This window comes from Vulpes vulpes, chromosome 15 (genome assembly GCF_048418805.1).
Source record: "Vulpes vulpes isolate BD-2025 chromosome 15, VulVul3, whole genome shotgun sequence".
Taxonomy (NCBI): Eukaryota; Metazoa; Chordata; class Mammalia; order Carnivora; family Canidae; genus Vulpes; species Vulpes vulpes.
In genome coordinates this window covers 81,873,943-81,994,893 of record NC_132794.1, presented here as the reverse complement: position 1 = coordinate 81,994,893, position 120,951 = coordinate 81,873,943, and the positions used below count along the sequence as shown (strand labels likewise).

Sequence of the window (120,951 nt, the reverse complement as noted above, 5' to 3'; positions counted from 1 at the left end):
CCTCTGTCTGTTCTTGCCAAATGTCTTGGTGACACTCCTTCTTATTATTCAGTGTTCATTTCAAACGTACCTTCCCCAATGAGGCTGTCTTGCTCACCCTACCTAAAGTTGCCCCCCTCACTCCCCAACCAGTTACTTTCTATCACATTGGCCTATTTTACTTTCTTCATAGCATTTATAGTAACTGAAATTACCTTATTTATTTGTTTATGCTATATCTTCCCCACCATAATGTAAGCTTATAATACAGGGACTTCATCCATCTTGTTCACCACTATATCCCTAGTACCCACAACACTGCCTGGTAAATAGTAGATGCTCAGTAAATATTTGTTCAGTGAATGAAGTCTTACAGGTATTCTCTCCACCTCTAACATTCTATAATGTCCTTGAAGACTATGATGGTTTAGCCTTTTTTTTTTTTCTTTTTGTATCTCTAGTATCCAGGCACAGGGCCTGTTTCAAAATATGAGCTATTATATAAGTTTTCATTACATATTCAATGCAAGTCTATTATTTGAAGGTATAAATGAATTAATGCTGTGTACTTTCTTTGTGTGTGTATGTGTGTACTTTCTTATATGCCATCTCATTAGCCTTAAGACCCTATTATTTCCTAATAAAAATATACACACATTTAACCAAAACTGGGTTTCCGACTGTCTAGACCCTTCCAAGCGCCAAAGCTGGGGCTTCTGCTTCCACTCCATCTTCAGTGTCCTCTGGTCGTGAATGAACTTAAACTGTTTCGAAAAGTGTGTCCTGTTGACAAGGGTGAAGTCCACAGAGAGCAATTCAAGTGGGAGCCTAACAAAGTCTTAGGGGACTTCACCTGGATGATCCAAGAAGCCAAGTACAAGTGCTATAAGGTACTCCCGGCGATTACAACAGCAATTATGGCTCCTCTACACAGAGTGGCATACTCATTCATATGTTGGGGTAGTCTGCAGGCACTGACCAGCAACCATATCTTCACATGGGCTCTCTTTTCTACTCTTCCCTTTTTAGGAAGTCAGTCAATTGGATATTAACTATTTCTCTCTCTTTGTATTCCTAATATAACACTCTTAGTTCTCTACAAGTCAACAGAGACAGATCTAACCACATGGAAGTGTGGGGCAAGAAAGAAAACCTCAGCACTAACATTTCAAAACCTTTTGTCACTGCCCACAATGTAGCAAATTAGAAAAACCACAACATTCCATTACCAAAATGGAACTAATTAAAACCAAAGTGGTACTATTTATAGATCATATCTTGCATTATTTTGAAAATAGCACAGAGGAGGCAGTGCTAGTGGACCTCACATGCATATTCAACAATAATTATAGACTTTCTGGTGCATTTATCTACTCCAAAGAGTTTTATTTCTGATGACCTATTTTAAGATTCTAGCTTCATCAGAAGGAGGAAGTAGGGTAATGCCAAAATGAACTTTTTATTTTAGAAAATATTACACTTTTCAGATTTCAATTACTAGAGAAAATAATGATGTCATGCATAGTATGGCTATTTTTGGTTAATGAAAGCCGTTAAATTACTGTGATTGATTGATTGATAAATAGACCAATTTCAGTAAATTCCTCAAAAAATATAATCTTTACTATATGCCAACAGGTCTTTAGTGATATTGGGAGGAAGAAAGGAGAGGGAGAGAAGAAGGAAAATAAGAAAGAAAGAAAAAGAAAAATACATATTTACATACTTTTTGTTTTCAGTTATCTAAGGGAATACTTTTGAATCTTTGGTCACAGAGGTATAAAGTATTAGGGACATGTAAGGGAAAAAGGATCTGGTTCAACTTTTTCATTTTATAGCGGGCAATAAAACAGCATTCTGAAAAATTAAGTGACATGTCCAAATATTCATCATTAGTGAATGACAAAGTCACAATATGAATACACAGCACAAAACCAATTTTTTCAAAAATAGATACACAAGAAAAAAATACCAATTAGTATAGCATGATCTCATGTTAGCAATTTTGAAAGTGGCACACAGTTTTTAAAAATACATGAACAAACTCCTCTTTAACAATCAGAAAATCAGCATTGTTTCTTTTTACTTCCAGAACTCCTTTCATCCCATTTCCCCCAGAATTTTAAAAATATAAATTTTTTACCCTAATGAAGTGTTTGTGTTTAAAAAGACTTTTATTAATCACCTTATCATGTCTCTCAAAAATCTTTATATAGATTTTATGTTTTTATTTCTTCTAAGTTAAAAGTAGTTCTTAGTTATCATGACAATTATTATATAAGTAATTAAAACAGTATAAATATATTAAATATTTTTTATAATTACTAACATTTAAGTAGAAATTTTCAGAAATGTACCTCTTATTGAGATTAATGGAGCTTTATTTTTCTGTTAGTTCCATGTGTTTATGGAAGAATATTATATCTAACATGGGACCACTTCTATTGCTTCTATTGCTGTTTTTCATTTTTATATATGTAAGCCATAATGTTGCCTTACACACAAAAATAATGTAGGAATAGAAAGATTTTATGACAACATTACCCAATTCTTTAAATGTCTTTCAAATTAGATGCCAAAAACAATAGTGACTTATTACCTAAATTTATCTTTAAAGACTTAACATGTAACAGTTCGATTAGGTCCTCTTTTTAATTTTGTTGAAAGCTCTAATTTGGAAAGAGTTTAACTACACAGATATTAAAGTCTCGATCTCTTAAACTACACCAAAAAGCCTTTATCAAAAATTAACAAATAACTACTAATTATATCTTTTATTCTTACTCAGTGGCACGCATTTAAACCAAAATACTCAAGGTGCCTGCGTGGGTCAATGGTTGAGCATCTGCCTTTGACTCAGGTCGGGGTCCTGGGATCAATGCGTTCCCTGTGGGAAGCCTGCTTCTCCCTCTGCCGATGTCTCTGCCTCTCTCTCTCATGAATAAATAAATAAAATCTAAAAAAGAAAACACCAATATACTCAGTAAAAATTAGAAATATTGTTTTCAATATCTATGCAAAAGCAATATTTTTATAAAATTTCTTTCATCACGTTTGAAATATATTTATGCCAAGATTTATTGAATGTATGGAAAAAAGTCATATAACCTAATTGACAAAGTGAGTCTTTACTGTCAGGCTGTTTGTAAGACACATTCTAAGACTTATTTTCTGTCAGAAAATGTCTGATTTTATTTTTCAGTTTAAATAAATGTGTTACTGTCTTTTTAAAGTATAATATCAAAAACACTGAGAAGTTATAGAATCTGTGCTATACAATATATTTTCAAAAGCAGTCAAGCTTAAAAGGACACTGGGGTGCTTGAGTGGCTTAATCAGTTAAATGGCGACTCTTGATTTAGGCTCAGCTCATGATCTCAGGTTGTGAGATCAAGCCCCAAGTCAGGCTCCATGCTCAGTAGGGAGTCTGCTTGAGGATTCTCTTTCCCTCTCTGTCTGCTCCTCCCCCTGCTCATGCTCATTCTCTCTCTCTCTCTGTCTCTCTCCATCTCTCTCAAAAATAAATAAATAAATCATTTTTTAAAAGATCAAAATGATACAGATCTAATATAATTAATTTTACATTAATTAAAGTAATATATTTTTATTAATTTGCAGTAATGCACTGTAGTATCCACCTAAAACTAGAACTTATTGATGAAGCAAGACTTATGAGAGTAGGTCTTTATAAAATGTACATATGCATAATTTGAATTCTGATATTAAATTTTTTAGCATTCATAGAAAGCATGCTTAAAAATCAGAGATAAAGTCATTAATTGCATTAGATATCACAACTAAACTTTTCTTACGTGTTTAATAAAAGGTAAAGGTAAAGGTACATACTGTTAGAGTATATAAAACCAGGTACTGTAAAAACTCCACACTGTTTTATTTCTCATTTTTTTCATACATAGCACCATTGTGAGTAGGGTGACTGTCCCGGGCAACTGCCTTCAAAATTCTGGCTTCATTCCTTTCAGTTGGTGATCTGCAGTATTGACCTCCATGGACCTAGCAGAAGGGAAAGAGAGAACTTTAAGTAAGGGTGCCAGAAGGATTTCTAACTAGGCCTGGAAGTAATGTACATTACTGCTGCTTGTGTTCCTTTGGAAGGAACCCAATCTGACTGCAGGGGAGAATGGGAACTGTGGTTTTCCTACACGCTCAGGAAGAGGAAACCCAGATGATGAGCATATAGCCAAATTCTGTCATGTAGCTAATAACTAATTGGGCCAGCAGCTAGCAAATTCACGTGTTGTTATTAAGAGATAGTAAAAATTAAATAATTGAGAAGATGAAATAAAATGGAAATTGACTATAATCAGAATAAATATCCCATGATCTGATTTGATTAAAAAAAAAAAAGGTTTAACTTCGTTGTTGGATGATACATAACTAATCTGTGAGAAATCTTGTAAAAATGTTATCTGTGGGGGATCCCTAGGTGGCTCAGCGGTTTGGCACCTGCCTTTGGCCCAGTGCGTGATCCTAGAGTCCCTGGATCGAGTCCCACGTCGGGCTCCCGGCATGGAGCCTGCTTCTCCCTCTGCCCGTCTCTGCCTCTGTGTCTGTAATAAATAAATAAATTTTGAAAAATCTTTTTTTAAAAAAGTAGTAATAATAAAAGTTGGTATTTCTAAAAAACATTTCAGTTACACTAAGAAATAATCAGCATTGCTACCACTACTGTTCAGGTTGTTTGGAGGTGCTTTTCTTTCCAGCGAAAGACAAGTGCCAAGAGGAGTATTTTTTAAATAGCTGAAAAGAATTGCTTACATTTAAAAAGGCTTTAAAAAAAAAAAAAAAAAAGCTCTTTCCTTTGCTATCATAGAACTCTCTCTCAAGAGCATCTCATTCTTTGATAGGTAGTCCAAAAAGAGCCAGAGACACAGTCACCACTACTGCCCATTCTAATCTAATTCAGAATATCCCAGCACTGGCCAAAATACTCTGCTTCTAAAGCAACCCTTAATAGAAATGTGTATAAGAAAGATAAGCATCAGGACGGTTTCTATATGCTTTGATTAATTGTTCAAGGAGACTTCCCCCAAACCAGTCATTTGAATTATTCTTTTGTTGGGCAAATACCAGGAGATTTTCACTCCTTGGAACAATGCATCATAGAGTAGGAGATTAGACTATAGTGAAGGGAGAGGCTCAAGAAAAAGGAAAGAGTATGTTGAGTGAAAGGAAAAACTAGGTAGGGTGTTAGAGTCAAAGAGACAGTTTCCAGACTCTGTCAGTTAGAAGTCTGTGATACTAGGCAAGGTCAACAGACCTTACTGAATTTGATGCTTCTTAAAATGCCAGCTTCTCTGTGTGCCAGCCTGGCACACAGGACATACCCAATAAATGGTAGTCATTATTACAATTTTACAGGAGAAACTAGTGTTGAAAAATAATGACAGTGATCTTGCCCCACCTAGCAAATATGATCTCTTCCTCTCCCAAGGGAGAGGATCCTCATTGGACTTTATACACCTCTCATATTTATTTACTAGATTTTAAATTTTTCTGTGATTACAAGACCTGTGCTTTACTTATTCATAAATCCCTCAGTCCTAAGGACTGCTCTTGCACCTAATGGGAAAATTTTGGAAAAGGACTTGGGACTGAATCAACAGTCTTCAATCTTCTACAGGCACCCCTCACTTTTCATAAGTTCACATTTTTTAAAAAGATTTTATTTATTTATTTGAGAGAGAGAGCATGAGTGGGGTGGGGTAGGGGGCAGTGATTGTGGTGCAGAGGAAGAGGGAAAAGCAGACTCCCCATTGAGCTGGGAGCCCAATGCAGGGACTCCATCCCAGGACCCCAAAATCATGACCTGAGCCCAAGGCAACCACTTAACCAACTGAGCCACCCAGGCGCCCCTGAAAAGTTTACATTTTGCTGCTTCACTTTTACAAAAGATCTTTACTAGCACTAACCAAAAGAAATCCAAAGAGGATTTTTGCTGTCATGAGAAAAGGCAAAAATAGCATTCAGCATTTGTTTCAGAGCTAGTCATTACAGAAACAGCAGTGGCCCCAGTGCTGAGAGTGGCACCACAAAGCTCCTTCCCCCAGAAACTACACTTAGCATCTCAAGCTCCAGCCACCATAGCTTTGAATGGTCTTGTCTGTGAGCGTTTGTGCTTCATCTAGATTTATTTTGTGCATTTGTTAGCTGTATCCTGAGGTATCAGAAAAGTCTAGGAAAGGTTATTTTTGGGGTCTGAACATACTCAAAAAATTTTCCATACAAATGAATGATAATTGTATCTGTGCTTTATGCTATTTGGCTTATGAAAGGTTTCATAGGAATGCTCTACTTTCAGATAGCAGAGGAAACCTGTAGTTCATAGTAGACTTTTGATGAACATCTAGATAAATATGGAGGTGATGAGAATGAGTAACAAAAATTGGCTCTCCAAAAAGAACTTGTAAAATAACACATGAAATAGGGCCCAAACCACAGAAGTCACTCAAAATTCTCATGAATTCTAAATTGAAGGAAATATATTAGTAGAATGTCTAAAATATGTTTTAATTCTGAACTTGATTAACAATAATTCTGAGTCTCACTTGGGATATATAATTTGTGGAACAGTTTAGAAAACAAACCAAAAACCTTTCAAATGAGTGAATACTTAAAGGAAATTTGTGGAAGTGTTTGGGAGGTAATCGGAAATGAATGGTTTCCTTTTGTTTTTCCTGATTGCTCATTGTAGGGCAATAGTAACTAGACAGATAAGTACCAAACAGATAATTTGGTACAAAAAGAAACCTCTGTATTCAATGACTATAAATGTAGCATCTCTAACCACTTCTTGCCAAGACATCTTCACATTATCTAACAGTGGGGCTCAGCTACTGACTGTGCCAAACAGCCAAGAGTATTAGGTTCCTTTGTTAAAAGTATTTCAACTCGGGGCAGCCCAGGTGGCTCAGCGGTTTAGCGTCACCTTCCGCCCAGAGTGTGATCCTGGAGACTTGGGATTGAGTCCCACGTCAGGCTACCTGCGTGGAGCCTGCTTCTCCCTCTGCCTGTGTCTCTGTCTCTCTCAAATAAATAAAATCTTAAAAAAGAAAAAAAATGAGAAAAATAATCATACTTATTTTTTTAAAAAAGTATTTCAACTCAAATCATCTTGGCAGACAATGATACCAAAATAAAAAGTTCAGTGAAGTGACCAAATTTTAGGAGACTGACTAGAGGCAGAAAAGACAATAGCTGCATTACCTTCGGCAACTTACTAATTGAGCCTCAGTCAAAAAGATCACTAAAATGATATTTTTTAATACAAGTCCATACTCTCTACTCCACAATTCCAAAACAGGATAAAAATAAAAAAGCAAAACCTCTCTGAAACCCACAAGTATTTTTGTAAGTCTGGCACCAGGACTATTTGGCAACAAGGCCCACTGTGGACAAACATGAAGCCTCAATTATGTCTCAGCACTCCTGTTCACACACATCCTCTGCTGTTTGCTGACACTTTGTGCCTTGGGGATTAATTTTCCTGTGAAAATGCCCAAAGGAGTTAAAGACATGCCTATGGCTAACAGTGAAAAGGAGAAAAGGAAGCATCAGTCCTTATCCAGAGCTCAGAAAGTTACTACAGAAGATTGATGCCAGTGTGTCTGTGCGATGTTTTACTGAAGAATATGCTGTGGAAACCACCACCATCTGTGACTTCAAGAAGCAGAAAGATGAGTTGTTGAAATTGTGTAGTGACAGTCATAACCAAGAACTGATGAAAAATAGAAAAACATAAAGCCAAAGACAAAAATCTTGTCCATGTGTTGATTGAATGGATTCAACAATAAAGAAGTAAAGATATGCCACTGACTGGTTTGTTGGTCATGAAACAAATTAGAATATACCATGAAGAACTGAGCATTGGAAGTCAGTGTGAATATTCAGAAGGCTAGCTGCAGAAATTTAAAAAGTGTCTTGGTATCAAGTTTGTGGAAAAGCTCCTACTGATCATGAAACCACTGAAAATTACACTGATTATTTTGCTAAGATAATATCTGATTAAAAGCTTAGTCCTGAGCAAATTTTCGATCCTGATGAAACAGCTCTGTCCTGGTACTATTTTCCTAGAAAACCTTAACAATGGCTGACAAAAGAGCACCAACAGATTTCAAGAATGCCAAGCAAAGGTTTTACTATCAAGTGTGCTACGGGTACAGGCACACACAAGATGAGATCAGCAGTGATTGGGAAAAACCTATATCCAAGGTGTTTAAAAGGTGTGTGCAATTTACCTGTGCATTGTTATGCAAACAAGAAAACATTGGTAACAAGAGAAATCTTTTCTGATTGATTCAATAAGCACTTTGTGTCAATGGCACAAAGTCACTACAAGCAAGCTGGATGCAAGACAGATGCAAAATTTTATTGTTCCTAGACAACTGTTCTTCACATCCCCCTCCTGAAATTCTCATGGAAAGTAATATAAAAATATTAATTAATTTAATTAATTTATTAATTTAATAGCATTTACTTTTCCCCCAACATGACATCCAAAATACAGCCTGTAACCAAGGAACTCTATACTCTAAGAAGAGCAAGTATAAGTACTTTTTTTTCTGAACACCATGCTTGCTTCAGCTAACAGATGCCTGGAAATCCAAGACCTCCTTTCAAAATTAGTCTTAAAGATGTCATTGGAGCAGCCCAGGTGGCTCAGCGGTTTAGCGCCGCCTTCAGCCCAGGGTGTGATCCTGGAGACCCGGAATGGAGTCCCATGTCAGGCTCCATGCATGGAGCCTGCTTCTCCCTCTGCCTGTGTCTCTGCCTCTCTCTCTCTCCTTTCTGTGTATCCTCATGAATAAATAAATAAAATCTTTAAAAAAAAAAAGACACCATTGATGCAGTTGCTAATGCGTGGAATTGACATTGATAAGTCAACATTAATTACTGCTTCGCACAGGCTTTGGGCTCCAGTGATGTTTGAAAATGGCCTGGCCAATGAAGATTTTAAAAGATTCAGAGATTGTAATGAGAAGAAGACATTATCAAAACTCTTTATTTATGCCAAAAGTTTATCAGCCGAAAGTAAGTTGGAAGAAGCTAACATTGAAGAAATGCTGAATGCTGATAATGATGTGCCCATCATATGTTCTTTCAGTGATGGGAAAATTGCTGAGATGGTGTTAAGTATGGATGGTGTTAAGTACTATGAAGATAGAGGTAATAATGATGATGATATGAGCATGTGCGAAAAAATCTCCATAGAGCACATGGTGGAAACATGTGACCGATGAATGGCTAGCCTTGAACAATGTGCATTTGTCAGTGACCAAGAGATAATGGCAGTTTATTCAATTAAAGAGAAACTGCTTAGACTGAAGCCTAAGTTAAGGAAGCCAGTTACACTGGAGAAAGTCTAGAAAGGCCCCTTGTAGTAACACCTCTTCATCGCTTAAGAATCCCATCTATGGCTCATTGTCAGATGTCCAGCTCCAACCTGGTTTCACAGACAATGCTAACTCCTTCTCCAAGATTCTCAAACAGCCAGAAGTAATGAATATTTATTGTATGTGTTATGGATTAGTTTTCACCAATATAAATTTAAGATTTTACCAAAAAAATAGGACAGCTGGGTTGCTCGGTGGTTGAGTGTCTGCCTTTGGCTCAGAGCATGATACTGGGGTCCTGGGATGAGTCCCACATCAGGCTCCCTGCATGGAGCCTGCTTCTCCCTCTGCCTGTGTCTCTGCCTCTCTCTCTGTCTCTCATGAATAACTAAATAAAACCTAAAAAAAAAAAAAAAGTGGGATCCCTGGGTGGCTCAGCAGTTTAGCTCCTGCCTTCAGCCCAGGGCGTGGCCCTGGAGTCCCTGGATCGAGTCCCACATCCAGCTCCCTGCATCGAGCCTGCTTCTCCCTCTGCTTGTGTCTCTGCCTCTCTCTCTCAATCTGTGTCTCTCATGAATAAACAAATAAAATCTTTAAAAATAAATAAATAATAAAAAATAAGTGGTTCTTTAAAAAAAAGATTTTACAAAAAATATTTACATAAGCAACAAAAGAAACAAGAAGTTTAACGACTTACGGTCTATATTATCTTGCTATTCTATTTACCAATAGATTTATTTACTAACAAATTTCATTTTCCAATAAATTTATTTATGTAAATAAATTGTAACATTGTTTATAGTCTTTTTTCCACTTAGTGCAAATTTTCATACATTTCTCTGTAGAAATATTGTGCTCCATAACAATTTGGAATATTACAAAGTTAGTAGTATATGCACCATCTTCCAAATTTCTTTTTAAGTTCCAAAAAATTCATATTTCCAAAACATATCTGGTCCCCAGGGTTTTAGATGAGACATTGTGGACCTGTAATACCTACCTTGGAGATTTTTGTGAAAACCCAATAAGATAATTAATGTAAAATGCCTGGCACAGAGTAAATGCTCATTAAATGTAATTGCTGGGGGACATCTGGGTGGCTCAGTAGTTGAGCATCTGTCTTTGGCTCAGGTCGTGATCCCAGAGTCCCAGGATCGAGTCCCGCAACAGGCTCCTTGCAGGGGGCCTGCATCTCCCTCTGCCTATGTCTCTGCCTGTCTCTCTGTGTTTCTCATGAATAAATAAAGTCTTTTTTTTAATAATAAATTTATTTTTATTGGTGTTCAATTTGCCAACATACAGAATAACACCCAGTGCTCATCCCGTCAAGTGCCCCCCTCAGTGCCCGTCACCCATTCACCCCCACCTCTCGCCCTCCTCCCCTTCCACGACCCCTAGTTCATTTCTCAGAGTTAGGAATCTTCATGTTCTGTCTCCCTTTCTGATATTTCCTACCCATTTCTTCTCCCTTCCCTTCTATCCCCTTTCACTATTATTTATATTCCCCAAATGAATGAGAACATATAATGTTTGTCCTTCTCCAATTGACTTATTTCACTCAGCATAATACCCTCCAGTTCCATCCACGTTGAAGCAAATGGTGGGTATTTGTCATTTCTAACGGCTGAGTAATATTCCATTGTAAATAAATAAAGTCTTTTTTTTTAATGTAATTGCTGTTATTACTGCTCCATTTCCCTATTCTTAAAAGGAAAATGTAGGACAGGGTCTTTTTGAAGTTAATAAGTTGACCTTGAATAGGTAATAATAAGCATTCTTCAAATTTTCTCACCCTAAGAGATCCTTTGGCAATATGCTGCTAATATGGACTAGAGTATATCATAAATCTTCATCTAAGAGATGGAAGCCTTTCCCAAACTGGAGGATAGAAAAATGTTCCACTACAACAAACTATACTGTGGCTTATAAAATGCATACACCTCCAGTCAGCCTTTATTTTATTTGACAAAGAAACATAATTGCTTATCTGTCTGCTAACCATTTCCGCAGTTCCTTCTGCCATAATCATAATCAATGATTTAATCTTCCTTGTGTGCACAGATTTATTTTAAGTCCTCTGTGTATACCCTCAGCTGCTATTGTAAAACCTTGAACATAGCCAAATAAATAAAATTACTTTTGTTTTTTAAAGTTTGTCTTATAAATGTGTAGTGTCTATAAGATTTAGTGCTTTTCTTTCATTACAAAAGGCATAAATAACTATGTAGAATATAGAGAAAATATTACTTATGGAAAAGAAAATAAACTCACTTCTAATCTTACAACCAGTGATAATCACTTTGAATGTTTGTTTCCCTTCAAAGATATCTATTGTCCTATACTGTGAACCTTGTGAGGGTAGAAACCATGTGCATCCATTCCTGTGCTCCACTGTGTGCTCTGCACCTCACAGCAGCAGGCATAGAATGGATTTAAAGCAAACACACACTCCCATATTCAAGGACCAACCTATATTCACAGGGGGGTTGTGGCCATGTTATTTTTAATTAACACTATACTGGGAGCATTTTCCCATACCTCTCCAATTTGATCTCACCAAATCTGATTTCCTACACTGCATTCAGTTGATCCTTTTTATTTCTAGGACTTGCTCCACCTGGGTCCCAGGTGACAGTATCCAGCAGCCTCTCTGCCTGATCAGCCTTCCTTTCCCTCTTGTCCTCACTGCTCTCCCATCAGAACGGCCCCTCTTATTCCCCATTAGCTCATGGCATAGCTCTTTCCTAGATGCTCTTGGAAGGAATAGTTAATCCTCACCCTCATGGAAACCCATTTCTAACCTGATTGGTGATTGGTTCCCGTTCTCCACTGAGCACTGGTTAGATGCCAGTGAGCTAAAGCTGTGTGGGAGAGGCATGAAATGGAAGGGAGAGAGAGTCTCAGTGGGGAGACAAACAGACACACTACATTTCAAATAAAATCATATGTAGAGGATCAGTATAATGGACAGGTAAAAGCAAAACCAATCTAGTTGAAGTAGAGAATACGAACTCATTGGTCTCCCTCTTGCCCTCCACTGTAGCTTCTGAACCCTCCATGGGTTCCATCTTACAACTCTGCAGAACAGTTTAAGAATCACTGACATGATTTGTAGTCCAGGGGTGTCCGACCCATAATAGGTTCTTAATAAATGGCAGCCATCATTATTGCTACTATTAAAAACCTTGCCTCGCAACCTTCTCCAGCCCAAGAACTTCCACAAGTCCTAGCACTAACTTCTACCATTTGTACTCATTTTACTTTCTTGGAAGAAAGTAATATATATATATATAAATTTTTTTTTTTTTTAGAGAATCAGCAGCAAGTGAGCACCTAGTAAATATGCCTAAGCATTCTCCTGGGCCTCACTTGTTAACCTCAATCCCCTCAATGACCTGTGAGACAAGTGTTTTGATCTCCAGGACTTGATGAAGAAATAGAAGCTCAGACACACATAGCAGGGATATGCACAACACCAAATGTGTAAGAAATGTCCATTTATTTTATTTTTTCAATTGAATTCAAACCAACTCCTAGCATGATTCCACTGCAATGGCAGGAAATGACATCTAAGCCATCCAGGGGCTTTCCTCGAAGGATTCTGGATCTTGCCCCATGGGCAACAGCATAGAGACGTCTTTTCAATGTGCACGAGAGTCTGCTAGATGCCTGTTTACTGTACCGGAAAAGTTTTCTCTGGGTTGGGACACACCTTGGCTCTGTGTGACACAGGATGTTGAGGATCTTTGAGGGGCAGTAGTGCCATTCCCTGGGATTCAGTATCTCGAGATACACCTCACTACACAAGCATCCTCCCTGAGCACTGGCTTTCTCCTCCAGCCTCTGCGCCTGAGCTCACACAGATTCCTCTGGGGGAGACCTCTCTTCCCCTGACATCCTTTTTTTAGTGACAGGGAGTAAGTATTTGCCTCTTCCTTCCTGTTGTCCTCAAAGAGTCCCCGTTTCTCCTTTCTTCCTAGAAACACCTAGCAGAATCTAGCAGAGTTTGAACTTTTATAGAAGAAAAGCTGCTCCATGGAAATGTCTGCTTTTCTTGTACAAAAAACAAGCAAACAAACAAACAAAAAATCTCTGAGGCAAGAAAATACCAAGAGCCTGCTTAGTAAGGGAGTGGTGAGCACAGGATATGGAGAACATGAAAAATTGATTCTCAATATACTTTTCTACCACAAAAATTGGGTAAATGAACGATCTGATGCCCATAGCAGTAAGAGGCAGAGCTAGGACTCACCACACTCTCCCAGGTCTGTAACCCACCTAAATAGAACACATGTGTGCTCCAGGTGCTGCAAGACAGGGGGCCCCGGGCAGAGGAGCCCTGGCTACTCTGTGACAGAAATCGCCAGTGGACAAGATCCTGCAAGTTGAGTCTTCACAGAGAGAGGTTTGCAATCCAGACCCACACCCATCTCACCTTACAGAGGGACATTCCATCATCTTACGCTGATAAACAGTGTGTCCCAAGGATAGAATCCAAATTATTCTAATCTTGGAATTTCCATATGGTTTATGCTTACGTAAAGCTGTGCTTGCCAGAAACACAGTGACAACGCTATCAAAGAGCGTTTAAATGGAACAAACCCAGGCAGCTTATCAAATTGTAATACATGCATTATGTAAAAAGAGGAGTAAATGAAATGACTTTACATATGGATGTGCTTTCAGGAGATTTTTGAGTTATATTCCTTTGAACAATAATTTCATATTTCTAGATGGAAGACTTATTTTAATCCTGTTTCAACCAAGAATTTTATTTTGTTCTAAATTATTTGCGATTTTTTGTTATTACTCAGAAATCAATTTTTTAAAAGACTTTATTAATTTAATTGTGAAAGACAGAGAAGGGGGCAGAGGAAAGGAGAAGTAGGCTCCCAATGGAGCTGGGAGCCTGTTGCAGGGCTTGATCCCAAAGACCCCAGGGTTACCACCTGAGCTGAAGGCAGATGCTCAACAGACTGAGCCACCCAGGTGCCCCAGAAATCAATTTTTTAATTGCTAAGGAATTAAATCACTAAGAAAACAGCCACTGAATTTTGGACCCGTCTTTATTTTTGTGTTTACAATAGTATTTTTAGGGGATCCTTGGGTGGCTCAGCAGTTTAGCACCTGCCTTCAGTCCAGGGTGTGATCCTGGAGTCCCGGGATCGAGTCCCACATTGGGCTCCCTGCATGGAGCCTGCTTCTCCCTCTGCCCGTGTCTCTGCCTCTCTCTCAGTCTGTGTCTCTCATGAATAAATAAATTAAGTATTTTAAAAAATAGTATTTTTATATTGACCTCAACAGTCAAAAACACATTAAAAATGAAAAAGCAGGGATGGGCAAGGTGGACTGAGTCCTCTGAACAGCCAAAATAGGGTTTGTAACATTCAGGTTTTCATAAGTGAGACTGTTGGACCCACCACACTCTTTGTGTTTACCTTATTTCTAAATATCTCAAACTAAACATCTTAAACGTATAAATTCATATAAATTATGGACAAAATTCAAGAAAAGTGATAATACAAAGAAAAACTCGCATGAAGATCTACCACCCAAAGAATAACACTGTTCGTATTTTCATCTCTCTTTTGGAGTAGTGTTGTATACATATGTTTCACATTTCCACCATCATTACTGTTGCCTGTTTCTTTTGTAGTCATGGGCAACTGTTGCATTTTCTCTTTTCTTTTTTGCTTATTTTTTTTAAAGATTTTATTTATATATAGGAGAGATGGGAAGTGCAAGTAGAGGGGAGGGGCAGAGGGACAAGCAGACTCCCTGCTGAGCAGGAAGCTCAATGTAGGATTTGATCCCAGGGCCCCGTGACCATGACCTGAGCTAAAGGCAGAAACTTAACAGACTGAGCTACCCTGTCACCCCATCTTTTTTGCTTATTGTTATAAAATAAGTGTTTCCCCTATTTTAAAAAAATAGAGGCTTCACAAGCCTTCTTAATGGATGTCTAATAGTCTATCATTTGGCTGCATTATAATAGGACTGTGTATCTGCTTCCATGCTGCATTTTAAGTATGTGTAATCCTGTGCTTGTATTTTATTTAATAAAATAAGAAAAGAGTTTATCATTAAGCATGTTGGCATTATTTTCTTCATTTTTCTTCTTTTTGTATTATTTGAAATGAGTTTTATTCCTTTTCTGTATCTTTGCTTTCTTTATCAGAAACAGTTTATGTTTAAAATAGATTTATGACAGGACTTTTACAACCTGTTCTTTTCCAAAATTAAAAAAAAAGGAGAGAGATTGTACTGTTATTTTTTAAAACACATAAAATATGCTCTCTTAGCTGTTTTTAAGTGTACATTCACTAGTGTTAAGTATATTTACATTGTTATGAAATAGATTTCCAGGGACACCTGGGTGGCTCAGTGGTTGAGTGTCTGCCTTTGGCTCAAGGTATGATCTCAGAGTTCTGGGATTGAGTCCCATATCAGGCTCCCCACAGGGGGCCTGCTTCTCCCTCTGCCTATGTCTCTGCCTCTTTCTGTGCGTCTCTCATAAAAAATAAAATCTTAAAAAAAAAGAAAGAAAGAAAGAAAGAAATAGATCTCCAGAACACTTTTATCATAAATCTAAAACTCTTAACCCATAAAACTCTTCCTGTCCCCTCCCCCAGCCCCTCGGAATCCCTATTCTGCTTTTTTTCTTTTTTTTTTCTTTTTTTAAAGATTTTATTTATTTATTCATGAGAGGCACAGAGAGAGAGGCAGAGACACAGGCAGAGACAGAAGCAGGCTCCATGCAGGGAGCCCAACGTGGGACTCCATCTGGAGTCTCCAGGATCACACCCTGGGCTGAAGGCGGCGCTAAACCACTGAGCCACCCGGGCTGCCCTCTTTTTTTTTTTTTTTTTTTTTAAGATTTGTTCATTTATTTTAGAGAGACTGTGCATGCATGCGTAGGTGTACATGTAGTGGGGGGAAGGGCAGGGGGAGAGAATCTAAGCAGACACCCTGCTAAGTGTGCAGCCCCTGCAAGGCTCAATCTCACAACCAAGGTGATCACAACCTGAACCAAAACCAGGAGTCGGACACTCAACCAACTGAGTTACCCAGGTGTCCCTCTGCTTTCTTTTTCTATAAATTTGACTTTAGATACTTCATATAAATAGAAATCTACAGCATTTGTCTGTGACTAGCTAATTTCACTTAGCATAATGTCCTCAAGGTCCATCCACGTTATAACCTGTGACAAGGATTTCCTTCCTTTTTAAGGCTGAATAATATTCCTTTTCTTATATATAGCAAATTTTGTTTATTCATTCCTTCATTGGTAGACATTTGGGTTGTTTTTACCTCTTGAGTATTGTGAATAGTGAACATGGATGTGCAAATATCTCTTTGAGATCCTGCTTTCAGTTACTTTGGATATGTACCCAGCAGTGAGATTGTGGAGTCATATGATGGCTCTAATTTTAATTTTTTGAGATGCCTCTGCACTATTTTCCACAGGGACATAACCCATTTTTTTTAATTTTTATTTATTTATGATAGTCACACAGAGAGAGAGAGAGAGAGAGAGAGAGACGCAGAGACGTAGGCAGAGGGAGAAGGAGGCTCCATGCACCGGGAGCCCGACGCGGGATTCGATCCCGGCTCTCCAGGATCGCGCCCTGGGCCAAAGGCAGGCGCCAAACCGCTGCGCCACCCAGGGTTCCCCATAACCCATTTTTTTAAAAAAAGAAGAAATGGCAAAAACATATGCTGTTTATAGAGGGTCACGTTGGACCAATACCCTAGATTCACAAGAGGCAGGAATTCACTTTCTCAGCTTCCATTGTCTCCATTCCTTTTCCTGACAAAGCCATGATGGATCAGGTGTTCACTCTTCCTTCAGAAGATTCAATGGGCCTTGACCTTATCCTCAGCTTTGGAAGTGTATCTTGCTTACTCTAAACCCCTCTTGATAATCCTACTACCTTGCCATTGAATGGCTTAGGAACTTGGACTTAAGTCATACACAGTACAGCTTCCCCTTGAAGAGTATTATTGCTAGAGGAGCAGGCAGATGAACTAAGTTGGATCAGATTGAAGGGAAAAGTTTCTGTAGTATGACTGTGTGAAAGGTTTTCTTTTCCTTCTGTGGAATATGAACAAAGAAACATATGGCCTCATTGGTTCTTGTAAGGCATTTATTAACAATGAGAGCCCTAGTCTGGAGACAAAACTGATACACAAAGGAAGACTAAGCTAAGAGAATATCAAATAAATGGAGTGGAGCCCTCATGGTGTTTGGCTTGGAACCCTTCTGAGCTCTAGACTGCCTGTTAATAAACTTCTTTCATATTTAAGCTAGTTCAAACTGGATTTTTCTGTAGTTGGCAGTCCACAGCATCCTACCCAATATAACACTCTCTGCTGCTATGCAACCTTTGGGGGAAAAAAACTTTGAGAATCAACTATCTGTCTCCCAACTCTGAGGTCTAATAACTGCTCCTGTTGCAATTCCTCTTTATACATTGTCTGGTCCCACAACCAACCTGGGGACATCACACCTCAGGACATTCAAAATCTGACAGAAGGTTTCCATTCTGTTGCTGATAGTTGCGTGAGGAAAGGGGTTATCCCTCCTGCCAGGAGATAGCCTGTGACAAGATCTAATGGAGAGGAGGAAAGATTGTAACTTGGTGGTAGCCTTGGAGGGAGGGAGTACCTGCAGGTATACTGCTGGCTCATAATGTTCTATTATGTGAATTAGGAGGGGAAATGCGCATCCCAAGATACTACTTCCATATTATGGTAAACTGTCATAAGACAGTGATTTTGTTAGCACAAAACATTTTTCTTTCATTTGCCAGAAAATTGTCATAATGAATATACAAGTGTATGCTATCTAGGGTGTAAATAGCTCTCTCTTAGATCTGGCACCATTGCGCATGGCACCATCTGGACAAAGGAACGTGACAGCCTATTAGAGAGAGAACACAGAATGCAGAACAGATGAGAAAGCTGGTGGAGACGTACTTACAGTCCATTTACTTTTAGTTCAGAAATGATTTTGATAGGTAAACAAGTTTTAACAAGTAAACTGAGGAGATAAGGCTTTTTTAACTTTTTATTTTAAAATAATTTCAGACTTACAAAAAAGTTCCCAAAGGAAAAAAAAAAGAAACAGAAATCCAACCAATAACTCATAACCAAAACATAAAAATCAGTTCTCATGTATCCTCCACTGAGATTCACAACTTACATAAAGATAGTACAATTATGAAAATCAGGAAACTTTGATATCATACTATTAACTAATATACAGATCATATTTAAGTGTTACTATTGTCACACTAATGTTTTTTTTTTTTTTAATGATTCTGCATCCAATCCAGAATCACACAATGTATATTTTCTTAGTCTCCTTCAATCTAAGATGGTTCCTCAGTATTTGTCTTTTATGACATTGACACTTTTGGAGAGTACTGGTCAGTTGTTTTGTAGAATGTCCTTCAAGTTGGGTATACCAAATGTCCTCATGATTAAATTCAAGTTATACATTTTGGCAAGAATACCACAGAAGTGATGTTGTGCCTTTCTCACTACATCATTTCAGGAGTCACATGTTAATATGTTAACTTTCATTATAGTGCTGTGTGCCTGGTTTCTCCACTATAATTTTACTCTTACTCTCTTTATAATTAATAAATATCTGGTTTGAGATATTTGAAAATATGCATATATCCTATTTTTTATCAAACTTTGTCCCACCAATTTTACCACCTGTTGGTGATTCTTACCTACAGCAATTATTAGTTTGGTATTGGCCAAATGGTGAGGTCAAGATTTGAGCTTTAGAACTAAGTTTGGAAAGACTCTCCAGAAATAGGTGAGAAACATCTTGCAATCTGAGAGTATAACCTACTGACTAAGAGCAGGAGTTTTGCAGTCAGACTGACCCAAACTCAAATATTGGCTCCACTGGGTATTAGCTGTGTGATTATATGCAAATTAACTTCTCTGAGCATCAATTCCCTTATTATTAAAATAGAGATTATAGAGCCTACCTTATAGAGTTTTTATAATGAGTATAATAAACATAAAGCACTTTGCACAGTGTTTGGAACACAATAAATACTCAGTAAAATATAGCTATTATTATAATGATAATGATAATTATTATTGTAATGAAAGGGTTAAGGACAAGTCTTCCCTAAAATGCCACTTTAGCATGCAGACTGTTTTGAGCTGAAGGCAGTCAAGACCTTGTGGGCTCAAGAGAAACTTTTGCCTCTCTTTTAACCATGTAGAAGAATCTAAATTAGAATCTATCTAGAACAAAAGTTATTAGCAGAGACAAATTTTATTTGAATGCACCATCTATATGGCAGAGCAAACATCCAATATGGATGAAGTAATTCATATCATAGAGGAGACATAGAGTATATTCAAAGAATTTCACAATGTTTCCTGGTCAGAGAAAGGAACGTCTGCTCTACAGCTTTGGACCAGTGTTGACTTTGTGTCTTTCATTTTTTCCCTCTCCATATGGGCACTAAGGTTATTTTTCTCTGCTTGCTATTGTATATTTGAGGATGAGAAAGCAGCAGGGGACAGACAGCTCTTTTTCTTAGCTTTAAAGTACTCAACCAAAAATAACCACATGTATACCAGATGGAGATGCTTGAGCATCATCCAAGGCTTTTAGCTGGATTCAGTGACTTGGGATAACATTCTCAGGGGTGGGGTGGGAGGAATTTACCCTATATATGGGAGGAAGAGTGAAAGGGAAATTTATTTGCCAGAGAACAAATTGTGACAGACCTACCATGTGTTTTCCAAGCTCATTTCTTTTTCCTCCTAGGAATTAAGTTAAACTACATTTCTCAGCCTCTTCTATGATAGAATGGGGGTCACTTGCTTAAGTTCTGGCCAGTGAGATGTGGACAGAGTTGCTATATGCTATTCCTAGGCCTAGTCCATAAAACATCTCCCGCAATCCTCTATGCTCTTTTTTTGTCCCTTATCTGCAAGCCTGATGTCAACATCTAGGGTCATATTAGGTTCCTAAAAGACTACACAAAGCAGAAACTCCCAGATGATCACATTGAACTCTTTGTGAGCAACAAATAAATGTTTATTGTATTAAGCCAGTGAGATTTTGAAATTATTTACTACAGAAACTAGTGTTAATTATGCTGATTAATAAAATCTCCATTGTATACTAGTTTAACATGATAACTGTTGTACAACAAATGGGCAGCTAAATGTTTATCTAGAGATTCTAGGCCTATTAAATACATTATTTCAGTTAGATGATTGCAGACCAGTCAATTTGATAAATAAATTCTAATTTTCTAAAGGTTTCTTTTTGGACACAGATATACCGACCCATAATGAAATAATGATGTCACATCTGAATGTGCCTGAGGGGTGGGCTAGAAAGTGATGTCAACTGAAATGGGTAAAGCCTTAAAGTGAATAAAGCCTAAATCCAATCCTGACTCCATGATCACAGATGGTCTATCATCCAAAGTTCAACCAGGGGAGAGAAACCACCCTGGTTGTTTAGAAGAGCAACACCATAATGAGGGAAAGAAGAGGCAGAAAAATCAATCAGAGGATAGTGAGGCAACGCAGACATTAGCAACAGCATGAAACCACCACTAGCCTTAGACTGTAAAACACAGAGAGAAGGTGGTTTAATTGGAGCCCAGGAGTTAAGATCACCCAGCAGAAGAGACAGTCAAGGCAGACATATCCCCATTGGTGCTGGAGAGCTTGGAAGAGTGGTGGCAGCTTTGGAGAGCCACCCAAGGAAAGGAAAGGAAGATTCTATGATCCCATCACTAGTGCCTCTCACTGACTAACGCCAGTTGGAAGGCAAGTGACTTGGGGATCTGAGAAAGACAGCCTTACAGGAGCCAGTCCTACCCTTACTTGCAGGGTAGGCGGGCATAGGCAAAGGATCTAAGCACAAGAAAGCACAGGACATACAGAAACTTGGAAAAACAGGAAGAATGTAGAACACTCTGTTCTCAAAATCAAAGCTCAAGGGTTAGGGCAACTTAAAAGAGCATTGCAATCAAAGGTGGAACATTTTTAAATGTTCTTGCTTCTCAGAGATTCCATTTTAGTTGTTGTGATTTAAGTTATCACTTTTTTATTATCATTCTAGGTCATGGAAGAGCCAGTGTGTGTGGGAACTTTATTCTTATGTCCAAATATGAAATCTAGTCAGATGTAGCCTCTTTCTCCTTCAACTCTTATAAGCAAATTTGATTAAACATTTGGCAACTGCCGATGTGAAAGGTGGGAGAAAGTCAGCCTCTGCCACTTAGCAGCTCTGTGATATTGAGCAGACCACTTAACTGACTTCTGCAGGTCTATTTTCCTCGTCTCTCAAATGGACACAATAACACCTTACTTATCTCATTGACTTATTGTAATAATCATAGTTTGTGTACATTTGGTTGGTTGGTTGGTTTTAATGAGACAATGTATCTGAAATACTGGTATTTAGAAAAGCACTATATAATTTTGAAACATTACATATATTAATATGCCTCCAAATCTAACTCCCTACCATTCCATACTTTATTTTAAGGGTCAGCTTTACTGAGATATAAATTAAATGCAATTAATCTTATCAAGGTAAACATACAATTCAATGAGTTTTGGCCGATGTTTATAGATATGTAACCACTACTACAATCATGATACAGAATATATCCATTGCTACAAAACTCATCCCAAGTGCCCCTTTGCACTTTTATATTTTGAATCAATATGTACCCAAGAGAAATGAAAATATACATGCATACAAAAACCCGTACGTAAATGTTCATAGTAGCATTATTCATAATAGCCCAAAAGTAGAAACAATCCAAATGTCTATCAATTAATGAATAAATAAGGAAAATATGATGTATTCATGCAGTGGAATATTGTTGAGCCATGAAAATAAATATACTGATACATGCTGCAACATGAATGAACCTTGAAAACATTGTGTTAAGCAAAAGAAACCAGTCACAAAAGATCACATATTGTATGATTTCATTTATATGAAATATCCAGAATAGGCAAATCTATAGAGATAGAAAATAGATTAATGTTTGAGTGAGACCAGGGGTTAAGGGGAAATGGGGAGTGTTTACAAACAGGTATGGATTTTTTTACAGAGTGGTAAAAATGTTCTAAAATTGATTTGGGGGCACTTGGGCTCAGTCGGTTAAGGATCTGCCTTTGCTCAAGTAATGATCCCAGAGTCCTGGGGTTGGTGCTCTCTGCTCAGCAGGGAGTCTGCTGCTCCCTCTCCCTTTGCCCCTCCCCCTGCTTGTGCGCACACTCTCTATCTCTCTTTCAAATAAATAAAAAGCTTTTTTAAAAAATGAAATTGATTTTGGTGATGCATGCACAATTCTGTGAATATACTAAAAACCACTGAATTGTACCCTTTAAGTGGGTGAACTATATGGTATATGAATTATATCTCCATTAAGCTCTTAACAAAAAACTAATTCAGGAATTAAAGGAAATCTACAACAAGGCAAAATTTCGACAACAATATTTCATCATAATTCTTGTATACTATTTTTTCTTCAAAGATACAAGAGCATTTCTATAAATTAAAACAGAGAAAAATATCAGCCACAATCTTAATATCCTCAAAAAGCAAACTCTTTTATTTCTTGTCCCTTCCTCACCTCATCTTTGAATATGTTTGCTTAGTTCCAAGTCATCAATGGTACAGACATGATTAGTAGGTTGCTTTCATCAGTTAATATTACACGATGAACATTTTTCCATCTTGCTACATAGTCTTCCTTGTGATCACTTTGAAAAATATGACATTCACCTAACTAACCATATTCCTCCAATCCACTCAGACACCCATGCCAGAAATCTATACTCCTATGTTGCTTCTGCCCCTACTCTAGTGAGAACAGCATACTCTCTTGCCTAAGTTACTGCAAAGATTTTCTAACTGGTATCCTTGCTTTTTGGTGGTCTGCTAGCAATCCATCCTCCACACAGCAGCCAGGCCTAAAACTAGTGTCTTCAATGATTCCCAACCAACTATGTGTTAGAGGCCTAACCACTCCAATGGCTCACAAAGCCCATCAGGTTTGGGTTGTTGTCTGCATTTTCAGCCTCATTCCGCCCCTCCCCTTCCCCAATCCATATTCCTTGTGTTCACCGAAATGCACACAGTGTATTCTATGGGGTTTACTCTGCCCAGAACTCCTCACCTACCACCCTTCCCCTCTCCTCTCCATTCTGCAAAATCCCACTTATCCTCTAAGCCTTGGCATAAACATTGCCTCCTCCTCTGAGCATCTCCAATCCTACCCAAAAGAAGGGAGGTGCTTCCACTGCCATACTCCTATATATCTTTGTAAATGCCTCTTTTATATTGTACTTCCCGTGCATGCTCCATGCTTAGCTCTCTCCCCAGAGTAGGTATTATGCTCTCTTCAACTTATTACTTCCAGCACTCTAGCATCTGGCACATAGTACATCTCAGGAAATGTTATTTCAATAATTTAAAAATTATTACTGTGCTAATTCAGCATTATTTCCAGGCAGTATTCAAATCACTTTCCACATATTATCTTATTTAATCCTGTAAACAACCTAATAAAGTATTATTATTATTACCATTTTAAAGTTGAGAAAACTAAAGAGGTTAAATAACTTCCCCCAAATCATTACACAGCTAGTAAGTGGCAGGATCAGGATTCTAACTTAGGCAGTGGATTTCATGCTCCTAATCACTACACTGTACTAACCCTTGAACAAATAAAGTAAACCATTCCTTTATTGTCATATTCATAGGTTACTTGTAATCTAGCTCTTCTTCCCACCTTTCCTCCCTCCCACCCTCTCTTTGTCTCTTTCTCTGATACAGATAGCACTTTAACACAAAATTTTTTTTTAATTTTTATTTATGATAGTCACACAGAGAGAGAGAGGGGCAGAGACACAGGCAGAGGGAGAAGCAGGCTCCATGCACCGGGAGCCCGACGTGGGATTCGATCCCGGGTCTCCAGGATCGCACACTGGGCCAAAGGCAGGCGCCAAACCGCTGCGCCACTCAGGGATCCCACTTTAACACAAAATTGTATGTATAGCTTATTTTCCGCTTTTGAATTTGGCTCAAAATAAATCCCTAAGTATAAAGATGCATTACAAGATGAGGACATTTGGGGCACCTGGGTGGCTCAGTTGGTTAAGTGGCTCTTGATTTCAGCTCAGGTCATGATCTCAAGGTCCTGAGATCCAGTCCTGCATTGGGCTCTGAGCTCAACAGGGAGTCTGCTTCAGAATTTTTTCTCTCCCTCTGTCCCTCCCCACCACCTGCTCATGCTCTCTTCTCTCTTAAATAAATAAATCTTTAAAAAAAAAAAAAAAGAAAGAAAGAAAGAAAGGTATTTGATCTCCCTCTAAAAAAAAGATGAGGACATTTTTTGGATCTTCATATGTCTAATAGCAACTTTACTACCATGATATAGCTTGTGCTAAGGAGGTGGAGGTTTCAAGGCCATCAACCATCCCAGCTGATACAGCATCAGGCAAATGGGGTCAAGTACTCTGAAGATTGAAGGTGGCTGCAAGACAAGTGCAAGAAGGGGCAACCTGGTATGGACCAGCCTTGGTTGGCAGCTGGCCTAGCTTCACAACACAATCTCCCATCTCATTTTAGGATGAAAGAATGGAAAACACTTCTGTGTTGTTTCTTCTCAAAAGTGTACACACATTGATGACTTGGCAGCCAAATTACAGCACCAATGATTTCTCAGTGATTTTTCTTTCATGCCACAAAGTAGGTTAATCTAAGCAGTATGAAGATACATTTTTTAAATTTATTTTTTATTGGTGTTCAATTTGCCAACATATAGAATAACACCCAGTGCTCAACCCATCAAGTGCCCCCCTCAGTGCCTGTCACCCAGTCACCCCCCTCCCCGCCCACCTCCCTTTCTACCACCCCTAGTTTGTTTCCCAGAGTTAGGAGTCAGTCTCTCATGTTCTGTCTCCCTTTCTGATATCTCCCACTCATTTTTTCTCCTTTCCCCTTTATTCCCTTTCACCATTTTTTATATTCCCCAAATGAATGAAACCATATAATGTCTGTCCTTCTCCAACTGACTTATTTCACTCAGCATAATACCGTCCAGTTCCATCTACGTCGAAGCAAATGGTGGGTATTTGTCGTTTCTAATGGCTGAGTAATATTCCATTGTATACATAAACCACATCTTCTTTATCCATTCATGAAGATACATTTTTGAAGCCAGCCACTACATAAGTCTGACTACCCTGAGACTCTGTGTTGGAGGAAGCCCAGGCTAGCCTAGCAGGGATAGCCTTTGGAGACAGAGCAATAGCCAGCCAGCCCAAACTGCACCAGGCATTCCAACCTAGGTGCCAGACATGGAAATGAAGGAGCTACCGTGGACATTTCAGCCCCAGAAGACATCGTGTAGAGAAAGATGAAGGAAACAGACTGCAACCAGAATTCAGGCCTCAGATAGATGACCCCAGTTAAACCATCCCACCATCTGGAATTATTTGAGCTACCCCAGCCACCCAGGCATCTGAAATAGATACGCTATTTCCCCTGAGTGCAGTTTGAACTCCAGATCCACAAAATCAGGAACATAACAAATGCTGTTTAATACTGCTAAACAAACAAAACCTTCCTTATCCCCAATGGAATTTGAAAAAGATATGTGAGTGAGAAACGCTGGCTGAAAATAAGTGCTATTCCTCCTCTAGCTGCTGACTTGGCTCCTGTGTAAAAAGCACTTGCTCACCGTTGCCATTGATTAGATCCAAAGTCACAGGTGTGATCTCTATGGAGCAGCAGCAGCAGGCTTCTCCTGGCCAAGTTTTCTCCCTCTCCTTTACCCCCAGAGGACCAGGGGTGATCTGTGAAAGCCAATGCTCCCCGGATTCCCAGAGGACGCTCCAGCCACTCTGCTGCCTGATAGACAATGCTACCTCAGCCTCACTGAGTAGGGAAGACTCTGGCGTTAAAGTTAACCAAATGCAAGATCAAATCCCAGCTCCACCACCAAAACTAGTATAATTCTCAGCAACTTAATGAACTTAGAGGCACTGGATTTTCTCCTCTTTGAACTTAGTGTGTTGTTAGGGTTCAATGAGCCTTACCCACCTGGTGTTTCATCATAATGACAGTTAATGTTTACTGAGCCTCAAAAATGACTTTAAATTTCTTATCACTACCCTCAAGTGGTCGCTCAACACTGCCTAGCAATTTCAGAATAAATTGAATATTGTGCTATTTCACATTCACACCTTCCTTCTTTGAACTTCCCACAGACCCTGACTCCAAGCTGACCTCACCTCAGGTTTCACTGATAAAAGAGGGGGAAACTACCTCATTAGACTTCTCCCTGTATCTGCATTTATTTCTCTTTTCAACAGTGGAGGAAGGCCCCCTCCTCCTATTAAAGACCTGTCCTTCCCTTTGTGTTCTAGATCCCACCATCTCTCCAGTGATCATTCTGTGGTCATTCAAATAGGCTCCACTATCTCTTCTTATCTTTGTAAACCTTACTTGAGCCCCTGAACTCCCTCCAGACATCACCCTGTTCCTCTGCTCCCTTTCTGGCAGACTCTCAAAGAAATTTCTACAAACACCATCTCTGCTCCATCACCTCTTCACTCGTCAGCTCACCCAGATTTGGATTCCAGCTCTACTACTTCTCTGACACTGTTTTTGTCAGGATCACCAGTGACTTTCTTATCGTCAACAGCAATGTCCACTTTACTCTTTTCTTGTCCACTTCTCAGCAGCAGCAGGCTCGCCTGGACTTTTCAGCGGCAGCAGGCTCACCTCTCTCAATTTCAGTGAAACCATAATCTCCTGGCTTTCCTTCTCTTTTGTGAAAGTCCTCAGTCTCCTCCCCTTTCTCAACACCATGTATAAATGTTGGTATTTCTCAAGATTTGATCCTGGCTCCTATTTTCTTCTATTCCTACTTATTTCCCTGGGTGACCTCATCCACCACAAAAATACAAATTACACTGAAGCTTTCAAATATTTATCTATAGTTCAGGTCTGTCTTATCATCTCCAGACTCACATATCTGCCTGCCTAGTTCATGTAACTACTTTGAAGCTTACTTCTTCCAATTCTATTTTCTTGATACAATCAGAAAACCAGATATTATCCTAGATCTTTTCCTTTCCTTAATTTTCCCCATTAATTTAATAATTTCTGCCTATTTTACTTCCAAAGTAGGTCTCAAAACTGTCCTGTCTGTCCATCTCTGCATCCAAACTCCCATCACCTCTCGTCTGAATAGCTGCCTCCTTCTTAGTCTCTCCATGCTTTCCCTCTTGCACCTGCTGCTGGCCCCCCCCCTATGTAACAGCCAGAGTTATCTTTCTCAACATAAATAAGTTATTGTCACCTGTCTACTTCAAAACTGTCAGTGGTTTCCCATTATGCTTAGAATGATCCAGACTTCTTGCCATGGACTTCCAGGCTTCTAGCCTGCAAGCTCCTGCCTACACCTTCAACTGCATCTTACCCCACTCTTCTCCTTTATGACGCTCCAGCCACCCTGACCTTCAGGAAGTTCCAAACTCTCTCCTATCCCACAGCGTTTGGACTGTGGTGCCCTCTGCTTTCCTCTTCATCTAGATTGCACTTTCTCATCTTCTGGATCTTTATTGTATCTATTATGAATGGCCTTGCCTGCAAATAAAAGAAATTCCATCTAAGAGAGGCTTAAACACATGGAGGTTTGTCTCTTATAACATTTCCAGAAGTCAGTATTCTAGGACTGGCACAGCAGCTCCATGTAATCAGAGGGACTTAGCCTCCTCCTAGATTTTGGCTGTACCATCTTTCATATATTGACCTCCCATGTCTGGCCTCATCCTTACTGCCTCACGGTCAGAAGATGGCTCCTGCACCTTAAGGCCTTAACTCCATATCCCAGGGAGAAGAAGGGGAGATAGGGGTTAAAGCCTTCTTTTTATTTAACTTTTTATTATGCAGAATTTCAGATATAAAAAATATAATAGTGTAACAGCCTCTCATGGATTCATCATGCAGCCACAATAATTGTTATAACTTGGGAGGAGGGGCCAGATGGCGGAAGAGTAGGGTCCCCAAGTCACCTGTCCCCACCAAATTACCTAGATAACCATCAAATCATCCTGAAAATCTACGAATTCGGCCTGAGATTTAAAGAGGGAACAGCTGGAACGCTACAGTGAGAAGAGTTCGCGCTTCTATCAAGGTAGGAAGACGAGGGAAAAAGAAATAAAGAAAGAAAAGGCCTCCAAGGGGGAGGGGCCCAGCGAGGAGCCGGGCTGAGGCCAGGGCGAGTGTCCCCAGGACAGGAGAGCCCCGTCCCGGAGAAGCAGGAGCTGCACCAACCTTCCCGGGCGGAAAGGGGCTCACAGGGAGTTAGAGCAGGACCCAGGAGGGCGGGGATGCCCTCGGGCTCCCTGGGACACTAATAGGCACCTGCACCCCGGGAGAGTGCGCCGAGCTCCCTAAGGGCTGCAGCGCGCACGGCGGGACCCGGAGCAGCTCGGGGGGGCTCGGGCGGCAGCTCCGCGGAGGGGGCTGCAGGGCGGGAGCACGAATCCAACAGCGCAGGCCCTGGAGCACAGGGCGCCGGGACACAGCCCGGGATCCGGCCTCCCCCGGGGACAGGCAGAGGCCGGGAGGGCCCAGGACAGCGAGGACGCTCCTGCCCCGAGCTGAGCAGATCAGCGGCCCCGCCCTGGAGCCTCCAGGCCCTGCAGACAGAGAGCCCCGGAGTTACTGCTACTGCGGGAGCTGACTCCAGGGCTGCAGAGCTGGCCCCGCCACTGTGGTTGTTCCTCCTGGGGCCTCACGAGGTGAACAACCCCCACTGAGCCCTGCACCAGGCGGGGGGCAGAGCAGCTCCCCCAAGTGCTAACACCTGAAAATCAGCACAGAAGGTCCCTCCCCCAGAAGACCAGCTAGACGGACCAGTTCCAGGGGAAGTAAAGGGACTTAAAGTATACAGAACCAGAAGATACTCCCCCGTGTTTTTTGTTGTTGTTGTTTTGTTTTGTTTTATTTTTTTCTTCTTTCTTTTTGATTTCTGATTGCTTCCCCCACCCCTTTTTTTTGTTCTTTTCACCTTTCTTTTTCTTCTCTTTTTTCCCTTTTTTTCTTCTTTCTCTTTTTTCTTTTTCTCTTTTCTTTCCTTCTCTCTTTCTCTTTTTCTCCTTTTCCCAATACAACTTGTTTTTGGCCACTCTGCACTGAGCAAAATGACTAGAAGGAAAACCTCACCTCAAAAGAAAGAATCAGAAACAGTCCTCTCTCCCACAGAGTTACAAAATCTGGATTAAAATTCAATGTCAGAAAACCAATTCAGAAGCACTATTATACAGCTACTGGTGGCTCTAGAAAAAAGCATAAAGGACTCAAGAGACTTCATGACTGCAGAATTTAGATCCAATCAGGCAGAAATTAAAAATCAATTAAATGAGATGCAATCCAAACTAGAAGTCCTAACGACGAGGCTTAGCGAGGTGGAAGAACGAGTGAGTGACCTAGAAGACAAGTTGATGGCAAAGAGGGAAATTGAGAAAAAAAGAGACAGACAATTAAGAGACCATTAAGACAGATTAAGGCAAATAAACGACAGCCTGAGGAAGAAAAACCTACAGTTAATTGGGGTGCCCAAGGGCGCCAAAAAGGACAGAGGGCCAGAATATGTATTTGAACAAATCATAGCTGAAAACTTTCCTAATCTGGGAAGGGAAACAGGCATTCAGATCCAGGAAATAGAGAGATCCCCCCCCTAAAATCAATAAAAACCGTTCAACACCTGACATTTAATAGTGAAGCTTGCAAATTCCAAAGATAAGGAGAAGATCCTTAAAGCAGCAAGAGAAAAAAAGTCCCTGACTTTTATGGGGAGGAATATTAGGGTAACAGCAGAGACCTGGCAGGCCAGAAAGGGCTGGCAGGATATATTCAGAGACCTGGCAGGCCAGAAAGGGCTGGCAGGATATATTCAGGGTCCTAAATGAGAAGAACATGCAACCAAGAATACTTTATCCAGCAAGGCTCTCATTCAGAATGGAAGGAGAGATAAAGAGCTTCCAAGACAGGCAGGAACTGAAAGAATATATGACCTCCAAACCAGCTCTGCAAGAAATTTTAAAGGGGACTCTTAAAATTCCCCTTTAAGAATAAGTTCAGTGGAACAATCCACAAAAACAAGGACTGAATAGATATCATGATGACACTAAACTCATATCTGTCAATAGTAACTCTGAACGTGAACAGGCTTAATGACCCCATCAGGGATCCCTGGGTGGCGCAGCGGTTTGGCGCCTGTCTTTGGCTCAGGGCGCAATTCTGGAGACCCGGGATCGAATCCCACGTCGGGCTCTGGGTGCATGGAGCCTGCTTCTCCCTCTGCCTGTGTCTCTGCCTCTCTCTCTCTCTCTCCCTCTCTGTGACTATAGTAAATAAATAATAATAATAATTTAAAAAATGACCCCATCAAAAGGCGCAGGGTTTCAGACTGGATAGAAAAGCAGGACCCATCTATTTGCTGTCTATAAGAGACTCATTTTAGACAGAAGGACACCTACAACCTGAAAATAAAAGGTTGGAGAACCATTTACCATTCAAATGGTCCTCAAAAGAAAGCAGGGGTAGCCATCCTCATATCAGATAAATTAAAATTTACCCCGAAGACTATACTGAGAGATGAAGAGGGACACTATCTCATACTCAAAGGATCTATCCAACCAGAGGACTTAACAATCCTCAATATATATGCCCAAAATGTGGGAGCTGCCAAATATTAAAACCAATTAATAACCAAACTGAAGAAATACTTAGATAATAATACACTTATACTTGGTGACTTCAATCTAGCTCTTTCTACCCTCGACAGGTCTTCTAAGCACAACATCTCCAAAGAAACGAGAGCTTTAAATGATACACTGGACCAGATGCATTTCACTGATATCTACAGAACTTTACATCCAAACTCAACTGAATACACATTCTTCTCAAGTGCACATGGAACTTTCTCCAGAATAGACCACATACTGGGTCACAAATCGGGTCTGAACCAATACCAAAAGATCGGATAGTCCCCTGTATATTCTCAGACCATAATGCCTTGAAATTAGAACTAAACCACAAAGAGAAATTTGGAAGGACCACAAACATGTGGAGGTTAAGGACCATCCTGCTAAAAGATGAAAAGGTCAACCAGGAAATCAAGGAAGAATTAAAAAGATTCATGGAAACTAATGAGAATGAAGATACAACCGTTCAAAATCTTTGGGATGCAGCAAAAGCAGTCCTGAGGGGGAAATACATCACAATACAAGCATCCATTCAAAAACTGGAAAGAACTCAAATACAAAAGCTCACCTTACACATAAAGGAGCTAGAGAAAAAGCAGCAAATGGACCCCACGCCCAGCAGAAGAGAGTTAATTAAAATTCGAGCAGAACTCAATGAAATCAAGACCAAAAGAACTGTGGAACAGATCAACAGAACCAGGAGTTGGTTCTTTGAAAGAATTAATAAGATAGATAAACCATTAGCCAACCTTATTAAAAAGAAGAGAGAGAAGACTCAAATTAATAAAATCATGAATGAGAAAAGAGAGATCACTACCAACACCAAGGAAATACAAACGATCTTAAAAACATATTATGAACAGCTCTACGCCAATAAATTAGGCAATCTAGAAGAAATGGATGCATTCCTGGAAAGCCACAAACTACCAAAACTGGAGCAGGAAGAAATAGAAAACCTGAACAGGACGATAACCAGGGAGGAAATTGAAGCAGTCATCAAAAACCTCCCGAGACACAAGAGTCCAGGTCCAGATGGCTTCCCAGGGGAATTCTATCAAACGTTTAAAGAAGAAATCATACCTATTCTACTAAAGCTGTTTGGAAAGATAGAAAGAGATGGAGTACTTCCAAATTCGTTCTATGAAGTCAGCATCACCTTAATTCCAAAACCAAAGACCCCACCAAACGGATAATTACAGACCAATATCCCTGATGAACATGGATGCAAAAATTCTCAACAACATACTAGCCAATAGGATCCAACAGTACATTAAGAAAATTATCCACCATGACCAAGTAGGATTTATCCCCAGGACACAAGGCTGGTTCAACACTCGTAAAACCATCAATCTGATTCATCATATCAGCAAAGAAAAACCAAGAACCATATGATCCTCTCATTAGATGCAGAGAAAGCATTTGACAAAATACAGCATCCATTCCTGAGCAAAACACTTCAGAGTGTTGGGATAGAGGGAACTTTCCTCGACATTTTAAAAGCCATCTACGAAAAGCCCACAGCAAATATCATTCTCAATGGGGAAGCACTGGGAGCCTTTCCCCTAAGATCAGGAACAAGACAGGGATGTCCACTCTCACCACTGCTATTCAACATAGTACTGGAAGTCCTCGCCTCAGCAATCACAACAAAAAGACATTAAAGGCATTCAAATTGGCAAAGAAAAAGTCAAACTCTCCCTCTTCGCCGATGACATGATACTCTACATAGAAAACCCAAAAGCCTCCACCCCAAGATTGCTAGAACTCATACAGCAATTTGGCAGCGTGGCAGGATACAAAACCAATGCCCAGAAATCAATGGCATTTCTATACACTAACAATGAGACTGAAGAAAGAGAAATTAAGGAGTCAATCCCATTTACAATTGCACCCAAAAGCATAAGATACCTAGAAATAAACCTAACCAAAGAGGTAAAAGATCTATACCCTAAAAACTATAGAACACTTCTGAAAGAAATTGAGGAAGACACAAAGAGATGGAAAAATATTCCATGCTCATGGATTGGCAGAATTAATATTGTAAAAATGTCAATGTTACCCAGGGCAATTTACACGTTTAATGCAATCCCTATCAAAATACCATGGACTTTCTTCAGAGAGTTAGAACAAATTATTTTAAGATTTGTGTGGAATCAGAAAAGACCCCGAATAGCCAGGGGAATTTTAAAAAAGAAAACTATATCTGGGGGCATCACAATGCCAGATTTCAGGTTGTACTACAAAGCTGTGGTCATCAAGACAGTGTGGTACTGGCACAAAAACAGACACATAGATCAATGGAACAGAATAGAGAACCCAGAAGTGGACCCTGAAATGTACGGTCATCTAATATTCAATAAAGGAGAAAAGACTATCCATTGGAAGAAAGACAGTCTCTTCAATAAATGGTGCTGGGAAAATTGGACATCCACATGCAGAAGAATGAAACTGGACCACTCTCTTTCACTATACACAAAGATAAACTCAAAATGGATGAGAGATCTAAATGTGAGACAAGATTCCATCAAAATGCTAGAGGAGAACACAGGCAACACCCTTTTTGAACTTGGCCACAGTAACTTCTTGCAAGATACATCCACAAAGGCAAAAGAAACAAAAGCAAAAATGAACTATTGGGACTTCATCAAGATAAGAAGCTTTTGCACAGCAAAGGATACAGTCAACAAAACTAAAAGACAACCTACAGAATGGGAGAAGAGATTTGCAAATGACATATCAGATAAAGGGCTAGTTTCCAAAATCTATAAAGAACTTATTAAACTCAACACCAAAGAAACAAACAATCCGAAATGGGCAAAAGACATGAAGAGAAATCTCACAGAGGAAGACATAGACATGGCCAACATGCACATGAGAAAATGCTCCGCATCACTTGCCATCAGGGAAATACAAATCAAAACCACAATGAGATCCCACCTCACACCAGTGAGAATGGGGAAAATTAACAAGACAGGAAACCACAAATGTTGGAGAGGATGCGGAGAAAAGGGAACCCTCTTACACTGTTGGTAGGAATGTGAACTGGTGCAGCCACTCTGGAAAACTGTGTGGAGGTTCCTCAAAGAGTTAAATATAGACCTGCCCTATGACCCAGCAATTGCACTGTTGGGGATTTACCCCAAAGATTCAGATGCAATGAAACGCCGGGACACCTGCACCCCGATGTTTCTAGCAGCAATGTCCACAATAGCCAAACTGTGGAAGGAGCCTCGGTGTCCATGGAAAGATGAATGGATAAAGAAGATGTGGTTTATGTATACAATGGAATATTCCTCAGCCATTAGAAAAGACAAATACCCACCATTTGCTTCAACGTGGATGGAACTGGAGGGTATTATGCTGAGTGAAGTAAGTCAATCGGAGAAGGACAAACAGTGTATGTTCTCATTCATTTGGGGAATATAAATAATAGTGAAAGGGAATATAAAGGAAGGGAGAAGAAATGTGTGGGAAATATCAGGAAGGGAGACAGAACATAAAGACTCCTAACTCTGGGAAATGAACTAGGGGTGATGGAAGGGGAGGAGGGCGGGGGGTGGGGGGGAATGGTTGACGGGCACTAAGGGGGGCACTTGACGGGATGAGCACTGGGTGTTATTCTGTATGTTGGTAAATTGAACACCAATAAAAATTAATTTATTAAAAATAATAATAATTATTATTATTATAACTTGCAGCTAATCCTGTTTCACCTATACCCTCTCCACATACCTCTCCCTCTCCACTTAGTATTTTGAAGCAAGCCCCAGACATTGTATTATTTTTTTCCCAAAGTGTTGCATTATGTATCTCTAAAAGATAAAGCTCTTGGGACGCTTGAGTGGCTCAGTGGTTAGGTGTCTACCTTCGGATCAGGTCGTGATACCAGGTGGGGATCAAGTCCTGCATCAGGCTCCCTGCAGGGAGCCTGCTTCTCCCTCTGCCTATGTCTTTGTGTGTCTCATGAATAAATAAATGAAAATAAAAATAAAAATAATTTTTAAAAATATTAAGCTCTTTCTTTTTAAATATAATCACAATATTATCATCACAAAATAACAATTCCTGAATATCATTTGAACCAGTGTTCAAATTTCCAATTGTCCCAGAAAATTCATATTTCTTAATAGTTTAAAGTATCCAAATCAGACCAATACTTACAATTGATATGTAATTATAACCTATAGGATCCTTTTTTTCCCCCTCTCAATTTATTTTTGAGAAACCAGGTCATTTGTCTCCAGAGTTTCCTACAATCAGCATTTTCCTGATTTTATCCTGATGATGTGCTCTGCCTACTGTATCTTGTGAAATAATAGTTGGATCTACAGCTTTAATTAGACTCAGGGTTATTTTTATTTAACTGTAGTTTTTGTTTGGTTTTTTGCGTGTTTGCTTGTCCGTTTGTTTGAAGACCACTTTGTAGGAGGTAGTGTGTTCTGCTCTCTGGAGTCACCTAATGTCTGATTGTCTATCTTTTTGTGATATTAGCAGCTTTTGATGATTAATATCTAGACCTTAATTAACTAGGTTATAAAATTTTGATATTTTAATTCTATCATTCTTTCTTCATGTATTGATTGGAATAATTTTTTTAAATTTTTTCTTTCTTTTGGGAATACTTTTATAAAGAAAAACTGGGGCAGCCTGGGTGGTTCAGTGGTTTAGCACCACCTTCATTCCAGGGTGTAGTCCTGGAGACCCAAGATCGAGTCCCATGTCAGGCTCCCTGCATGGAGCCCGCTTCTCCCTCTGCTTGTGTCTCTGCCTCTCTCTCTCTCTCTCTGTGTGTCTCTCATGAAAACTAAATAAAATCTTTAAAAAAAAAGAGAGAAACTTCCTTCCTCTATTATTAGATTACTCGATGGATACAGACAATAAAGAAAAAGTAAATACTTGATTCTTTTCTTTAGTTTGCTAGTTTTCAAAATTATGAGTTGATTCCCTAGCATCCTCCAATATCAGAGATCCTTTTTTAAAAAATTGTCTTCATGAATTTATAGATATAAACATATTTGACATATTTTAATACATTGTAGTTAACATACTTTGACCTTTAGGGGGATGCTTACATTGGTTCACCACTTCCTTTTCTATCAGAAAAACTGAAGCTTTCCTGAAACATCACTTGGCCAGTTTCAACTTCTATCTCACTGACCAGAGTTATGTCATGAGCTGGATGATGATGGTGGATGAAGTTTGGGTCATTCATCACCTCTTCAAAGAGGCTTCCCTTGGGCCCCACTTAAAGACTTCACCCCCTATTGTTCTGCAGAACTCTATCCTACTGACTTCCTTTAAACTACGGACCATAAACTCTATGGTTATTTTATTTGTTATGACTACCTTACTGGATTGTAAGCTTCATGGCATCTTCCCTGGCACAATGCCTGCAGATATTCATGGAAGATACTCAGTAAGTATTTGTTGAATAAATGAGGTAGACACAACTATTATCTCCACTGTATACAATACTGTCCAATAAAGTAGCTGCTAGCCACATGTTGCTATTCCAATTAATGTAGCACAGCTACTATGGAAAACAATGTGAAGGTTCTTCAAAAAATTAAAAACAGAACTACTATATGATCTGGCAACCCCATTTCTGGATATGTATCCAAAGGAATCAGAATTTTAGCCAGCTATCTGCTTCCCTGTACTCACTGCAGTAGTATTCATGGTTGCCAAGACATTGAAAGAACTGCAACATCCACTGACAGACAAATGGATTAAAAAAATTTATAGGACTCCTGGGAGGCTCAGCTGTTGAACGTCTGCCTTTGGCTCAGGGAGTGATCCCAGTTTAGGGATCAAGTCCCACATTGGGCTCCCTGTGAGGAGCCTGCTTTTCCCTCACCTATGTCTCTACCTCTCTCTCTGTGTGTCTCTCATGAACAAATAAATAAAATAATTTTTTAAAATTAATATATAAATTCATTGGAATATTATTCAGCCTTATACAAGAGGAAATCCTGCCATTTGCAACAACATGGATAAACCTAAACGATATCATACTAAGTGAAATAAACCAGACACAGAAGGACAATACTACCTGGTATGACTTAACATGAGGAACCTGAAACAGTCAAACTCATGTAAGCATGGATTTGGAGAGACAGAATACTGGCATGCATTTTGCAGGTGTCAATTCAGCCTGAGCCAATCTGTCCTAGGACTAGCAGTAGAAGCAGTGACTCCATGATTCCTTGATTGCCCGTTGTACCAGGAGTAGCAGCTCCCACCCATATCGCAGTTCCCTGAGTAAGCTGATTCTGCAGTGGAATTCTGGGAGTCATTACTGGAAATAGCCTGGAGGCTGCTGCTTCAGCCTTTCCCATGATGCCCAGTTCACTGTATTAATTCATTTTATGCTGAAGTGAATTCAAGTGACTTTTATTATTTGCAGATAAAGAACCTTCACTCTTCAGCAGGAATTTCCTCTGGAAAACAAGGAGGCTATACAACAAATCTGAGTGTCCTGAATTCTGAGACCCTAATATATAAAACTCTCCCTAGCGCCTGCTGTCATTCTCAAAGGAAGGTGCATATACCCTAGTCACCAGCATTCCCCAAATACTGGAACTTTGATTATGAGGAAATGTCTACACACACACACACACACACACATTTTTCTTCCATATCCTGGAATGTTCTTTCAGATCAAATGGCATTCCCATCATCATCTCTCAACCTTCAGGTACCAGCATCAACTGTGGCTTCCTCAAATTCCCCCATCTAAACTGGCCCCCCACTTCAAGTTATTCTCTTTCACAACATTTTGTTTAATTTTTACATTACTTGGGCAGCCCGGGTGGCACAGTGGTTTAGCGCCACCTTCAGCCAGGGCCTGATCCTGGGGACCCTGGATGGAGTCCCAAGTCTGGCTCCCTGCATGGAGCCTGCTTCTCCCTCTGCCTGTGTCTCTGCCTTTCTCTCTCTGTCTCTCTCATGAATAAATAAATAAAATATTTTTTAAAAAATAATTTTTACATTACTTAACACAATCTACATTTATTTATTTACTTGTTTATTTTCTGTCTTCCCCTGTCCCCATCTCTTATCCTCCACCTCCCACCCAGAAGAATGTAAGCTCCATGATGGAAGGGACCTTTTTTTTGCATTGTTCGCCACTACAACCTCATGACTTGGAACAGTGGCTTGCACATGGTTGCATCATTTAAAAATACTTATTGAATAAAGAGAAAATAGAAAATTTCCTACTTATAAGTAGGAAATTTTTAAAAAGATTTTTATTTATTTATTCATGAGAGACACAAAGTGAGAGGCAGAGACAGAGGCAGAGGGAGAAGCAGGCTCCCATGGGGAACCAGACTTGGGACTCAATCCCAGCCCCCTAGGATCACGACCTGAGTCAAAGGCAGATGCTCAGCCACTGAGCCACCCAGGTGTCCCTCTCAGAAATTTTTTAAAAGGGAAAAAGTCTCTTTTGTAAACAAGATTTAATCTAGGCTGCAGAGAAATAAAGGGACCCAACAACTATGATGAAAAGCAACACCGTGCAGGTAGTGGAGTATGTAGCAGACATTTGCAACCATGGCATAAACTCTAGGCAATAAGAAGTAGAAACACTGCCTTTTGGGAGGCACTGTGGTTGAGTTATGAAGTGTACGTGTTCTAGAGCCACCCTAAATGTGAGCTTAAATGTCAGTTATACATTGCTGCTGTGTGAATTTGGGCAAGTTAATGAGCTCTCCATTTTTTTCCCTTGTCTGGAGCATGAAGAGAATAACAGTACTCAACTCACATGCCTACTGTGCAAATTAAAAGATGACACTTATAACATGCTTAGTGCAATGTATGACCTGTAACGACTCAATAAATGTTGAGTCCTCAATTAACTCAATAATTTTGTTAAACCCAGCTCCATTCTTGAAATTATGCCCAATACTTGTGGTTACTCTGATTATAGCCTATTAAATTTCTAGCAGTCACACCCTATCCCCCTTCACCAAATCATAATTAGCAGGTGCTCAAAAAATATTAGTGACTGACAGGAAGTTTGTTTATGTGTGTGTTCCATTCTTGTATACACAGTTATTCTTGGTGGTGCTGTTGCTATATTTTTCCATCTCTGTTGACCAAAGACAAAACAAAACAAATAAGAAACTTAAGCAACGAGAGTATTGGGTGGAAAATACTCCATCATCAGAGAGAAAAGCAACCAATATAAAAGAACAGTAAAGAAAAAAGGATTGGCCTAAATCTTTCCATGGGTGATTCATTCCAGTGAATAATTTTCGTTATATTTGTTTTGTTCAATTGAGGGATAGGGTCAATTTATTCTTTTTTTTAAATCTTATTTATTTATGAGAGACATAGGCAGAGACATAGGCAGAGGGAGAAGCAGGATCCTGCAGGGAGCCTGATGTGGGACTGGGTCCCAGGACCCCGAGATCATGATCTGAGCCAAAGGCAGACACTCAACCACTGAACCACCCAGGTGCCCTTCAATTCATTCTTTCATTCAGCAAGTATTTATGAAGTGCCTACTAAATTTGTGATGTAGAAAGAATAGGCTACATTCACCCCAACCTTAGTTAACTTTTATTTAATATTTAGAATTCAGCACAGGGGTGCCTGCCTGGCTCAGTTGGTAGAGCAAATGGGTTCTTGTTCTCAGGGTTATGAGTTCAAGCCTCATATTGGACATAGAACCTATTTGGGAAAAAAAAAAAAAAGGTAGAATTCAGCTCAAATACCATTTCCTCTGCTAAAGTTTCAGACTAGGCTAGGTCACCCTGGTATGTGTCCCCATGGCACTGGAAGTCCTTTTTCCACATGTCAGAATGTACTTATGCCTTTGCTTTTTTTGGTGATTATGTGCTTACTGCATGTCTTTTCTGTAATCTGCACAATGGCAGGGACTTTGGTTTTTGGTCAAGAATGTATCCCTGGTACTTTGCTTGGTGTCTGCTCTGTAGTAGCTGCTCAATTCTGAAGAAAGGAAAAGATGGAGGCCCTGATGAAGGGGTCATCAGAACCTCACTCTAACACTATTAATTCACCAGGGCAGGTTTTGTTTGTTGTTGTTGTTAAGATTTTATTTTTTTATTTGAGAAAGAGCACGAGCTGGGGGAGGGTCAAGCAGACTCCCCACTGAGTGGAGCTCGGTCCCAGAACCTGAGATCATGACCTGAGCCAAAGTCAGATGCTTAACTGACTGAGCCATCCTGAGACTCAGGCAGTTTTGGCTTGTTTATGGTGGCCTCTGACTCCCCCAGGCAGCATTGCTCCCTAGGGTCCTGCCGAAAGCAGTGTGAAAATCACTATCACAGAAAATAGCATTATACTCCATAATAGTCCCCTGTATCTCACTTTTTTTTTTATTTTTTAAAGATTTTATTTACTTATTCATGAGAGACACAGAGAGATGCAGAGAGAGAGGCAGAGACACGGGCAGAGGCAGAAGCAGACTCCATGCAGGGAACCCAATGTGGGACTGGATCCTTGGGACTCCAGGATCACGCCCTGAGCCCGAAGGCAGATGCTCAACCGCTAAACCATCCAGATGTCTCTCTCTCTCTCTCTCTTTTTAAGATTTTATTTATTTATTCATGAGAGAGAGGCAGAGACATAGGCAGACCACCAAGGTTCCCCTCCCTTGTATCTCTTTTTTAGTATATGTGCTGCCGAAGCGAGCACCTCCCTTGTATCTCTTATATGAGGTGACCTCATGGCAAATCTCTAAGCAGAGCACCAACACCTGTAACAAAAGCAAAAATGAAATAAAGCAGTTTATCTTTGCTCAATATTCTGGCAGCTAAAATTCTAATAATACTTTTTAAGATTTTATTTTTTTTAAGTAATCTCTGCACTCAATGTGGGACTTGGACTCACAACTCCAAGATCAAGAGTCGCATGCTCCAATGACTGAGCCAGCCAGGCACCCCTAGTAATTCTTTTTACACCATATCTTGAGGCGTACCTTATTTCCATGCTCACACTATAGCATCAATGTGGTAATTACCTGGATGAAAGCTTGAGCATGTTTGACTTTATCTCCATTTTGGCAAATAACTAGAATTTCTGCAGTGATAACATGTTATAACGGCATGGCAGGCAGGTTTTGTTTGTCTTCAGAAAATAACCAGTCTTACTTAGAGTAATTAAAATCTAGGTTACAAATCCACATCGTTGACCTCCTTCTTTTTCTGAAAGGAAATCTTTCCCCCAAGTGCCCCCAGACTTTCTCCATGTTTCATTGGCCACTCCAAAGTCAATCACAGACATAGGCCAATCAGGATTGATTTCCGAAACCCTGCCCACTTCCTCAAGGAAGCTTGTGGCCCCTGCTCACCCATACCTGGTGCCTCTTCTGGCCTCCCACTCTGAAGCCTCAGCACCTTCCCCTGTTCCATGAGAACTACATTCTCCGATGATTCCACACACTTTTTTTTTTTTTTCAGAACTGAAATGGGAACCCACTTGTGCTTGGCACTGAGTCCTGGGGATTCAAAGGTGGCGGCCCCTACAATTGATTTGGGAGGCTGAGAGCTGTCAGAAGTGCCTCAGGGGCCAGGTAGGTAGCACACATGTGTAAACGCAGCCTACTTCCTTTCTTGCCTGTTTGGTTGTCGTTATGCAACATAATGACTATATTATTTGTACATATTGGAAAATGATCCCAACAAATAAGTCTAATTAACATCTATCACCACACATAGTTACAAACTTTTTGCTTGTAAAGAGAACTTTTAAGATCCCCTCTCCTAGGGCAGCCTGGGTGGCTCAGCGGTTTAGCACCGCCTTCAGCTCAGGGTGTGATCCTGGAGACCCGGGATCGAGTCCCACGTCGGGCTCCCTGCATGGGGCCTGCTTCTCCCTCTGCCTGTGTCTCTGCCTCTCTCTCTGCGTCTATGGTGAATAAATAAAATATTTTAAAAAAAAGGATCATCCTTTTAAAAATGCAAGATCCAGAGAGAATATAGGTAGAAGGTCTTGCTCCTTTTCTGTATATTTTATCTTGCGTGTTGAAACCACCATTTTGCCAGTTGCCCAAACTGGAAACAGAAATCATCCTAGTTTTACCTGTCCCTGACCTTTCAAATGGCCACCAAAGTCCTATGGATTCTACGCTTAAAAAATGATTGAATCTGCTTTTTCGCAATGGGTTTGCCGCCAGAACACAGGTGTCGTGAAAACCACCACTAAACCTAAACCAAAATGGGAAAGGAGAAGACTCACATCAACATCGTCGTCATTGGACACGTAGATTCGGGCAAGTCTACCACTACTGGCCATCTGATCTACAAATGTGGTGGGATCGACAAAAGAACTATCGAGAAATTTGAGAAGGAGGCTGCTGAGATGGGAAAAGGCTCCTTCAAGTATGCCTGGGTCTTGGATAAACTGAAGGCTGAACGTGAACGTGGTATCACCACTGATATCTCCCTGTGGAAATTCGAGACCAGCAAGTATTATGTGACCATCATTGATGCCCCAGGACACAGAGACTTTATCAAAAACATGACTACAGGCACATCTCAGGCTGACTGTGCTGTCCTGATTGTTGCTGCTGGTGTTGGTGAATTTGAAGCAGCTATCTCCAAGAATGGGAGACCCGTGAGCATGCCCTTCTGGCTTATACACTGGTGTAAAGCAACTAATTGTTGGTGTTAACAAAATGGATTCCACTGAACCACCCTACAGCCAGAAGAGATACGAGGAAATCATTAAGGAAGTCAGCACCTACATTAAGAAAATTGGCTACAACCCTGACACAGTAGCATTTGTGCCAATTTCTGGTTGGAATGGTGACAACATGCTGGAGCCAAGTGCTAACATGCCTTGGTTCAAGGATGGAAAGTCACCCGTAAAGATGGGAATGCCAGTGGAACCACACTGCTTGAAGCTCTAGACTGCATTCTACCACCAACTCGTCCAACTGATAAGCCCCTGCGTCTGCCTCTCCAAGACGTCTACAAAATTGGTGGTATTGGTACTGTCCCAGTGGGTCGAGTGGAGACTGGTGTTCTTAAGCCTGGTATGGTGGTCACCTTTGCTCTAGTCAATGTTACAACTGAAGTAAAGTCTGTTGAAATGCACCATGAAGCTTTGAGTGAGGCTCTTCCTGGGGACAATGTGGGCTTCAATGTCAAGAACGTATCTGTCAAAGATGTTCGTCGTGGCAACGTGGCTGGTGACAGCAAAAATGACCCACCAATGGAAGCAGCTGGCTTCACAGCTCAGGTGATTATCCTGAACCATCCAGGCCAAATCAGTGCTGGATATGCGCCTGTCCTGGATTGCCACACAGCTCTCATTGCTTGCAAGTTTGCTGAGCTGAAGGAAAAGATAGATCGTCGTTCTGGAAAGAAGCTGGAAGATGGTCCCAAGTTCTCGAAATCTGGGGATGCTGCCATTGTTGATATGGTTCCTGGCAAACCTATGTGTGTTGAGAGCTTCTCTGACTATCCTCCTCTGGGTCGTTTTGCTGTTCGTGACATGAGACAGACGGTTGCTGTGGGTGTCATCAAAGCAGTGGACAAGAAGGCAGCTGGAGCTGGCGAAGTCACCAAGTCTGCCCAGAAAGCTCAGAAGGCTAAATGAATATTATCCCCAATACCTGCCACCCCAGTCTTAATCAGTGGTGGAAGAATGGTCTCAGAACTGTTTGTGTCAATTGGCCATTTAAGTTTAATAGTAAAAGATTGGTTAATGATAACAATGCATCGTAAAACCTTCAGAAGGAAAGGAGAATGTTTTGTGGACCTTTTTTTTTTTTTTTTTTTTTTTTTTGGTGCGTGTGTGGCAGTTTTAAGTTATTAGTTTTTAAAATCAGTACTTTTTAATGGAAACAACTTGACCAAAAATCTGTCACAGAATTTTGAGACCCATTAAAACAAAAGTTTAATGAGAAAAAAAAAAAAAGATTGAATCTACCCGATGCTCTCATTCCAACTGCTATGTCCTTCACTCAGACCCTATCACCACTTATCTAAACTTTTCCAATAACCTTCTATCTCATCTTCCTAAATAAGGACCTCCTCCCCAAATCTGTTCTCTTGTCAGCTACCAGAGATCTTTCCATTCCAGAATGCAAATCTCGTAGTTTTCTATAGCCTAAAACTTTTTAATGGTTTCCTGTGGCCTCAGGAAGAATTTCAAACTCTACTACTGGCAGAAAGCCACCTGAGATTTGGACCCATTAAACATTTTCAGCTGCAAGCACTCACTTCCTCTCTTTGCTAAGCTGTCCTTCAACCTTTTTGAACTCCTGGAAGATTCCCAAACAGGCCAGAAGGTTTCAGATCCACCCACAGAGTCTCCATTTCCCTCCGGAATGGATTTCCTTCAACCTTTCCTAAAGAAATCCCATTATTATTCAAAATTCAGTTTAAGGTTTATCTCCTCCCTGAAGCCAGGGTTAACCTCCATTTTAGCATACCTCCCTTCTCTCTCCTCCTAGGAGCTCACTCTTTGTAGTCCTCTGAGGTTATGTCTATGTTGTGGCAGAGGTGATACACTTTGCTTTGTTCATTGTTTATCCAAACAAGGACTATCTACAACATAATCTTGTTTTTAATTTTAAAGTTTTTTTCGCTACTGTTTTGCTTCTTTAATTAAAAAAATACTTATCATAGGGGCACCTGGGTGGCTCAGCTCATTGGGTGATCGACTCTTGATTTCAGCTCAAATTGTGATCTTGTGTTGTGGGATTGCACCCCCCCCCGCCCCACCCCACTCCCGTGTGGGGCTCCATGCTCAGCAGGGATCAGCTTGAAATTTTTCCCTCTGCTCCCACAAACCCGTTCCATTTGTGTGCACATGCACACGTGTGCTCTGTCTCAAATAAATAAATCTTTAAAAAAATTAAATTAAAAATACTTAATCATCATCATTATCATCATCACCATGCAGACTCCTATGCTCCAAAGCAGTGCATGGACCTGGGCCCAGAATCTGCTCTTAAAAAGTCTCCTAGATTATTAGTAACTTCTATTTCTTGATCAGGTGCTAATTACACAGAGTGTTTATTTGTGCAAAATTCACTGAGCTCTACCCTCAGGATATACGTACATTTCTGTACAAGTTATTTTCAATGAAGAGTTAAAAAGTAAAAACTCCCTAGGTTATTTTTGTGTACACTGATGGAGAACCATTGACTTATCTTTCTTGTTACAAACTATAAACTCATAGAGGGCAGTGAAGGCATCTGTTTTGTCTCGTATTCCCACCATCTGTTTTACTGCCTACAACATAGTACAGAATGAATGAATGACTGGCAAGTCAATCAATGAATGAACAAAGAAAGAGAAGTGGCTTTTGGGTTCCTTCTTCCTTTACTCTTTCCCAAACATTTATTCCATGCCCCTGCTGGAGCACGAGAGCTCATACCTCAAAGTTACACTTTCAAGATATACCTATCCTGAATAATCCTGTGAGGTACCACCTGACTTCCTCTCTACCACATGCCCAGTGTGACGGATCCAGGACACCAGCCTGACAAGGACGGGGGAAAGAGGAAACAGGTGTAGGACGTTCTGTCCCAGTACCAGTACTTCTGCCCTGCCTGGGTCTGAGCCACCTGGCTCAGGCCTTCCTCACCATGCCTGGGAATCAAGCTGGAGAGAGTATGTCCTTGGAGATACTGCACTGCTAAAGCTTCTGCTTGCATGTCGGATGTAAATTGCTTCCTCAACTACTCAGCTCAAGTTATGTGGGAACTTGAAAACTGTATCTTTGAATATTTAGGAATAGCAATGGACATTTTTTAGCAAATTTACAGTAGAAAATAGAGACATCCTGGGTAAAATATCTTGCAAGTCATTTATTTAGTCACAGATAATTACCAGAAGTTTCCTAAGGCTACATGAGGAATAGGAGTAATCTGCCTTTTATTTGTTTATTTGTTTATTTATTTATTATGGGGGAGGGCAGAGACACAAGCAGGCTCCATGCAGGGAGCCCGATGTGGGACTCAATCCTGGGTCCCCAGGATGACACCCTGGGCCTAAGGCAGGTGCTAAACTACTGAGCCACCCAGGGATCCCCAAGAGTCATCTGCATTAATGGTGATCATAGTGTGTGTGTGTATGTGTATGTGTGTTGTGGGGAGGGTGAGGATGGGGGTAGACAGTCAAATAGTAATATTAAAGAGGACTTCAACTCCCTCCATTTTGACCTCAAACTTTCTTATTGATTAAGTTCTTCTTTCCAGCTTTATCTCTTAAGTCAGGCAAAAGACCCTCTAGGTCAAGCATCCCCTGATGGGAACCAAAACTCCTAAAGCAGTAAGGATTGCCCTGTACCAACAAGGCCTGAATGATTGACCTCAAGAAAACCTGATCAACTTGACCTTGACTACCCAGCAGCATTTACCCACTGACCTTTGTCCCGCATTTTCCTTATATAAACCTGGAAGTATTTTTAGCACTTTGGAGATAGTCTTTGAGACTTTAGTCCAAGGTATTCCTGGTGTTGGCCTCACTGAAATAAATCCCTTTCTTGTTGCACCACCACTCATCTCTCTGCCTTTGGATTTTTGTCAGCAGCAAGTGGGTAGGCCTGGTCTGTTTGGGACCCTCTGAGCCAAGCTCTTGCACCCCTGTGCCCTGGTTACAATATCTAGCTTTTTCATAGCAGTCATGATGTGCTGGGCACTTTGCATATGTTAATTCATTTCATCATTGTAACAACTCAGGGATATCCTTTTATAATCCCCATTGACAAGGGAACAGATGCATTGTAGAATTACAAACCAATAGAGTCATGAAGATACAGTGTAGGGAATAGGAACACCTGATCCTAGTCCTGAGGGTCAGGGAAGATTTCTCCAAATATTAGAGGTTGTAGCAGAGGTCTGAAGATTGAGTCAGAATCTGGTGGACAAAGAAGTCTAAGGGTTAAGGCGCCTGGGTAGCTCTGTCATTAAGTGTCTGCCTTCCGCTCTGGTCATGATCCCAGGTTCCTGGGATCAAGTCCCACATCATTCTCCCTGCTCAGTGAGGAGTCTACTTCTCCCTTTCCCTCTACCCTTCTGCCCTGTTCATGCATGCTCTCCATCTCTCTCTCCTTAGCTCTCTCTCCAAAATAAATAAGTAAAATCTTTTTTTTTAAAGATTTTATTTATTTCTTCATGAGAGACATACACACACACACACACACACAGAGGTAGAGACGCAGGCAGAGGGAGAAGCAGGGAGCCCAACGTGGGACTCGATCCCAGGTCGCTAGGATCACACCCTGGGCTGAAGGCGGCTCTAAACCGCTAGCCACCCGGGCTGCCCAAATAAGTAAAATCTTAAAAAAAAAAAAAAAAAAAGAAAGAAAGAAAGAAAGAAAGAAAGAAAGAAAGAAAGAAAGAAAAAGAAAGAAAGAAAGAAAAAGAGGTCTGGGAGAAGAGAATTTCAGGCAATGGAAATAGCAAGTGCAAAGGGATAATAAGTTGTTTGAGCAACTGGCAGGCTGCCCTATAACAGGAGCATAGGGAGCTGGAGATGAGGCAGGGGAGGTAGGCAGGGGCCGTTGCACCCAAGTCTGTTTTTTCTCTGTCTCAAATAGTATCATAAGGTCAGGGATAGAAGATTTAGGGTTTAGCCCTAGTTTTGCTCTTAATAATCTCAGCCATCTCTGTGGTTCAATTTCCTTATCTGGAAAAATGAGTAGATGGACTAGAGTTCTCAAGTGGCCCCTATGCTTCGAAAGCTGTGGTTCTGGGTAGGGCTCTCCTGGAAGCAACTGCCGTTCCAAGGTGCATGCTCCGGCTGCTGCTGAATGCACTGAGGCCCAGGGGCTTGGCAAGCAAGCACTTGCTGGCCTCTGACTCTTCTGTAGGTTTAGTCAATACAAATGATGGAGAATATCATACATAAGAAATCACACAGGGCTGGAACCATGGAGGGTGCAGAGGAGAAGAAAAAGAAGGTTCCTGTTGTGCCAGAAACACTTAAGAAAAAGCGAAGGAATTTCGCAGAGTTGAATATCAAGCGTCTGAGAAAAAAGTTTGCCCAAAAGATGCTTTGAAAGTCTAGGAGGAAGCTTATCTATGAAAAAGCTAAGCATTACCACAAAGCATACAGGCAGATGCACAGAACTGAGATTCGAATGGCGAGGATGTCATTCGAATTCGAAAAGGTGGCAATTTCTACATGCCTGCAGAACCCAAATTAGCATTTGTCATCAGGATCAGAGGTATCAATGGTGTGAGCCCAAAGGTTTGAAAGGTGTTGCAGCTTCTTCGCCTACGCCAGATCTTCAATGGCTTCAGTTAACATGCTAAGGATTGTGGAACCTTACATAGCATGGGGGTACCCAAACCTGAAGTCAGTGAATGAATTGATCTATGAGCATGGTTATGGCAGGATCAATAAGAAGCGAATTGCCCTGAGAGATGATAACACATTGATAGCCGGATCTCTTGATAAATATGGCATCATCTGCATGGAGGATCTGAGTCACGAGATCTATATCGTTGGAAAACGTTTCAAAGAAGCAAACAAGTTTTTATAGCCTTTCAAATTATCTTCTCCACGAGGCAGAATGAAGAAAAAGACCACTCATTTTGTAGAAGGTGGAGATGCTGGCAACAGGGAAGACCAGACCAATAGGCTTACTGGAAGGATGAACTAAGGTATCTACCATGATTATTTTTGTAATCTGGTCAGTTAATAAATAACTGCTTTCAAATGGGAAAAAAAAAAAAAAGAAAGAAATCATACAGTAAATGTGGCTGTGAGCATGGTTTGCTCCCCTCATTTGAAGGATGAACTGCTAATAACAACGTAATTAAAATAATTACCTCTTTGAGGCATTTACTGTGTGCCAGGATCGTACTAGGTAGATTTCTCACAACAGCTCCTTCTTAGATTGGAGAGCTGAGGCCTCAAGGCATTACATAACTTCGGTAAGGTCCTCACCACCCAGATCTGTCCTGCCTACTGAGCATGTCCAGTCCTGTTTCCTATTGTCAGGTGTGTTCACCCGAGCAATTTTCCATGGGTTTGCTCAGTGGCTGAGTCGTAATTTGAACCCAGCTCTGACTCCAAAGCTTATGGCGTTGACGGCCCTGCCATGCTGCCTTCCCTCCTTAGAACACAGGCAACTCCTTACTCTATAAATAGGATGACATTGTCTCTTGACGTCCTTTCTGGGTGAGGAAAGTGCTTTTTATAGCTTGGGGCCGCTTCTGTTTACGCGGTGTCTTCCAGCACCGGTTAATCCTGTGTGCAGCTGTGTCCTTCGCTGTCCTTACACTGTATTCCCAGGCTTCCTCCCTGCAAAGGCAACTCCAGGGACCACATGGTGTCCGTGTGTGTGCCAGGGAAGAATTTCACTCCCCTGCTTCCCAGATCGGCCTGCTTCCCATAAATAATCGTTCTCCTCCCTCCACTCAGGCCTGCGAGTAGTTTGGTCACTTAACCGAGCACACGCACACTCGCAAAGCAAGGCGAGGAGGGCTGCTGTAGGGGACACCGCGAGTGACCTTGCCAAGGTGTCCAGCCCACCGCGGGCAGGACTAGCAGACCCGAAAGCCCTGCAAACACCGGGGTCCCCGGTGTTCCTCCCCAAGCTGCCTGCTCCTCTGGCGCCAGCCTCGCCCAGTCCCCTCTCCTGCTCCGAGCACAAAGCCCAACCCGCCCATCTCCTTGCAAACCCCGAGAACTTGGGTCCCCATGTTGAAGCTCGTCGGCGGCGGCGGCGGCGGCGGCGGCGGCGGCGGGCAGCACTGGGCATGCTCAGTAGCGGGGCCGGGGCCGGGGCCGGGGCCGGGGCCGGGGCCGGGGCCGGGCGGCGAGGGAGCCGCGTGGGAAGTGGCGCGGCCCGGGGCCCGGGGGGAGGCGGGCTGTGCGGGCCCCGGCTGGGGGTCGGCGGGGATCCCCGCTTCCGCGCGGGGGGCGGGCATGCTCCAGGCCGGCGCGGCGGGGCGGGCGCGCGGGGGGCAGAGCGCGGGCGCGCGGGGGGAGCCGGTGGGAGAAGGGGAGGAGCGCCGGGCTCGCCGTGCCCCGGCGCCGGCTCTGCGGCTGCTGAATCGGAAGCCGCAGGGAGGATCCGGGGGAATCAAGACGCCCGAGAATGACCTCCAGCGAGGCCGCCTGAGCCGCGGGCCGCGCGCCGCCGCACCAGCCCCCGGCATGGGCGAGCGGGGCGGGCGGCCGGAGCCCTCGGCCACGCACGCCCCGGGGGCCCCCGCCGGCCCCGGCCCCGGCCCCGGCCCCGGCCCCGGCCCCGGCCCCGCCGCCGCCGCCGCCAACGGGCTGCTGCACAACGGCTTCCACCCGCCGCCGCTCCAGCCGCCGCTCCAGCCGCCGCGCCTCTGCGGCCGCGGCCCCGCGGGCGGTGGCGACGCGGCGCCCCCGCGCCTCCCGCTGCTGCCCGAGCTCCAGCCGCAGCCACCGCCCCCCCAGCACGACTCCCCGGCCAAGAAATGCCGGCTGCGGAGGAGGATGGACTCCGGGAGGAAGCACAGGCCGCGTAAGTCCCTCGGCGAGGGGGGCGCGGGCGCGCGGCAGGCGCACCCCGCGGGCCCGGCACCGGGGAGCCGCGGGGCAGGCACCGCAGCGCGCGGGGGAGCCTCGGCGCCCGCCGGCGGGGCTGTGCGGGGGGCCCGGGACCGATTCTTTCCCCAGGGGCTCCAGGCGCTAGAGATCGCTGCCTGAGCCTCACTCTTGCTTGCTTCGGTCTGCAGAATGGGCCGATCGAATACAGATCCGGCGCTGCTCCTGCAGTCAGGGCTCTAGAAAGGCGACTGCTCTGCCCGCCTTCCTAATTCGTTGTTGGGAAAATGCACGTGTGACAACATTTCTCGGGGTCCGGGAGCAGGCGCAGACTGGAGGGACAGCCGGAGCCACCCTCTCGCATCTCCTTGCCCCTTTTCCTTTTCAGAGTTCATCATTCCGGGGATGGCGCTCAGGCAGCCACCTTGTCCTTTGAATCGCAGACGAGCCGCCAGTACCTCGGGTCTATTGGCAAGCGCCAGGCCTGGAGGCGTGGAGTTTGACAACCCCCCAAATCACAGCCTCTTAAAGGCTTTTCCCTCGTAGCCAATGAGAGGACCTGTCGGCAATGACACACCCACTGATACCATGTGGGCCGGAACTATGTGGACCAATGAGAATTGGAGGTGGATTTTTTTTTTTTTTTTCGGGAACTGAGGAGATAGAGAGTTGAGGATTTCTAATGGTACTTACTGTGCAGCGTAAAAGGCTGAAATGCGTTATTTCACGGTCCGAGCTTGCGTATGAGGTTAGTTTATAAAGACTACCTTCCCCGCAGGACGTTGTGAGATGTAAATTTGTAGATCGAGTTTACAACTGGTTTTTCCTATCTGAGCCGAACCTCATTCAACTGGTGTCTTTAATGAAGCTTATAAATGGCAAAAAGCAAAGTAAGTAGAATGCATACTAATTAGTGATTGCACTCAAACACCATTTACGTATATCTGACACGGAGAAATTGCTAGTACAGGTTTTGGATTTATCTATAAAAGCTTGATATTTGGCCAACTTTGGTGTCTCTGTTTAGACTCTTAGTTTTCCTGCGCTCAATTAAAATCTCTGGGACTTTGGAAGGTATTGATGTGCGGGGCCGTTGACTCTGATACTTGTATTTTGTAGATCTGAAATGTTTAGGTTGAAAGTTAAAGTCTTGTCTGGAACTTTGAAGCCACACGGAAGATTTGGTAATGGTTGTAAGGAGGACATCTATTTAGCGCTTGAATTTATTTTATTTATTTATTATTTTTCTTTTTGAGACTTGTTAGAAAATGTCTTTATTGACTGAATATTGATTACTTATGATTTATTAACTGGTTTTAGTTCTTTCGAAACCACATTTTAGTTATTTCTCTGATCTACATGTACAAATTGCATGACAATTTGTAAATAGCTGAAATATATTGAAAGAGAACTGTGTTGAGTTTTTGTGTATACAGCTAGCTTATATGGTCTATGAGGGCATAACACCTTTTGAAATAAGTTTTGAGAAATTTAAAGTACACTCTTAATAATAGATTGGAAGCATAGAAAAAAATAATTTGAGCCTTAATTTGAGCTTGCAAACCTACAGGGATTATTATTTTAGAATACAAGAAAATGTAACTTTATGCCTGGATCTTTGGTGTCAAAAATTAAAGTGGTTTGTATTTTTTACAAAAGTAAAAACCTGGACAGCCCGGGTGGCTCAGCGGTTTAGCGCCGCCTTCAGCCCCGGGCGTGATCCTGGAGTCCAGGGATTGAGTCCCTACATCGGGCTCCGGCTTGGAGCCTGCTTCTCCCTCTGCCTGTGTCTCTGTCTCTCTCTCTCTCTCTGTGTGTCTCTCATGAAGAAATAAATAAAATCTTAAAAAATAAACACCTTAGCTATTTTAAGTTCAGTGACCAGGACACATAAACTTTTAAAAGGGATCCATCGAAATTGACTTTTTATTATCCTACCATGCATGTTTTCTTTTCTCAAATTTGAACAGACATTTCCGAAACAAATTTTATGTGTTCTGAGTCACATCTGCCGTGTTCACCACCAATTTTTCTCTGTAAAAACTAGACACTTTAATGTCTTTATACCTTGCCTAAGTTACCTTTTGTGTATCTTTTTACTATTTAGGTATCTTTTTATGAAAAAAGATATGCTCAATCATTCATATTTAGGTTCTCTAATACACTGAGAGTTAAGTATATCCCTATTTTCTAATGACTGATAGATTTTCTGTGAGCAACTATAACAAAGTATTGGATGCTTTAAATAAAATGTAAGAGTATGTTGGGGTGGAAGCCCTGAAGCTAGGCAAATAATTCCTACTTAGCAGTTTACAACATTAGACACTTGATTTTATTTAAACCAGAAGTGTGCTAAAGACAGCCAGATCTTACTTCTCTCAGATAAGCATCTTGAATGCTTATGTGAGTAGGTATGTTTCTGCTTGGTAATATTGCAGTTCGAGTGCAGTACATATTGAAATTCTTTATGTTTAAAAACAATAAGAAAAAAAACCAATGAGTAGAATGAAACAAATGATTCAATAGTTTCTATTTGTTTAAAAATTTAAATCTCAGTGCAGGAACAAGCTTATAATTTAAACAAGCTTATAATTTAAACAATATAAACAAGCTTATAATTTATATAAACAAGCTTATAATTTAAACACCAGACCTGTGGCAGGTTGATTTTGCTAAACCAGGAGAGGGGAACATTGTCCACTGTTTTCACTGAAAGTACTATTTCCTTACTACTTGTCCTTGGAAAGCTTTTCTAAGACTAACTGCTTCATCAGGCTTCCTTGGTTACTTGACTTCCCTCTGCTACTCAGCAGCTGTGTGACCTTAACTAAGTTACTAGCTCTCATCTTGAGATATTGGAGTTGGCTAGATGATCTTCAAGTGTGGTTTCTTGTATCTTTCAAATTCTATGACACTTCAGAGCTGATAGTTCTTTCTACATGACTCTACACTAGTTATCCACTCTGCCACATGCTTTAGCATTTAACTATGTTTGGGGGCTTGGGGAATTTTTTTTTTGACTTGCGCCAATTGTTTCATGTGTGTTATTTGTCTTATCTCCTCTATTAAGTTGGAAGTCTGACTATAGATAACATAGTTTTTTCTCTTATGCCTTGCACCTTGGGCATATGAACATTTGATTGATGTCACAGAGAAAAAGTACAAGTGACATTAACTCCCACCTCGTTGAGATAGCCATCTCCATCCATAAGATAGACTTTGGCAAAAGTCCTTCAGTGGATTTTCCATAAAGTATTGACTGGGAGATTCCTTTGGCCTGCTCTTGGCACTTTGATTCTTCAAAGCACACATAAGTGACACCTTACAGAGATAGTACATTTCTCAAATATTTTGAAACAAATAATAGTCCTAATAAAATGCTGTGAGGACCTAATGTATTGTAAATGGTGTAGCCATTCATACCCAGGAGGGCTTGAGTTTGTTTGTTTGTTTTTAAATTTTTGTTTATTTATTCATGAGAGACAGAGAGAGAGAGAGACAGGGGCAGAGACACAGGCAGAGGGAGAAGCAGGCTCCATGCAGGGAGCCCAACTTGGGACTTGATCCTGGGTCTCCAGGTTCACACCCCCGGCTATAGGCTGTGCTAAACCGCTGAGCCAACCCGGCTGGGAGAGCTTGAGTTTGAATTGCAGCTGGATGGACTAAAGCCAGTTATCTTACCTTCCTGCTTCAGTTCCAGTATAAGATGGGGATAATCAATAATCGTACTCTCTCATTGGGTTGATGTGAGGATTAAATGAGATAATGTATATTAAGAACTTAGATTCCTGCTTCGCACATAGCAGTTATTCAGCAAATGCCAACTGTCATCACCTCCATACAAAATACTGTCCACTATTAATCCATAGGACAGGACAATTGAACTGGCAGAGACAATTCAGACTGACTTAGTATATAAAAAAAAAAAATACAGGGATCCCTGGGTGGCGCCGCGGTTTGGCGCCTGCCTTTGGCCCAGGGCGCGATCCTGGAGATCCGGGATCAAATCCCACATCAGGCTCCCGGTGCATGGAGCCTGCTTCTGCCTCTGCCTGTGTCTCTGCCTCTCTCTCTCACTGTGTTCCTATCATAAATAAATAAAAAAAAAAAATTAAAAAAAAATACAGGCTCAGAATAAGAAAGACCAAAGTGTTTTATTTAATAAGCTGTAACAGGAACGCCTGGGTGGCTCAGCAGTTGACCGTCTGCCTTTGGCCCAGGGCGTGGTCCTGGAGTCCCAGGGTGGAGTCCCACATCGGGCTCCCTGCATGGAACCTGCTTTTCCCTCTGCCTGTGTCTCTGCCTCTCTCTCTCTCTCTCTTTCATGAATTAATAAATAAAATATTTTAAAAAATACATTTTGATAACTTTTTATTTAAAAATAAAATTTTAGCATAAACATTTTCTTATGGCATTAAAACATCATTTTTAATAGTTGTATTATATTTCCAGTATTCATGATATGGATATACCATTATTTATTTAACCTTTCTCTCATAGCTTTAGGCCATAGCGAGGGTCTGTATACCATAAATAGTGCTGCAGCAACAACTTTGTACATAACTCTTAAGTATTTTTTGTTTGTTTTTAAAAAAATTTGTTTATTTGAGAGGGAGAGAGAATGTCAAGCAGACACCCGCTGAGCAGGAACTCAGCTTGGGGCTCTATCTCACCACCCAGAGATCATGACCTGTGCCGAAAACAGAAGTCCAACCCTCCACGAACTGAGCCACCTAGACGCTCCTTAAGTTATTTTTGTAAATACATTTTGAGAATGTGAATACATTTTTTTTTTTTTTTTTTTGAGGAGGAACAGAAATGGAACAAAGTAGTATTTAGATGTTGCCTTGAAATGCTGGGTATTTTAGACCACAAGGACACTGTTATATGAGCCACCTTAGTGGAAGGAGGAAAAAAATGCAAAGGAGATTGTTGGAGTCACTGAACACTATGCTACAGAAAGGCAAATATTTGGGCATCATCAGAAGTCAGGAGGGTGAGTGCTGCCCTGTCCATTCCCTCTTCTGTTGTGTGGCAACAAGCAGAAATAAGGACTGGATCAGTGCCGGCAGCCTCCTGTGGGGTGGGAGTAGGTAGGTCTGGCTTCTCAAATCATTTAGGTAGAAGAATACTAGCAGAAAATGGGTGAGAGTTCATTATGCACATAACATACTCATGGGTACAAACTGAAGAAACCAAATCTTTTTTTTTTTTTTAAAGATTTTATCCATTTATCCATGAGAGACACAGAGCCAGAGACATAGGCAGAAGGAGGAGAAGCAGGCCCCATACAGGAGCCAGATGTGGGACTCAATCCCGGAACTCCAGGATCATGTCCTGAGCTAAAGGTAGATGCTCAACCACTGAGCCACCTAAGCATCCCGTGAAGAAACCAAATCTGTTAACAGTTTTAGCTAGCCACCACGGTGAAAGTACAAGGCTTTAATTTTCTAAACATTAGGTTATTTAGCTTTGGCATTTAGGCTTTCCACTAACTCTGAATCAGGCTAATTAGAAAAACCAGAATAAAAAGGTAATAGGTAGAATTTTCCAGTTATATCTGCATAGAGTGTAGATATATGTGCTTTTTAAAAAGACAACATATTCGGTGCTTCTAGATGGAAGGGAAGCATTGCAAATTCAAGAACAAAAGACAAATGGAAGGCAAGAGCACACTATAGTATTGCTACCTTCTGGGACATGGTCAGTTGGTCTCTGTGTCTCTCATTAATAAATAAATAAAATCTTAAAAAAAAAAGAATTTAAGGCCCAAGTGTCCAACATCTGAGTGGTTAAGTCAAATATCAGGATCTGTTAGAATGTGAATACTTTTCCTCAAAAGACCAGTAAGTAAATTTCAACATTAATACAAAGCATATTTGTTTGTCATAGTAACCAAAAATGGAAAGAGTGCTGCTCATTTTTAGCATGTGGGACACTTAAGAAGTGTATAAAACAAAATCCATCATGGTTTTGGAAACAGAATTAGTAGGGAAACAAAAGAGTACTGGTTTTAATCGACAGTTTTAAAGTTTGGTTTGATTTGGTTTTTGTGGTAGCCTGGCTTGTATGCATGTGTATGGTTTTAATACAAACCAAATGCCATGAAAGTAAAAGTAAATCAAGGTTTGACTTCTGTGATATTTAGTTATATGTGCTTTAGCTTTACTAGGTAGGCTGGTATTCACCTTGGGATGGCAGTATTCTGAATCAGATATAGTGTACCCAATGTGGTGCACAGAATTTCTAAGTAGACCTTTTCTCTAGATAGTGCCACTGTCAAGTTTGGTATCTCATTACTTAATTCATGACATCTCTTAAATGCTTAGAGCTGGGTAATCGTGTGTGTGTGTGTGTGTGTGTGTGTGTGTGTGTGTTCATATTCTCTTTGGAAATATATTTGAAAGGAGCTGTCGATTCGAAGGAGTGAGGTAGGTAATGTTAGTTTTAGAGGCAGTTACATCAAAATAATGTTCTGGACTTTTAGCAGATTTCTTTATAGTTTGAAAAGAGGATGGAAAAACTCATGACAATAGTAAGAACTTACGGTAGTCACTTTGAGTAATCAGAGTAGCTGTTATTGAGCAACAGCTACCTGCCCATTGTTTTGTACATGTTCTTATGAAAGCATGCAAATTACCAACCCCACTCTCCATTCTACAGTTGGGGAAAGAGAGTCTCAGAAAATTGAATGAAGTATCCTGCCCAACAACCTGTAGTCATTGGATGGCAGGGCCAAAAATTCAGACCCAAGTCTAAGTCCGTTGCCAGCTAGCTGACTGTCTTTTTTTTTTTTTTTTAGCTGACTGTCTTATGCCACAATAAGCCTACTGTTTATGGGGAAAGGAAATGTGTTCTGTAAAACTTTCAGAAGAGATAAGTGTATGCAAGCTGTACACCTTTGGCAAAAAGCTGATCCATGTGTCTGTGGGAGTAACAGTGGCCAGCATTAAGGGGCATGTACTATGTGCAGACTCTGAGCTAAACATTTTATGTGGATTATCTGAGCAAACACTCTTAGCACCCTATGAGATGGGTACTGCTATGGATTGAACGCTTGTGTCCCTCCAAAACTCATATGTTGACCTTCTAACCCCCAAGGTGATTATATTAGGTGGGGCCTTTGGGAGGTGATTAGGTCATGACACTAGAACGCTAATGATTGGGATTAGTGTCCTTATAAAAGAGACCTCAGAAAGCTAGCCCCTCCTCCATCCCTACTTCTGCCATGTGAGGTTACAGCCAAAAGACAGTCATCTAGGACACAGGCTGTCACCAGACACCAAATCCACCAGAACCTTGACCTTAGACTCTCAGAACTGTGAAAGATAAATTTCTGTTGTTTATAAGATATTCATACTATGGTAAGACAGATACTATCATCCTCTTCCTTTTTCAGGTGAAGAAACTGAGAGGGTACAAGGGCTCAGGGTAAAACTATATGAGTTTAGATTTTGACTCTGCTGGGGTAGACTCAGGATCCTAGAGGACTCTCAGGAAGTATGAGTAGTGTTCTGTAGTACAGAGAGCTTTAGAGCCACCAGACCTAAACTCAGAGCCTCATTGCACTGTAGGTTTTTTTTTTTTTTTTTTAAGATTAATTTATTTATTTTAGATAGAGAAAGAGAGAGAGTGGGGACAGAGGGGCAGAGAGAGTCTTAAGCAGACTCCACAGTGAGCACAGAGTCCAACGTGGGGCTCCATCCCAGGACCGTGGGATCGAACCAAGAGTTGGGTGCTCAACTGACTGTGCCACCCAGGCACTCCAGCACTGTTTATAATAGTATAGCCTTAAGGTGAGATCCTCAACTTCTAGGAGTACTTCTTGAATAGAGAAAATGGTGCCCATCTTATTCATTGTGAGGACCAAATATGAAAAATGCAGATAAGTGTAGAAGAGAATGGTTGGACCCTGGTATGTGCATAGTAAAAGATATTTTGCTATTATCAGGAGCAACTATTAATAAAGGGCATTTAATATCAATATTATTGCTGTTATTTATCACAGAGGCTTTCAAAACTTTGTGAAATCTCAGAATTTCCATGAACTCATCTTTCCTGGACTGAACTCATCTTGCCTGGACTGAGATTGGGCTGGGGTTTCAGGGTACCTTCCAAACTGGCCTAACAACACATCCTGAGTGGAAGCTCCCCTAATTCCCTCTGACATTTCCAGAAGCAGGACACATGGCTTGTGTCACAATTCATGACCTCATTGTCACTTTCGTAAATTGCTCTATTGCAGCTCCAGAGATGGAACACATACAGCATGGCCCATCTGAGGGTAATGTTGGCAACTGTAGACTAAGAAGACTGTCATTCATTTTACTGCTAAACTAGTGTCAGGACAAAGTTATTTTTAAAAAAGGAAGTTTCTTCCTTTGATCTTTACAGTTTTATACCTCAGTCCTTGAGTGAGGCAGTTCATGCACAAAAGAGATGAGAAGAATTAAGAAAGGGAGCACTTTGCCTTTATATAAAAGCTGCATGAGTTGGACAAGGCTTCAGAGTTCAGAACAGCCACATGGAATTTTGAGGCCTTTCTACCCTGCAGCCCAGCAAACTTTGTTCTGGCAGATGATGAAATGGCTATTTCTGGGCACTTGTTGTCTTTGGGACTGGAGTGTGAACCTTCTGTTGCACCTGGCCTTGACTCTATGCTGAGTCTGGGCCACAGGGCCTTTAGCTTGCACCTCTGGGCGGTCTGAGCCCGCATGAGCCTCTGTGAGCTGGGTCCAGCCTGGGTAGTGTCAGTTATTAAGAATCGTCTGGGGCTTCTGGACAGACAACTCCTTTATAGCCTGAGGTAGACAGTCCAGGATTGAGAGAGGGAGGAGTGGACTTGTGTGACTTAAAGCTTGATATGGGTCAGCAGTGTGATGAGGCTTCCAGCGGAAGCCTCAATAAATGTTAGCTCTTATGGCTGGTGGTGTTAAGATGCCCTTCCTTACATGAAGTCAAATCATACTCCCATAACAACTTCTACCTTGACAGTCCATTATATCCAGTCCCTTTACTATGTGACGGCTCACTGGATATTTAAAGACAGTTATTGGGGATCCCTGGGTGGCTCAGTGGTTTAGCGCCTGCCTTTGGCCCAGGGCGTGATCCTGGAGTCCCGGGATCGAGTCCCGCATCAGGCTCCTGGCATGGAGCCTGCTTCTCCCTCCTCCTGTGTCTCTGCCTCTCTCTCTATGTCTATCATAAATAATAAATAAATATATATATAAAAAAATAAAGACAGTTATTTTATCTTGACTTTTCCTTGGGGTCCTACCCTCTGAAAAACCAAGACCCACGCACTCACCTGCCAGATGCCATCATTTTTGTGATTCAGTATTGGTTGTACTGGGTTGCCAAAAGTATTAAAGCTTAGACAGGATGATGGCCTCTTGGGATTGTCAGAAAGGGGATTAGGTAGTACTGGGCTGGGTAACCTTGAACACTGAGATTTATTTATTTATTTATTTATTTATTTATTTTTTTAAAATATTTTATTTATTTATTCATGAGAGTCACACACACACACACACACACACACACACAGAGGCAGAGGGAGAAGCAGGCTCCATGCAGGGAGGCTGATGTGGGACTCGATCCTGCGTCTCCAGGATCACACCCTGGGCTGAAGGTGGTGCCAAACCGCTGAGCCACCCAAGCTGCCCAAGCACTGAGATTTAGTAAGCCTATGGGTCCCATGGAGGCTAACCAGTTTTTGTTCCTGTGGGCCACACTCTGCCCACAGGATGTGATACTTGGCTCCCTGTGATCCCAAGCTGAAGTGTAGCCTGATGCCAATTGCCTGGCTTGATTTTACTCAAATACTGTGGCATTTCCAAAGTCCCTAAACTCTGTGTATGCATCAAAGGACTTTAACATAATTGAGGCTTTCTACTTACTATTCATATTTTCCCAGCTACCAATGGTTGGTGAACAACATCTAAAGACATGCTACGTGTTTAGGGGAAGGAAAGGAATATCCATTAGGTCAAGATGATACTTCTTATCTTTTATGGAAGGTTTTTACTGTAAGGAAGTGGCCCAAATGTGATCTATTCTTTGGAATTACTGTATAATATGTCATCAACACTTATTGTTTTTCAAAGATTTTATTTATTTATTTGAGTGAGAGAGAGAGGGAGCACGTAAGGCCCTATCCCAGGAGTCTGAGATCATGATCTGAGCTGAAGGCAGATACTTGACCTGTTGAGCCACCTAGGCCCATATCATCAAATTTTAGTTTTTGTATATTGTATTTTTTTAAAGATTTTATTTATTTATTCATGAGAGACACAGAGAGAGAGGCAGAGACACAGGCAGAGGGAGAAGCAGGCCCCACGCAGGGAGCCAATGTGGGACTTGATCCCGGGTCTCCAGGATCACACCCTGGGCCAAAGGCAGACGCCCAACTGCTGAGCCACCCAGGCATCCCAACATTTAATTTTTTAAAAAGTATTTATTTATTTATTTATTTATTTATTTATTTATTTATTTATGAAAGAGAGAGCGTGTATGAGAGAGCACTAGCTGAGGAGGGGGAGAAGCAAACTCCTCGAGGAGCAGGAAGCCAGACGTGGGCCTGCATCCCAGGGCCCTGGGATAATGACCTGAGTCAAAGGCAGCCAGTCAACTGACTGAGCCACCTAGGTGCCCCAGTGCTATCATTTACACTTTTAAGAAGTGGTAAGGAATATCATGAATAATTATGCCAGGACCACAGGCACAAACTGGGGTTATCCTAGGCAAACCATGACAAGTCCCATGGTGTGCTAGTGCCAGCTCCAACAGGCTCTGTGAGTCGGCTGTACACTTTACTTCCTAACTCTGCATTCAGTATCCTTGTGTTGGTAGCTTGAAATTGGCTATCGTGGGTGTATTTACATTTAGAGAAATTGGTGAACAGTGAAAATCAAGGCTTTATTTTTTGAAAGCCAGTTGCTAAACATTTACCAGTACACCACTGACTAGAAAACAGGTCCTGGGTCATGCAGAGCAAAGTGCCAGAGAGCATCAGTAATACAAGCTGAATTATTAAGGCATTTGAGTCAGAGAAGGGGAGGTCAGCATGTCCTCTGCTAAGTAAGGACAGTGCCAGATGATGAGGAGTTAGACAAAAAAGGAGCTTCATTCTCAGGAAAGAAGTATTCTACAAATATCTGAGGGCCCACTATGGTGTAAGGGTAGAATTTTTAATCACATTGTTATTTGCCTCCCTCTCTCCCTCTTAATTTCCTACCCTTATGGGGATCCCTGGGTGGCTTAGCGGTTTAGCGCCTGCCTTCGGCCCAGGGCGTGATCTTGGAGTCCCGAGATCGAGTCCCATATCGGGCTTCCTGTGTGGAGCCTGCTTCTCCCTCTGCCTGTGTCTCTGCCTCTCTCTCTGTGTGTCTCTCATGAATAAATAAATAAAAATTAAAAAAAAATTCCTACCCCAAATATGGTTGGGAATCAGTGCTGGATCACCCAGTAGTTAGAACAAGCAGGTGTTAGTGTACCAGCAATGAAACAGGAGAATTAAGGAAAGAAGAAAATAGTATATATGACTAATTGGTATATATCCATGCATGCACCAAAGTGCTAATCACAGGAAAATAATAACTTTGGGGTTCTTTATACTCATTTTATGATTTACTACTGTTTTTATTTCGAATGACTTGAATTGTTTTGAGCTACATGTTCATTACATGTGGGTTGGGAACCAACATTTCTTCTTAAAATTGGTTTAAGTCTGGCCACAATGAGCTTTGCACCTTTCTAGGGTGATTTATAGTTAATTTATTGTTGGTGAAATGGCAGGGTGGAGTTGCTAGAGTATCTTCATGTTTCTGGTTAGGTCGGGCAGGTTGAAATTTGTCTCAGCCAAGGAGTGTGGTATGTTTGTTTTCACAAGAAGGATCTGTGGGGTGAAAGGGATTTCCCCAATTCATTCCCATTTAAATTTTACTCCAAAGGTGACTCATGAATGAATGCTCCACTGTCCACTCACTGTCTTGTAGGAATATTTGGAGAGTGTTGGGATTTTATTTTTTTTATATATATATATATTTTTAAGTTTTTATTTATTTACTCATGACACAGAGAGAGAGAGAGAGAGAGAGAGAGAAAGAGAGAGAGAGACAGGCAGAGGGAGAAGCAGGCTCCATGCAGGGAGCCCAACGTGGGACTCGATCCTAGGTCTCCAGGATCACGCCCTGGGCCAAAAGGCGGCGCTAAACCCCTGAGCCACCCTGGCTGCCCAAGTGTTGGGATTTTATTTTATTTTATTTTTTTAAAGATTTTATTTATTTATTCATGAGAGACACAGAGGTAGAGAGAGAAGCAGGCTCCGTGCAGGGAGCCCAACATGGGACTGGATCCCGGGACTCCAGGATCACGCCCTGGGCTGAAGGCAGGCACCAAACCGCTGAACCACCCAGGGATCCCCAGTGTTGGGATTTTAAAGAAAGCTTTTTATCTAGGAAAATTTCAAACCTTATACAAAACCAAAGTGTATACCCAAGAAGTGCTAATCACTCATCATTTAGCCTACCCGTCCATTCATGTCCAATCTATTTTATCTATTACATCCAAACCCCCTCCTTTCAAATTGGATGATTTGAAGCAAATCTCAGATATGCCGTTTTGATGGTATATGTTTTCATATGTATTTCTAAAAGATAAAGAACTCCTTTTAAAAACATAACCCTAATCTGTTCATTCCTGAAAAAGTTAACAAGTGTTATTTTCAGCTGAAATGATAATGTTTTATGATGCACAGTTAGAGGAATAAATTCAGTTACCTAAGCACAGGTAAAATTGTTGCATCTTGTTTGTTGATAGATGAAAATTTGATATTGTGTTTCCTGGAAGGATTCAGTTTGGGGAAGAGGATTGTTTGTTTTGCCAGTTCCTGTTATTATTTGTTTATGATTAATTTTTAACCATTTCTTCAAGGTCTGAGAGTTGAAGCTTCATTCTTGTAATGAAATAATCCTGTGCCAAAAAGGTGCTTGGGGATCACCCCAGAATCGATGGATTAGATTTGTATCTCCTATGTAGTTTTTGTTTTGAGACTGAGGGATTGGGAACAGTATTCCAACCTTCTTTCCTCTGCATCCATTAGGGTGAGAGCAGGCAAGCCAGCACTCATCCTGAAGACAGATAGGAACCAGGACTGGGCTGAGGTTCCAAGTCTGGATGTGCTACATTCAGGGTTGAACCTGGGATTTACAGGAGGTTGACAGGAAGGGTATTGCTGAAATTTGTGAGATTTGCCATTCCAGACAATCTTTACACCTATGACTATGCATTTCAAATTAACCACAAAAGCAAAGAAAAAGATCCTGAATCTATTTAGTATATCACTCTTATTTGTCAAGCATTCCTGGAGATCAAAACAGTTAAACATTGGTGAATTCTTATCTGTATAACTGCCAGGACTGGCTTACTTCTTGTCAATATTATGAGTTCTTCAATTTTATGAAAAAAGGGTTCATATGCATTTTATAAATTTTTGTCTTCTTTGACAGAATACTGAGTATCTTGTGACATTTTCTAATAACTTAGGGATATTGCTGATATCTGTTTTTATACTAGGTTGTATAAGTGATGATGTACAAATGGTTGTTGCTCTTTTGTTTTTTAGTTAATGGATATTTGTTATGCATCAGCTATGTACAGGATGGAACTCATAAAAAGGTCCAGGTATATTATTCAAAATTCTTCTTTAAGAATATTTTTGCCTCTTTAAGAGCTGTAATTAAAAAGCATGTTGGAAACCACCTAACTAATGTTTGGGTGAGTTCCTTAACGTCTCATCCTCAGTCTGTCATCTGTAAAATGGGCATAATAAGAATGCCTACCATGCTGGAATAAAATTAAAATTTTATTGTTTAATTAAAATTAAATCAAATATTGCATGTAAAGCTTCAGCACAGAAACTAGCACATAGGAAGCCCTTTATGGTAGTTGATACAGTGCTGCTGCTGCTGGATTAATCCATTTTTTGTAGACCTTGGAATAATCTTCTGAATTTTTACAAACAGACCGTTGATCGGCATGTTGTTAGTTCTCAAGTCTTTTTTTCTTTTTTTAAAGATTTTATTTATTTATTCACGAGAGACACAGAGAGAGAGGCAGAGACACAGGCAGAGGGAGAAGCAGGCTCCATGCAGGGAGACTGACATGGGACTCCATCCCCGGTCTCCAGGATCATGCCCTGGGCTGACGGCAGCTGCTCAACTGCTAAGCTACCCAGGCATCCCAGTTCTGAAGTCTTTTAAAAAGTTTGGCTTGTGTACGTATGTCCATCGAAAATTGCACAAGCTGGGCAGCCCTGGTGGCTCAGCAGTTTAGCACTGCCTTCAGCCCAGGGCCTGATCCTGAAGACACGGGATCGAGTCCCATGTCGGGCTCCCTGCATGGAGCCTGCTTCTCCCTCTGCCTGTGTCTCTGCCTCTCTCTCTCTCTCTGTCTCTCATGAATGAATAAATAAAATCTTTAATAAAAAAATAAAATTGCACAAGCTAATATACCACTTCAGTACAAATGTACCACACTCAATTAAATTTTAGCCAAGGCTTAGTTCTTTGCTTGGCAAATGCTCTCACTCTGGCATAGGTCACTTATATAATAACAGGTAAATGAATAACCTGTCCAGTTTAGAGTTTTAGCACTCACTATAAGGTTTAGATGCTTTTGTCTGATTTTTATGTTTTTTTACAAGCAAACTGAGCTGCTATTTTTAGTGTTTAGTTTTTTGTGAAACATTTGCAGTAAATATTTCCAAGTTACTGAATCAGTTTTGATTCCAGAAATCCCCGGATTGCAAGGAAAGCTGTTCAAAAAACAGTTAGAATTTGCACCTACTCTCTGTGAGTCAAACTTTTCTCCATATTGTGTAATCCAAACAAAGTAGAAAGATAAATTGGATGCTGAAATTTAGGAGACTACACCTATCATCTATAAGTGATAACTGGCCAGTCTTTACATTCATCAAAACAGCTTTGTTCTCATAGATGAACTTTATGTTAAATATGTAATGTGTTTTGTAAAATAAATCAATGTAATGATGTTGCTCTTATCTCTCTCTTTTTTAAAAAAGATTTTATTTATTTATTAATGAGAGAGAGACACACAGGCAGAGGGAGAAGCAGGCTCCATGCAGGGAGCCCGACGCGGGACTCCATCCTGGGTCTCCAGGATCAGGCCCTGGGCTGAAGGCGGCGCTAAACCGCTGAGCCACCCGGGCTGCCCGCTCTTATCTCTTTCATATGTGAGGTCCAGAGTTAAGATGTAATAAAAAATTTCCAGTGCCAACTTGTTTGAAAGTCTCACCTTAATGATGGAGAAGGGCACTCTGTCCCCAGACTAAATGGCACCAGATAAATAAAATATTTTGAATGGTCATATTTATATTTTTAAATATATTTATATATTTAAAGTTGTAACCTCTTTTTCCAGTTAGATATTACATTTAGCTGTGCTTTGATAAAAATTGTTATAGTAAAAGGAAACGCTTATTACTTATTACAGTGATCATCACTTCTGGAAACTTGCCAGCGATAAGCCAGAAGGCAGCTGGGAACCGGAGGGAAGCAAATGCTTCTAAGCAACCAAAATCCGCATTGGAAAGTAGATAAAATTGGAGATGCTTTTGCATTTTGCATTCAGAGTACTTCCTGTGCTCTCTGTCCGAATCTATGTACTCTTACTAAAGGCACAGTTTTGTTTTAAGATTTTATTTATTTATTCATGAGAGACACAGAGAACGAGAGAGGCAGAGACACAGGCAGAGGGAGAAACAGGCTCCATGCGGGGAGTCTGATGTGGGACTCGATCCGGGGTCTCCAGGATCATGCCCCGGGCTGAAGGTGGTATATATATATATACACACACACACACACACACAGAGGCAGAGACACAGGCAGAGGGAGAAGCAGGCTCCATGCAGGGAGCCCGACATGGGACTCGATCCCGGGTCTCCAGGATCACACCCCAAGCCAAAGGCAGACATTCAACCGCTGAGCCACCCAGGTGTCCCAGGCATTTATGCTTTAAACGTTATATATAAAATGAAGGGATTAGGCCAGAGCTTTATATATCCATAATATCTGCTTTATTAAGATATAATTCACACGCAATTCACCCATTTAAAGTGTACAATTAGGTGGTTTTTAGCATATTCACAGAGTGCAACTTTTACCACAATCAGTTTTAGAACACTCCATTGCCCCTTCCCTGCCCCCAGAAAACTTAGTAGCAGTCACTCCTTTTTGCCCCCACAACTCCCAGTGCCAGGCAACCACTATTTCTGTCTCTTACAGATTTACCTATTGTGGACATTTCATATATTGGAGTCATACAATATGTGGTCTTTTGTGATTGGTTCCTTTCATATAGCATAGTATTTTTCTTTTTTTTTTTTTTAAAGATTTTATTTATTTATTCATGAGAGACACAGAGAGGGAGAGAGGGAGAGAGAGAGAGAGAGGCAGAGACACAGGGAGAGGGAGAAGCAGGCTCCATGCTGGGAGCCCGACATGGGACTCAATCCCGGGACTCCAGGATCGCGTCCTGGGCCAAAGGCAGGCGCTAAACTGCTGAGCCACCCAGGGATCCCCCAATAAATAAAATCTTTAAAAAAAATTATAGCTACTCTAGTGGGTTCGAAGTGATATCTCATTGTGATGTTAATGTGCATGTCCCTCAACAGCTCTTATGTCCCTCCAGCACTCACATCCTATGGATTTAAACTTTTTTTGTGGGATTGAGTGTCATCTCCAGTTTAATGATAAGGTTCTTGAATGGCTAGGAAGTGTCAAGCTTTACTTTGTGATGGTTATTGTGCCTGAGAGGAAACCCTGCTCAGAGCTGCCATTCATAAATACTAAAGGATTGTTTTAAATGGTGTCTGGTCCTAGGACAATGCAGATTTCACTCATAGCAAGTTTTTGCTCTTTCCTGATTTTTCTTGATTAACGATCAGTCTTTGCAGACCAGAATGAAAGTGCCAAGGGAGACAGGCTTATTGCCATATCGCAGCACTGTGCCACAATACCGCATAAATGTCTCTTTTTGAATCAGTGGATCCATCAACATGTAGTTGCTCTCAGATTCTTTGAAGAGGGGCTTATGATCTCCTCTTGCTTTTAGCTTGCAATGCCATGTGAGCAGTTGGCACATCTTTCCTCAGTCACCACTCAGCTCAACTTTAAAAATTTGCCAGACTTTCATGGTTGGGCTGAACTAAATGAATGGAGCCTATTTCTGGTAAACCTGTTGTTCCACCCGGTGTTGCCACTAGCAATGTGCTTCTCCCCGAAGCCTCTAATTAACCACTCCCTGGTATTAAATTATCAATAGCATCCCTAGAGTAGGTAAGTACGCTCTGGTGGCTTGTCAAGACAGAAAGCTAAACCTCTTGATGGTTTAAACCGGGATTTGTTTAAGCAGGTAATGAGATTGCCCTCTTGAGCCTCAGTACAGGCATTAGGTAGCTGGCAGAACCCATTCCTGGGTGGACGCTCCGATCAGTTCTGGGTGCTGAAATGATCACACTGGAGATAATAATACAGGGCCACTTTTTGTCCCTCGGCACATCTATGCAGAATCTCCTTTTTAGTTCAGGGCCTGTATTTCTTTCTTTCTTTCTTTCTTTCTTTCTTTCTTTCTTTCTTTCTTTCTTTCTTTCTTCTTTCTTTCTTTCTTCCTTCCTTTCTTTCTTCTTTCTTTTCTTTTCTTTCCTTTCTTTTCTTTCTTTTCTTTTCTTCTTCTTCTTCTTCTTCTTCTTCTTCTTCTTCTTCTTCTTCTTCTTTTTAAGATTTTATTTTTATTTACTCATGAGAGACACTCAGAGAGGCAGAGACACAGGCAGAGGGAGAAGCAGGCTCCATGCAGGGAGCATGATGTGGGACTCCATCCCATGACTCCTGGATCATGCCCTGAGCCCACAGCAGACACTCAACCACTGAGCCACCCAGGTGTCTCCAGGGACTGTATTTCTGATGACAAAGTTGGCATTATTAGAGTCAAGGACCACATGGAAGGTTGATACTCACCTTCTATTGCCTCTATATTGGGCAGGACAGACAGCTTCTTGATGAGAAATAGGGACAATGAACTTGGCAGTAATTGTGTCCTTCCCCCTCTTCCACTTCCTCAGCCTGACAACATGACTGCGGAATGGGACACAGTTTTCACTTGGCTATCATTTCCCCTCCTTACGACCTAGGACAGAGATCCAGGGCTTGACTGTGGGGGTGACTAGAGTGACATCCCTCTTGCTCTGATTTTCTCTCATGAGGGTGGCAGGGAGGGGCTCCAGGACCTTGGGAAAGGGACTGCACCTCACTGAGCTGCTCAGCAACTTGAGAAAGAGACTCAAGGAAAAGTTGTTTTAATCGCATAGGTTTGACATTTTGGATCCCCCCATCTGTAACTTCATCTTGTCCCTGCTTCCTCCTGGCCCAGGTCCAAGCTGAGAAACATTAATGGGTAACACCAGAATGGAGCCCTGCAAGACCTTTTTTTCCCCCCTCTCTCTCCAACCTTAACCTAAAAAAAAAAAAAAAGTAACACAGCTTTTATGTTGGTGTTTCTGTTTGTCTGATTTCATGTGGTTGTCTTTGTCAAGGTCATCCACATGGGTTGCAAATCAAAGAACATCTGCTCACCTGACCTAAATACACCAGTACTGTTGTGTGAGCTCACTTCTTTATGGAGGAATGCATGGTTACCTTTAAAATGGCAGGCACTGGGAGCGGAGCACACTGACGGAATTTGATCATCTGTGGAACATTTCTAGAAAACCCATGGCCATGGGTTTCATCATGAGTGGATGATACCTGGAAATTCAAAAGCTGTATTTAAAATGTAAAAATCACCTGCAGCACTCATGATATAAATTATCCATTAATAATTTCACTAACAAGCAATTAGGTGTGTTCAGGTCCCTTTGGGGAATGGGAACATCTACCAGGTCATTACCAGGCACTCCCCCAGCCATCCACCTCAGAGCTCCTTCACAGTTACAGCAAGAGGAGCCCATTCAGAGGGATTTTGAACTTGGCCAGTGAGAATTACGCCGCCCCCTCCACCCCAAAAACGTTTTCTCCAGTCCCTCTGTATCTTAATCTCCAGGCTGTGGCCTGGGAGTCTATATTTTTAACAAGTGCCTTTGACAGTTTTTATAGTAAGGCAAATTTGAGAAAGCACGTGGCTGAATATAGCCTGTCGTTTTTAAAAATAAGTGTAATTAAAGCTTTCACTTCAAATTTAGTTGCACGAAATACTAAAATTGAAGTTGCTTTAAGGAAATACAATTATTGTAAACAAACCATAGTTACCTAGTTCACATTGCAAATGCAAAGCAGACTCAGGCTGGGGGTCCTGTCGGGTCTAACCTGTGACTGGGTGTGAAGCAAAATGTAAACAGAGACTCACTTTCATGAACCCCTAGCACTTTGGCCTCTATGTGCTCCTTCTTCCATAAAACATTTCAAGTTGTAATTTTCAACACTGTTGGTATAAAGATGAATGTGTTGATATGACATATTACATTTTCTTTGACCTGAAAGTTTATATGTTTTCTTCTCATTTTACGAGAAATTACACCATTTTCACGAGTGCCCAAAAAAGATGGCAGGCCCTAGGCACCCAAGCCTAGCCTTTGTGCGGAACAGACCACCTGGGCCTGCAGGGCGGAGTTGGTGAAATCCAGGCTTTAATTCTGGTGGCTGATGTGATAATATTTCTGCTGCCTCAGAAGTTCTGAAAGAATCCTTGCTATTCCCTTTTTCGCTCTCATATAAGAGAATATGATCATATGATCAGCCTTTTTGTTTCCATCCCAGTGAGAGGGAGAACGTTGACAGGAGTCAGAGGCTGTGCCAGTGGAAGAATGGTTATTGTCACACAGGGATGTGTGGCCTTTCCCACGGTGATCCTTTCCCGCAAACATATCTCTGCCCCCATAAGTGCGTTTTGTTTTTTGTTTTTGTTTTTGTTTTTTAAAGATTTTATTTATCCATTCATGATAGACACAGAGAGAGAGCGGCAGAGATACAGGCAGCGGGAGAAGCAGGCTCCACGCAGGGAGCCCGACGTGGGACTCGATCCCGGGACTCCAGGATCGCGCCTCTGGCCAAAGGCAGATGCTCAACCACTGAGCCACCCCATAATCCCCCATAAGTGCGTTTTGCATTGCCAAATTTAACGTACAAGTTTTGCCCTGCCCATAGTGCAGGTGGGTAAATCAGGACTCTTTCTACCCTAACTTCCCACCTGTCAAGTGTCTAACTGATTCAATAACTTTGTCCCCAGGCTTTCCTTGTCATTGATAGCTTGTGTCTAATGGATTTCAATAAGAGGCTTGATCTGGGCAGGGTATTGTGTAGGTAGGAAGGGGCTGCTGACCGGGGGAATGCAGGCACACAGGTGGGACTACAGATCTGCTGTAGCAAACATAAAATAATTTCTTTTTCTTTTGCAACATTAGAGTGAAGTTTTGGATTGAGAATTCTAAAATAACTCTGATTATTGGGTGCCTGGGTGGCTCAATTAGTTAGGCGTCTGATCACCTCAGGTCATGATCTCAGGGTCCTGGGATCAAGTCCCAGGTTGGGCTCCCTACTAGCAGGAAGTCTGCTTCTTGCTCTCTCCCCCAGTAACTCCTCCAGCACCTCCCCATCATCATGCTTTCTCTCTCTCTCTCTCTCTCTCTCTCAAATAAATAAATAAATAAATAAATAAATAAATAAAATGTTATAAATAAAATAACTGATTATTAAGATTAAATGTATTACGGTAAACAATTGGAAAGCATCATCAGAAAAGCCAGAAGAAAAAAATTAGCCTAATCCACGACCCAGAGATAACAGCTGTTAACATATCCACCTGAAGTTTCTAGTCTTGTTTTCTGTGCACAAATAGCTATATAACTTTCATACAAAATTGTAATCATGTACAGTGTACCATTGAATCACCTGCCTTTTTCACCTAACAACATAAAATGAACATTCTCCTCGCATCATTCAATGCCATCCTACAAAATGATTTTAATGGTGGTATTTTGTTCCTTTATGTTAATCAGTAATCGTTTATTTAGTTTAGTTAACTCATTCTGTATTTTTGGACAATAATTAATTTTCTCACTCTTAGTAAAAGTGAAGTGATTTTTTAAGATAAATTTTTGAATGCATGCATAATTATTTCTTTAGGGTAAAGTGGAACTGATGTATTATAAAAAATATGAGGAATCTGGAGCTTTTTCATAGCTATTTCCAAGAACCCTGTGGAAAGATTGCACCAGTTTCCATTCCCACTGGTGCTCTGTAAGTGCTTATGTCCTTAAACCCTTGCTAACACTAGGAATTGCCACGTGACTAAAGTTCAAAGGAAGGGAACCTGGTGTGCATTAATTTGGAAGAAAACATGACTCAAGTTTCTTTGCATAGAATATTTAATGTTTAATGCATAGAATATTTAATTATTGCTCTATGTGCAATAATTATGGTTCCTCTACAGTGTTACAGAAACCATTTTATTAAATTTTACACTTTCTTCAAAGTCTTAAATAGCTCTTAGGTTTTCCACTCTTCTGTTTCACACAGTGAAAAGCATGGTTTTGGAGGGCTTTGTGTTGTGTGTCTAGGATGATGTGCTTAGGCTGATGTGAGTGAGCAGGACTTCAGTGACCAGGGAGCCAGCCTCCACCTTATAGCTTAGTCAGTGGCTCAAGGAAAACTCATCATGACCATCCTGTCTGGTGGGCTGCTGTCACTACAAGTGACAGGTAACTCAACTCAGACAAGTCTTGCAAAATGGGGAGCTTAATGGCTCATGAAGCTGAAAATAAATGGGTCCAAACTACTGAGGCTGACCTTGGGCAATCCTTGATCTTTCTGAGCCATAATTTTCTTATCTGTAAACAGGATGTTGGACTTGACCTAAGGTCTCTTTCACCTATTAAAGTTAAATGTTTCTATGAGCATATCAACAAAGACTGCATTAGACTACCAACTAAATTTAGACATAGGGAAGGCAAGCCTAGCCCTCAGAGAACTAATTTTTTTAAGAAATACAATTCTATTACTTAATTCTATTAAGTTAACAAAGTTTTGGGGGTTTTTTTTAACAGGTAGAGGTCCTTAAGCAACTTCAACATAATTAGTCTTCATGTAGTGTAAAAATATCAGTGTTGTAGAAGTTTTCTTTATTTTTTTTCCTGTTGATTATACAAATGTCAAATATCTTTTCTACCCATTAATTTGCTCAACAGATCTATCTGTGTGGCATCTGGATGGCTCAGTCAGTTAAGCATCCGACTCTTGATTTCAGCTCAGGTCAGATCTCAAAAAAGAAATATCTATTCAGAAGTAGTGGGAAAAGAAATTCAATCCCACTGTTCCCTATTAATAATTATTTCAACAAATTCCAACCTGGTGGAACCTCGAGAGATGTGTTAAGCTGTGCAAGACAGCAACTGGTTGCTGAGTCAGGGAGCCCAAAGGCACTAATCTTGCACACAGGAAGAAATATTGGTATTAGTGAACTTTGCCTCATCAGAAATACCTTAAAGCTCTGGCTGGTTGTTCAAGAGGACATAGATTTTCTAGTGTCAGGCTCCCTTAGCCTTTTAAAATTGTTTCTTTGACTTGGTAGGAAACCTTTTCTGTGTTCTAGTGTTGAGGGTTTTTTTGTTTTGTTTTGTTTTTTGATCTTTGCTCATTGATGCTATTTGGAATTCACTGTGTAACCCTTTAAATTTACTGCAGGAAGTATAGGTTCCTCTCAGAGACTATTCAAGTGTTCCAAAAAGATCGGTAAGAAACAGGCTTTTTTTTTTTTTTTTTAAGATTTTTATTTATTCATGAGAGACAGACAGACAGAGAGAGAGAGAGAGAGAGAGGCAGAGACACAGGCAGAGGGAGAAGCAGGCTCCATGCAGGGACCCTGAGGGGGACTCGATCCTGAGACTCCAAGATCACAACCTGAGCTGAAGGCGGCGCTAAACCGCTGAGCCACCCAAGGCTGCCTTACAGGCTTTGTTTTAAATCCATCAGCTACTAATAAAACTTTTAACTATTTTCACCACAATATTTGGAATACAGATTCATGTCATAGTTTTAAATTACTACCAGATTGCCAATCTCGGTTTGTGTTTGGAGAAATTTTTAGACAGGGCAGCCCTGATGGCTCAGGGGTTTAGCGCTGCCTTCAGCCCAGGGCCTGATCCTGGAGACCCGGGATAGAGTCCGACGGGCTCGCTGCATGGAGCCTGCTTCTCCCTCTGCCTGTGTCTCTGCCTCTCTCTCTCCCTGTGTGTCTCTCATGAATAAATAAATAAAATCTTTAAAAAAATTTTTTTAGACAGAAATAAATGCAATGTTAAATGTTTTACTAACACTCAGCTACCACATGTTTGTCAGCCATACTGGCAGTCTCTGGATCTGGTTCTGCAGGAGAGGGAAGGTTCCAGGGGGGCAAAATAGCCGGATTTTGATGGAGGGTATACTTGTCAGGATAGGCAAACCATCTGCATCACCATCTCCAAATCTCAGTGCCTTAAAACAATAAAGGTTTATTTCTCATTCACACTATAAACCCATTGAGGGAGTGGCTGGGGGTTCCATTCTGGCTCATCATCACTCTGACTCAGATGATCAAACAATCATTATCTTGGATTTTGCTGGTCATGGTAACAAAGAAAGTGTTCTGAAGGGTCTCACCCCAGCCATAAGTGCTCTTGCCTGGAAGTGACATACACCATGTCCATGCATAACTCACTGACTGGATGAGGCACGCTGCCCAGCTCAATTATAAACTGGCCAGGACCTGCAGTGTGACCCCATGGGCCCAGAAGGAAAAGAACCAGAAATCCTTGGCCAGCAGCACTAGTGGCTACCACAATGTACTTCTCTGATTACCAGATACTTGCCTTGCTTTCCCCAACTGCAGACAACAGACAGGGATTCCCACCCCAAAGTAGACAGCCCTGAAGCTGCACCCAGTCATGGCATCTGGATGATGTGCAGGAGGACCTAAGTTAAGGGGTGATACAAAGTGGTTTCAACATCAACTCTGGATGTGGGTCCTCTTGAGCTAGAGACTTCTGAACTAAGAGGCCAGTTACCTGCGGCGCCCCTCCCCCACATCGTATATTAATAAATAATGGTGAAAAATGATTAGAAAACCCAATATACATTCCTACTCAGAAAAGAGGTGAATGAGAGACATCCATTCGTTGGTCCTCATTGTTCTAAAATGCTGACGAAGCAATTCTGAAATCCATCTATGCTCCATTGCTCCCTGACTTGCAAGTAGAGGATGTTCCTCTGGGGTCTTGATTGTTTTCTCGGAAGGGGGCTCCCCAATCCATTGCTCTCTTTAGGCCTTGGCTTTTCCAATAACCTCCTGGATCACAACTAAAGTGAGACTGAAGAATATGCTTTTTCAGCTGACGTTAGAGGGTTTGGGGGCTCAGGCGTTTGCTGGCAGTACAACTCTTTTCCTATCTACTTAACTCTAGTTTATTTTCATATGCCCAGCCCTCCGTCCTTGGCATACTTCTGCTCACTGGATGCTTTTGTAGTTTTGCTTTCAACATTTCTTTATTGACTTAATTGATGATACTTTGAGCGTGGCTTAGGTGTGGCTTAGGTGGGGAAGCCACACCTCCGATCTCTTTTTCCCTGAGGTATTCTAATTGAAAGAATTAACTAAGAAGCCCTGACCATAACTGCATCTTTACTTGGAGACTTCATAACCCTTTAAAAGTGTTAAGAGTGTGACAGCCAGTTCTCCTGCTTTGAACCTCGCCTCACAACTAAGTGCTAATTGACCTCTTGCAAGCAAAGCCTTTCTCATTTCTGTTTCATTGTTTATCTGTTGGGGAAGAGAAGCAGCTGCTTTTTCCAACCCTGCAAGTCTGATTTAATGGACCTTATTCTCTTCTTTTTGTTTATAAACCAGTCAATTACTTTCTGGGCACACTTTTTTTAACGGTAAATTTCTTTTTATTTTTTATATTTAAATTCAATTAATTAACATAGTGTATTGTTAGTTTCAGAGGCTGAGTTCAGTTGTTATGTAACACTCAGTGCTCATTATATCAGGTGCCCTTTTTAATGCTTGTCACCCAGTTAGTTACCCATCCTCCATCCCTCTCTCCTCCAGCAACCCTCAATTTCTGTGTGTACCTTTTAAAGTGCAGCCCAGAGAACCCTGGGTGGCGCAGCGGTTTGGCGCCTGCCTTTGGCCCAGGGCGCAATCCTGGAAACCCGGGATCGAGTCCCACGTCGGGCTCCTGGTGCATGGAGCCTGCTTCTCCCTCTGCCTGTGTCTCTGCCTCTCTCTCTCTCTCTCTCTCTCTCTGTGTGACTACCAGAAATAAATAAAATAAAAAAATTAAAATGCAGCCCACAGGGGCTCCTGGCTGGCTCATTCAGAAGCCCATGCAACCCTTGATCTCAGGGTTGTAAATTGAAAGTAGGGAGCCTCCTTTAAAATAAATAAATAAGAATTAAAAAATAAAATGCAGCCAGTGGTAACTAACACATGCAACTCACATTTGGCTTTCCATCTCTTCCACAATATCTACTCTAGGTATATTATCTGCCTTCCAAATTATCATACATGATGGTTTTACCGAATGCTTTGCCAGCCTCCAAAATCCGTTTCCTCCCTCCTGGCTGCTTGGCCTTCCAAATGCTGTTGAAACAACACCATTTCAAGTACTAGTCAAATCACAGTGTGTTGCAGTAACAGACCATAACCAAGGCTGAGTGGGTTAAACAACAAAGGTTCATTTCGTGCTAATGCTGTTATGTGCATTTAAGACGGCCTACATCCTCACTCCAGGACCTAAACTGACAGATCAACCAACATCTAGAATGCTTCCCGTTGCTGTGAGAAAGCACTGGAGGGTCTCATGCTTGTAATTAAATGTTCTGACTTGGGAGTGACAACCTATATGTCGTTGGCTCACTGTTAAAGCAATTTTCCTTCAGCATTGTGTTTTGGGCTCTATCTACTTTTTTTAAAAAAATATTTTATTTATTTATTCATGAGAGACACACAGAGAGAGGCAGAGACACAGGCCTGTAAGGAGCCTGAGGTGGAACAGGATCCCGGATCCCGGGATTATGCCCTGAGCCAAAGGCAGACACTCAATCCCTGAGCTACCCAGGCGTCCCTGGACTCTATCTATCTTGAGACTTATAAATCTAATCTATAAATCTAATCGGTTCTCATAGCTGTGTAGTATTCCATCATATATTACATTTTATTTACATAGTGATGGATGTCTACATTGTTACTAAAAATTGCTGCAGTGAACATCTTTGCATAGGTTTCCTAGTGCACCTGTGCAAGAACTTCTTTAGGAAATAATTCTTTTTATTCCTTATTATTATTATTCTTTATAATAGGCTGAAAGAATATGGACCTAAAATCCACTACTTATCTGTAGCACCTTGTCCTTTGAGCCTTGTCTCCTGTTGAACATCTTTGATGGATATTCTAGAAATTCTTAAAAAATGACATCTGGTTGAAGGAATAAAGGGTGAATGCAGACATTCTGTATCTAGAACCAGCATCACTTCTGGCAAACACAGAACAGACTTATCAGTGGTTCAGCTGAATTTATCAAAGCATTTGGATATTCTGGATTAAAGAACACATGAATCATAGCTGATAGCCACATTGGGATATTCTTTCTTTCCCTGGTCTTTTATCTCCATCCATGGCTTATGGTTGATATCCTTGACATCAGGAAGATGAATAAAACTGTGCATTCAAAATCTGAGTTTCTTTTTTTTTTTAAGAATTTATTTATTTATTTATTTATTTATTTATTTATTTATTCATGAGAGACACACACAGGCACAGGCAGAAGAAGAGGGAGAAGCAGGCTCTCTGCAGGGAGCCTAACAGCGGGACTCGATTGATCCCGGGTCCCCAGGACCACACCCTGGACTGAAGGCGCTAAGCCGCCGAGCCACCTGGGCTGCCCAATCTTACAGTTTCTATACAAGAAATTCTGACAATGTCTATACAAGTATTAAAATGTGAATAGAAGAGCATTTATTTCATTTATTTTTTACATGAAGGTGAGAAATGAATATAAGTACGTGAAAGGCATTTCTATTGCCATTTAAACTAATGCAGCATTCCGATCTTTATTCCCTTTTACCTTAAGCAAAACTGCTGATATAACTGAATTTTCAGAATTCTATACTTTTCCCCCACTGTTTTGTTGAGTTGCCAACAAAAGCTTTGAAATGAACAGGAAGTAAAGCAGGAAAGACAGCAGTATTCTAAATAACTTACCAAATGTTTAGGTGTCCCCTGCCACATTTTTAAAAGTGAGACCTCTTCGCAGTTGCTTGTACTTACCAGTAGCCAACCAAATAAAAAGTCATGGAGGGAGTTTTCATTTCAGAGGACTGGTGACAGCTGTGGCTGGGTGAATACTGGATTTCTACTACAGAACCAGATTATTTCCTGGGTTTCACACAGCCTGTTCTGTCCATTCCTTGCTGAGATGTCTCCGATTTTCTATTGTCACTGAGTTCTTTGTTTGTGTTTTACTTCTGCATCTACCAAATGGTCTGAGTGTAGAATTTTCTCCATCCCCTCCCCTAATCTCTAGCCTCCACCCATACAGCCTGCCCATCCTGCCACCTCCTAAAGATATTAACAACCTGGAGGGATAGCCTTCTATATCTTTCCGGAGGCTCATACAATCATAAATATGGTGGTCTCCCTTCCACCTGCTTTACTTCTTTCCTGCTTTCCTTCCCTCCTTTTTTTTTTTTCAAACCAAATAAGGTATAAATAAATTATTTATACTTCAAGGCATCTTTTACTTTTCTCATTAGCAGAAGCTTAAGGATATCCCTTCAGACAACTGATATAGATCTCATTCATTCTTTTCAATGGGTGCCCAGTATTCCATGGTTTGGAAATAATAAACGTAAGGGATGCCTGGGTGGCTCAGGCATCTGCCTTCGGTTCAGGTCATGATCTCAGGACTCTGGGACCCAGCCCCAGGTGGGGCTCCCTGCCCAGTAGGGAGCCTGCTTCTCCCTCTCCCTCTGCTGCTCCCCCTGCTTGCATTCTCTGTCAAATAAATAAGTAAAATCTTTAAAAAAATAAAAAAGGAACTTAAAAAAAAGGAAACAATAAACTTTGTTGAACATTTTTCCTGTCACATGTACTTTGTTTTCAGATTTTTCTTTTTTGTGGTTTTTTTTTTTTATTCACTTAATAATCTCTACACCCAATATAGGGCTTGAATTTATGAATCTGGAGTCACGTGCTCTTCTGATTCAGTCAGCCAGAAGCCCCTGTTTTTATTTATTTTTTTAATGTGATCACCGTAAAGGGTGTTGCAATGAACATTTGTTTTGTTTTGTTTTTTCTTTTTTCCTTAAGTTCAATTTAGTTAACATACAGTGTATTATTGGTTCCGGAGTAGAATTTAGTAATTCATCAGTTGCATATAAAACCCAGAGCTCATTCCATCAAGTGCCCTCCTTAATGCCCATCAACCATCCCCCTAGCCCCCTCCCCTCCAGCGACCCTCAGTTAGTTTCCTAGAGTTAAGAGTCTCTTGTGGTTTGCCTCCCTCTCTGTTTTTATCTTATTTTATTTTTCCTTCCTTTTCCCTATATTCATGTTTTGTTTCTTAAATTTCGCATATGAGTGAAATCATATGGCATTTCCCTGACTTATTTTGCTTAGCATAATACTCTTTTGTTCCATTCATATCATTAGAAATGGCAAGATTGCATTCCTTCTGGTGGCTAAGTAATATTTTATTGTATATATTATATCACATCTTCTTTATCCATCATCTGCCAATGGACATCTGGGCTCTTTCCAGATTTTAACTGTTATGAACATTGCTGCTATAAACATTGGGGTGCAGGTGCCCCTTCAGAACATGGTGTTTGTATCCTTTGGATAAATACCTAGTAGTGTAAATTTTTTTTTTAATTTTTATTTATTTATGATAGTCACACAGAGAGAGAGAGAGAGAGAGAGAGAGAGAGAGGCAGAGACACAGGCAGAGGGAGAAGCAGGCTCCATGCACCGGGAGCCCGATGTGGGATTCGATCCCGGGTCTCCAGGATCGCGCCCTGGGCCAAAGACAAGCGCCAAACCGCTGCGCCACCCAGGGATCCAATACCTAGTAGTGTAATTGCTGGGTCATACCTATCCTCAAATCCTCATGCTTTTTAAATATGATCCAGAAAAGGAATTAGCTGGGTTAAAAATGTAGGTGTGCTTTTAATTTTAATAGGAGTTTCCCCAAGTTCTTCAAAATGATTAGCCTAGCAATGTTCCAGAATACCCTTCTCCCATCCTGTCCAGTAGTAAGTGTCTTTCCTACTCTGATAAGAATGGATTATACCTGCAACACTAATTGCATAGCCCAGGCACTTTTTGACATGTCATAAAGTATTTCAGTGGAGATTAAAACTAGGGCTCTGGCCAGTCTACAAGATTGGAGGTGGTTGTGATTTTTTTATACTTCTGAAGGAATCCATCGGAAGTTTATAGTAGGGAGAGAACTGGAGACCTTTCTACTGCAATCCATTCCTTTCACAGATAAGGGAACTGAGATGTGGAAGGGAATTGAGAGGTGGAGGGAGTGACAGTGAGCTGGCTACTGACTGCTCTTTATGGGAAACAGCTGTGAATTCTGACTTGAGGTTTTACCTATTACCTTACACTGTGGGCATGCTGATGTGAGTTTTAGAGAATGGACCATGAAATGTCATTTGTGAGTTGAATTGACTGGTAGGGATGAACTATTTCCAGTTTTCTACTACCCTGCTAGGACAAGCAAGCTTCCCAACCTGCACTGGGCTGTGGGGGATTTGCTTTGCAAACTTCCACAATTATAATAGGAGATTTGTTAACTTGGTCTTGTCAATGGAATCTGCTGCTCTTAAACTTTTGGGGAACTTGGGATTTTATTTTTATTATTTTTTAAAGATTTTATTTATTTATTCATGACAGAGAGAGAGAGAGAGAGAGAGAGGCAGAGGGAGAAGCAGGCTCCATGCAGGGAGCCTGATTTGGGATTCGATCCCGGGTCTCCAGGATCACGCCCTGGGCTGAAGGCGGCGCTAAACCGCTGGGCCACCTGGGCTGCCCGGATTTAATTTTTCTATATTTGTTAAGAGTTACTGCTTCCAAGGGTGGAGCCGCTGGCTTGGATTACAGCTAAAATGACAGCTTGAAGCACTGGAGAAATAATTGCATGTACAGGAATGGCTTCCTGCTATGTACCGCCCCCTCCACCCTCCCTAACTTACTGATTTAAAGGGCTAAGTAGTAGGGCAGCACAGAAAAAACTTCTGGAGGTCTCCGCTGTGTTCCTGGCAATGTTATCTCTGGGTGTGACATGCACAACTTGACTAGGGCTCATATGGATGCTCTCCAGGGCTGAATAAAATAAACTTTTGGAAAGAAGTCATTTGAGCTCCCTGTATCTTTAAACTCTGCTTTAATATTATAGTTGCAGATTTAGCCCATGGAGTCTGCTGAAGGAAATGAAAAGGGAGACCCCAGATTTTGCAGTCTCATTCGGGTTTGCTGTGTGTTCATCACAGAGCATCTGACAACACAGCAGTAACTTTCTAGGTCACCTCTAAATGAAGTTGGCCTCTTCAGGGAGCTCAGCCTGTTCTTTTAATAACATAAAAATAACTATGATGGAGATTTATTTTTTTATAAACATCTGGAGTAGATATTATATATATATAAGTTTATATATATAAAATGTACACACACACACATCATTCCCTAAAGGCATGCCTTCATGTTGTAGACCTGGTCAGGAACTATGCTTATTGGTGGGCTTGCCTGTCAGAGGCCAAGGTTCTTCTGATTCAGCAATTCCTAAGCCTACAGATTGCGACCATGAGGGAACTTTCAGAAAATACTCATGCCCAAATTGCACCCCTGAATTAAATCAACCTGTGGGAGAGAAGAGGAGACTCAGGATGCTAAAGGCGATTCTAGCATGGGTTGAGCTGGGTTGAGGACTCCTTAGCAGGCCATTTTGATGCGAAGGTAGTGTTTCTGCTTCATGAAAAAGAAACACACTATAATGGGAACTGTTCTTTTTAGATTTATGCCACCATAGGGTCATCATCTCTCTCAACCTACTCTCCCTTCCTCCTTCCTGCCTATTCTGTAGACTAAAGCAGCAGACTCATGTCTTACACAGTCAGCTTGTGGAGGCAAAAATTGAATGCTGTAACAGTTGTCTTTGAAAAGTACCCTAGGAGTGGGCCAAGTGGGTTAGAGACCAACCCGCCTCGTGGTACACCTAGCATAGCCAGTTTTTCCCCAGCATTGGAACAGATCACTGTTTCTTTGGCTGAGATTCTGATAAAATAGCTGGCATTTAGGTGCTGTGATGTATGCAAAAATAGATCTTTAAGAATTGGAATTATACTCAGCTTGAGAAGATACTGAGAAGCCCTGGGAATTGAGATCGGCCTAGGGCACTGCAAAGTCCTGTTCCTCTTCTCAGCCTCAGTCCTGAGGCAGACTCTGAGTGGAGTGTAGACAGAGTCCCCAGCACCATCTAAATGGTGGGTTTCTCCTTGCCTGTCTCTTAGGCACATATCGTGGAAGTAAGGGGAATTGGATGTTCAGTGCACATACAGAGGTGATGTCACTGCATTTTATTTTCGAATATTCAGAAACTGAGCATCTCTTTAAAAGCATAGAATTCAACAGTACTGTCTTTCTGTCCTCCAGCATTCCCATGGTTCGGCATGGATATCGGTGGAACGCTGGTTAAATTGGTCTACTTCGAACCGAAGGATATTACAGCTGAAGAGGAACAAGAGGAGGTGGAGAACCTGAAGAGCATCAGGAAGTATTTGACTTCTAATACAGCTTATGGGAAAACCGGGATCCGAGACGTTCACCTAGAACTGAAAAATTTGACCATGTGTGGGCGCAAAGGGAACCTGCACTTCATCCGCTTCCCCAGCTGTGCCATGCACAGGTTCATTCAGATGGGCAGCGAGAAGAACTTCTCCAGCCTTCACACCACCCTCTGCGCCACCGGAGGCGGGGCTTTCAAGTTTGAAAAGGACTTCAGAACGGTATGTCAGGTTTGAGCTTGTTACACAGCAAAACCCCCTCTCAGAGAAGGAAAGCAAGCCTCTCCCATGTCCAAACACATGGCTTCTCATTTGGAAGAACTTGACTGCTAGCCTTGGGACTCTGGACAGGGTACCTTCACCTCTCTGTGACTCAGTTCCTCCTGTGTATGAATAGTTTGTGCCCGTAGGGGTGTCACAGAGTGGATTACATGAGATCCTATGGACCCAGCACTTCTTAGCAAATGCTTATAAATACTAGCTCTCATCATCATTTTTCTTATAATTATGGCTGCACGGTATGCTAAAGATAAGATGGTATCATTCCCTTTCGGAAGTGTTTTAGAGTTTTCCAGATTCTTACCATGGTGTCATGAAAAGCATAATCATCATCCCGCTTTTATAGCTGCAGAGATGCAGGCCTGCCAGAAAGGCTTTCTGTAACTCCTATAAGAAAGGATTACTGCTGTCTACCTGTTGTTCGCTCTAAGTGTCTTTTCTGTTTTATGAATGTCATTCAGAAGTTTTGTTTGAAACAAAAGCAAAACATTTGGTATTATTTATAGGTGACTTCCTTTAATAGTAAGATTTCAGGTGTGTGGATTTACATAATAAGAACAATGCTGTCTCCTGAGTAGCAGTCTATACCAGCTCTGCATTGCTCATTTACGTTTGACAAATTTGGCTAAACGGAGGACATGGATGAGTAAGATATCTCATGTTTCTCTTTATTTAGCAATCTCTTAACAATTGTGTGTTCCAATTTCTACATCTTTACAGTCAAGATAATCTCTGCACTGTCCAGCCTCAACTAACAGGAAATAAAATGAGAATAAAGTGCAATAAAAGATGTAGAAAACAAAGAGAAAATAGTTAGCTCGGTTCAACAGAAATGACTGGCCATTAGAGAAGAAAAGTTTGGAAGATTTGGGGGTTAGTCTTGCCAGAAAGTTGAAAAATACAGTGAGATAAGTTGTAAAATACACTTTTTCAAAGCCTGGAGTGCAAATTACTGGCATTCTGTCGCGGAACTAGTGTAATCCAGTCTTGCTATAAAGTCTATCATTAATGAATAAATTAATGAATCAATACATTATTCATGGCATTTAAAAAAGCTATGAATGCAAATTTTTTTTATATCATAGAAAGTAACATCATTTATCCCATTGATTGTACCAAGTAGTTTCTAGAGGAGCTGGCAATGGAGTCGTAGCACAGTATCCTGGATGAGACTCATGATACCAGGTTTTGGCTTTTTCTCCTGTGTTCCTTTTCCCAACACATCAGTGGAATTTGGTTGTCACCTAAACGATTCATAGCATTTTTTTCCCACCAAAGGGGCCCAATGATCAAAGAGTTTTGAAACTGAAAAGGCTGAGGTCCGGGGGCATGAAAATTATTTTTTTGGGGGGGGGCATGAAAATTAAATTTGAGCTCATAGTTGGTAAAGCATTGAACCTGAATTCTAGTGTTGTCTCTGCATTTAACTAGCTGGATAACTTTGGGTGAGACATATCCCTTCTGGAGCCTTCAGTATTATCATCTGCAAAAAGGTGGCAGTAAAGTGAAGAGAGGAGGGAGGAGTTTTAGGACATTAGAACCTGAAGTCACCTTTGGAGACCAGGAAGTATAGCATTCTTGTGCTACTTGGATAAGGAAATTAAAGCTAAGGAGAGCTTAAGAGGCTCTAGTAATGCCTCCTAGTCAGAGCTAGGGTATCAGCTCAATTCTAATTCAGAAGAATATGCTCACCCAGCCTAATGCTAGGAGTTCGCCAGGTTACCCTATCAGGGTCCTTCACTAAGGAGCCTAAAGTGAACCCAGGTGACCTGGATCATTTATGCAACATCCTCACTGCCTCCGTTCCTCATTAGGGTAATGTACATTCTGGGAGAAAGTTACTCGATAGATGTTGGCTGTGAGCAAGGTGTTTCTCAAGGTTCTGAACTGAGATAGGTCATATTTTCTTATAACCAAGGTAAAGAAGCCTCTACTCCTTCAGGCAGCTTCTGGACCCTAATGAATAGACTGGAGCAGTGAGCAAGTCTGGAGTATTTACCAAACAGCTTGGCCTGCTAGGGACATGCATCCATAAAAGAAAGAAGAGGGCTGCCTCCTGTTTCCATGCTCAGTCTTAGACAAAGTGAAGACAGAACTGATCTCTTCCTATAGCCTATTTGTCAGTGCACTAAGTGAATGTGCCTTTATCCTTCCAAAGTCTATGCAGATGGATAGGTCTTATCATCCTCTTTCCTAGGCATTCATTCACTCATCCAACAAGTATTTGTTGTGCTCCTTCTGTGTGCCAAGTACTGTTATGAACAAAACAAAGGCCCTGCCCTTCAGGAGCTTATATTCTAGTGTGGAGGCTGGTCAGTAATTAAATAAACAGATGAATATAAAAGTACAGAATATACTATATATCCTATCTATCTATCTCATATGTGTGTGTGTGTGTGTGTGTGTGTGTAGTGGATATCCAGTGTGTGTGTGTGTGTGTGTGTGTGTGTGTGTGAAGGTAAAAAAGGCAGGGTAAAAGGGGTTAGGAGAGTTGGGAGGGCTTTAGTGTGATAAGGTAACATTGGAGCAGGAACCAGAAGTAACAAAGCAAAGCAGGCCAGTATCCGGGGAAGGGTATTTTAAGCAGAGGGAATAGTAAGAGCTAAGATCCTTAGGTGTGCTAAAGCCAAGCTCTTCCCACCTCTCCTTTCCAGAATAGAAAACTGAAGGTGCTTACATGGTTGCAAATGATCAATATTTACTACTATATATAGTAAGCATTCTGACAAAGTAAAGCAATGTGCATATATATAATATAAAGTCCTGTCATTGCTATAAAATCACTTTTTGGTATAAGACGGCTTTACAGAAGTGTTTTAAAAACCTGAGTAATTAGAGCTAACTAAAAGACATTCAACAGACCCTGAATCATTAGCAATTATTACATCTTATGACTATGTCCTTTTTATGTATAGTAAATATACTTAAATCCTCAGACAATGTCAACTAGTCTTCATCCAATTTCAAATGTACAAGAGAGAGCTATAAACCATGAGACAAGCATTAAGTTAGACCCCTGTGTAGAAGACTTTCAACCAAACAAAACGGCATTTCTTTTTTTCCTTCCCTCTCTTCCTTCCTTGTTTCCTTTCTGCTTCTTTTAATGTTTTAGGATCACTGTCACAAATAAACTTCTGACTGGCAAAATTTAGCTTTCTGAATTAATGATACACCAAAGTGGGACACCAAAGAAAAACGTAATCTAACTATAAATGGTCTAAGAAACTGAAAAGCCAATGAGGAATCCCACCATTGAAGAAAATGATCCTTAAGGGGAAGACTTAGCTATCCCCTGTCTCTATTCTGTGAGTTTTATTTTGAAGAACACACTAGAGTATCTTATGTACCAAATCTAATATTTTTATCCACAACTACACTTCCTAACTTCAGTAAGAGTTCTTTAAAATGCAAAATATTCCAATAATAGAGAACATATGGGGAAAAAAAAAAAAAACATCCTTTTTGTCCAGCTAACTCTTCATTAAAATAGATACTTTTCCTTGGGAGTTTTGTTCAGTGTAAGACTAACTAGAAGTTAGAAGTGACTCTTACTGTCTCACTTTTCTTACTTTTATGTCTTACTTTTCAAAAAAGACATATCCCCTAACAAACGGGGAATAGCAATAATCTTATTGGTTGAATGATATTTAGGGAACAGAAAAGGATATTCTGGTTGCTTTATTATATTTTTCTCAAGGTGTGAGAGCTGAAGAATTGGCCTTTTAACTTAAACCAGAAATCTCTAAGGAAACAATCTAAAAAAGTTAAGAATACTGGGAAAAAAAATCTCAGGAAGAGGGAGGACAATTGTGGATATGTGAATCTCTAAATCTAAATGGACCATTCAAGGACTTTTATCAGCTTGGTTCCTATTATTAATCCAGAGACTGATTCATGTCATTATAGCAGCATAATTTTTGGTAGACCATGTCATTTCTCCACTTGGGTCTGGCTTGATACTTGACCACTCATCTTGGCCTCTTTATCATTGGGTGCAGGGAGGAAGAAGCCATCTTTGAGGCTTTGTCATATTTCTTACTCACAGAACATGTTAGAAATTCATCTCTCTCAGGTCTCCTACGTCTCCTTTGGGAAGAAAAAAGAGCCCTGAGTAAAATTTGTAATTCAGAATCAACTATTTTATATGTGAATCATTCTTGGCTTAGTAAGATAACCTTTTCTGCCACTTCCGGTGTGATTTAGGGAGCTAGTGTCCTCAAAAGCACCTTGGGAAGTATAAGGAATCATACAAATATGTATTTTATTCATTTCTGAAATACAATTTGGTGACTTATTTCTCAACTACAGAGAAGTAATATAACTGGTTTGGGACAGGTCCTTAGAATACCCCCATAGGAGTAGCTATGGAATCTCTTGGGATTTTTTTTTTACCACATTTATTTATTTAACTCTTTATTTAGTTATTTTTGACAGACTGAGCTGAAGAACATACAGACTACCTTTTACAACGTATTCTGAGCATGCTTTGTGTTTGGGATCCATATTTTTCCCAGTATTAGCATACAGGAATCACTGAGCTCCCTCTATAAATTAGAATCTTCAATGTGGAAATAATGTTTTGATTAGCAGATTAGTGCATTTTATCTTGAGATAAGACTCTAATTATTTTACTTCTCACATAATTAGAATCCATGTATATAGTTCTTTAAAATCTTCAAAACATTTTCACGTAGGTATCTCATTTGATTTTTGAAGCTAGCCCTGTGAATTAGCAAGGGCAAGCGCTATTAGGGACAGTATGTGACCTTATCAAATGCCTCTTCTCGCTGTACCTGGGTCATGGACTAATCGCAGTTCTTCAACTCCTAATACTGTGTGGTCGGGGGACCAGCAGCATCAACATCACCTGGGATATTGTTAGAAATGCAGTCAGAATCTCTAGGAGTGGAGCCATCATGGGGGCGATTATACCACAGAAATTGGTAAATACTCAAAACCAGGGCTTTAGCTCCCAGAGAGCTGGTTGTTAAACATTTACAAGCACACCTTGGTTACAAGGTTATGTTCACATTAGCTATAGCTTCATCTGCATGTTTGCTGAATCTGATATATCAGATCTGTCATCATTTAAGATCCATCCTGAGAGACTCTTCACCATAGGAAACAAACTGAGAGTTGCTGGAGGGGGAGTGGGTGAGGGTAATTGGGTGAGGGACTTTAGGGAGGGCACGTGATGTGATGAGCACCAGGTATTTACACAACTGATAAATTATTGAACACTACTTCTGAAACTAATGATGTACTATATGTTGGCTAATTGAATTTAAATTTTAAAAAGTAGCTAAGGGGAATGAAATTTTTAAAAAAGACCCATCATAGAAATTAGCATTAGAATATCTATAAAATTAACAGGATGGAAGTCAGAATCAGCCCACAGATATGTTTGGTTGGCCTGCTATATTTAAAAAAAAAAAAAAACATAAATTAGTGTCAGCTAATTAATTACACTGATCCTCCATTTTGACATGGCAACAATGAGCTGCAGGTGAAACTGTAAATATGTGTATGCACAACAATCCCCTGTACACTACTATCCCCATCATTCTAGCTAAGGGCTTCACTCTTATGTTTTCTTTTTCATTTCTTTTTTTTTTAGAGATTGTACATTTATTTATTATTGTCCATATCCATTAAAGTGACTTTCCATGAACCAGGTTCTCACTTTCACTTTTTCTTCTTGCCTTTTGAGGTTTCCAGGGGTTTCCTTACTGTCTCCTGTAGGCATTTGCATTTCTTACCCTTGATAGAACACTAAGCCCAGAGAAAGAGGGTTTTTCATAGCTAGGATTTGAATGTGCTGAGTGTTCCACAAAGTCAGTTCTGTTGTATTTACAAACTACAACCTGTGAGGAGTAATGCCCATCCTGTTCTGAATTTCAGATGGCCTGTTTGAATATCCAAGTAATGATTTGACTCTTTGCTTACACTTGGGAGCCTGGGCTTTTCTCTGTATGGTGATGACTTTTGAGGGAGGTCTCTAAGGTCTCAGTGGAAGTGACAAATATTTCTCTTTCCTAGTTTGGGAATGCATGACCAGGCTTCAGAAATATCCATCCTGCAGTAAAATGTACAGCACAGATGTTTGTTTGCCGCTGGCACTTTATTTAAAGCTGAGTTTGATGAGAAAGATAACAGTGTTTCCTTTCAGATCAAAGTTGTATGTGCTTAGTTTATTTGCCTTGATAGTTTTTTTCTTTTTCCACAGCATAGGTTCAGGATGTCTAGGTAGACTCACTGTGTCTCTGTCTTGTGTTTGTGATGTTGTCTCTGGGCCTGGCTGTCAATATTGTTGATGGGCCTCTGATTAATTTTTAAGCAGGTTAACCTATGGTCCCACAACTATCTGATGAAATTGCTACTTTTCAGTTTGGCTTGATCCAAGAAGTGACAACTTTCCCTGTCCCACTTAACAAATATTTATTAAACGATTATTATATGGGACAGGCCTTTGAGCATCATGCTCAGGGGCACCTGATGAACCAGAAAACTAGCCAGGTTCTAATTAGTGCTGTAAGTGGAAGAGGTTAATTAGGGCTGAAGAATGGAGGACAAAGATGGCATTTACACAACTGTGTCTCACTTCAGCCTTTCAGGTCTCCAGATAGTTTTATACCTAAAGTATTACCCCCTTAAGACATGTGTAATTACTTGGATCTCGCCCAAAATATTCACTCAGTAAAAAATGAAAAGTTTGGAATCATTTATAAGATAGATTTACTTTATCAGCAGGTGTCATTTATGATGATTGTTTCTAGGGATTTCCTTTCTACTTGCTAGATGGTATGCTGCCCAATTCATGAGTCATTCAATAAAGTCAGTGAGATCTCTAAATTAAAACAAACAAACCAGAATGGTTGTTTCTTTGTATCAAGAAAACTTATACCATCATGCTGGTATTCTATTCAAACTAATTCTATTCATTAGGTGTAGATTTTGTGGAGTTAGTTGAATGGGACATTCAGATGAGTGATATGAAGTCAGAAGTGTTCTTCCAGCTATTAACTTTTGTAATGAAGATGATGCCTCTTTGGCAAAGTATCCTAGGGTAGTACTTGTTTAGGTCGTTTCCAGATCCCAGAAGCACTACACATTATGAAGACAAGAGAACAGTGAGTCTCTGGGAGCTATTTGCTAGTTATATCACTCAGGGAAAGTTGTTGAAGCTCTGAGAGCCTTAACCATAAAGTGGATAAAACACCTACTTAGAGAATTTTTTGAGAATTAAATTATATACTACACATTCTTGGAGTGTAATAAACAATAAATACTAGGTATTATTTTCTTAAAGACTTTTTTTTAAGATTTTATTTATTTATTCATGACAGAGAGAGAGAGAGAGAGAGAGAGAGAGAGACGCAGAGACACAGGCAGAGGAAGAGGGAGAGAAATAGGCTCCATGCAGGGAGCCTGACGTGGGACTCAATCCTGGGTTGAGGTCCAGGATCACACCCAGGGCTGAAGGTGGCGCCAAACCGCTGGGCCACTGGAGCTGCCCTTCTTAAAGATTTTTTTTTTTAATTTTTATTTACTTATGATAGTCACAGAGAGAGAGAGAGAGAGAGGCAAAGACACAGGCAGAGGGAGAAGCAGGCTCCATGCACCGGGAGCCCGACGTGGGATTCAATCCCGGGTCTCCAGGATCGCGCCCTGGGCCAAAGGCAGGCGCCAAACCGCTGCGCCACCCAGGGATCCCTTAAAGATTTTTTTTAATTTAAGATAGTCCTTACAAATTGTCTTCCTTTGTTGCTTTAGTGTCATGTTGGTGATTATTAGATTATTATTATTTTTTTTTTTTTTTTGTCTATGAGAAATGATCGTCAACCCAAGCATGTAGACTGGCAATAATATTATTCTTGGAGACCAAGAATTAAACTTTTGAGGATGCAAAGTGGCCACTCTATCTCCCCTACATCTATCCCACAGCCAATTCATCCTCATCTACTTTTTTTCCCCCTATACCTGGGGAGAATGGGAGTTTTTCTCATGGGATCATGAAAAGACACTTTGGGCCACCCCCACTATTCATAAAAGAGCCAACATTTTTTGAGCTCTTTGTACATATATTATGATCATGAAATCTTTACAACCACACTGTACAGTGAGTATTATCCCCATTTTACAGAGAGGCAACTGAGGCTTCTCAAGTTAAACTTGCCCCACAAACCTCAGTTAAGTGTTAGAGCTAGAATTCAAAGCCGGGTCTATCTACCTACAAAGCCCAGGCTTGGGAAGAGGACAGTTGGGTTGTGTAGGCTCAAAGGGAATTGTCTCCAGGGTCCAGGCTTACCAGGCCTTGCTCAGGACCTCGTGTGTGGGAAGTGTGGGTTTCTGCTTTCAGAACATTCTCACTCTCCTCCCCCTACAGGAGAGCCCTGGACTTAGTATATGCTGTATTGGTTTCCTGTGGCTGCCCTAGTGAATAACCACAAACGCAGTAGCTTAGAACGATAGGAATGTATTCAGTCATAGTTCTAGAGAACAAAATCGAGGTATTGACAGGACCACACCTCCTTTCAAGGCTCTCAGGCAGGTTCCATTCCTTGCCTCTTCCAGCTTCTGGTGGCTGTTGGCATCCCTTGGCCTGTCATGGAGTACTCCAATCTCTGCCTTCGTCTTCATATGTCCTTCACCTCTGTCCATCAGATCTTTCCTGTGTTTCATAAGGAAGCTTGTCAGTGGATTTAGGGTCTACACAGATAATCCACGATGTTCTGTTCATCCCAGGATCCTTAACTTAATCACATCTGCAAAGACCCTTTTTCAAAATCACGTAACATTCACAGGTTCTAAAAATTAGGACATGGCCATACCTCTTAGGGCCCACCAGTTCAACTCATTACATGTGTTCCTGGATACTTTACCAGGAACCAGGCCATTTCTGTTCTTTAGTTCCCACTGTGAGCAGACATGATATCCAGTAAAGGCTACTTTCTGGCAGAGTGGCTAATTATTTTTTTTTAAGATTTTATTTATTTCTTCATGAGAGACCCACAGTGAGAGAGAGAGAGAGAGAGAGAGAGAGAGGCAGAGACCCAGGCAGAGGGATAAGCAGGCTCCATGCAGGGAGTCTGATGCGGAACTCGATTCCGGGACTCCGGGATTCCGGGATCACGCCCTGAGCCAGGCAAAGGCTCAACTACTGAGCCACCCAGGCGTCCCTGAGTGGCTAATTATTATTATTTTTTTTTTGAGTGGCTAATTATTAACAAGGTTTCACAACTTGGAGTTTTATTTATTTATTATTATTTTTTTTTACAACTTGGAGTTTTAAAGACGTTTCCATGCTTTTACTGTCAATGACATATTTTCAGTACAGCTAAAAGCCCTTATGGTAGTCATAGCCTCTCTCACGAGGTTTTGTTCTCTTTCAGATTGCTGACCTGCAGCTCCATAAACTGGATGAACTGGACTGTCTGATTCAGGGCCTGCTTTATGTTGACTCCGTCGGCTTCAACGGCAAGCCGGAATGTTACTATTTTGAAAATCCCACAAATCCTGAATTGTGTCAAAAAAAGCCTTACTGCCTTGATAACCCATACCCTATGTTGCTGGTGAACATGGGCTCAGGTGTCAGCATTCTAGCAGTATACTCCAAGGACAACTATAAAAGAGTTACAGGGACCAGGTAAACATGGTTTCTGCTAGGAGAACCTTTCTGTACTTAAACCCAGGCCTCTATCTTGAAGACCATTTTATAAAAAGATTATTTGTGTTGAACACACTTTTAAAAGTAAGAGCTTAAAAAGGATTTATTGCATATGTTAACATAGCAAGAGGATAATTTATGTGAAGGTTCATAAAACATAATCCTTAGCCTGCTGAAAACTGGTCAGGTTGAAGGAAGAAGGCCACACCCCACCAAACCCAAAAAGCAGTATGTGTTAAGTGCCAGATGAATGGCAGGGACCGTAAGAAAGTAGGATCCAGAAGAAAGGATGCCTGGGATGGTCAGAGAGGGCTTCAGAAGAAGCCTTCTTTTAGAATTTCCTTGGTGCCTAGCACAGGATGAATTGCTTGAAATCATCTGTCATTTCAACCAGTAAACCAAACTGGGTTTACCAAAAAAAAAGGTTTTTTACCCTCAGTTAAATGTTCCACCTGAAAACTGGAATAGTTGGCATGCCTCTTAAGGAATTTCGGAGGGCCACAGACAGGTGGCAAGAGGGGCAAAGTACCTGGTTGTTAGCGCATACACGCCCTAAGGGCAGAGGCGCTCAGCTTCCTCTTAGTAGCGATGGGACATGGGAAGAGGATCCAGGGTCAGAAATCTTTGAGACGTCCTAGTGTAAATGTAATTTTTAAAAGTTTTTCTTACTTGCAAGTGAAGGATATGGTATGAAGTGTTTCTCCCACTTACGAGACCACAAAACCCATTTTTAGAGGAATGACTTAAGGAACTAGTGCCATGTGGGATGTGCTTTGGGACGTGATGTTGAAACCATTGGTTTTTTTTGTTTGTTTTTCCTTTTTTTTTTTTTTTTTAAGATTTTATTTATTCATGAGAGACACACAGAGAGAGGCAGAGACATAGGCAGAGGGAGATTCAGGCTCCCAGAGGGGAGCCTGCTGTGGAACTCTGTCCTGGGACCCCAGGATCACGCCCCGATCCAAAGGCAGATGCTCAACTGCTGAGCCACCCAGGCGTCCCAGAAACCACTGGTTTCTGTTTTGTTTTGTTGTGTTTTGTTTTGTTTTTTTAAACCACTGGTTTTTAAAGATGAAGATATCATGTAACTCCTCCTCTGGGCCTCCACGTCCTTGTTTGTGCCACGAAGGGGGTCATTTCTTAGATAGTGTCTGTGGACATTTCCAACCCTGAAAGTCTGCTGCACTCCTCCCTCATCCATTAGGAGAAACAGCACTGTTTTGCTACTGTATATCCATGACCTGTAATGGATCTGCTCAGTGACTCACCACCCGGGAAGGGAAGATTTAGCCTCCCTGCCCGCCCCCCCACCGCCCCGGGGGGAATTTTGGCAATACCTGGACACATTTTTTGGCCGTCCCTATTGGATATGGGTGCTACTGGCATTTAGTAGCTAGAGGTCAGGGGTACTGCTAAATATCTGCAATGCACAGATAACAACAAAAAACAAAAAAAAGTATTGAGCCTCAGAAGTCAATATAGTACTTCTATTGAGAAACCCTGGTGCGCAAGCGTGCGTACACACACAAACCCTCACTAAATCCTGCTTATGTTCAGAATATAGGATATTAATTACCCTTAGGTATACCCTTTCTCACCGAGCATACAGAACTAAGCTTTCTTGCACACAGAAAAATCACAACTGTCCCAGGGCTTCACTGGGACTGTCAGGAGCATCAAAGATAAATGAATATTTCAACCAAGCTAGTTTAACCTTAGATGGCGATCTCATTAGAGTACAATTTTCAAGTAACTCCAGACTTTACCTCAGAAGGAGTCATTGAATTGATAGAGCTAATCCCAAGGTAACAACAAGCTAAACACTATCCTCAATGAGAGGTATTTATCATTTCATTGATTAGCGAAATCATGAATCACATCACATTTTGTATTTTCTCAAACTTGGAAGTTCCATGATACTGGATCATCTTTAACAGCAGCTAATGAACTCACTGTGGTGTTTGGCTTCTATTACATGTGTAATCATGCTCATAAATTCCAGCTATTTGGTAAATGCCCATTAATGACCAATGTTTTGCAATCCTCAACAAAACCTGTCTGGATGTCTAAGTTACCCTGCAAGTGCTTTTCAACTAGTAATTTTGGAAATGTGCTACAGCAGACTGAAGGTAAATAGAAAGCTCTTTCTGGGGCTGCCACAGGCTGGGGAAGGGAAGGAAACGTCCACTCTGTGGGCTGCAGCTCCTCCCTGTCCAACCAGAGTTGTTCTGCCAAAGGCTTCTTTTGATCTAAGTTACAAAACCACTAATACAAACCATTACGGTGAGCAGCGAACAACAGTGTGTGGAACACACTTTGGGAATCACTGATCCGAGCAAATAGCTTCAGCTTTACGTTTATTACTGCTATTGTGGGCTGACAGGTGTAACTCCAGGGTTTTTGTTATTATATTATGCCCTATTCTCTCCTTGAACATTTTTATTTTTAGGAAGCCACATCATTCCAGAAGATCAGTTTTCTTTTAGACATCTGGTTTTAAATGGTTTGTTTCATGTTATGTGTGATTTTAATGCATTTTAGATTAAGGAGCAACTTTTTCTATTGACAGTACTCTAATTTTATTGTAGCAGCCAGAGAAAAAAGAGGACTTTACAGCCAACACTGTTGCAATGTGCAGATTATTAAAAGAGGAATGTAAAGAATTTTGAAACTTTGGTGAAAGAAGTAGTACAGCTCGTCTCATTGTTTTGGAATCTATTTTAAGAGCACAAGCACTCAGTAATTGAAGGTTTCTTCTACTTTTCCCTAAAATCCCTCACTACAAGGTTGTTGGGTTTTTCAAAAAATAATGATGCTATTCAACAGCTGTCTCTAAGCCATATGCTTTTGTCTCCGATATGCTGAGGGTCTTACTGTGTCTGCTGAAACAAACAGATGTATCTGATTATGAGTGAGAGAACCACATTGGTTAAACACCGGTTAGCAGGTTGAGGATATGAATAAAGTGCTCTTTTGCGACTGTGCATTCTTTCCTCCTATCTGCAGTGTGCCAGCTGTGCAAATGCATGCTTGCTTTCCCCACGCAGCTCCCATGCTTTGTCTGGAGTCATCGGTCATCTTCCAGTCACACAAAGCACTTGTCCGTTCTCACTCATACCAACACATCAGCTGATGAATTGCCTTCTTTCTAAGTCAGCCAATGTCTTCCGCTGCCTATGTTTGGAGGAGATTGTTGAATGCCTTGATTAATATGAATATCTGATGTTCAAAGAGACGTTATTAGTGTGGATGAAAGCAGCTAGAGGTGTGAGAGAAGCCTTGAAAATCTACAGAGACCAATCCAGATGGCACACAAACCAAAAATTGTTCCCATTAAAATACATGAGCTCTGTAGGGCAGGCCGAAACTGACAATGTGACACATGCTGTTACATGTAAGTGACGATAAGCTTTAGTAGAGGAAATCAAATTGTCTACTGTGACTGAGTTGTCAAGGCGGTGACGTCTGTGGAGCTCTTGATCTCCTGGTACCACACCTCCGGGTTGGGTAGCTGCTACCGGTGGTGCTTAGCTACCAAATTTTCCAGGAGGGGCTATCATTTCAGTCAAGTATTTTTGTAACAATCACTACTTAAGAAATGTTACATACAGTTTCACTTTAGATATAATTTGAAGAACGGTGTGCCTGTCTACAGTCTGGCACCTTCTTGTTAACAGTTATTGACAGTAAATATAATTTCCCCTAAAGTTTCTTTCTTCAAATTTAAATTTAAAATAACTTTAATCATCTCAACTTGAATTTCCTCTTAGAACTGAAAGCCAGTACCCCAACACGCATGGGATTCCCGGGGCTGGCCGCTCTCGGAGCTTGAGGACAAACTGATGTGAGCATTGACTCTTCATTTGCTCTCCTGCCTCTGCTCCGGGTAAACAGAGCGAAGGCCACGCCAGTGCTCCCTTTCCTGTCAGGAGGTCACTCGGGATAGCTCTACTCTCAGTCTCCTTTTTGCTCTGTCACATAACCGTGGTATTAATACACAAATTCATTCCCAACTACCATAATTAGTTTCTAATTTTGTCTGAAAGATGATTTTAGAGGAATTTTCCCCAAAATGGCTGAAAGCTTTTAAAACATAGTTGAGCCTTGGAACGTTTTTATGACCTTTGTTAATACTTTTGATTATTGGGTAGTTGGTAAAATATTAACCCTCTTTCCCATAATCTACCAGAAGAAAGCCCATATGTGAGCAATCAGTGGCTTCCTTTTAGAAATTTTTTGAGATTATGTCTCATAATCTAGAGAATCGAGGTTGAGGTAAAAGATCGGCTCCTGGGCTGGCTGCTCCTAACAGCCCTAGGGTCAGTCTGGCTCTGCACTTCTGAACTTCACATACACATGTTTTTCTTTTCCCAAGTATTTGTATTCAGCTACATTCTTTTGTTGTTGTTTTTTTCATAGCAGCCATTTTTCTGGTTATTTGCTGCTTTCAGACTCCCCCCCCCCCCCCGCCCCCCAATTAAGAGAGATCCTGATTCGGCCCCATTTTATAGGTGAGAAGATTGAATGAGGTACTTAGGTTAGCAGCTAGCTGAAGGTCTCACAACGGAAATCAGTGAGAGTCTTTCTCTGGTTTTGTTCTTAAATTCAGGGGCAAGTTTTCCTTGATGTTTCTTTTTAGCCTCTGCCCTTTTTAAAAATCTAATCTACCCTAAGATTATTGCACCCTACACTTTAATTCAAGTGCCCTTTTGTTTTTCTTCCCTCTTTTTATTAACCCATATTAGTGATCTTGATGTAGTTGGGGACTTGGATGGGCATATAATAAAGTAAAATTTAAAATAAACCTTATTGTTCCTTCAGTCTTGGAGGTGGAACATTCCTAGGCCTATGTTGCTTGCTGACTGGTTGTGAGACCTTTGAAGAAGCTCTGGAAATGGCAGCTAAAGGCGACAGCACCAATGTTGATAAGCTGGTGAAGGACATTTACGGAGGAGACTATGAACGATTTGGCCTTCAAGGATCCGCTGTAGCATCAAGGTAGAGACGAAGTAGCTAGGAGCAGTAGTGTGTAAACAAGGCAACCTCTCCACCCTGGCCATTCATTTAGTACTTTTAAGATGTCAACCCACCAGCCTGGTGCAAGTATCTCTGGTTATTGGAGCTCAGACTTGATCTCCCACCCTTTATGAAGCACTGAGATGTTTAGCCTTTGATGCTTGTGCTTAAAATAGGGCAACTTTGAAAGAAGGTTCTGGAAAACTGCAGCAGTTTCCCCTGTTCCATTCTTGTCAATATATCTAGAGAGCATTAAAAAGTTTTCTTTCCCATTAATAGCCATACTACGTTGACCCTACTTTAAAAAAGGGGGCAGCCAACCATTCATACCGTAATCCTGTCTGCTTGTAAACCATAGTAGCCAAATCAGGTCATTTAAGTTTGAACAGAGTTATTCACAAAGCTTTCCACAGTACTTTGGTGGAAGCTTGGGGCCTGCCTGAGGATGATTTTGAACATTCTCACTAATATTTCCAACATAGCTTTGGCAACATGATGAGTAAGGAAAAGCGAGATTCCATCAGCAAGGAAGACCTCGCCCGAGCCACACTGGTCACCATCACCAACAACATTGGCTCCATTGCTCGGATGTGTGCATTGAATGAGGTAAGGCCTTAACCCAGAGGAAGCCTCGTGTCATTCATACACATCATCTTTAACAGTGCAAAACTGTTGACCCTTACAAAATTATAGATCCTTTGGGAAGCCTGCCCTTTGTCCTAGTCACACACATCTTGTAGACCATGAGGGTTGTGTTTTGGGGAATGGAGAGGAATATGCATCTTATTTTTAAGTAGGCACTGGATAACAAATGATACACCATCCAACCATGGAGACCAGGTAAAAGCACAACCCATGCCATAGCCTCTCTGACCATCATTATTAACCACCCACCCAAAAGTGTGAGGAAAAGCTTTGCGCGTCCTTGCAAATAATTGCAGGTAAAACGTTCTACTTGCAGTATTCGATATTCTCTCTGCTTTCAGCTTCTTTACAGTGTTGCCTTGTGGCATGGAGTTCAAGCAGCATTGTACAGGGCTATCAAAGCATAGAGAGCTTGCTGCAGCTGAGGCCAACCAGAGCCCCAGGCACAAGAGTGGGGTGGAGCTGGTGACAAAGCTTTGGGAACATGTTTTGAAACTGCAAAGTTCCGTTGGGAAACTAGAACCCTTTTCCCTAATACAAGACATGTAAACTACAATAGCTTTCACTGAGTTGTGTTAGAAAGACAAGAAAGGTTGGGACATGCAACAGGTAATAGAAGTGTTAAAGAATCATAGTCGCATCGGTAATAGAGCTTTTAAAAATATGATTTTAATAGAAATACACATAGAAGATAAAATTCTGGGTGTACAGCTTGGATTTTCACTCACACACACACACACACACACACACACACACACACCTGTATAGGTACCACTCAGATCAAGAAATAGAGTATTACAGGTACTGCAGAAACTGCCTCCTGTCCCCTCCTAGTTGAGCACTGGGGTTTTAAACAGGGCAGAAGGCAATCTTGATGATGGGCAGTGCCAGCCCTGTCTTTGAGCTCTGGGGTTACAGAGAAACATACTCCTTTACATTGAGTAGAAGGTGTCACCAGTCTATGGCTCGCGGTCACTTTTTTCCAGCCTTGTCTGAAATGGAGTTCAGATACAAGGCTGAAATGCAAAGAAAGACTGTATCTCAGACACGTGCCTTTCAAAGTCCACTTCGGTCACGGGACTCATTTTAACAGGGTTTATTTATTTATTTATTTTTACATTAACCTTTAAAGGGAGTTTTTCCAAGTAGCCAAACAAGGCCTGACTGGTATGTGTGTCTTGGGCTGTCCTCCTGCGCTCTCAAAGGTCAGTTAGATGTGACATCCCTGCCCCACCCTTTCCCCTGCTTTCCACAGACCTTGAGCGAGCCCGCAGGTCTTTTTACAATGATCACATTCACTCTAGGGGAAGGGCAACAGATTTTGTCACTTTTCATTTTGCTTTCAATACCGTTTATTGCTGGACTATAGCAAAAGTGGCAGTTTGAAAGTAAGGCCAGTGAGAGGAATCAGCGATCGCATTGGGCAAGGCTCCCAGTGGGCACAGCAGGAGGTGGCAGTGGTGTTTCTGGGGATCAAGCATCAGCTGGTGCTGCCTGCACCACCCTCACTGAGTGGAGAGTCCTTGAATTCAGCTATTTCATACAGGGGCACCACATGCACTGACTCTAAGATGATAGATAGATAGATAGATAGATAGATAGATAGATAGATACTTAAATTGTGATTATTGGAACCCTGTAAAATGCTTCTTCATCAACATTGACCTTTTATTCATATTTTTGAGTAGAAAATACAAACACATAATACAGAGTTCCAAAGACAACAGAAGGGTGTCCAGGGGGGTGGGCAACCTTTTGTGCCTTTCCCGCAATGTTAGCCTGACTTGAAGTAGCCGTTGTTTTTCACTTTGGGGGTCTTACTCTCTGTTGTCTGCACTACAGCAGAAACATATCCTTCCAAGGGCAGCAAACTCTGTATCACGTTGTTGCTTAAATAAAACACCAATTTTATTGAGATGTAATCACATCTCATGCAATTCACCCTCTACATATATTTTATGTCTTGCTTTGGTTGTATATCATCCTTTTATTATGAAAATTGGTAAACATACATACAGGAGCAGGACACTATGAAGAACCTCCTAATAGCCATTAACTGGACTCAACTTTTTTTTTTTTTTTAAAGTTCTGTGGTTTCCTCTAGTCTTTTTTTTCTTTCCACAGTCATATCTTTGACCCACCTGGAATTTATTTGACATAAAGAATGTCCATCAGCTTTTATTGCCATTCTATTCCTTCTGGCTCATTACCAGAGTAATGCAGGAGTGGGGTTCTGAGCAAGCCCTACATTGGACTCCCTTGTTTTAGGGGAAAAGATGGAACTCTAAAATTTAAATAAATCCTTCCTTAATCTGAGTTACTTACTCTTGACTGTTTCTTGTTACATCTCAGTCTAGGCACTTATTAAAACCACCTCCTGCCCCTCCACCCATGGAAAATATTCACAGTAATTAATGGACTCATCGACTTAACATTGTCAAAACTTGAGATAATTGAGAGGCCATGTTCCTAGATCCTGATGAGTCTGGATCAACTGGACAGAAAAGGATGCCAGCTTCTAGGAAGTTCTTCCCTTTGACATAAGTGGCCCTAGCAACAGGCTCTGTGAGTGGGTGGGTGGAGCAGCCCCTGCATGGCAGACAGGCTGAGCTCAGTGTTTAGTGTGTGTGTAGTGCAGAATGCAAATCCATGTCAACAAAAATATAAACAAAGTTTCTGTTACATTTCAACCCACACACATGTTGACCAAACATACCCTAAGGATAGAGACTGGGAACCATTTCTTTTTGTATTCCTGCTTTTTGGCGTAGAGCAAACTGAGCAAGCTTGTTAGATGAAAAACCCATACCATGGCCATTTCATTTATGAGTCGCTTATAATAATTTATAGTTGGAAGTTTGGGGTAATTGAAAGAATGCAAAGGCAAATTTAGCTGAACTTGAACTCAAGTTACAATTTTATATATGTGTGTTTGTAGCTGAATTTCATATCAGACCTAAGTCAGTCTGACATAATACCCGCAAATAAGGCCAACATAAGTCTCTGCCTGGTCCAACCAGAATCTCACCCTCTTGTTCTTGTGGTATGCACTATGAAGTTTATTTGGCTTCATTTTGGAAATGCTGAAATAATTTCACTTAAAAAAACAAGTTGACTCTGCAAGGTCCTGGGAGTACAGTTATACCATTATTTAATTGTTCTTTAATTTTTTTTCCAGAATATTGACAGAGTTGTGTTTGTTGGGAATTTTCTCAGAATCAATATGGTCTCCATGAAGCTGCTAGCATATGCAATGGATTTTTGGTCCAAAGGACAGCTAAAAGCTCTGTTTTTGGAACATGAGGTAGGTCAAGTCTGCATGGAATTAGTTGCCCTGCATGGAGTGTATTTGGCGTCACCTAACTTTTGAGTGAGTCTTTCAGTTTTAAAATTGGTCAAATAGAAAGAGTTGGCATTTAAACTTTCCATTTATACAAAGGATAAAGAAGAACTATATAAAATGGAAGCTTTCTTCTCCAACAACCAGGACCAGCAGCTGGTTAGTTAAAAAAAAAAAAAAAATCAAGGCAGCCTGGGTGGCTCAGCGGTTTAGCGCCGCCTTTGGCCCGGGCCTGATCCTGGAGACCCAGAATCGAGTCCCACATCAGACTTCCTGCATGGAGCTTGCTTCTCTCTCTGTGTCTCTGTGCCTCTTTCTCTCTCTCTCTCTCTCTCTCTCATGAATAAATAAATAAAATCTTTTTTTTTAAATCAGCTAAAATGAGTAATCATTTAAAAATATCTCACCAATTACTTTGATGTAGCACCAAAGCCTATTTTTGACCATGGGTTCTGCTGATTGGAATTCACTGTTATCTTTTTTTTCATGATCCACAAGTATTATATGCCTTCTTTGATTTGTGATTTATTTCTTGAAAATGGATCAAGAGATTAAAGATACCTGTGAAGCACTTTGGTGGCATAATCCTTCTAGATTTTTCTCTCAACCTTTCATGTGCAGTATCCACCCAAGTAGAGAGTAATGGTTTGTGACCATCTTTTCCAACCTTTTTCAAGAACTTAACTGGATTTTCAAAGAAGTAACCAATTTATTTTGTACTCTTTTTATTGGTTTAGGTTATATATAATTAACTTAGATTATAACATCAACAATAAAACTGTCATAAACAAATCTGAGGATAAACACAGTTGACTCTTGGCAAGCAGACAACTCCACTGGTGAGAACAGAAGTGCTGGGCCTGCTCAGGGTAGCCTGGTGGCCCAGAAAAGGTGGTGTCCCTAGGCATTAGCAGCCTGTCTGCAAAGGGTATGGAGAACATTAGTTAATTGAGAGAGTCCCTTCTATCGAGTTTCTACAATCCTATAAATCAGGTTTCTAAAAGTGGAGGACCTTCCCCTCTTTTCCCTACCTCTTCTGCCACCTTCTTTAAAATCAGTGCTATAGGGGCGCCTGAGTGGCTCAGCTGGTTGGGCGTCTGCCTTTGGCTTGAATCATGATCCTAGAGTCCTGGGATCAAGCCCAATATCAGGCTCCCTACTCAGCAGGGAACATGCATCTCTCTCTCCTTTGGCCTCTCCCCCTGCTTGTGCTGGCTTTCTCTATCAAATAAATAAATAAGTAAAAATATTTTAAAAAATAAAATCAGTACTGTAGAGAGCAACTATTTATTTATCATGGGGGTACCTAATCCCTGATGTGGATTGTAGCAGAATAAACTTTGAGAGAATTAATATCACAGATTTGTAATAAATAACTACTGTGGCATTTTTCTTATCTTCAAATAATTTATCTGAAAAGCTGCTGATGCATTTCTAAGTTATTTAGAGTTTTCTAAGCCCATATTTTGTTTTCTTAAAGCAGATAAACAATAGGAACTCAAATGCTAAATAGTTAAGGCCCAGTGATAAAAAGCCTGTTGTTGTTTTTTTGTTTGTTTGTTTGTTTTTTTAAGTAGGCTTAAAGCATGGAGTGATAGAACTTTTGAGGGGTTGAGGGGACTTGAGTCCCTGATTTTTCACTTTCTCTCCCCAACCAGAGCCCCTCCATTTTTATCTGCTTATTTATCATTTCCACGTAAGATTTTGTTTGAAGAGGAGAAAAGCACCTAAGCTATAAAAAAGCAATTAAAATGAAAAAGAAAACTGCTTTTCCAGTTCAACTAGAACTGCCATATTTAGTGATTAAAAATACAAGACATGGTTATTTTATCTGGCATTTATCTATATTTTATCTGGCAACCCTAAGTCCAGATTCTCTTCAACTAAAGCAAAAAACAAACCCTAGAAGCCATCAGGAATTAAAAGCCATCTACACGGTCACATGGATAGTTAGTTGGCAGTAAAATAGGGAGTGAGATCCAACATTTTGGGGAAACTCACTTCTGCAGGTGAAAGCTTAGTTACCTGAATTCATTTGTACAATCCTAAGGCCCCTTGGACTGTGGCTTGGCTTTGCTATGCACGTATCATAACTCGGTCTTCATTGCCAATGAAAGTGAGTGTTTTTATAGCTCCTTGTAAATATCTCTCAGAAAAGGTTCTGCATTCCTAGATTCCCTCTGGCTTAAGCAGGTCTTCCTGGAGGATATTGTGGAGAGAAAATTTTGGGAGGCACACGTGTGGCGGTCCTGCCACAGGAGTCCTCACTCACTGGTCTCATTCATTCAACTAACAGGATTGAGAAGTCGTCAGCCAAGCTGTTAAGACACAGCCTCTTAACTGACTAGGAGTCTTTAGACAATGACTTTACCTCTCCATCTGTTTTAGCCGCTGTAACATGGGGGGATAATAACATTTGCCTCATAAAGTTTTTATGAAGATGAAATGAATGTATTAATGTAAAGTGTTCAGAAACAATTTCTAGCATATAATGAAACCTCAATAAATGTTAGCTGGTAGCAGCAGAAGCAGAGGTCCTACATGGAGTGCCTGTCCTGGCACACTGCCACCCATTTGTGTGGGTGACTGTCGAATCAGGCAACAGGAGTGGAGTCTCAGACCTTTTGGAAACCAAGTTCCCTAAACATTTTTATTTTTCAGTTCCTTTCACTTTCACAAAAACAGGCTTTTATTTTATAGATGAGCAAAGGGAAGCTCTGGCTGATTTGGATGCCTTTCCAAGATCTGCAGAGGGAAGCTTAGAGATAAATACCTGGGAGATACAACTCTGAAGTCATACAGATTTGAGGTTGAGCCCTGACATAACAGTATGACCCTGAAAGGGAAATTTCCTTCATTTCCTTCTATTTCTCATCAGTGAAATTGGGGTCATAGCGTGGATTTTGCCAAAGATCAATTCTAACAATACCAGCACTCGTGTAGTACACACCAAGTGCCAGACATTTTCCTCAGCGCTTTACATACAGCGGTTAATTTAGTTCATATAAAAAAAACAGGTGTATCTAATAAATATTATTACTATTATTCTACAGTGCATGGCTGAGTTCAGGTTTTTTTTCTTATCTATCACATTAGGGGACAGCATTCCTAGCATTGTTAAAAACAGTAGGCCTTTGGCTATTTAGAGATCATCATGCACAAGTTTTCCCCTTGCTTTTCGCAGGGTTATTTCGGAGCCGTTGGAGCACTGCTGGAGCTGTTCAAGATGACTGATGACCAGTAGTGGTGCCAGGCGGCGGAAGAGCCTTCTGTGGGAACAGGGAACCGAGGACTGCTGTCAGAGGAGGTAGATGCCGCTATGGGACGGAAGCCAAGCCATTATGGCAGATGAACCTGCTGGATTTGTAAATAATTTAAAATCCTTCTAGCCGATCTTTTACTCTTGGGTTTTGAGCTGATGATTCAAAATGGGGAATACAAGAGTTTTTTCTGTATACTGTATTTTTAAAAAAAAAAAAAATTTTGTGCAGCGAGGCCAAACCTATGTATGGATTTTATGCATTAACCTTGAAAAGTTGTATGATGTTTAAGAAGGACCCGAAATGTAAGTGCTGTTTATTTTTCTTCTGGGGTTTACTGATCAGTGTGGTAATTTTAACTTCATTTAGTAATTACTCTAGGAGATTCTACCTTTACTTATATTCTTCATGACGTTTCATGATTTGCTGTTGGTTTCAAATGAAACTACAAATCTGGCATGTTTTACTGTGAACACGATTTTGTTTGTTTGTTTATATACCTTTTCTCGTCTTTTTTTTTTTTTCCTGTTGGAATGTCTTATGGAGAAAGAGAGTCCTTCCCCATTTCTGTCCTTAAGTGACTCCCTCCCCTCCCCAATACCTTTCTTTAACCTAATTGTCTGTATCAATCAAGGTGCTGACCAACTCAATGCGAAGTGAAGCAGGAGATCGAAAGCTCTCGAAAGTACCCCTGATGAGAAAACTCTGAAAATGTTGATGAATTTAATGAGTCAGGCAAAAGTTGAAAATGATAGGCAATTTTGTCTTAAACCTTATGCATATGCAATGTTTTGTTGGATTTATTTTATGTTAGGTTATATTAAACTGAAATGTTCTCTGATGACATGTCCTCGATTCATGCCCAGCCTATGAGTGGCAGGAAATCCTTATGCAGGACTCTGGAACTTCCCAGGTAAAGTCTCCCAGTTGATTAACTGTTCCCATTGGGAGATGGGGGAGAAGTCATGGGTTGAGGTGTCAGGTAATAATACCTATTTGTTTTGTACACATATGTACATAGGAGCTTTGTAACAAGGCATCTTAAGTAATAACATTTTTTCATTTGAAATATTTCAGACTGAAAACTGTATTTCAATCCCAGCTTCTAATATTTAAAAAAAAATCATGATACTGATCTATCTATACATTTTTTTTCTTTTTTGAAAGATGCATTGGAACCAATGGGTAACTTTCAAATGAGAGTCTTGTACAAATATTGAAACGCATGAAGTCTAATGATTTAGAACTGATTAATCTTTCAAATTGAGCATATTGTTGAAAGGGATTTTTGAAGGCAGTGCAGTTCCTCCATGATGAATCTTTCCTTTTCTGCCTCCTGAGCACCATCTTTAATTGCCATTATCTTCAAGTCTTGAAGAACTTGTTAATTGAAGTATTCACTTGTCTGGTTGAAATAAAGCCTGTTTCTGTTGTGATGTTTTTAGTGTATATGTTATTTTCATTTCTTAATCTTCATGTCCATAGTATCTGCTTTTGTGCCATATAATGAATGTGTGTTGTATTTTTGCTACCCTACATTTCATAATTTGAGGCTTTCACATAAGGGTGTCTTCAAATGAAGCCCAAGCTCTATGCAGAGATTCTTAAAATAGCTTTATTGTTGTTATACAACTGACTCATTGCCAAAATATCATTCCTATATTTGCTAATAAGAAAAATTTTTCAAAAGTTGGCCATCACAAGTACAAGTACTCTTGGCCATCACAAGTACAAGTATTTGATCAACTTCCACCTGGCTTAAAAAAATTCAAGTAACTAAGATGTTCTTGAAAAAGATAAATGTAAAAATGTACATATTCTCTACATTAGTGCCTTTTTTGACTGTTCCCTTCTATTCAATCCTACTCTCCTCTATCAGGGAATAGTAGACCTGGGATTATGGTTCTGCAAAAGGAATCAGGACAAGTTAATGTAAATACATAACTTTTTAATTATCTGGAATCACTTGATCTTTCATTGCAGATGTGTAAGACATTGGGTTAGCTGAGGAAATCAATTCTTCCACTATGCAAATTTCAGTAAATGTTGGCTACATATAGCCAGCCTTTTTTTATAATGAGAAACTTGTAGTCTGTGGATTTTTACATTCACTTGAATCATAGAAATTTTCCTTTGGCTCAACATTAAGAAGAAACTTGACAACGTTAAAGAATTTTTATCTTGAATTCAAGATGGTAGATAGTCCAGAGCATGGCTTTTGATTGTGAGACAGCTTCAGTGTGGATCTAGCTCTGCCAATATCTAGCTGTGTGGGCTAGCCACTAACCCTCTCTATAAACTCCAGCTTCCTCATTTATAGAATGGGGCAAACAGTTTTCCCCACCATATTTAAAGAGCTTAGCACAAAGGCTGACAAATAGTAAATGCTAGCTGTACTGGGAAAAGAAAAATACATCTTAAACTAATGTGTGAAATCAGCGATATCTAATCTTCTAGAATGTGGGGAACCCATTTTAGCACAGAGATACAGATCTCCCATGCCAGTACATGTTCATAGCCCTGTGTCCACAATTCCAAAATTCCAAGCTCTTGAAATGTATCTTGATAGTCACTTGACAGAAAAAGCTGACTTGAGCATTATTTATCACACTCTATAGGATTCTTCACATGTTTTGTTGCAGAGCTACTAATGGATTGAGGTTTCATTATTGGGTACTGCCCCAGCCCCTACTCGGGGTGGTAAGTAGTGAACAGTCCTGAATTTTGAAAGACATCTGGTCTCAAGAGTTGTAGATAAAGGGATTGTGGAAGTATGGTTGTATTCTTCAGGTTAGGTAGTATATATCGTTTCAGAGTCCCTTTGCTGGGAACTGTTGTTATAGGTAATTTATGCTCGACATCACCTGGTCATACAATGAATAAGAAGTTACCTTGTGCCAGGAAGGAGATAAGGAAACCAAGAGGAATTGGCTATAACCCCTGCTGTTCAGCAAGGGAGACAAGTCTCAAGCCAGTTCATGTTATAAAGTGTCACAGATGTCACTCATTCGTTCACCAATATTTACAGCAGTGAACAAAAGACCCATCCTCACAAAAGACCCTAGAATGAGCTTACATTCTAGAAGGAAAACAGATAATCACTAAGTAGATATTGGTAGATCAGTACTATAAGGAGAAAATGAGGTAAAGTAAAGAGCTGGAGAGGAGGTAATTATATTTAGAGAGTGGAAGGGAAGAAAATTCTTTGGTAGAGTGGTCAAAGACAAATTCTATGAGAGGAGATGTGTGAGCAGAGTCAGATGAAGTTGGGAACACACCATGTAAATACCTGGGAAAACATTGTTTATTCCTGGCAAATGAAAATGAAGATTTTGAGGAACTGCAAGCATTCAAGTGTGTGTGGAGTAAACAATGGGAAGAGTGGTGGGAAATGCAGTTTCGGGAATAGCCATGAACCATGCCTAATATGAGGTCTGTACCTGAGGCTGGAGGCTGCACCTGAGGAACTGGTCACTTCTGGAGGAGAGGGCTCGAGAAGTTTCCACTGAGTCTTAACCAATGAGTAGAGACTACTGAGTGGGGCAGGAGGGGAGGTCTTCCCAAGCAGAGAGAACAGAGTGGGAGAAGCATTGAGAGAAGAAACACTAGTCAGGTTATTCAGGGAATTAGAAGCTGTTTGCTTCCACTGGAGACTTGGTTATTGAGAGAGAAACCCGGTACTCAGAGATGGGAAACCAGGCAAATTATGGAAGGACTCATATTCCAGCTAAAGACTCTGGTGTTTTCTGTAGTCAGTGCAGAGTCATCAAAGGGTTTCAAGTAAAGTGGTAATAGCAAAATGTCCTACTGAGGTAAATGAGTAAATCAGTTATTGTGCTTTGGATACATAACACCATTTTTAGTATCATGTTTGCTTTAGTTCCTCTATTGTGTCCAACCTTATGCAGTAGCTGCTTAGTAGACTACATTTCTCTGTAACTAAGAGGGTTAAATAAGCTCTTGAGAATTTTCCCACAGGACCAAGGCTGCTAATAGCTACAACCGTGCTATGATTCTATTTAGTGACTAGGAAGATTCCAATATCAGTGATCACCATTAACTCTATTACTTGCAAGAGTTGTTTGGAGAGAAGGCTCTTTTCCTCCCAGTGATCAGAAGATGACTGTGAGGAAATTGGGAGGAAAATTGAATTAATGCACATTTTCTACTGGATCTATCAGGTGCTCATTATGTACTTTTCACCTATTTAACTTTGACTGAATGCCTATGATGTGGGAGGTATCCATTGGGTAACTTGTGGGATACATTCAGTTGTAAGACAGCAAGATCTCTCTTTTCATCGGGCTTCCATTCTCATGAAGAAGGTAAACTTTAAGCACAGGAACCAACAAGTAAACAGGAAAATGGCAGTTAGTGATCAATGCTGTGAAGGGAAGAAATAGGGTGATGTGGCGGAAAGGAAGGCAAAGAATTTCCTTAGTAAACTGGGTATGAGATACAAATATGAAATCATGGCCTCAGCTTTTGAGGAATGACCCTCAAGTGTTTCTTGCTTTCATTCATCACTACCTCCTCGACTGAAATAAAAGATATTTGGGGGGAACAATTTAAGAGCTAATTCAGTTTCTTTTTATTTTACTTAGAATATTTAATTGAGTTCCCGTATGAATTTTAAATCGTATGTTACATGAAACAATAGATTAACTTAGTAATGCTCCTTTTGTACTACTTACTCATTTCACGAAACAATATTATTTAGCTGTTCACTTGAATCTTTATTGTCAATGCCTTTGTCGTGGCCTGAGTCATTTCATGGTTTCCAGAGCACACCAAGTCTGGCACACAGCACTTTTTGAATCTATTTATGATATTGACACTGGATTTTTTTTTTTTAACCAAGCCAGGACCACCTATTTCCCCAGTGACCTCAATTATTTGTTTCATTTTCCAAAAGATGTTATATTGGTGATGCCACAGTGTAACCATTTATGTAGTGCCTTTTATGGTCAACTTTAAAAGGTTAGTTTATAAGTATTCATCACTTGCGATACAAAAATAAAAGAAAATTTGTATGAAAAGTCTTTGCCTCTTCTTATGCTCACTCTATTAGGTAAACACTAAGCATTCCAAACTAGAATTAATGGAGGTGATTTGAGTTAATGTTGTCACCAAACAATTCTTAACCAGTCTGCGGTTAGAATTCATCTTCTTAAATTCAAGTATTATTTTTAAAAATTCAGTGCATTTTATATGCAGATAATCTAAAAAGTTAAATAGTTCCAGAAGACTAAGAAAAAATAGCAGTACCCATGTTTTCTTTTCTTTTTAAAAGATTTTATTTATTTATTTATTCATGAGAGACATTGAGAGAGAGAGAGAGAGAGAGGCAGAGACACAGGCCAAGGGAGAAGCAGGCTCCATGCAGGGAGCCTGACGCCGACTCAATCCCGGGTCTCTAGGCTAAGGCAGCGCTAAACCGTGAGCCACCCAGGCTGCCCCCATGTTTTCTTTTCTTTTTTGTTTTTCCTCCCTCTTTCTCTTTACACTTTATTAATGACACATGATACTTTCTCGGTGCTTAAAGGCAAAGCCACGGGCAGGGAAAGGGCACTTGGATATGTCAGACCACCAAGGTTGTAGCTAAGACTCATAGCCACAGGGACTGTTTTGGTTGGTTGGAAGATTTGGGAAGAGGGGTATGCTCAGCATTCCAACCAATGCCTGGGTATATTTTTATCAGGAACTCATTTTTCAACATTGGCTGCTGGGCTTTTCTTGTTTTATTTCACTATTCTGAACAAAGCAGCTTCCCAGATAAGGGTAGGGTGATGAGGGGAAAAGTTTGAGCAGCTTTATGTCTAAAATCTTCTAAAAATATTTTTATGCTATGCTCATACTCAATTGATAGTTTGGCAAAGTATAGAATTTTAGGTTAGATCTTTTTCTTCAGAATTCTGAAGGCATAGCACTATAATTGCCAAGCTTCCAGTGTTGCTGTGAGAAAGCCTGATGTCAGCCTGGCTCCTGATCTTCAGATGTAACTATTTCCTCCCTCTTTTCTAGAAGTTTTTAGAAACTTTTCAATTTCTGGTTTCAACCAATCCATCACCCTCAACCTTATCAGAAAAAAGGCTAAACAAACTGAAAAACCAATGACTTTTCTCAGACCTATCAGAGAATTGAGGTCATAGAACAAACTGCCACCCTAAAATTTGAAAAGACAAGGAATACTGAAAATCACAGCTGAATCGATTTACCTACCACCCATAAACTGGTAGGAACACTTAAATGGCAATTTTGACAAACTGGTGGAAGCTCAGTGTGGACTTACATAAGAGTGAGACATTCCTGGGGACCCGTGGTCTTAGGGAGGGTCCCCACACTTCCATGAGTCCTACCTCCAGGAACCTCACCCAGTTCTCATGGTGAAGAGCTGAGAAAAATTCTCCTATGTCTCTGGCAGGAGGACAATCAAAGTACCATTCTGAAATTTATCTATAGTGCTCTCCATGAAAAAGGGTTGCTTTCCAGGGGACAGGATTTTATCAGAGACTTATCTTACCCCAGGGGGAAAGGAAATTACCTAACTTCTGCCTCCAGTTGTGTTCCGTCTCAACTAAGGCTGAAAGGGGGAGAGGCTGCTGGAGGAGAGAATGGGAAAAAGAGGAATGCTGAAAAACACTGGAGACCATAGCCCAGGGACACAGGCCCTCTGATAGGCTGAGATTTCATCTTGAAATTATGGAAGTCTCCCCTCCCCCTGTCCTCCCACTATGTCAACCCAGCTTTAATATAATAACAGTGGATTGCAGCCGAAAGAGACCTGTAAGGTGCAGATTCTATTTAAGAAGAACTTATTAGGGAAACTCAAAGAAAATGGAGAGTTAAAAACAAGGACATAAGAGGAATTTGAAGCCTCTGGTACCTACAGCTACAGCAAACATTAAACAGCCCAACTTCTAGCTGGATTCACAATAAACCTCACACTAACAGCCATTTTACCTCAGTTCCTATTACCTGATACATCCCATGTAGCTTGCAATACAAGAGTATATGACATGCTTAGAGGCAAGAAAAAAAGAGACCAACCAAACATCAGACTCCAATATGACATAGATTTTGAAATTCCTAATCAGAGAATTTAACATAAATATGATTAATATGTTAAGGACTTTAATGGAAAAAGAACAAGAAGTGACTGGCAATGTAAACAGAGAGATAGAAAATCTAATGAAGAATCAAAAGGAAATGTTAGAAATTAGAAATGTTGCAAAAGAAATGAAGAATGCCTTTTTTTTTTTTTTTTAAGATTGATTGATTCATGAGAGAGGCAGAGACATAGGCAATGAGAGAAGCAGGCTCCATCCCAGGACCCCAGGATCACCAAAGGTGATCTGAACCAAAGGCAGATGCTCAACCACTGAGCTACCCAGGTGCCCCAGAGAGTGCCTTTGATAGGCTCATCAGTAGACTAAACATGGCCAAGAATCAGTAAGCTTGAAGATATGTTAATAAAAGCTTCTAAACTGAAACTCAAAGAGAAAACAGTATGAGAAAGAACAGAATACCCAACAGCCATGGCACATTTCGAACAGTAAAAACATATACATCAGACACCAGAGGAGAAGAGAGAATGGAGCAGAAGAAATATTTAAGTAATAATGGTTGAGAATTTTCCAAAATTAATAACAAATACCAAACCACAGATCCAGGAAGCTCAATAATCAAAGTGGGATAAATACCAAAAAATCTACACCCAAATAAATCCTATTCAACCTAGAAAGTCAAAGACAGGGGATCCCTGGGTGGCTCAGCAGTTTGGCACCTGCCTTTGGCCCAGGGCGCAATCCTGGAGTCCCGGGATCCATTCCCAAGTCGGGCTCCCGGCATGGAGCCTGTTTCTCCCTCCTCCTGTGTCTCTGCGCCTCTCTCTCTATATATTTATCATAAATAAATAAATAAATCTTTAAAAAAAAAGAAAAGAAAAGAAAAGAAAGTCAAAGACAAAGAGAAAATTTTGAAAGAAGCTAGGATTTGGGAGGACTTGCTGGTGAATAATTGGGAAACAATGTGAGGACTTACAGTGAACTTCTCAGAGACCACACAGTGATAAGAGAGTGGGTTAAAAATATTTAAACTATTGAAGAAGCTTTCCTGCATCACCAGTATTCTGAAAATGTATAATAATAGGCTTTAGTATTTTCATCAACTAAGTTGGTTCCATAATAGATTCCTTCAAACTAGAAACATATCCTTCACCTCTTAGAAATTTTCTTAAATTATTACTTTGGTAATAAATTTCTCTGATATCTTTGAGGAATTACTCCTGTTTGGATGTTGGGCTTCCTGTATTGGCTAATTTTCATATTGGTTTTCTTTTATTTTTCATCTTAATCTTTTTGCTTCATTTCAACGTTATCTTCCAGCTCTTCTATGGAGTTATTATTGCTACTATTTCTACCATCATGCTGGAGGTCCCAAGAGTTCTTTACATACTCTCATTCTTTTGTAACCTATGTTTTATTTCTCAAAAGATACATTGACTTTTATGTTTTTACATTTCTGAATAATCTCCCTTCCAAGTTGCTGCTTCTTCTTCTTCTTTTTTTTTCTGTTTTTCATTTTAGAGTCTTTCCCTAGGTGTCTTGTGATCCTTCACTATGTGATAAAAAATTGATTGAAGCTTTAAGTAAGCAGTGTTACTTGTTGATTGGACTTTACTGTAAAGTGATCTGGCTCAGCTGTTCCTTTGGAGAGCCCTACTCTCCAAAGTAGTGGGGTGAGCACCGACCGGTGGAGGGAGCCGTGCAGGGGTGCACGCTTGGCACCATGACCCAGACGCCCGCCTTCGACAAGCCCAAAGTGGAGCTGCATGTCCACCTCCATGGGGCCATCAAGCCTGAAACCATCTTATACTTAAGCCGGAAGAGGGGGATTGCCCTCCCTGCTGAGACCGTAGAGGAGCTGCAGGACGTCGTCTGCATGCACAAGCCGCTCAGCTTCCCTGGCTTCCTGGCCAAGTTTAACTACTACGCGCCATCGTGGGCTCCCGGGAGGCCGTCAAAAGGATCGCCTACGAGTTCGTCGAGACGAAGGCCGAGGAGGGCGCGGTGTACGTGGAGGTGCGCTACGGCCCGCACCTGCTGGCCAACTGTCAAGTGGAGCCGATCCCCTGGAACCAGCCTGAAGGGGACCTCAGCCCGGATGAGGTGGTGGCCCTGGTGAGCCAGAGCCTGCAGGAGGGAGAACGGGACTTCAAGGTGACAGTGAGGTCCCCTGTGCTGCCTGCGCCACCAGCCCGACTGGTCCCTGGAGCTGGTGGAGCTAAGGGTGTCAGAAGCACCAGCAGACTGTGGTGGCCATCGACCTGGCAGGAGACGAGACCATTGAAGGGAGCAGTGTCTTCCCGGGACACGGGAGGCCTGCGGGGAGGCTGTGCCGGGAGGCGTCCACCGCACTGTGCACGCAGGGGAGGTGGGCTCGGCGGAGGTGGTCCAAGGGGCTGTGGACACGCTCAGGACGGAGAGGCTGGGCCACGGCTACCACACGCTGGAGGACGAGGCCCTTTATGCCAGGCTCGGCAGGAAAACATGCGCTTCGAGATCTGCCCCCGGTGCAGCTACCTCACAGGCGCCTGGAGTCGGACACGGAGCACGCGGTGCTTCGGCTCCAAAATGACCAGGCTAACTGCTCCTCCACGCGGATGACCCACTCATCTTCCAGTCCACCCTGGACACGGTTACCAGAGGGCCAAACGGGATGGACTTGACCGAGGAGGAGTTTAAGAGACTGAACATCAATGCGGCAAAGTCTAGTTTCCTCCCAGAAGATGAAAAGAAGCAGCTTCTTGATCTGCTCCCTAAAGCCTACGGGATGCAATCTTCGGACGCTGCCGGGAGCATCCCCGAAGACATCAAGGCCACCTCGCCAGGCCCTCCCCTGGGGTGGAGCCTCCGCAATTCTCTGGGGTTGAACGGCACTTACCGTTACTCTTTCAAGGAGGACGATGATGCCCATAGTCAACTTCTGCTGCTTTTGAAGCCGTGTGCCTGTTTCTGTACACAGGAATACCTCGCACGCCACATCTCTCCTGACTACGGGCCAGAGGCTGGTTGAATCTGAAACCTCCCTCCCTCCTTTCAGCACCATGCTGAAAATCTGGGGCTCGATAAAGAAGCCAATGGCTGGTATTGTGAAAAAAAAAAAAAAAATTAAAAAAATTTTGGAGCTTTTCTCTGGGATTGGTGATACCCTCCAGAGAAGGTGTTTTCCATGTCTTTTCTGGAGGTATACTCTTGACTGCAGCATTTCTAGAAGTGGAATGGGAGGAATTTGAACTTTCAGAATAAGAGGCAGTGAGGTGTAGGTGGTACTCTGGAGCCACTTACTGTATGAATTTAGTCGAGTTAACTTCCCTGTGATTCACTTTCCACAACTGTTTTTTTTTTAAGATTTTATTTATTTATTCATGAGAGACACACACACACACAGAGAGAGAGAGAGAGAGAGAGAGAGAGGAAGAGATACAGGTAGAGGGAGAAGCAGGCTCCACACAGGGAGCCGGATGTAGGATTCGATCCCAGGCCTCCAGGATCATGCCCTGGGCCAAAGGTGGCACTAAACCGCTGAGCCACCCAGCTGCCAATTCCTCAACTGTTAAATGTAAACATAATTTGTTGGGAGGATTAAGCCAGTTAAATTATGTAAAATGTTGTAAAGAGTACCCAAGCACCAAGTAAGTGTTGGCCATTATCATAAGTAGACTGACTTAAGGGGATCCCTGGGTGACTCAGCGGTTTGGCACCTGCCTTCAGCCCAGGGTGTGATCCTGGAGTCCTGGGATTGAGTCCTGTGATTGAGTCCCCCGTCGGGCTCCCTGCATGGAGCCTGCTTCTCCCTCTGCCTGTGTCTCTGCCTCTCTCTCTCTCTGTGTCTCTCATGAATAAATAAATAAAATCTTAAAAAAAAAAAAGACTGACTTAATTCCCCTATTTTCAGTACTCTACCTTATCCACAACAATGCCAAATGTTGATCCATCCAGGTCTCTCTCAATCTCTCAATCTTTCCTATGTATATGTATATAAATATATAAATAATAAATAAGTTATATATAAATATGTATAATATGTTTATATATGTAATTTTGTTTTCACAAAATTACTCATCAAACAGCAAAAACATTGACAGAGCTACCAGTAAGAAAACAGAAAGGAAATAAAATGTTTGAGAGACATCTTGAAAAGCTTCAAAGGAATACACAACAGGCTAAAACTCTATAGTTCAACCATGCTTGCACAGCAGGTTATATTCATTCTTGCATTTTCCCAAATATTATATTTACCTTTCTCTTTTCCAACTTGTCAAGATTTTACTTTGTATTCAAGAATTATTTTCCCAATCTTTGTCCAGTTTTAGCCTGATGATGACTACCTCTTGGGGTAAGAAAACAGATCTCGCTGGGATGCATGCCCACATGGACAGTTGTACCATTAGCCTTCTCACACTGCACCCACTCCATGTAGATGACATATATCTTTCTGTACACCTGGACTGCCTCGCCAAGCTGCTGACCTTTACAGTGTCCTTGAACAACCTGGATCCCATCATCCTTGCAGATGGGCATGGCACACTGTACTCCTGCTGCAGCTCCTTGGACGGGGGGAAGACAGTTCTTCCTGTGCATGTGCAAGTGGGTATTGATGAGATGTTTGAGATTTTTGCTGCAGCCCAAGGTTACAGAGGGGTTGAACTTCCTGGTGACGATCTATCTGGCACCAAGCAGTCTCATTTGTATTTTATTTTTTGATGGTTACTGCCAAATTGCCCTCCCAAACAATATGAATGTACACATTGTAGATGATTTTGGTAGTGCTTATTTTCCTACACACTTACCCACACAAGGTATTATCAATCCTTTCATATTTTCCAATCACATAGATGAGAAATAGGATCTCCTTTGAAGAGCATAGAAAGTCTTTGAGATCTTCTCAGTTTGGAGCTCATGTGGATCCCTGGGTGGCTCAGTGGTTTAGCGCCTGCCTTCATGCCCAGGGTGTGATCCTGGAGTCCCGGGATCGAGTCCCCTGCATGGAGCCTGCTTCTCCCTCTGCCTGTTTCTCTGCCTCTCTCTGTGTGTCTCTCATAAATAAATAAATAAAATCTTAAAAAAAATCTGGAGCTCGTGAGTCTAATGTTGGGAATTACAATGAACTTGTCAAGTCAAAAGAGAAGGTATCTTACGGGACTTGGGAGGGCAATGCACTTAGGAATTGGCAAGAAACCCCTCTGTAATGAGCCTGCTTTGGTTAAAGCCTGTCGTTAAGCTACAGTGTGACCTTGGGTGAATCCCCTAATCTCTGAAAGCTTCAGTTAGTTCATCTGTAAAATAGGGATAAAGTTAGTTATTCCCTCATTTGATTGCAAGGATTAAATGATGATGAAAAAGAGCTGAGGATTCCATGCTGGTGCTCATGCTCTGCAAAAGTCAGCTACAGGCAACCTCAGCGAAATCAGCCCTTCCCACTGCCTCTGCCCCCCAAGAATTGTGGATGTGACCTGCCACATTGTCTTGCTTTTTTTGGCTTTTCACAAATGCTGGGTTGTTTTTTTTTTTCATGTATGAGCAATCATTTTCTTTTTATGCAAGATCTGTAAGTGATAAAAGTGCACTTATTAAGTACATTTAATGTTCAAAATATGTTACTTATTGGTTATTTTATCCTCATCCTTTTGAACTAGGCAAACAGGTGATGTTATCTCTATCTTACAGTCAAGAAAATCAAGGCAGAAAAAGCCAAAGCAGCTTCTCTAGGTTAAAAGAATAAGTTGGTAGCAGATCTTGGATGAAAATTTTGATTTTAGAAGTCAAGAAGTGCCAAAGTGTGGCTTTATTCCAGAAGAGCTAACTTGGTGTAATATATGAATGCCTACTGTAATGAGTCGATAAGGATGAGTTATAATTAATGTAAGTTATTCATAGATAAATGTGCTTCATTTCTAAAATGTCTAATGGTTTTTGGAAACTGTGCAAAGTAGTTAAAACATTCTCCTTACAAATACATTGGAATTAATAGTAATACATCCATTTTGTAAAGTAATGAATTAATTTGTATTTGTATTATAAAATAAGGCAAATCAACCTAACTTTGCCTATTGTTTAATAGTAGGGGGACCACTGGGTGGCTCAGTGGTTGAGCATCTGCCTTCGGCTCAGGGCATGATCCCAGGATCCTGGGATCAAGTTCCGTGTCAGGCTCCCTCCACGGAGCCTGCTTCTCCCTCTGCCTGTGTCTCTGCCTCTCTCTGTGTGTCTATCATGAATAAATAAATAAAATCTTGAAAAGAAAAGAAAAAAATCCTTTGAATATTGCACAAATATGAAATTATGATGTTAATAATTAGATGTCCTTTTTTAAAAAATCCAAAAATAACTGGCATCATTTTTAATTTTGTAAAATAGTCTACTTGTTGTTTCGCTTTCCCACTGTTTTTTTCCTGTACATTTCTCGAATTATCACATTTTTAGACAAAATGGCCAGGTGCATTTAGTCAAATTTGTGTGGCCTAAAGTTGATGTGGTGACAGTAGGGGCCTTGTGGTATAAAGGCAAATAGCCTCAGCCCCAGTTGTGCCAACTGCTGGATTTTTTTTTAAGCAAATGAATTTCCTTTTTAAATTTTGCAGTTGCAGCTTAAGGAGAGTTTTGAATTTTCCCTTAGGTCATTAAGCAATGTGAAAAAATTGGACCCTTTAAAATATATTACATTTTTTTCTCTCTCTCTTCTCTTCCTCCATTCACTCAATTCAATGAGATTACTGTTGCTATTTTAGCCAGGTTTGGCATCTGAAGAACTTATGCCATTTGGCTGCCATGACATGGTTAATGAATTATGTCTACGTTAGCACATGCTATAAATGAGACAGGTGGATCTCATGTGTCTTTGAGAGATCTTCTTGTGTATCTTTAAGAGGTTCCTAAATTTTAATTTTGAAGAAAACTATGAATTTTAAAATAATTGTTTTCTGGGATCCCTGAGTGGCTCAGTAGTTTAGCGCCTGCCATCGGCCCAGGGCGTGATCCTGGAGACCCGAGATCAAGTCCCATGTCGGGCTCCCTGCATGGAGCCTGCTTCTCCCTCTGCCTGTGTCTCTGCCTCTCTCTCTCTGTCTCTCATGAATAAATAAAATCTTTAAAAAATTGTTTTTCATTAAATACTCAAATTTATTTAACTTGACATAGTAAATATGTTTTCATAGTATATTCTCAGACTGTGTTTTCTAGACTGTTTTCCAGCATTTATGGTGTGTGTGTGTGTGTGTGTGTGTGTGTGTGGCGTATGGGGAAAGAGATAAATCTCAAGTTAATCATGCAAATAATGGATCTGGAGTTTATATCAAAACTATAATTTTGGCAGAATATATTTTTAAATTAGATATCTGAATAGTCTGTCAAGTGACATATTATTTTAAATATAGATCAAAAGTGCTTTTGTATTGAGCTCCAGAAGTGTGTGGGTTGAAATTAGGCAAGTTAAATGCAACAGGAACAGTTTTAAGCATTCTCCTTTGAGGTTTGATTGCTATTTATATTGGATTTATACATTTTGAAATGAGCAGTCACTCTTGAACTATCTGTTCCTGTGCCAACATCAACATTGAATTTATCAAGTAGTTATTTATGCAATGTTTAGACAGGCAAAGAGGAGTTGAGAGTAGATCCTACCCACACAATTTCCAGCAACTTCAGAGAAAATGGTTTGGTTGTCCAGAACAATTGAGTTTTGTTGGCTCTGCCCTGAACATTTAGTTGATTACACAATTCTTCCCGTCCTTTAGCCTGTGTCTACGGTACACGTCTGACCTTTGCTGTCTGTGGCAGTCACAGTGGTGGTGGTGAATTAAACATGAGGTCTGTCTCAGCAATCAATATTAGCCTGTAAGGATTGCTGTTCATTATAAAGCTTGGTCTCAGAACCCTAACGGTGTTTTCATCTGTGGCATAATCTGTTTTGGTGGCCATCGAGAAAGATATTACCAAGATGTAACCTCTCTTGGATATAAGAAATTAACCTTTTTAAAAGGGTAGATGGCGTTAAGATTGGTCTTAAAAAGAAAACACCGAACTGCCTAGTTTTGGGATGCCAAGCAAATTCTAAATACAGTGGCATGTAAATTCTTAGATAAAGGGGTTTATAAACTCATTATATAATGTTAATTACTGATTAATTACTACTCACATTCAAATGCCAGCTATTACTCATTGATTCGGTGCTACAAAAGAGCTTTAGTGGAAGCAGTAAGTCTTGCTTTTCAACTCAGAAGTTAACTTTGATCATTCAAGTGGTAAATTGCAAAACTATGCTAAAGGCCTTGCCCAAAGCAAGGTTACCAAGGATAAGAAGTGGAAATTAGACTTTTCACTGTCATTCTAATTTAAAAATTCCTAAAGAAATGTTAAACAACTGTTTAGAAAATATCTGTTCAGGGAGGTGTCAGACCATTAGCCTGTTTTGAATTCTCTTAAGCCCTCACAGGATTCTAACCTAGCACCAATGAAGAGGGAAGGCCTGGAACAGAGATGATCTTTAACAGCCTCCAAACCTAAGCCTCTGTGATTCTGAGCTTCAGGCACTGGGCCTGCCCTTTTACAGAGCTATCACAAGGGAATAAGAGTTTACACGGAAGGGAGTTCATAACAATGGCAGCACTGACAGATTGAGCCCCTCATGTGCTTGGAGCTCCTGCAACCTCCTTGAATCCACCCAGACAGTGAAGGAGGTGAGGGTTCCTATCTTTATTTTTTAAAAAAGATTTTATTCAATTACTTGAGAGAGTGAGAGAAAGAGAAGAGAAGAGTACGGAGCAGGGGGAGGGACAGAGGGAAAAGCAGACTCCCTGCTGAGCAGGGAGCCCTATGCAGGGCTTGATCAGGGGACTCCAGGATCATGACCTGAGTCAAAGGTAGACGCTTAACCACTGAGCCACCCAAGTGCCCGCCCCCCCCCCCCCCCCCCACCATCTTCATTTAACAGGAGAGAAGTCTGAGGCTTGAAGAGGTAAAAGACCATGTCCCCAATCATGTGCCAATAATCAAGAACCCTGAAATGGCCTTCTGGGGGAAACTCAAGTTTTCTTTGGGTCCAAATGATCCAGATATTTGCTTCCATTCTCCAAAAGGGATTTATAGAGGCAATGCTTGACTATGTAACTGTTACTCCTACAGTTCATCTCATTGAAATTTCTTCACAATTTCATATTGGTTGGTCTGAGGTCCTAGCTCAGGTGCCTTCCT

At 41.0% G+C, this 120,951-nt stretch overlaps 1 protein-coding gene and 1 pseudogene across 6 annotated transcripts; both read left to right on the top strand.

Moving 5' to 3' along the window:
- The first annotated feature begins 49,669 nt into the window (after positions 1-49,669).
- Positions 49,670-106,134, top strand: PANK1 (pantothenate kinase 1). 6 transcript variants are annotated; one of them, XM_072739477.1, is made up of 7 exons: positions 49,670-50,573; positions 82,361-82,713; positions 92,163-92,416; positions 97,259-97,435; positions 97,936-98,059; positions 101,277-101,402; positions 104,623-106,134. In XM_072739477.1, exons 1-7 carry the CDS (start codon positions 49,775-49,777, stop codon positions 104,680-104,682), a joined length of 1,893 nt encoding a protein of 630 aa, XP_072595578.1. In that variant the 5' UTR covers positions 49,670-49,774; the 3' UTR covers positions 104,683-106,134. The 6 variants fall into 6 exon arrangements, with proteins under 6 accessions (XP_072595578.1, XP_072595579.1, XP_025846330.1 ...); XM_025990545.2 differs by lacking the exon at positions 49,670-50,573 and adding an exon at positions 51,209-51,486; XM_072739479.1 differs by lacking the exon at positions 49,670-50,573 and adding an exon at positions 51,254-51,344.
- A 3,906-nt stretch (positions 106,135-110,040) lies between these two features.
- On the top strand, positions 110,041-115,101 carry LOC140595687 (adenosine deaminase pseudogene; annotated as a pseudogene).
- Positions 115,102-120,951: the final 5,850 nt, after the last annotated feature.

Excerpts from the sequence above, each read along its gene's own strand:
- PANK1 (XM_072739477.1), top strand. The coding sequence starts at position 49,775 with ATGTTGAAGCTCGTCGGCGGCGGCGGCGGCGGCGGCGGCGGCGGCGGG. Across the intron at positions 92,417-97,258 it reads AAAAGAGTTACAGGGACCAG|TCTTGGAGGTGGAACATTCC; the intron begins GTAAACATGGTT and ends TTGTTCCTTCAG. Across the intron at positions 97,436-97,935 it reads GGATCCGCTGTAGCATCAAG|CTTTGGCAACATGATGAGTA; the intron begins GTAGAGACGAAG and ends TTTCCAACATAG.